At 40.4% G+C, this 143,132-nt stretch overlaps 11 protein-coding genes and 1 pseudogene across 15 annotated transcripts in view; 7 read left to right on the forward strand and 5 right to left on the reverse strand.

Annotated features, from left to right (window-relative positions):
- The first annotated feature begins 3,401 nt into the window (after window positions 1–3,401).
- Window positions 3,402–7,895, forward strand: bend3 (BEN domain containing 3). Its single transcript, XM_054613665.1, has 4 exons — window positions 3,402–3,545; window positions 4,565–4,619; window positions 4,854–5,032; window positions 5,145–7,895. The coding sequence occupies exons 2-4, from the start codon at window positions 4,568–4,570 to the stop codon at window positions 7,374–7,376; spliced, it is 2,463 nt and encodes an 820-aa protein (XP_054469640.1). The 5' UTR covers window positions 3,402–3,545; window positions 4,565–4,567; the 3' UTR covers window positions 7,377–7,895.
- Window positions 7,896–8,224: 329 nt separating this feature from the next.
- Window positions 8,225–10,551, reverse strand: mtres1 (mitochondrial transcription rescue factor 1). 3 transcript variants are annotated; one of them, XM_054613669.1, is made up of 4 exons: window positions 10,479–10,551; window positions 9,059–9,521; window positions 8,751–8,823; window positions 8,225–8,643 (listed from the first exon to the last, which is right to left on the reverse strand). In XM_054613669.1, exons 1-4 carry the CDS (start codon window positions 10,495–10,497, stop codon window positions 8,461–8,463), a joined length of 738 nt encoding a protein of 245 aa, XP_054469644.1. In that variant the 5' UTR covers window positions 10,498–10,551; the 3' UTR covers window positions 8,225–8,460. The 3 variants fall into 3 exon arrangements, with proteins under 3 accessions (XP_054469644.1, XP_054469645.1, XP_054469643.1); XM_054613670.1 differs by having other exon boundaries at window positions 10,413–10,484; XM_054613668.1 differs by lacking the exon at window positions 10,479–10,551 and adding an exon at window positions 10,257–10,403.
- A 4,038-nt stretch (window positions 10,552–14,589) lies between these two features.
- Window positions 14,590–16,670, reverse strand: tmem151bb (transmembrane protein 151Bb). Its single transcript, XM_054613666.1, has 2 exons — window positions 16,593–16,670; window positions 14,590–15,999 (listed from the first exon to the last, which is right to left on the reverse strand). The coding sequence occupies exons 1-2, from the start codon at window positions 16,668–16,670 to the stop codon at window positions 14,590–14,592; spliced, it is 1,488 nt and encodes a 495-aa protein (XP_054469641.1).
- Window positions 16,671–20,997: 4,327 nt separating this feature from the next.
- On the forward strand, window positions 20,998–28,169 carry utp25 (UTP25 small subunit processor component). The gene is made up of 12 exons (XM_054614066.1): window positions 20,998–21,183; window positions 21,948–21,987; window positions 22,202–22,382; window positions 22,468–22,710; window positions 22,902–22,990; window positions 23,099–23,509; window positions 24,226–24,442; window positions 24,535–24,737; window positions 25,104–25,286; window positions 25,533–25,642; window positions 26,556–26,801; window positions 27,422–28,169. The coding sequence occupies exons 1-12, from the start codon at window positions 21,083–21,085 to the stop codon at window positions 27,675–27,677; spliced, it is 2,280 nt and encodes a 759-aa protein (XP_054470041.1). The 5' UTR covers window positions 20,998–21,082; the 3' UTR covers window positions 27,678–28,169.
- A 533-nt stretch (window positions 28,170–28,702) lies between these two features.
- LOC129103763 (b(0,+)-type amino acid transporter 1-like) lies at window positions 28,703–31,790 on the forward strand. Its single transcript, XM_054614355.1, has 3 exons — window positions 28,703–29,440; window positions 31,087–31,184; window positions 31,760–31,790. The coding sequence occupies exons 1-3, from the start codon at window positions 28,703–28,705 to the stop codon at window positions 31,788–31,790; spliced, it is 867 nt and encodes a 288-aa protein (XP_054470330.1).
- Window positions 31,791–45,460: 13,670 nt separating this feature from the next.
- LOC129103141 (b(0,+)-type amino acid transporter 1-like) lies at window positions 45,461–49,784 on the forward strand. Its single transcript, XM_054613442.1, is given in 7 exon segments — window positions 45,461–46,037; window positions 46,040–46,176; window positions 46,996–47,129; window positions 47,811–47,940; window positions 48,026–48,150; window positions 48,262–48,349; window positions 48,456–49,784. Coding segments are annotated over 7 exon segments (1,422 nt in total). The 3' UTR covers window positions 48,687–49,784.
- A 76-nt stretch (window positions 49,785–49,860) lies between these two features.
- On the reverse strand, window positions 49,861–53,811 carry adprs (ADP-ribosylserine hydrolase). 2 transcript variants are annotated; one of them, XM_054613443.1, is made up of 7 exons: window positions 53,710–53,811; window positions 53,210–53,429; window positions 52,618–52,714; window positions 52,282–52,489; window positions 51,695–51,882; window positions 51,494–51,594; window positions 49,861–50,767 (listed from the first exon to the last, which is right to left on the reverse strand). In XM_054613443.1, the coding sequence occupies exons 2-7, from the start codon at window positions 53,394–53,396 to the stop codon at window positions 50,373–50,375; spliced, it is 1,176 nt and encodes a 391-aa protein (XP_054469418.1). In that variant the 5' UTR covers window positions 53,397–53,429; window positions 53,710–53,811; the 3' UTR covers window positions 49,861–50,372. The 2 variants fall into 2 exon arrangements, with proteins under 2 accessions (XP_054469418.1, XP_054469419.1); XM_054613444.1 differs by lacking the exon at window positions 53,710–53,811 and adding an exon at window positions 53,554–53,692.
- A 1,769-nt stretch (window positions 53,812–55,580) lies between these two features.
- si:ch211-266o15.1 (zinc finger MYM-type protein 4) lies at window positions 55,581–82,773 on the forward strand. Of its 2 annotated transcripts, none has more exons than XM_054613649.1 (29): window positions 55,581–55,796; window positions 58,492–59,119; window positions 60,258–60,310; window positions 60,405–60,554; window positions 60,793–60,856; window positions 61,884–62,080; window positions 62,390–62,514; window positions 62,625–62,847; window positions 63,004–63,219; window positions 64,591–64,741; window positions 65,268–65,383; window positions 65,507–65,869; window positions 65,997–66,147; window positions 67,016–67,191; window positions 67,337–67,514; window positions 68,648–68,761; window positions 68,847–68,890; window positions 69,226–69,364; window positions 74,981–75,126; window positions 75,234–75,351; window positions 75,519–75,776; window positions 76,381–76,457; window positions 76,802–76,931; window positions 77,050–77,201; window positions 77,387–77,501; window positions 77,583–77,831; window positions 78,094–78,205; window positions 78,328–78,396; window positions 79,435–82,773. In XM_054613649.1, the coding sequence occupies exons 1-29, from the start codon at window positions 55,755–55,757 to the stop codon at window positions 79,586–79,588; spliced, it is 4,710 nt and encodes a 1,569-aa protein (XP_054469624.1). In that variant the 5' UTR covers window positions 55,581–55,754; the 3' UTR covers window positions 79,589–82,773. The 2 variants fall into 2 exon arrangements, with proteins under 2 accessions (XP_054469624.1, XP_054469625.1); XM_054613650.1 differs by lacking the exon at window positions 55,581–55,796 and adding an exon at window positions 56,448–56,530.
- Window positions 82,774–83,799: 1,026 nt separating this feature from the next.
- On the reverse strand, window positions 83,800–87,178 carry LOC129103269 (tubulin beta-4B chain-like; annotated as a pseudogene).
- Window positions 87,179–88,836: 1,658 nt separating this feature from the next.
- nrde2 (NRDE-2, necessary for RNA interference, domain containing) lies at window positions 88,837–99,479 on the forward strand (the record flags this gene model as incomplete). Its single annotated transcript, XM_054614356.1, has 19 exons — window positions 88,837–88,930; window positions 89,445–89,550; window positions 90,146–90,340; window positions 90,452–90,588; window positions 90,826–91,095; window positions 91,209–91,432; window positions 92,160–92,384; window positions 92,683–92,872; window positions 93,093–93,226; window positions 94,152–94,272; window positions 94,410–94,582; window positions 94,733–94,904; window positions 94,989–95,209; window positions 95,329–95,812; window positions 96,829–97,235; window positions 97,423–97,562; window positions 98,243–98,384; window positions 98,852–98,923; window positions 99,107–99,479. Coding segments are annotated over 19 exons (3,633 nt in total), but the record flags the coding sequence as incomplete, so codon positions are not given.
- Window positions 99,480–101,283: 1,804 nt separating this feature from the next.
- On the forward strand, window positions 101,284–109,775 carry calm1a (calmodulin 1a). Its single transcript, XM_054614668.1, has 6 exons — window positions 101,284–101,452; window positions 106,075–106,105; window positions 106,287–106,430; window positions 107,218–107,324; window positions 108,133–108,268; window positions 108,670–109,775. Exons 1-6 carry the CDS (start codon window positions 101,450–101,452, stop codon window positions 108,696–108,698), a joined length of 450 nt encoding a protein of 149 aa, XP_054470643.1. The 5' UTR covers window positions 101,284–101,449; the 3' UTR covers window positions 108,699–109,775.
- A 17,248-nt stretch (window positions 109,776–127,023) lies between these two features.
- The window catches only part of ttc7b (tetratricopeptide repeat domain 7B), a 21,949-nt gene continuing 5,840 nt past the window's right edge, over window positions 127,024–143,132 (reverse strand). Inside the window, exons 7-21 of the mRNA XM_054613440.1 lie at window positions 142,651–142,729; window positions 142,159–142,334; window positions 141,784–141,847; window positions 141,554–141,691; window positions 141,127–141,315; window positions 140,816–140,933; window positions 140,452–140,509; window positions 139,993–140,065; window positions 139,542–139,702; window positions 139,324–139,440; window positions 138,463–138,560; window positions 132,482–132,622; window positions 130,854–131,056; window positions 129,502–129,575; window positions 127,024–129,004 (exon numbers count right to left, since the gene is read on the reverse strand). Coding sequence (XP_054469415.1) covers window positions 128,857–129,004; window positions 129,502–129,575; window positions 130,854–131,056; window positions 132,482–132,622; window positions 138,463–138,560; window positions 139,324–139,440; window positions 139,542–139,702; window positions 139,993–140,065; window positions 140,452–140,509; window positions 140,816–140,933; window positions 141,127–141,315; window positions 141,554–141,691; window positions 141,784–141,847; window positions 142,159–142,334; window positions 142,651–142,729 — 1,837 coding nt within the window. The 3' untranslated portion in view covers window positions 127,024–128,856. The remainder of the gene's footprint in view (window positions 129,005–129,501; window positions 129,576–130,853; window positions 131,057–132,481; window positions 132,623–138,462; window positions 138,561–139,323; window positions 139,441–139,541; window positions 139,703–139,992; window positions 140,066–140,451; window positions 140,510–140,815; window positions 140,934–141,126; window positions 141,316–141,553; window positions 141,692–141,783; window positions 141,848–142,158; window positions 142,335–142,650; window positions 142,730–143,132) is intronic.

The raw sequence follows: 143,132 nt of genomic DNA on the forward strand, positions 1-143,132 counted from the left end.
CCCGGGTTCAATTCCCGGGCTAGACAACCTTCTGTGAGGAGTTTGCATGTTCTCCCCGTGTCAGCGTGGGTTCTCTCCGGGTTCTCCGGCTTCCTCCCACAGTCCAAAGACATGCAGCTTAGGTTCATTGAAGACTCTAAATTGCCCGTAGGTGTGGATGTGAGTGTGAATGGTTGTCTGTCTCTATATGTCAGCCCTGTGATAGGCTGGAGACCTGTCCAGGGTGAACCCTGCCTTCGCCCAATGACAGCTGGGATCGGCTCCAGCACCCCCGCGACCCTTAACTGGATAAGCGGTAACGGAAGATGGATAAATGGATGGGTCTGATTTTATTTCAGTATGTCTTGGGGGCTCAATTTGGGATGTATCTAGAATTTAAGTGTCCTTTTTTTTATGATTTTATGATCTCATCCCTCTTGCCACATAGAGTAAAAACCCTTTATAAATCACAACGTCATGCAAAAAAAAGGTACCCATGTTTCTTTTTTTGTTGGTGGTGTGGCCTGCTTTGGTCAGTAAGGAATCTTCATCGGGTCGACTATGGATGACATGACTGGCTACAGTATAGATGCCAAGTTTTCGTGATAATCTTAGCACTGCTATGCTTCTTTTATTTATTTATTTTTCTAAATATGTTCACCCTGCTCATGACTGCATATTTGCTGTTGGATATAGTGGGTGCTTGCCAAATTGAAGAGCAGCTCCTATCCAGTGTGGAACATGTATTTTCTACCAAGTATGTACCTTTGCTGATAAGAACAGCTGTAAAATATAATCAAGCAGTTTTTTTAAAAAGTAGTGTGGCGTGACATTCTCTCTTCAGCGGGAGATAATGACATGAATTAGGAATTATGTCATCTTCGTTGCCAAGAAACACACAGTTTAAGTTTTATTGCTTACACTGTAAAAAAAGGAAGTGTTATTTCGAAAATGTTATAGTAATCACATTTGTTTGTAGGTTTTGCAGTTCGCAGCGGTCCGATAATCTCTGCATTGCTTCTTTGGTCTCCACTTTGATTGACAAAAATACTAGAGAGACACAAAGGTCAGAGACTCCTGTAGTATGACAGATCAAAATGCAGGCATGCACGGTGTTTAAACCCTCTGATGGACCGATGCCATGGCCTTGGTGTTTCCCTTCCTCTATTGGTAGTGCATGCTGGGATAGATTCCGCAGCAGCCCCTATGACCCTATTAGAAATAAACCAGTATTTAAAATGACTGTGAGAGTCTGACTGCGGAGTGTTCTCAGAACCTCCATTCGTCTTCCTCTGAATGGCCTTTCAGTAAACACCTGCTAATATCATCATACAGCTGACGGTGATGGATCAGAGTCATCCTCCTGAGATGGGAGCAGTATGGCTGATTGGCCGCCTCGACGCACACGAGCATATTGGCCAAAAATGACACTTTAACGAGCTCTTCCCGGTGTTAAGTGCCCTCGTCGCAAGCCGTCACGCGGCTGACCCAGGGGCCGTGCTCCACCCCCCCACCACCACCTTGCACGGGGCCCCACTTGCTTCAATGGCTGACAGATCAGACTGCCATGGAGACGGCTCATTAGTGGAATAATGAGAGCCACACCAGCCACACGTCTTGTTATATCATCTCTGTATGGATGTGTTCGTGGATGGGGGGGGGCAGAACATCGGGTGCTAGTGTGTGCGTTCAAATGGCCAATGATTAAGATAGAATGATGGCACTGTGAGGTCTTCTGTTCATGTCTCGCAAAATGGAACCTCTGCTCACCAGAGGGAAACCAGTTCACCAGCTCTGGTAACCAGCCCTCCATTGCAAATCAAATTTTCCCTGATTTGGAACAATATGGTGCAGCTCCATATGAATGAATCTGTTATTCATCATTTCACTGAGTTGCTTTCAGCTGCCACCAGCTCCAAGTTAATACATTTCACAGCAATGCAAGTTTGGATCCTGTGATTGTTTGAGGACATTTGTTGCCAGAGTGGATGAACAGCCAAAATCCCTAATATCAGAGCTTTTTTGTGCACATTCCATGGTGCAAAAACACAAGTAGAGGTCTGTTGGTTGATGGACATTTCCAAACTTAACCATGTGCTCTCCTCGCCTTCGTTTTGCATAAAGGAAGTTTTTATGCAAGGTTTTGGTTGAAAAAGAGTAAGGTTTTACTGTATATAGCTCTCAAGTCACGTCACAACATGCAGTACAACCGAATGGGATATTATCTGTCTTTGGTATAGCAATTACAGATTATTACATCAATTAATAAATATTTGCATGGAGCATGATAGGGACATCTGTAAAACAGTCCCCAGGTATATTTGTCAAAGTCATTAAAAATCAAATGTGTTTTCAACAACACAATGTCAAATGTTTAGGGTCAAAACATTAACTAAATGTAGTGAAATAAAGCATTCATTAGCATAAAAAGCATAAATGATAATGTGGTTTGAGAATCGCTGCCAAGTTGTTATCGATATAATAATCCTCATTTATTCTTCTTTGTCTTATATGTGTATTTAAAGTCAGTGCCATTGTGACTGTGACTGTCCTCCTGGTTTACATGCAGCACAGAGGCTCATGGTTAACAGGTAGTACCATACCGCAGACAGGTAGGATCTCTGCTGCTGTTGCAGCCTCTGTCCACTGGGGGGCGATGTTACCCACGCAATGCAGGCTCTGTGGTTCAAGGTGTCCAGAGATCATGACTGCAGCGAGAGGTATCACTCCCACCCACTTCTGTTTTTGCTTTACTAAACAACTTTTATTACTAAAAACTTTTACATGAAGTATAAACAGAAAAGTGGCCATTTTATTTAGGTAAAATGGCCAGTGTCAGAGTTATATATATATCTATACAACATATAGATAATATATATATATATATATATATATTAGGGATATCCAGAAGGCTATATTAGATCATTATTACAGGTGCACTAATATGTGAACAACATTTTAATGTTTTAGATGGCCAAGCAGCTTATTATGGCTATTTGATATAATGTGGGCGGTTTAAAGTACTGTATAACAATGCAAAATATATTATATGCTTATTTTATTTCATGGTATTTCAACTCTTCTGAAAAATACCTGGTAACTGCAGCTACATAATAAATGGGCGTTTGCATTCTTTTTTTTTTTTTTTGCATAAAAGGGTATGAGAACAAAAAAAACTGCAATTATGCATTATTCTAGTTAAAATATGTCAACACTGGTTAATTGGGTTCAGCTGCGAGCCTCAACATAATGAATAGCTATAATTTAAACTATTGCTTTTTATATATATAACAGTATGAGTTTCAACGTTATTACATTTAATATAATAACTTTTGGGCTTTCTTTCTTTCTTTTTCTTTTATTTTTTTTTCTCACCCTTCTCTCCACAGCTGTGCGGAAGTGACACAGCATGCGCGCGCCCCGTTCACGTCACGCGAGAAAGCACAGGAGCCGAGCGAGGAAAAAAATATCAACAACAAGAACAACAGTTACCTGCAAACCCGACCCCGAGGACAGTCCGCAGACATGACCCACGCGTCGCTGGAGGGGTGCGTGGACTCGTGAAGGTGAGATCAAAGCGCCGGTCACGCGCCCTGAACACGAGTCAGAGCAGGATAGGAGTGGGGGGGAGGAGGAGGAGGAGGGGAGGAGGAGAGAGACTCGTCCACGCAAACATTGCCGCGTCATTAAAAAAAAATCCACATATAAAATGTTGCACTATTTAGATCCACGCTGCGCAGTGATCTCTCCTGTGAGCCGGTGCTGCTGCTGCTGCTGCTGTTGTTTTATTCCCACAGCTGATGTGTGTTGTGTTTTGGTTCATGGGCGGAAGAATGAGGAAGTAGCTGCTTCATAACGAGGAGAGCACAGCAGAGAGGCAATAATGCACATAGTTTGTCTTTGTTAAAGAAAAAAATGAGTTGTCCTCATCAGTCCCATTTGCCTGGCAGCAAACCAGTTAAAGTGTCTGTCTGCAGCTGGTCACATGGTGTTTCTCATAACGGTATCAGATCAGCTCCCACATGTCTGTAGGATAACTGTAATAAGTAGATAAGAATCTCTAACTGTTGTTAAAACACCTTTATGATCTGGTGGTAAAATCCCTTCTTCTCCTTGTTTGGTGGACTTCAGTCGGGTTCTGGAAACGTCTGTCACCTTTGGGCAGCAATTAACGACTCTTTTCAATATCAATTCATGCACCAATTATTTTCTCAATTGAGCTTTTGGTCATTTAAATGTAAGCAAATAGAGAAATACACCCATCGGAAGATCGCAGAGCCAGTCGGGATGTTTTGTTTTGTCATACCAACAGTGCGCATCCCAAAGGTTATAAAGCATTAAAGACCAAGGAAGACGGAAGATATGAATGCACTTTTGAGAAGCTGGAACTGGTGATTTTCGGCTTAAATAAATACTTAAGCAATAAATGGATCATCAGATTGCTGTCAGTTTCTTTTCTGTCAAAGAAATAATCAAGAAATCGAATTGTTTCGGCTCTGCTGTATCATCATGTACGTTGACTTGCTCATGATGAATATCAGACCGTTTTTTAGTGACTTCATATGTTTGTGATTCACTCTTCTAGGCTATGAATCCCTCTGAGTATGGAGAAGTTTCAGAAGAAGCGATGCTTGAGAAAGGTAACTTCTGCAACTCCCATCTGTTTTCTGGCAACGGTAGTAATTCCCGTCTTAATTACAAATACAAAAATCAATATGTTGGAGGATGGGATAGCTAGACCCGTTTCTTCCAATAATCACTATTTGTCATCAAGCTTAGAGAACATTAACTCATTCAAATTCAGACACAAGAAGTCTGATGCTATTCTTTAGACGTATTATGCTTTAAAGATGTGAATCTCTCATTATTTGCAGAACACAAGCATGTCCAGGACGTTAAGGAGGAATCGGAGGACTTTGCTATTTGCGAGCCACCTGAAGGACTCAGAGGAGGGCCTCCTGGAGCCACCGAGGCCGGTAAACGTCCATCTGCAGAGATGGGCCCCTACACAAACCAGTCCAGCAGCAGCAAGAGAGCCAGACTCTCTGGCGAGGTGAGCTAACCTCAGAGTATACAACGAAGAAAAATGTGCATATCCAACTTGTTGTATAGATCAAGGTGTGTCTTAAGGCCTACGTGTTCTGAATGTTATGTACTCTGTCTAGATGAGGCGGCACCTGATGGATGAGAGCGGCAGACATGAGCCTCTCTGCCTCACCACAACTGGAGAGAAGAGGAGTTACGTCCAGCAGAAACCCAGAGCCTCCTACAGAAAGCCTCTCTTCAGCATCTCCCACAGGATCTCGGAGAAAAGGAACACGCCGAGTCTGGAGCAGCAGGCCGGTCATGGTACCACGGATCAGCTCAACTACGCCAGCATCCTCTCGTCCAAGCTCCAGAGTTCGGAGGGAAACGGCCCGTCGGAGACCCTCCCCGCCATAGACGCTTTAGGCCAAGCTTCGTCAACAGACTCTAGCCTTTATCCGCTGATTGAGAAAATGTTCCTCATTCTCAATACCCTCAATTCAAGCATGACACAACTGCATAGCAAAGTGGACTTGTTGACCCTTGAAGTCATGCGAATAAAGAAGCAGATCAAGCCCTCCGAGATGGTGACGGAGTTCCAGCCTCCGCCTGAATATCTGCTAACAAGTGACGAATTGAATCAGCTGATGGAGCAGACATCCAGCGCCGGGGAGCTCGGCTGCCGGCTGCTGGTGCACCTCTTCCCGGAGCTGTTCAAGGCCAGGGAGTGCTCCCACGAATGCATGGCAAGCAAGAGGACACTGGAGTCTCTCCATCTGCAGCTGATCCGTAACTATGTTGAGGTGTGCTACCCTTCGGTCAAGAGCAACAGCGTCTGGCAGGAAGAATGCCTCCATCAGATCAATGACTTGTTCAATCGCTTCTGGGCACAGAGGGACATGGAGAGTGCTCGGCTGCTCAGGAAGCAGACAATCACAGGTGCCGCGATAAAGGCGGAGAATCCTCAAACCTATCGTTTCATCAACGAGCAGGGCCTGGAGGAGCACCTCTCTTTAGATAACCAGCAGAGCAGCGTGGCCGCGTCAGACCTTGCGTTCAACCAGCAAGCCACAGAGGAGCTGGACGAGTTCTCCTCACCCGAGGACTTTGTCGTTTTTCTTATGCACCGTCTCTTCCCCGAGGTTTTCGAGGAAGGGAAAATGCCAGAAGGCTCCAGCCGCTTCAGTAGTGTGGGGCAGCTGATTCTGGACTCGGACAAGATGGAAATAATAAGGAAGTATATGGAAGCAAATTTTCCCGATGTGCCTGAGGACAGCTGGCTCCAGGTGTGTATTCAGCACATGGAGGATGCTCTCGAGGGTCCTCACAGCAGTGGCAATGGGAGCGAACCTGACAATATCAACGACGAGGGCTATGACCTGGCCAGCCTTCCCGAGGACGTTTCTATTATTAAGGTTCCAGAGGTGGGTGATTGCGAAAGGCCCGGTCGCAAGGCCAAAAAGTCGCTGCTTACGCCTGTGGATTTTGACAATATCGAGATTCCTCTTCCTGATTTCACTGTTCCTGAGGAGTACCTCTTGTCCAGGGAGCAGCTGAAGAACAACTATGAATGTAGCCTGTCCATCGGGAACTTTGCCTCTCGGCTGCTGGTGCTCATGTTCCCCGAGCTCTTCACCCAAGAGAACACTCGGAAGCAGTACAACTGCAGCGGCTCTCTTGGTAAAAAGCAGCTCGACCCCGTTCGCGTGAACCTCATCCGTCACTACGTGCAGTTGGTCTACTCGCGGGCCAAGAACGACCGAGTGTGGATGCTGGAATTTGTGGGCAAGCTTGATGAGAGGTGCAGGAGACGCGACACGGAGCAGAGGAGGTCCTACCTGCAGCAACGCAAAGTGTACGGTCAAGATTCAGAGCAGGACTTTCTTTGCCACCTGAACCAGCTCAATCCAGATAGCATGAGGGAGGACCAGGATACTCCCTCTTTACCTCCTGAGAAAAGTAGCAAAGACTTCTGTAAAATCCCCCTGGACGAGCTGACTGTGTCCACGCCGGACTTCCCTGTACCTTCCATCTACCTGCTCTCGGACTCTGAGGTACGGGAAATAGTCCAGCAGAGTCTCTCTGTCGGGAACTTTGCTGCCCGCTTGTTGGTGCGCCTCTTCCCTGAGCTCTTCACTCAGGAGAACCTGCGGCTCCAGTACAACCATTCGGGGGCCTGCAACAAGAAGCAGCTGGACCCAGTCCGCCTCAGATTGATCCGTCACTACGTGGAGGCGGTGTATCCTGTGGATAAGATGGAGGAGGTGTGGCACTATGAATGCGTGCCGAGCATCGACGAACGCTGCCGGCGACCCAATCGCAAGAAGTGCGACATCCTTAAGAAGGCCAAGAGGTCAAGCACTGTGTCCTAGTTACAGTTTTCAGTTAGGCAATATTCGGTTCAAATAAAAAAAATAATAATAATTGCACAGTATATAAACTGAAAGTGCTTTGATGAACTTTTTCAAACTGTCCTATGTAGGATGAAGCCAAGCTGTTATGAGTTTCTTCAGCGCTATTCTTAGTCCTCTTTTACCTTGTGACTACAGCAGTAGATGTTGTAGTTTATGTAGTCTTATTATTGTTGGAAAAGAAACTGCTTCTATTTATAAGCCCAGACGGCCATAGCTCATCTAACAAACTTTCTTGATAAATGTTGTAGCCTTAAAAACGATAACGATGATAGTAGCTAATAGCGTAGGCAACATATTTGCTCTATGGATAGAAATGAATCACGATGAAGTGATATGTTTCCTTTGCAGTTACCGATGTAGCATTGTGCCACCACTGTTTTAATAACAATGTGCTTATGTTAAGCCTTCTTATAGAAGTTTATATTATAAAAAGACAATTTAACATGACAATGGATCATGATAACCTATTTCTAATAAAATCACAACTATAAATATGACGTATGGTTTTAATGTTTTACGTAATGGCACTAAACTGTTCCTCTGAAGTTTCTGAACTGGACTTGTTGGATACTGACTGCAGTTGTACACCCACAGGATTTAGAGGTTACCCTACTACTCGTGCTTACCATTTTTCATTTTAACCATGTTAAAATATGAAATGATGATTCACGGAAAAGATAACGGGAATAGCCACCTGACTACAAAACTAATGATTCTGATGTAAACTCATGAACTTGCAAGAAAATGTCATGTGCTCTTTACCAGCCGACTCATTGGGACAATAATCTCAAAATTTCAAAGTGCACCTTTATTTGAGGAGTCACACAGTATAGTGGGGAAAGGTAAACACTCTAAATCTATCTCCCAGACAACTGCGTAATGTCTACAACCACAGAGAACTGTTGACCTCTACAATCCATTAGAGATCCAACTTTATGGAGATCACTCAAACGCCACTCATTTGGTGGCGTTCATTTCTGCTGCTGCTGCTGTCGCCTTCTCTGGCAAATGGTATCCCAGTCAACAATGTCCTATTCCAAGTTCATGGCTTAATGGCCTCATCGTTGGCAAGCTCGAGACTTTTCCAGCGCCTTATGGCAACCTTGTACTTTTCTGCGTTATTGGATTCTCCCAGAACCCTCTGGAGGATGACTCTCATCAGAGTGACGGTGTTTGTTTCCCTGTTCTCCGACAGAACCAGGTCCAAGGTGTCCCCGACTTTCACCTGAATGCAGAACAGAATAGAAATAATGAGAAAAAGAAGTATAAGACAGGTGGATAGAGTGAGAATGTATGGTGGGAATGTGTAACTTGTAATCAAACACGACTCACCGTTTTACTTTTCTTGATGAGTTTCTGTCCGTTTAGCCTGAGCTTGCTGTTGTAGAAGGCGTCCTCAATTTTACTGTTATAAGACAAAAGGAAATGGGTTTAAAGCTACATTTGAACATGTTACACCATGAGTAACAAACAAAACAACGACAAAAAACAAATATGTTGTACAAAAACGGCATCCTATTCAGCCTGAACAGCATTCACGGCCTGATATCTGCTGGTTTGGACTTGTGTTTGTGAATTCATCAGCCTTTGAAAGAAGTGGCATTTAAAGCTGTAAAGGCCGCCGACAGGCAGTGACTCACTTGCGTGCCATGTCCAGGCCAGCCCTCATGATGACATCATAGCGAAAGGACTGCACATATTTCTCCATGTCTTTATAGTCCTTTGGTAGATTTGGGTTCTCATCCACCTCATCTTCATAATCGCTGTCCTCAGGGTCCTTTTTTTTATCCTCTTCCTCCTCCTCTTCCTCTTCCTCCTGTGCTGTCCTCGCTGTGCCTTTCTTCTTAGTGCTTTTAAACCTCAGATGGTGGACGGACCAGCCCCTGACGGCGTCCCTGCCACGGAGAGCGGGCCTGTGACAGCCGAGAGCCGGGAGAGCAGAGCAGCCCCACAGCTGGCGTGTGTGGATGGTCCTGGGACACCACTCGGTCTGCCTCAGTCCATACCCAGCAGCCAGCAGGTGGCGGGGGTTCAACCGCCCTAGCTGCCTCATGGCAAGTGCCTGCACCACCAAACTCTGCATGTTGTCACTCCACCCAGTCACTAGAAAAAAACATCAAACGATTAGGAAGCATTGTGTTCAATTTCTGGAAAAATATGCTTTCAAAGTCAAGACTTCAGATTAACTAACTGAGCTATTGCCATCTGGAGTATATTATAAATCACCTCTTAAAAATCAGACCAATATTTTAGACCAACTTTCTTAAAATGGCTTATTTTGATCAATAATTTCGCTATACAGTAGCAGTGAAAAGTTTGGACACACCTTCTCATTCAACTACTTTGAAGAATGTAAAATATAAAACATATTCTGGTTTGTTGAGCATTTGTTTGTTTACCACATAATTCCATATGTGTTCCTTCATAGTTTGGATGTCTTCAATATTAATCTACAATGTAGAAAAAAAATAAAAATAAAAATAAAGAAAACCATTGAATGAGAAGGTGTGTCCAAACTTTTGACTGGTATATTGCTTAAGTACCTTTGTTAAGAGTCAGGTAAGTAAGTCAGGAAATGTACCTTCAAAATAAAAGCATAGTTGTATTTCTAGCCCGGTTTTATGTGACAATACATTTTCAATTTAGGCCTTTTTTAAGACTAGTTTGTAAAACAACGACAGTGTGCAGGACACAGAGTGGAGCTCAGCTGTTTAGAGTCATATTAAATTGCAGTTGTGGATTTGCCCTGAAGTGGTGTGTGTTTTTGTTTGTTTGCCTAAATCCTTTCCTGACACGTGCTGACAACAAACATTCATGCAACAACAAACGAATGAGTACAGTTATGTGAAGCATGTCTCTGCTTCATTGGGACTCATTTCATTTCATCAGGCTAGAGTTTAAACCGAGCTCGCCATCTTAAACGTGACTTCTCTACATTGAGCTCGTGGACTCGTCATTTCACTCCACGTGCAACACACCACGTGTCCTCCTCACCAATAAGCAGTTCGTCCTTTTAGCGTTGCTAAGTATGAAGTTGCAGACGCTAAACGTCCCACTCACCTCCGGGGTAACCTTTCATAGCCTGCCACAGCAGCTCGTCGGCCCTTCTGACGGGGTCACTTGTTTACCGCCCGTGATGACGTGCTGCCCCCTACCGCACCGGAGGGGAATGACGTCACGCGGGTTGAGGGAACCCCAGAGCTCGTGAGGATAGAAACACCTTCTGCAACAATGTCATGGTCTTACACAATGTGCATTCAATGTGACTGTATCGCCATCAACCTGTCTATGCATTTATTTCAGTGTAATAAATAGTTTTCATATCATAAAAAGACAATCGTTTATTTTAACCCTTTCATGCATAGAGGTCACTGCAGTGGACAGCTACTCAGATGTTGTTTTCTTGTATATGCATGGGTTTTGATGGCATAGTTGCACATCAGCCACTACAGTGAGCGCTATTGTAGTGGCTGATGTGCAATTATGTCATCAAAACCCATGCATATACAAGAAAGCAACGTTTGAATTGATGTCCACTGTAGTGACCTCTATGCATGAAAGGGTTAATTTTAGTCATCATCAAAGTTAATGGGTAATCTTGCTTTTGGTTGGGGGGGTTAAGGATATTGCATATTGGGGTTTTTTTATGATTAAAAAAGTAAGGATTAAACTAGCCAGAAAGCAAAAACATCGTGAACATTAAGTGTAGTGTAAAAAAAACTGTATATATACAGTACCAGTCAAATGTTATATGTATATCTATTTTTTTTTTTTATTATTATTTTTATTTATATATATACAGTACCAGTCAAAAGTTTGGACACACCTTCTCTTTCAATGGTTTTCCTTTATTCTTCTTTATTTATTTTTTCTACATTGTAGATTAATATTGAAGACATCCAAACTATGAAGGAACACATATGGAATTATGTGGTAAACAAACAAATGCTCAACAAACCAGAATATGTTTTATATTTTACATTCTTCAAAGTAGTTGAATGAGAAGGTGTGTCCAAACTTTTGACTGGTACTGTAAGCTCTAATTATAAAGAGTAAACATGCTCTGCCGTGCATTAACATACACATTCATGCTTTTATGGGTCTTGTCCACAGCACATCATTTTAACTTGTCATAATAGTTGAAGCACGGTTGTTACTAATAACATTAAAACAATGGCTCAGTTGTATTTAGGTGTCCCAGTAAGTATGACAGTGTGACAGTGAGCCAGCATGTACAATCCCATAACCCTAAAAGAATGGAATTCAGCATTCATTATTTTTATTATTCACATTTGTGGTTGTCCTACTATGACATGTCAAAATATCTTCTGTGAAAACATGTTTGAGGATCAGAGCCAGCAACAATATTTTAAATATACATGGGCTCGCCCCGAACATTTATTGCAACTTTTATTTTTCCAGCATAAGAATACATGTTTCAAAAGGTAATCAAGTTATTTATACAGCCCCTTTGAATATAATGACAACAAGAACATTTTGAACATTTTACAAGAAGCCATAAGTGGTCGTATATTGTTTTACATCTAAGCAGTTGTGCATTTGTCAATATATCAGCGTGAATACTTTAATATTTTAAGGGAATTTACATTAACATTCAGCTTCACTACAATTCATAATGTCTAGTGTCACTTCAAGTGCATAATACTGGTGTCACCACATTATAGAAAACAATGTAAGAACAAGATGTAATTCCCTAGGATGCATACAATATGGTTCTCTTAAAAAAGTCAGTATCATAAAGTTTTTTTGACGTCCATGTGTAAACATAAGTGCATTTACATCCTTGCATATCTGCCTGTAAGCTCTAATCAAGAGTCAGGGAGCCCAGATAAATCAAATGTCTTCAGGAAACATGGTGACATGTTGGTGTGTGCTGTGCTCTTTCACTAACTGTATCTCATTTAATATACACTGGATAGTGAAATAACATTTTACATATAAAAATTGTGGATTAGTCCTTTACTATATTATAGACACATAATGGACATATACTACAGTGTATCATATGTGCTGGTGGTTTACATTCAGGTGGATTTTATGGTTATTAACAAATAGTCTTAGCAGGAGGAAATCATACAAATTTGAGCATGGATTTAATGGCTTTATGATCTTTTTGCATTTAAATCCACAATGTGGTTTGTTGTTTTGAAAGATGATAATGGTAGCGACTGATGTGTATGGAAGCCCATTTCTGCCACTGTGAAAACAAAGATCCTGTTAGTCATTAAAATGGGAAACTATCCCAAAATTAATAATGAATCACTTAGTATCTAAAAAATAATGAGATACTCAGTCAAAATATTATTAAAAGAGAGTTATTGAGTTATTTTGAGATACTAATTCTATAATTTGAAATACTAAGTCATTATTTACAGTTAATAAGTCCATATTTTGAGATACCAAGTCCATATTTTAGAGACTAAGTCTTTATTGCGAGACACTAAGTCCATAATTTGTCACATAAAGTCATTATTTTGAAATACTGAGTGTTTATTTTGCAATACTTAGTCAATATAATGACATACTAAGTCATTATCTTGAGATAGTTTTCTCAGCCTTGTGAGATACTAAGTTAATATTTCGAGATAGCTTCTCATTATAATTAGTTACCGGATCTTTTTATTTCACCACGGTGCCAGTAAAGGGCATCCATAGATGTGACATCCACCTGTTCAAATGTTTTGTAGATTCAATGTAAACGTGTCCTTGTCTTTTCTGACCAAAAGATGTGTTTGGGGGTTTGGTTGTGGCAGTAGGTAAAAAAAAGTACTTGCTTAATTCATCATGGATGATTGATTTTTCATAATGTGCTTTAGTTTGTTACAGTGAAGGCTCATGTGACTAGACAGCATTAGTGCTCCAACCATTTTCCAGTTTCTGGGTCAGTCAGGACCAATCAGGTGTCAAATGTTACAGCAAAAATCAAACATAAAGCGTCAACAAAAAAAGCTTTTCTGACTCTGTATTCTTGTTTTCTTGCAGATATTCAAACAGTATTTGAAGTGTGTCCTCTCATTTAGATAATTCCAACATCTACTGTGGCGGTTCGTTGGACAAAATGTTTCAAAAACAGCAACTGTAAACATCAACATCCAAAAGAAAGGTATGTTCCTCTCTGGAGCTGCCAGGTAGCATCAACAGTCAACAGTCAAAAAAGGGAGAACTCCATAGTAAAAGAATCATATCAGTTACACTGAATTCTTCATCCCACAGTAGCCTCAGTAGACCAGAATGCTTTGCAACCACGAGACAGGTTTGCTCTGAGTAAGGGGCACATGAGTCTTAGTCTACTTTTTCTCATTTATAACAGCATTTTTTGTCACGGCCCACCAACACATAAAACCCATGCTGAAAATAAGTTGATACCTACTTTCTGCAGTTGTCAAAAGGCATTCTGTGGAATGCAGAAAGTCACTAACTCAAGTAGAAATACAGTAGATGAGACATGTTGCTTAAAAAAAGTAGGTACTCAAAAAAAGTAAAGTTACAACACTTCACATAAACAATGTAAAATTTCAATTATCATAGATTGGTATAACAGTGAGTGAGAGTATCCAAGAGATCCTTAGTCTCTGTTGGATCGGAGGTTTCCATGTTGACCAATGTGTCTTTGTGACATGCGTTGGCCCAACATATTTCATTGATATTTCGCCTTTCCTATGTTTTCGCTTGAGATGGTATTTATTTTCACAGTTATTGCTGTAATTATCTAATGTGTGTGTGCGACTGAGATTTCACTGAAGGAATGACATGTTCAAACCTGCCTGTCTCGTCCGTGGCCTCGGAAAAAGGTCTTATGAGGTAACTGCAGCTTCTGTTTCATTTGTACGCCGCATGTGAGACCTTAAAAGCTATGGCAATGATGTACAGTGTAACAGTCTTTGTCTGCTTGCTTGTCATTGGAAGCCAGGCAGTTGTAATTTTTCCACAAGTGTGTATCCTAGAAGGTTCACATACCACCATTGCTTTGTTCTCCACTCATTTCTGCTATTGCTTTGGTGATTCGCACATTCAGGATTCAGGCATTTGTTTGAGATAGTATGACAATACAGCATGAATCGGTGTATCTCACATTAAGACTTGTTTGCACTCTGGAGTCCAAAGTTATTGTATGCTACAGAAATGCCACAGTGTTTTTTTGTCTGCATAGTCATAAGGAAGTCTCCACGCAGGAGCCATTTCTGTGGAAAGACCTGTGGTTGTGGCAGTTCTCGCTACAGTGGACAATGAGCACTGGGTAGCAGAGTGCGTCGTCATATTCTGGAGGTCCCTCATCGTCTGTGGTGACCCGCTCTGACAGACAGCGGGTGTTTTCACTGGGACTCTCCTGGTCGTCTAAGCTGCCGCTCCGCCAGAAGCAGCTGCGCTGGGAGCCGTAGCGCCGCGCCAAGGAGAAGCGGCTGCCGCTGAAGGGGATGCGGGAGCTGGCACCGGTGCAGACGCTGAGGGCGCTCCTAGAGAACACAGAGGAGCAGCTGATGGCTCTGTGGCAGCGCTCACAGTTCTGACGGGTCCCGCTTAAGCTGGACGGGCACTGGGCCAGGTCCATCAGGCCAGCCTCTGAGTAACTGGGAACCAGTTGCTGGTTGGACCGAATGTGCCATTCCAGCTCTGTGCTGTCAATGGTGGTAACGCGAGGGATGCGGCGCCAGTGTGGCCGATCATCACACGGGGTCACAGGGAGGTAATCATGCCCAAAGAGCTTCTCAACGCGGTAGTGGACGTACGCGGTGTGATACTCGGTGAAGACTCTGAGAGGCCAGGAGAAAGTGAGAAACGAGGCGAACCAGAAGACATAGTGGGACAGATACCAGGGGTGGCGCTCTGGGTCAGACAGCACCATGACGTACTCCTTTAGGTCTATGTTCTTCAGGTGCATGCCCTCCCTGGCTTCCATGTAGTCATCAAGGCCCTCATTGTCAGTGAAAAACCTTGCTCGTTGGGTAAGGTAGGAATTCTCGGACTCCACGTTGGCAAAACTGAAGCACTTGGTGAACCGCATCTTAGTAAGGGCAGACTTCTCCAAGCTGAGCAGCTGCTTTGACACATCTTTGACGCCACAGTGACCGTGGTCGAATTCAGCCTCAGCCACGTGGGTGTTGACGCGTTCGTGGTAAACCTGGGTGCTAGTGTAAGCGTCGCCATTGCGGTAGCGCGTGACCTGTCGTGTTCGGCGGACGTAGTGGTAGCTGATGGCCTTCCACCAGATGCAGGGTTTGGCCTGCTGCATCCTTTGGATGCGCTCGTAGATCCCCTCCACGTCCACTTTGTGCTGCAGCTCATTTTTCACATGACAGTGCCAGCACTCCACAAGGTAGACCAAGTAGAGCATGCCCAGCAGGGCCAGGGGGATGTAGATGTAGCCGTCAGAGCAGGGACTGTCATGGTACATCATGGATTTCCCTTTGAAGGCACTGTCAAAGGTGAGGCGGGTCACCTTGGTGACATGACACCAGACCATCGCTCCCATGCAGCCGTACATGAGAACGGATAGGAGCAGGCATTTCCAAAAGCTCTCCCGGCATAGTGACTTGCTCAGAGATTGCTTCAGGGGCCTTTGCTGTTGGGTCAAAGTAGAGACAAAACAAATAAGGAAGTGATATAAAAATGTTATCATACCATGTGTCATCTACCTATATTGCCTAATTTTGCTTTTTGCAGTGTACATCAATGCAGATTAATCACTGCAACATAAGCACAAATATGGATTTTTGAAGAACTTTGGCAAACATTTGATGAGCGAGTCACGTTACCACGGTAGTAACACCCTTACATTAGAAATTCCCTTTATATGTAAAGACAGTGGACAACAATAAAGTTTTTTCAGCTCTCTGGACAGGTCATGCCATTTTACATGTAAGTGCTGGAGAGGTGCATGCTGACCCACCACAGCAGATATTAGTTAAAGGAGATGAAAGACCAATCACGTGTCCAAACATTAATAATGTCGGCTTTACTATCAAAGAAAAACCTCCTGTCAAGCTGTCCATCTATATCATGTGTAAGACATAATCCCTGGCAATTAAATCACCTGCAGTGTGTGACATTCTGCAGCCTCCTTCACATGGATCCGTCAAAGCCCTGCGCCAAGATCCAACAACCACAACACAACAAAAGGCGTTTGCCCACATAATGGAAAATAAAAGCCCATACCTCCTCCCTGGTGTCCTCCTCGAACACGGTGGTCGTACTGCTTTCACTGGCTGTCGCAGCCGATGCTGGAGGGGACATGGTGCCGGGGGGGTATTGATAATAACGGTATAGGGCGTGGAGTATAGGAAGAAGAAAGAGATTTCACCACCTTGTTCTGCAGAGACCACCACATCCGAGACGCGCGTTACATCTGTTACCGCTGAGAGCCGCTCCACCCCCGGGAGAAAGCAGCCAGGAGGGACGGGTCGACGGAGGCATGCTGATCGGTGAAGCACCCAAAAAAAAAAAAAAAAAAAAAAAGGGAGGGATTTTTCCTGTAGATGTGAAAGTATCTAAAAAAAAAAAAAAAAAAACAGGGACGGGGTGTCTATTGTAAAGCCCGCATCCTGCCCTCTGCTGTTCAGCTGTCAGTGCCGCAGTAGCAGGATCAGGTGTTGCTGTGTTGGCCGGGAGTCCTCCCACACGAGGAGCCTGCCCTGCCCCTCGGGCCCCGCTGCGTCGCCCTCTATCGGGGCCGGTCGGCGGTCCGTGGAGAGCCGGGCCGGGTCGCTGTCCGTGGTGCTGACTGAGGAGGGCAGGTGTAGGGTGATATGTTGATGCATCGAGCCCAGTTAAGGAGGGGGTTTTCTGCTAAGATGGAGATCAGAGCATTGAGACTTGTTGAATGATTGATCACGTGATCACTTTCGGAGGCGGCATTGTCAGTGATTTATTGTACACATTATATATTATTATACACACAACATCTTAAAAAAAATACAAAACATCTTTTCAGAAACCCATTCAAAGTGTCAATGGTGAAAAATAAACTAATTGTTTAGCCCATCTGTGAAGTTAAACTGACAGGTCACTGGCCTCATGGTTCATATGAGTGGTTTCTAATTATTATAATTGTATGGATTTAAAAGAAAATACAAATACATTATAGGGAATTACTGCATCTTTTTTTTAAATCCCTATCAGGGAGATGAATCTAAATCAAAGAACTGGACCGTAAAACTTTATATGGCTATAAAAGAAGACACTGATGGGTTTGTTTTAAACATATAAGCGACAATTAAGTATAGTCCTGGTGTAGACAAAACTGAAAGACAATCTTCAGCCACATGAGCTTTTTCTTCCTGTTGCCCACATGGTGTTAAACTGACTTTTTCCTGTATGATATTACGTGCAGATGGATGTTTAAAATGTGGAGCTTATGGGATGTTGATCAGACATTCCCTCTATATAAATCCCAATGAAATCAATAGGGTCCACTGTCTTTTTCCCTTTTAAAGCTTACAAAATAAAGTAACCATGAGTAATAATATTAGAAATCGACAGGATGTGATAAAAAAAGAAAACACATTATACAATCATGTGTTGACATTATAATACTCTGATGTGGTGGGAACTTAAAGACATCAAAATGCATTCATTAATTATTGATCCACTTTACACTCATATGTTTATATGATTTTAGATGCAAGGACAGGCATATCTTTAATGGTGGAATAGGTATTCAGATTGTTTACTTGAATACAAGTAATACCGTTGTGTAAAAATACTTAACTACAAGTAAAAGTCCTGCATACAAAGTTACACTAAAGTCAGAAGGACACATCAGCAAAAGTCTTTAGAGTAGAGCTGATACTTAGAGTTGATCACAGAATATCAATGACCACTGTTTTGATAATCTATGATGTTTTTTTCCCCAAGCAATAATTACCAAACAATACCTAGTACCAGCTTCTAAATTGTGAGAATGTGCTGCTTTCCTTTGGTTTATAGTAAATGGAATATCTTTAGGTTTTGGACATTTAAAGACATTACTTTGGCCTTTAAGGAATTGTGATCAACATGTTTCACTATTCTCTGACATGTCATAGACCAAACGATGAATCAATTAACGGACCGAATAATTGGCAGAATAATCAATAATGATTACAATTATCAGTTGTTTATCAAACATCAGTTAATCAGCTGAAACCAAACAGTGTACTAAATATAAAACCTGCTGCAACAGAGCAGTGAGAAAGACTGACATATCAACCTCTTAAAACAAAGTCAGGTTTATATAGTTACAGTCTAGTGGAATTGTGAAAAAAAAAATCTGAAGCAGACCCAATTTAAGAATATTACAAAATACTTAAAAAAACAGAGATGTCCACATACTTCAACTAAATGGCAAGAAAGAGACTGCACCGTATCAAAATCATGTGAAATTCTGCGTCACAATTATACACACAACATCTTAAAAAAAATACAAAACATCTTTTCAGAAACCCATTCAAAGTGTCAATGGAGAAAAATAAACTAATTGTTTAGCCCATCTGTGAAGTTGAACTGACAGGTCACTGGCCTTCAGTGTGTTCTTTATAGTGTATACATTTGGAAATGGTTCATATGAGTGGTTTCTAATTATTATAATTGTATGGATTTAAAAGAAAATACAAATACATTATAGGGAATTACTGCATCTTTTTTTTAAATCCCTATCAGGGAGATGAATCTAAATCAAAGAACTGGATCGTAAAACTTTATATGGCCATAAAAGAAGACACTGATGGGTTTGTTTTAAACATATAAGCGACAATTAAGTATAGTCCTGGTGTAGACAAAACTGAAAGACAATCTTCAGCCACATGAGCTTTTTCTTCCTGTTGCCCACATGGTGTTAAACTGCTACATCCGAACTCTATCACTGCTTTTCCCAGGGTCTCCTCTTCTGATGGCGATGGGAACCCTTAAAGGGAAAGAGATTAAAGGTTATGACTGAACAAGCACAGGGATTCATAGTTTTTGATCATCTTCAAACCTTAGATGGCCACACATGCATGAAAAAAAACCCAGCCTTGAACTACTTTTGAACTATCTGATCACAGCAGATAGGATGAGACAACCTGCACCAACACGTGTCCCACCTGTGTGACAGAGCTACTCACGGAGTACATGCTGGAGAGGTTGTTGAACAGCTCTTGTCCTGCGCTCACTTTGTTCCTCACTCCTCGGACGGTCCCGTTCTTGCTGCAGATGTTGATCCTCTTGTTGCTGAAGAGCCTCTCTCTCTTGGCACTGGCGTACAGCAGCAGGTCGTCCGGTTCGCAGCCGTTCTCGTCCACGCTGGTCTCCACCGCCAGGCCGTTCAGGTGCCTGTTGGCCTCGCTGTCGGCTGAAGGCGGGCCGCCCTGCTCCGCCTCGGGGCTGCTGCTGGTGCGGTCCGAGTCCACCGAGGCCGAGCCGCTCCAGGCCGCTTCATCCTTGAACACCTCCGTCAAGACCCGGCCGCTGTTGGCAGACGCGACCCTGAACCTCACCGTTTTCCCAGCCTTTTCTTTCTCCTGTTTCACCTTTGGCCCCTCCATTGAAACACAAGACTGTCTCACATGTTTCTCGTCCCATTCAGAAAAGCCAGACGCGCTCTTTCAGCCTGTGCGCCATGGTGGTCTGCGATTATCAAACAATAATATCCCCATTCACGTGTCAGAATGGGCTGAAAATACCCCGTGCACGACAACCAGACACCCAACTGGTTAATAATACATGAGCTTCTGCCATGGTAACAGCTAAAACAGGCAAACAGTAAATTGATATTACCATATGTTCAATAATTGATCAAGGTTAGTTTTCAGACAGCAGATAGACTACAGGCCTGTGTCTAGTCTTTTATTTTCAACAGGTACCCTAAAGCACTACAGATAGCCTTCTGTGCACTTTGCAGCAGCAGCCATGCAAGTACCCTGCCTGACCCTGAATATAGGAAAAGAATAGAAAATAAATATTTTCACACACACACGGCTTGTCAATATATATATATATATATATATATATATATATACAGTACCAGTCAAAAGTTTGGACACACCTTCTCATTCAACTACTTTGAAGAATGTAAAATATAAAACATATTCTGGTTTGTTGAGCATTTGTTTGTTTACCACATCATTCCATAATGTGTTCCTTCATAGTTTGGATGTCTTCAATATTAATCTACAATGTAGAAAAAAATAAAAATAAATTGAATGAGAAGGTGTGTCCAAACTTTTGACTGGTACTGTATATATATATATATATATATATGTATATATATAATAAATATTATATATCCACATTCATGAATTTATTTATCGAACATATTTCAAGGATTTGTGTAATTTATTTATTTATTATAATGGGATACGGATATTTCTAGAAAGCTATTATTTGCCATTCATTCCCAAATATAATAAAAGATCGTTCAACTTACTTATATTATAAATCATTATTTATATTGGTTTATGGACTTTGTTAATTGTATTATCTCTCAATATTTCTAATTCATATTATATATATAAATATATATATGAAGACTAAATAGCAAAATATGAGCGTCACTCCCTTATTGTCACCGACCGAACAGCGAACCTGTGTCTCCACTCCAGACCTGTAGGTGGCAGTAATACAGCTACTGATTCACCACCACCGAAGAAGAAGAAGAAGCTGGCGAACCACACGTGCAGCACAGTGTCAACATGGGGAAAAGGAGGCAGAACAAGGAGCTTTTTACCAGTTTAACCAAGAAACAGAAGAAACACCTGAAGGAGTTCGGAGAGGAGCATCCGTTCCACGACGTGTAAGCAGTGCAGGGAACTTCTACACGTTTAAGACGAGACACGAAGCTCCTCTCATGTTAGCAACTAGCCCAGGAGCCTTCAGACCACTGGTTACAGTGGAGACAGACCAGTGGGCTGTGTGTTAGCTTTATGTTACACATGGGTTATGTGTAAACATACAGGATGCTCAAGGTGATCCTGTACTGTATGTAATAAACTATTCATTAACTAAATGTCCAGTAGCAGAAAGACTAAAATAATATCATTTAAACAGTCTAAAAGTTATAAACATTGATTGGAATATCATGATTGCTTTCCTCTTCTAACTTATTCTCCCAAAATGCATCCTAACTTATTTCACTAGTTCTCAGAGTTACAGTAGCAGTCAAAAGTTTGGACACACCTTCTCATTCAACTACTTTGAAGAATGTAAAATATAAAACATATTCTGGTTTGTTGAGCATTTGTTTGTTTACCACATAATTCCATATGTGTTCCTTCATAGTTTGGATGTCTTCAATATTAATCTACAATGTAGAAAAAAATTAAAATAAAGAAAAACCATTGAATGAGAAGGTGTGTCCAGACTTTTGACTGATGCTGTAAGTGTCCATTAAAAAAAAAAAAATCCCAGACTTTTACTTTTTCACTGTGTAATCTAATAGTAGGATGTCAACAAGCAGCCCCAAGGACCAACCTTTTTGTTTTTTAGTTATATTTGTGGTCTTAACAGATGTTGCTAGTTGTCTAAGTGACTACATTTCCCATTGTGTTATTTTGGCAGAGTCGGCACAAGACCTGAAAGGACTGAGGTATTGGAACTGGTGAGTAGTGCTGTACAATTCCTCATGATATAAATAATAAAGTACATTTCATGCAATATGAGGTTAGTAACTGTCCCTGCACAAAGATGAAGAAGTGTTTTCAGTGGCAGTAACAAGGACCTCCTGTCTTAACTCCACTTTTGTTATATTTGACTCATACCAATGTAATAATATTACAAATTGAAAAGCTGTTTTGTCCTCACCTCTGTTTCAGCCAGCAAGCCCAGAACAGTCTGATGTTGAGCCTGATGAGCTGGAGGATGAGGAGGAGGAACCAGAGCAGAAAACAGCCTATCAGAAGCTTCTTTCTACTCTCAGCCAACCCACCAGTAATGACAAGAGTGAAGAGGAGAGCACTGACGATGAAGAGGAAGAAGAGGAGCTTCTTGATGAAGGTGAGTCGTTTATTTCCAGCACACTGAGGACAGTGTAAGCCAGCATATGAAAATCGACTTAGAATTGTTGTGCTTTATATTGTAGGGGAAAGTGATGGAGTTGGCGATGACAGTGAGCATGATGATGAAGATGAAGGGGAAGAAGACGAGCCCGAGTATGCAGACGAGGCTGTGGCTGAAGTAGTAGAAGGGCAGGAGAACGCGGTGGAGCCAGGGGATGAGTTTGTGGACAAAGAGCATGAGTCCCAGTTCTGTTTGGAGACGGACTTCACGGACGAAGGAGGACAGGGGGACGCCGAAAACACTGCAGGGCAGGACGACAGCAAAGGTTCTGCTACTACTGCTAACAACATTCAGTTCAACTTACAATTTCATTGTCATTAGTTTTGTCAAATTTATCACCCTATGTTCCCGTTCCTTTTATGTGATGCTTTTCATGTCATTTTATTTACAAAATAATTGTCTTGCTTGCTCAATTCTAAAAGTTGAGTGTTTTACAGTTGTTTTCTGTATTTGTAGACATGTTTCTACAGCATTTATGCACAGAGCTTGGTGAGGAGGATGTGCAGAAGATAACATCTGGCAACAAAGCCAAGGCTCAGATCACGGTATGAAATTCACAATTCTGTGAAATCAACCAGCTTTTTTTTTTATTAGAATTAATTCAAACTACAGTTGACATGCTTTTCTATTTTTTTTCCTTTCTCCACATTTAGTGGCCAAAGCTGGGCACGTTACTCTGTACCTTTCCCCTGGAGAAGTTTGGAGCCGTCAGCCCACAGAAAGACACAAGCCTGCCAGTTTTCCACAAAGTTTTGGAGACCCGCTGGAAGGATCTGAACCAAATCTCCAACCCTAAGGGGCTGGGTGGGGACGTCAGCCCCCTGCAGATGGAGCTGCTAGCTCTTATGGGCTCCTACAAGGACCTCTACTACCCAGAAACCTGTCCTCTGACCCAGGGCCCTCAGGTCTGCAGTGCATACTGCCTTCACGTGCTCAACCACGTATTGAAGGCCAACTCCCGGGTCCTGGCTAACAACGCGCTGTTAAGGGAGCAGAAAACCCAAGCTAAACCTGGAGCTGAGCCGCAGGACGAGCCCAGAGACCAAGGACTGACCCGGCCCAAGGTAAAGTACTTCTTAAGTTATGTTTGTGTTTTTAACAGAGCTCCATTTAACATTCTAAGCTCCACTAAAGTGCACATTTATTACTCTCCTTAAGTTGCAAATTGTGCCTGCTTTAGTCTCAAATATCAAGAGTACTGCAGTAGAAAATTAAATGCTAATTTCACACATACTGTGAGTGCAAATATTACATGTTTATGTACAGCAGTGTGGTCCACAGTCCCCAGGCTGGATCCCATTCAAATGAGTGCAGTTTGTCCCATCATGCCTCAGATGCATTGCTAATTTTCTAGAAAAAAACTTAAGAATTAATTGAAACTTTGTTTGGGTGTTAAAATGCATTGGTTTCCAAATAATTCAAAGTAACTTTGCAAATATTGGGGGAATCATTAGCTTTACTTTCTGCATCCAAGTCCCCCCTCATATGTGAGAGAAGAATAAAGCACATTTCAACTTGAAAATAATCTAGTCAAGCAGTTATGACGTATGCATGAGTGATCTGAGAGGAACTCCCTATGGATTAAAGATCAGTTGCATTAGTTGATGCTCCACCCTCAGCATAAGCAGCATTATGGCCCACTCAGGGTTATTTAGGTAGTCCAGTACATTAATGTGATTTGCTATCATCACTTTTCTAAATGCTTCCACTTAGCCACAAGTGTTCAAAAGCGCAATATCATTTTTTTTCCCGCTTGTAATGATTGTTATAAATGTGTCAGGTCCTGATTCTCGTTCCGTTCCGAGGCGGAGCTCTGCAAGTCGTCCAGACACTCATCAGCCTGATGGAGACCAAAGGCAAGAAGATAGTGGTCAACAACAAGAAGAGGTTCAAGGAAGAGTTTGGAGAAGAGGCAGAGGACAAGCCACCCAATCTGGAGAGACCAGACGATTACAGAGCCATCTTCTCGGGCAACGTGGACGATCACTTCCGGATAGGTACGGTTTAACAAACAGAAGTCCACCAACTTTTTGACAACCTGCCGTGTCTTCCTGTCTGAGGCCTTGTCGTTCTCCTCTCTCGTCACCAGGCATCTCCATTGTGAGGAGCAGCATACGCCTGTACTCCCCCTTTTATTCATCAGACATCATCATCGCGTCACCGCTGGGCCTCCGTACGGTGCTGGGAGCAGAGGGAGAAAGTAAGCGAGACGTCGACTTCCTCTCCTCCATCGATCTGCTGGTGGTGGACCAGGCAGATGTCTTACTCATGCAGAACTGGGAACATGTCTTGGTAAGGACACACACCTGTTAAACATGACACATTACTGCAGGATGGCATCTGTTCAGCAGTGTTGTGTTTTTACTGTTTGGGAAGGATACGGCGCCATCTGCTGTTTAACAACTATTGTAGAATTTGATAAATCACAATATGTTATAATTCAGCAGTTAGGAAATAGAAACACTCCTGGAGCATTGAGCATTTCAGATTTAAGTTTGACTCAAGGGTGGTACCATTTTTTTTATTAAATTGATTAAAACTAAATAAATAATAAATACTCAATTAATAATGTTTTCTTTAACGAAACTGTCAAAAGTTGGTATGGTTAAGGTGTCTGTAGCAGTCGGTGTTTTAAAAACATCATCCACCCCTCTACAGCATGTGATGAAGCACATGAACCTGCAGCCGCTGGACTCCCATGGAGTGGACTTCTCTAGGGTGAGGATGGCGAACCTGAACAACTGGGCCAGACACTACCGGCAGACTCTGGTGTTCAGCTCCATCCAGGACCCGCAGATCAACAACATCCTCAGCAAGCACTGCGCCAACTACCGTGGACAGGTACTCATTACAGCTTACATTATTCCGACTCCTGGGACCGAGCATTCAGCACAGACTGTAATTTAGTTGAACACATGACTAAGAGGCAGAAATGATCTCATAGATTTAGTTTATCCTCAGTTGTGGACCATCACGCACACTTAAAGTTGTTTATTGTAGGCAGCTTAGGAAAGCCCTGGTTCATTCATTGTTTTTTGATTGTGTAGGTTTTTTTAAAGTAAATGTCCTGTGTTGTTTCTGTCCCAGGTTGCCACTAAGAACATGCCAAAAACGGGTTCCATCTGCCAGGTGCTGGTGCAGCTGCCTCATGTGTTTCAGATGTTCTCCTCTGAAAGCTTCATGGACCACGATGCCCGGTAAGGTCTTCCCCCACATGTGAACCAGGTGATGCTGTCACAGCCAGACAACATGTCGACGCTTAAAAATAGACCAGGTTTTATTTTGAAATGCTTTGGGGAGAATATTACGTTGCCTTTGATTCAGTGAGCTTCACCGTTGGCTACAACTTTCAGCCTGTGTTTGTTTACAATGTAGCAAACTGACACCAATAAAAGTATGGCGATTAGCAGTTCCTGTTAGCGGTGTATCCATGGATGTACAGACGGCTATCACTTGACTTAATACTGAAGAAAACTTAAAAACGGGATGATTCTACTTCAGTTTCTGAAGTTACACAAGATGCATTTTTCTCCCCTACACCTCCCCTTCAACCTCACCTGTTCCACTAGGGAGGGGCTAGATAGACATTCAGTTAACTGTTAAGGTTCCAGTCAAACTAAAGTTATATCTTCTTCAGCAAGTGAAATTGAATATTTGAGCAGTGTGCAGTTACAAGAGGGATATAAATCAAATCCTTTGCATTTGATTGGACCGCTCAAAAGTGGGCGGTCTTATAGTGTAGCATGATAGGGAGCTACAGAGGACTGTGGCTCCACACTACTCCCTTGTTGCCAAAGGTTGCTGATTGATTGATTGATAGATGGTCATGATATTTTCGGTTGCTACTAGCTTACGTAAGCACACTTCTTCAAACACATTTATTTGTTATATATTTTTTGAATATATAGTTATATAGGTGCAACCTTAATTTTTAAGTTAGTAGCATATTGTTTCCCTTCCTTTATGTGAGTTTCATTATTTAAATGTAGGTCTATATAGAAAAAGAGATAATTATATATGCAACAGATCATGAGATCTTCACAAATGCTTGGTTGATCCCAACAGATATTAAAGTTTTTATTTGTATTTATTTCCCCATCCTGCCTGTAGGTTTCAGTTCTTTGTAGATAAAGTGCTGCCTCAGTACAGGGACTCGGTTATGTCCCACACTCTGATCTACATCCCGTCTTACTTCGACTTCATCCGGTTGCGCAACTACATGAAGAAAGAGGAGATAAACTTTACCAGCATCTGCGAGTATTCCAGCAAGTCAGAGGTGTCCAGAGCCAGACACTTCGTCCAGAAAGGGGATAAACAGTTCCTGCTCTTCACTGAACGCTTCCACTTCTACAAGAGGTCAGTTCTTCTTTAACTTTTCATCGGGTAGCCTCACACGGTTTGTCCGTTAGATAGTCAAGCTCTCCTATAGCAGGTACCGGTAGAGTTTTCTTGCTAAAGGACATAATGTGTTTAGTGGAAGGCCAACCTTGAACAGAAATCAATAAGTATGATGAACAGTCTCGTGATATTGGTTCCTGGAGTAGATTCCTGGAGTAAATTCCCAGAAAAGCCCTTAAAGACCCTCACTATTACCTTTTTAAGAGTTAATATGTCACCAATTGCGATAACACGAAGGATACATATATCCCTCTTGCTTCAGGTTTTGTGAAGTCAGCATTTAAGCCTAAATTCAAGTTCAAAGGAGGATCTCCTTTATACTTTTTGGTCGATTTATTAAAATAGTGTATAGCAATAATCAGCAGTATGACGTAATAATCAGAAATGCTGAAAAATACTGAAAAGTGATACAAAATAGGTAATTGTTCTAGACCATATCATGTCTACTGGTTTTCCATCATATTTTTATACTCTGGCTGGTAAGTCCGTGTAGCGGGTATGTCTTAAAAACTCTTGAATATAAATTGGTAAGCCTGCCAGAAACTCTGACCTCTCGCTCTTTATTTTTCTTTTTATAGGTACACCATCAAAGGGATCCAGAACCTGATATTTTATGGATTGCCCTCCTTCCCCCACTTCTACAGCGAGGTGTGCAACATGCTGGCAGCAGGCGGTCGAGGGGAGGAGGCCAGCTGGACCTGCACTGCCCTCTACTCCCGCTACGATGCTCACAAGTTAGCTGCCATCACAGGAGCGCAGCGAGCCGGACAGATACTGCACTCCAACAAGACTGTTCACCTCTTTGTTACAGGAGGGGAAGATAAAGCTTCCTGATGGAGGTGGGCAGATAAAAGAGGGACCACTTCATGAAACCATGGGAGATATCTACTGAACATTATTACAGTAGGAGGACCCTGGATTGAGTGCAACTATGAAAATGTTGAATGTAGGTCTGTGATGGTGGATTGCCATTTGACACATCGCAGGGTAACTGGTTTGACATGAGAAAAGTGAACCACTTTGGAAAGAACTCTCTCCATTATATTTTGGACAACAAGCACAAGGAAAAACATGTTTATGGGCTTTGTTTTATGTTTTGTAGGTGGAAGCTGCCAAAAAACATCAAGCCACAGAATGAAGAGATCATAAAACATTGTTATTTTGTTTTGTGAATCTTTGAGTTGATCACTGTGATAAGCTGTATAATCCTATTATTTGATACGAGTTCATATTTGTATTAATACCTGTCCTGAAGATGCTGAAGTGCTAAAATGATGATCAATATCAGTTTTTATGATCGTTAGTATGGTGGCATGCCCAAAATAAAAGCGTTTACAATTCATCATGGGTGTGTTTTCTTTGTTTTCTGGTTAAATATTTTTAGGAATTTTAAGCCAGAGGTACTTAAAGGTTTATAGGAATAATGCTCAGCCATTCGATTTCACAAAAATTTCCTGCAAAAAGTTTGAAATGCAAAAATACAAATGAGGCATGTCTGTGAGCAGGTCAGAGATGTATGTATGTCTGTGTGAGTGGTGTGGATGTGAAACACAAGCTATGTCAGTTGGCAAACTGGGGGAAGAGAGCGAGAGGATCTCTGATCTGATTTATTGGCTTCTGGGTCAAGCTAACCCATGTGTTCTGCATCTCTGACCTCCTGAAATACAAGGAGCACAGCAGAAAAAGATATGGCCAACAGCATAAGCTCTACCTCTAAAAGAAAAGATAAGGTACAAAGCCAAACCGGCCCAGTTTCATATAGCCAACCACGTAATTATTAACTCCCTGTTGCTGCAAGAGTGACTTTGACCACATAATTATGGTGGCTCGTCCATTGCTAAAGGTGCTGGACAACAACTATGGACGACAAGACGCAGAAGCTGAACCTGAAGCGGGAAGTAGGGCTGGTTGGAGCCGTGTCCCTCATTGGAGGGACAATGATTGGATCTGGGATCTTCATGTCCCCTCAGACGGTGCTCCTCACCATCGGCAGCCCTGGAGCCAGTATGGTTGTGTGGGCGTGCTGTGGTTTATTGGTGATACTGGCGTCTTTCTGCTACGCTGAGCTGGGCACTGTCATAAGAGAATCCGGGGGGGAGTACATCTACATCCTCAGGACTTCGGGTCCAGTCGTCGCCTTCATGTTAATCTTCAGCTCTGTGTTATTTGTGAGACCCGCTGGTGTTGCTGGCATCTCGCTGAGTTTTGCTCAGTATGTCGTGGCTCCTTTCTACTCGGACTGCCCCCCTCCGGTGCTGCTGGTGAAGTGCGTGGCTGCGGTTGCAATTATAGTGCTCGCCACGGTGAACTGCCTTAATGTTCGCTTTTCAATGTCAGTCCAAGTGTTTTTTATGGTGGTCAAGGTTCTGGCACTGGCAGTCATTATAATAGGAGGTTTGGTGATGCTTATCAGAGGGCACACTGAAAACTTTGAAGACTCCTTTGAGAACACAAATCTGGCCATAAATCCAATTGGTATTGCTTTCTACCAGGGACTGTGGTCCTATGATGGCTGGAACAACCTGAATTATGTTACTGAAGAGTTAAAACGTCCAGAGGTAAGTCACATATATGGGCTTTTATTGTTATTATCTTTAGTGTTATTGTGTAATTGTTATTACATTGAAGTTGTTTAGGACCAATAAGCAATCCATCAAGGTGATCCTGACATTTTGGCACTGGCTGTCCCGCCTAAATTCCCCCCTAAGAAATAAAGTGATAAATGTTTTCTCAGAGGTGAAAAACAGTGAATGTTTATGAGAAAAGTAAGTATGGTCATATAAACCATGAACCACTCAAGCTAGAGTTAAGATGATACATTTGATTAATGTTTAAACTTTTATATCAGCTACCCACAGGAGTTTACACAGTATACATCATCAATACCAGTATCTTAGGATGTCATTGGCAGAGACCCAGGTGTCCAAAGCCAAAAATGCTATTTGTACCCGACCCGGTAACACATTAGGAACTCTATGCAGAGATTAAGCGTACTGTAGGCTATGTTTTTTTACTTAAACCTAACCAACTGCGACTGAAAACTGAAAATAATAACAAAAGAAAACACAGAAAATAATGATTCAGAAAAGTGTAAAAAGAGGCCTCTCACAGGACTCGCACCTGTGGTTGAAAGTTCAGAATTTGACTCATTCATCCACCACAACCTACTCCCTAAACATACTTTGTCGCTCCTTATACTACGATTATTATTACTTTTACCACTGCTACTAAATCTTTCATCTAGCTAGCAATTGCTAAATTAAGTAGCATATTCAAACTGGCCTTGTGTAAATAGCCGAATAGCTGCCATGTGAGACACTAAGCTAAAGTTAAGTTTATCCACAAGAACACTTGCAAACAAAGACGAGTCAGCTTCAAGTGTGGTAGGTAAATTGTAGCGAAGGGGTTGTTTAGGGCCTACGCTAAGAAGCAGTTATCAAAAATTGGAGAACATTTTGCTGATTTGCCTAACTATTGGCACAAAACAGTTATTTGTCTTTCATGCAAGAATGTCTGATTGAGCTGGACAAGTAACATTAATGGCTGCCAAGGATGGGGTTATTGGGGGGGGAAAGGAAGGACTGTGCTGATATCAGAGAACAAATTCCATCACGGTGACCATGCTTTGGAGTCTGTTGCCCGCGCGGCATGAATTTAGTTGATCTGGGATTCAAGTCCCTTATGGTCCTTGGGAGATTTCTCAGTTTGCTTAGGACTATTTTACTTTGGAGTCTTTGTTGACTTGTCTTTGGATATTGTTGGTGATTGTTTTTGGTCCGACTTGCTTCATAATGATTTAATTATAATTGATTGTACTTGTATAGCGCTTTTCTAGTCTTCCGACCACTCAAAGCCCACATACTACATTCTCTTCCCAGGTTCATAGGCTCCTCTTGTCCGCTGTGGAGGTCGTAGATCTGATGGAGCCTGGTGTAGTACTCATCAATGCTTTCGTTAGCGCCCTGTTTACATGTGGTGATTTTTGTCATGTCAATTCTGACAGGGAATTCTTTTATGATGTCTTCCATGAGCTTTTTCAGTAATCTTGTATAGGGTTTGTTGTCATCATCCTCCCAGTCAGCTGCTTTGAGCCGCCTGTCATCTCTTCCAAATGTTCCCTTTATTTTTGCATAGTTTGCTGCGCCCAGATGTTTGAGTAGCAGTCTTTTCAGTTCATTTTCGGTTGGCTGCCATTCTTGGCAGAACATAAGCAGTTGTTTTGCCAGTCTGTCTCCTCCTGCAGACAGCGGAGGAAGTTCTATACGGCCTGATCAATGTCTTTCGCTGTCCATGGTCGATGGACAAGGGCGGTACCCTGTGCACCGGCTACCTGTACCATAGGTGAGTTGTTACGTGTGCAGGCCCTCCGCAGGCTCCACCCTGCCCTTTAGAGAAGGTTGAGCCCCCTCCTCGGGAGGATGAGCTGGAGGGCCCTGCTTTAGGGGCTGAGGCTTTGGTTTGTGAGTCCTTTTCATCCTTGGCTTCGGCCTGCTGTACTGTTGGTGGAGGGCTGTATGGGGGAGGATGGGTGTCCAGATCAGGGTCCATTCTAGACAGTTCTTTAAACAGAGAAGAATAAGGTGATGTACCTAGATCTGTGTCTGGAGATTCTGTGTCAGGGGTGACTGCAGACATTTGTTTGCGTACTTTCTTTCTTTCCGTACGTTCTGCTTCATCCTGCCACATTTTCAGACACTTTCTATGTCTTTCCACATCTTCTAAATCCTTAGTTTTGATATTCTTCTTTTCCCTCATTCTTTTCTCTACTTCTTTCAATTTCGTTTCTAATTTCTCTAGTTGATTTTTGCTAAAGGATCCTCCTGGAGGAAACCCATATTCTTTTATCCATATACCAACACTCTCTATGCTTCCTGCTCCATATTTGGACTCCATGTCATCAATGCATCCCCCCTCAGGAGGAGCTACCTGAGCCTTACTTTCACCTGAACCCATAATCGAAGAGTTCTGGTGTGTGTACACAACCTTTTATTTCAACACAGGCGTCCCTGTGAGGCCTAGGTTACTATAGGTTAACCAAGATAAAGCTAAGACAGACAATGCGTTATGCTTCTTGGTGCAGTCACTTCTCTCTCAAGCACTCTGTGTGTGAATCAACGGTCACTTTTACACAAATATTTCTTAGGTCAAGAAACTACAACACTCAGATTTTTAAGTAATCTGAACGTTCATTTCTGTTTTCCAGTCCTCCTTTTACCACATTACCCTCATCAAAAGGATAGAAACTTTGGAGGATGAAAGATGCCACAAATGCCCAAATGAGTCAGGAAGTTTTTTGTTAACTAACATTTACAATGACCCAGATATTACCAAACAGAGGTAAATAATTACAACCCTTGAAATCCCACTCTATTTCGTTTTCAATTGTCAGTTACCATTCTATAAATCAAAATCAGAATTTCAACGTCTCACCCGGTTATCTGTTGATTCGTGGACTCAATCAGGTCCTTTGGATCACAGTAGAGATAGCCCAGAGTCATCGGTGGATCGGTCCTCTCTCTCTTAAAATGTCAAGGTAGAGGCAGGAGTGCTTCTCCTGGATGATCAGTCACCGTTCCTCAGGGCGATCTTCTATGGATCCTGTTCGTGACGCCAAATTGTGGTGGAAATTCACAATATACTAATACTATCTATCTATGTCCCGAGATGAGTCTCAATGAGCGTTGAAATAATGATCAAATGACAAATGAATGTCCTTAAGGTATTTTATTTCTTGCAAGAAAGAGACAGGGGGGGAGGAAGCTAAAAGGTGAAGAAGGAATCGGGGGAAGAAGGTGTGGTGGAAGTTTTCCAATACAATTTACTATACTAATACCCAATTTGTACTAGTACTATCTATGTCCCGAGATGAGTCCCAATGAGCGTTGAAATAATGATCAAATGACAAATGAAATGTTCTTGCGGTATTTTATTTATTTGCATGAAAGAGCCAGAAGTTTACAGAGTCACCGGGAGCCTGCAAAGTACTGAACTCCCGAGTCAGGCTGCTCACCCCTGCATATATGGGAGCCGGGGTGGCCAGGCTCAGTTCTGAGTTAGCATCTCCTGACAATGAATGGGTGAAGGAGGGGGGGGTATGAAGAACAAAAGGGGTGCATGAATATCAAAGAAGAAACAAAGGAGAGGAAGAAGACCAAAAGGTGGGTATGATCTCAGGTGGGGAGGAAGGACCAAGGTGTGAGAGGGCCAAAAGGTGGGGGCATGAATGACAAAGAGGTGAAGGGACATAAGGAGCAGGGGGGGGTTAACATCTCCACACAGTGTAACTTAACATACAGAGAGACGAGGTTCTCGACCTTTAGAGTACACATCATAGTACATTTCATTCAAAACCTTTACACTATATACTTCCAACATACACTAATATAATGTTCCATTACAAAGGCCAACAGGAGAAAGAAGAACAGGTGGAGGGACGAGAAGCAGGAGAATAAAAGAAAGACGGGGGGAGGAATCTAAAAGGAGAGAGAACAGGTGGAGAGAGATGTGTTAAAAGGAGCAAGAAGTGTCAAAACTAGAGCTATAAAAGAGAACTTGTCTATGGTTGTTGTTCTTCCTGCACCTGGCCTGGGGCATAACTCCTTATAAGGTTTACAGGCCTTTTGAGTCAGACCTTCAAACATACACCAATATAAATTTCCATTACAGTGGTATGCCACGCCTTGCTCTAGTGTGAAGTGTAATGCCAATGACTGATAGTAAATGTCTTGTATCCAGTACTAGTAGACAGTAGCAGTGAGACAATGGAGGGTGACTCAGACAGACTCAATCTGAAGAGGGAAGTGGGGATTATAGGAGCTGTGTCATTCATTGCTGGAACCATTATAGGATCTGGGATTTTCATATCCCCCCAGTTTGTGCTGGCTGCCATCGGTAGCCCCGGGGCCAGCTTAATTATATGGACTTGCTGTGGGTTGATAGCCATGCTGGCGGGGCTCTGCTATGCTGAACTGGGCACAGTCATACCAGAGTCTGGAGGGGAGTTTGTCTACATTCTGCAGACGGCAGGGAAAGTGGTTGCCTTTATGTTCGTCTTCAGCTTCATCGCTGTCATGAGGCCTGCCAGTGCCACAGGAGTTGCACTGAGTTTTGCTGAATACGTCGTGGCTCCCTTTTATAGCGGCTGCACCCCTCCACAACTGTTGTTGAAGATGGTTGCTGCAGCAGCTATCATGGGGCTAACCGCAGTTAACTGTCTGAGCGTCCGCTTGGCCACCTCCATCCAGGTGGTTTCCATGGTCGTCAAACTGCTGGCCCTGGCCGTGATCATATTGGGAGGTGTTGTGATGCTTTTCCAAGGACACACTGAGAACTTTGATAACTCCTTCGAGGGGACTAATGTTGATGTCAGCTCCATTGGCATTGCTTTCTATCAGGGCTTGTGGTCTTATGGTGGTTGGAACACTTTGAATTATCTAACGGAGGAGCTGAAACACCCAGAAGTAAGAGTTTCTCTGTTTTCTGTTTTTACAATGAATGTTCATGCTCAAGAGTTACTATAGTCAGGAGATAGACTTTTATACTTTAGACTTCATTGTCACCAAAGGGAAATGTTCACCACAGCGTTGTACATGTCAGACAATAGAACAACCTAGGCACAACAGTACCTACATACAATGAGAGACAACAGTTCACACCCAGATCTACTCATCAAGGTTTTTGAACCAAGGTAGCTATGGCTGCAGTGATCAGGTTTATCCCAAAGTATGCTTTTAAAATTAGCAATACAGTCTGAGAGACCTTTTTCTACATTATTGGTTAGTTTAAATGACAGAAGCTATACCATTGCAAAAAGATAGCTGAGCCCTATATTTTAGAGTCCTAACAATCATGCAAAAAGAGAGATATGCAGCTTATGCTTGACAAATGATTGTTCATTTCAAATAACACATATTTGTGCATTGAAAAAGATGATCGCTGCCTTTTAATCGGTTACTGCCACAAATCATCTGATTGTCAAAAGTGCCTCAAGGAGATCTCCGTAGGGTGGAACCTGCTGTCTCACCGAAGAACTATTCCAACCGATACTGCAGGGTCTTCAAGTTTATCCTAATGCATTAAACTTTTTATTAGCTTAATTATTTGTTTATTAGTATACTTTGTATTCTTCTGGAAATTGCTTCATTATCCTGGTGAAGGGTTTCCATGTGATCCTGCGAGCCTCGTTGCCGCATATTATAGCCCCTGGTAATGTCCCCCAATGCAAAATGTGAGGGGGAACGTTGTAAAAACAATGAACGTTCATGCTCAAGATTTACTATAGTCAAGAGAGAGACTTGAGACTTTTAGACTTTAGACTTTAAATTTAACTTAAATTTATCTCCAAGGTGCTGTACATTCCAACAATAATACATAAATCGGCAAAACAGTACCAACATACAATGACAGAAAACAGTTCATCAGGACCATTGCATTAAGATTTCTGAGTCATTATATTGTAAAGTCATAACAATCTTGCATCAATAGATGTATGCAGTCATTTACCTGCCTGGCAAATACTTGTTAACACACATTTGTGTATTGAAACTCCCTTATTGTGGTGTAGGGGTTCGATGGTCCTTATTATCCAGGTATCCATGTTGCCGTTGAGAATAGCCCCTGGTAATGTCTCCCAAGGCAAAATGCAAAAGGCTTGATTGAAAGTGATTCCAAGCCCTTTGAATCAGCATCTTGGGCACAGAGCAACTGCTCCACAAACATTCTGTCTTGACCTTGTATAACTCCAGTGCGAGCTGTTTCCAAGTTATTTGCAAGACGCTGATGCATTCCCTAGTGCAGTGGTTCTCAAATGGGGGTACGTGTACCCCTGGGCGTACGTGAAGGCACTCCAGGGGGTACGTGAGATTTTCTTTAAATATATTTAAAATAAGCATCCATTCAAAATTCCTTTAAAAATGGTTATTTAATAAATATTCAATAAAATGTAAGTGCAAGTTCATAAACTGAATTAAATGCAACAATGCAATCTTCAGTGTTGACAGTTTAATAAATCAGACACTGATGGCACAGCGCTGTGTATTACATCTTTTTATCAACCAAAAATGGTTTGCGCTGGTTAGGGGGTACATCACTGAAAAAAGGTTTAGAACCACTGCCCTAGTGGATGCTGAGCTTAGCCAATGTTGTGCCTTATCACCAGTTCTGTTTGTTATTTACATGAATCGTTACAGAATCTCTTGACACAGCAGAGGGGAAGATAGTGCCTGGTACAGTAATTTAAGGATTGCATCTCTTTTCTTCTTGCAGATAATTTACTTTTTCTGGCTTCATCAGACTGTAAATTCCTGTGCATCCTAGGATGTTTGCAGGCACTGTGAAGTGGCTGGACAGGGAACCAGCACCTCCATGTAAGAGGCCATGGTATTCTGCTAGAAAAGGACTGGTTGGGATGAGTTGCTGCTTGAACAAAGGAGTTCAGCTATCCTTGGGTCCTCTTGCTCTCAAGTGAGGGTAAGATAGAAAACTGCATGTCCATTATTGGAGCTTTGGCAACGATGCAGGTGTTGTACTGGATAGTGTTAGTGAAGCGGGAGATGATCCTCAAGGCGAAACCCTCAATTTACCAGTCAATTTATATTCCAATGCTCACCTATGAACATGAGTTTTGGATTGTGACCAAAATAGTTAATAACTGATACAAGAGGCCACAATTACTTTACCCTCACCCAGTGGTGGGGCTCACTCTAGTGGTAGCGTGAGGAACTTGCGATCCAGAAGGAGTTTGAAGCAGAACCATTGCGTCTTCCTATTAAGGGGAGCCACTTGAGGTGAAAATCACTTTTCATACATGTGTCCCAAACTTAAGGGGGTATTGCTACAACAAAAATGAACGAGACAGTGGTTAGAAAACAGCCATCAGGAGCAGTTTGGTGTCAGAAAACCATATCAAATATATACCAGGTGTGCCAACTGATTGTGTCAATTAGGCTGATGATATATCAGGCTTCCACAGCTTGTAAGATTAAACGACACGTATCACCAAACCTTGGATTCATTTTTGCCATTTTTTACAGTAACGTCATATTTGTATTGAATATCAGTTGATCCCCTTGTGTCATTTACCTTTAAGCGGAGGATTTATAGTACTAAAATGTGGTGTATAAAATGGTGTATAAATATAATTTCAGGACTGTGAAAACTGAAGTCATCTAAATCAAATGCTCAATTTATACTTTCCCTGTTAATACTTGAAAGACAGGCAGAAGAATCTCAACGTCAGTCTTATACTGCCAGATATAAAACTTTGGAACCAGCAGTAATTTTAAGACTTTTTGCATTATTTTTGTAGACAAACGCATGGAAAATGTATCTACAACTGATTTAGGCATAAACTCATATATATATGAAGCTTTGCTGTAAAAACGGAAAGCATGATTGTTTGTCAAGACAGCTTGAAGTAATGAGCAAAGTCGAAGGCAAACGGCCACGCCTCATTTTAGTTTAGTGGCTTTTGAAGGGTGATTTTACCTCCTGTTGTGAACATTACCCAACATTTAGCAGTTAATCTACAGCCAGGTCTCTGTGTGTCCAGTTAACACTGCAGATGCCATTCAAGACGCAGCAGCTCTCAAACAATGGAGAGTCACCCACAAAAACTCAATCTGAAGAGGGAAGTTGGGATTATAGGAGCTGTGTCATTCATTGCTGGCACTATGATAGGAGCCGGGATTTTCATATCCCCCCAATTTGTGCTGTCTGCCATCGGCAGCCCCGGGGCCAGCTTTGTTATATGGACTTGCTGTGGATTGATAGCCATGCTTGGGGGGCTCTGCTATGCTGAACTGGGCACAGTCATACCAGAGTCTGGAGGGGAATATATCTACATGCTGCGGACAGCAGGAAAAGTGGTTGCCTTTATGTTTGTCTTCAGCTTTATTATTGTCATGAGGCCTGCCAGTGCCACAGGAATTGCCCTGAGTTTGTCTGAATACGTCGTGGCTCCCTTTTACAGCGGATGCACCCCTCCACAACTTGTGGTTAAGTGCGTGGCTGCAGCAGCTATCATGGTGCTGTCAATAGTCAACTGTCTGAGTGTCCGCTTGGCCACCGCTATCCAAGTGGTTTCCATGGTCGTCAAACTGCTGGCACTGGCCATGATCATCTTGGGAGGTGTTGTGATGCTTTTCCAAGGACACACTGAGAACTTTGATAACTCCTTTGAGGGAACAAATGTTGATGTCAACTCCATTGGCATTGCTTTCTATCAGGGCTTGTGGTCCTATGATGGTTGGAACACTTTGAATTATCTTACTGAGGAGCTGAAACACCCAGAAGTAAGAATTTACCGTCATCAATTTAAAAATACATTCATGCTGTTAGAAAATTGAGAAATTACGTACTTGCAATCAACTATGCAATCTACTCAGAGTGTAGAGCTACAATCAAGATATATCACTCATGTCTATTGATTTTGTTGGGGAATCAATTACTCATCAATCACATTTAGCTGTTTTCTACTGTCTCCTAACCAGTTATTGTGTCTGAGATGTGTATATCACTGAGTGTCTGCTCTGTAAGGGTTAATAACAACTACAGTATTTTCATAATCTGTCTGACCTACATGACGTTATGGTGGTCAAGGAACCTGAAGCTCTAAAAATATATACTAAGTGATAGTGAATGGAGTAGCCTCTGCTACAAGAATATTCATATCCAGATAAGGGATGGCATGAGATAAGATGAACCGTATCAAAGATTTATTAACTACATTTAATAACAAATCTAAGTGACACATTGAGCTGTTTTTATTGTCTCCTAACCAGTTACTGTCTCTGAGATGTGTATATCACTTATTTAACAGGGTGTCTGCTCTCTAAGGGTGAATAACAACTACGGTAATTGCAGCATCTCTCTGATCTACATGAAAACATGGCGGACAAGGAACCTGAAGCTCTGAAAATGAGGCGGGAAATTGTTTTGATTGGAGGTGTAGCACTAGTTTCTGGAACTATGATCAGATTCGCTGTATTCATGTCCCTACAGATTGTACTGGCATAAGTGAGAAGCCCTGGAGCAAGACTGGTAATCTGGGCTCTCTCTGAAGTTTTAGCTATTTTTGCAGCGCTGTCCTATGCTGAACTTGAGACAGTCATTTCTGAATCTGGTGGGGACTTCGTCTACATATTGCCGTCAGATTCCAAGTGGTCTTCTTGGTAGTCAAGGTGCTGGCTTTGACTCTCATCGTAATTGGAGCAATAGTGGAGCTCATACAGAGCATTAGTTTCATTAATTAGTTTCTGACTGGTACGACTTGAACTATGTTACGGAGGAGGTTGAAACGGAGGTGAGGCTGTAAAGAGCTGGATTTTTCACGTGTGCTTAAGTGAGTTAATGATAGCATTATATGTTGTTTTCAGATACAATTGTCCCTCCAGTCACCTGACAGATGATACCTTGATAAAGATTATCCAGGACAGATCTTTCCAAACAGTCACAGGTGTCAGTGCTAAAATGCATGAGGACACTCAGGGTGTGATTGTTTGGCGCAATAGTGTTCTTATCTAACTGTGATAAAGGTGTGTGTCTGCCAGTGTTGTTATCATGTGGATGTTTGCAATGAATACAATTGTATCAATGTCGCAAAAAATGGTCAGTTGAAAGGTCACAGAAACGTTTTAGGGAGAAAAAGCACGTCCCACAGACAGTTTTCAACCACAGCAGACTTTTCAAGGCAGTTAGAAGTTAAGTTGTTAATGATTTTTTTTTAAATCCCTTTTGTTGTTGCTTTAAAAACTTAATCTCTTACGCAGTTGCTTGATTGGTAAATGTTTTGCGCAAAAAAATTCCCAAATAATTTTTGTGGAAAACCTAAAAATAGTGTCATTGTCGCTAAATGTTTCCAACCTGTAAGTGTAGTTTGACAGATGTTGACAGCATTTCATGTCTGGGATTGTGATGGAGTTTTTCTTCATTTCATTTTCACCAGCCTTTCTGGTCCTTGTTACAACCCTGGCAGCATCACTGTCGTCTTGTCACAGCATCCTCTGCACCCAGAGTAACAAAGTCAAATATGATTTGAAAAACCTACCGAGAGGTCTGGAAATTTGAGTCTGGAAAAGTATGCAATTTTGAAAAGGAAAATGCGTAAGAACCCTGAAAGTTCCTCTGCCTAACAATTTTAGAAAAACATCCTGTAAATTGTTTTAACCTAACATGAAATGTAAATGAGGCATGTCTGTGAGTAGGTCAGTGATGTGTGTATGTCTGTGCGTTAGTGGAGTGGATGGTAAACACATACTTAAAGCACAAGCAATGTCAGTTGGCCGTCTAAGGGACAGAGTGAGAGGATCTTGCAGGTCTGATTTACTGACTTCGGGCCCATCTTACTCATGTCTCTGACCTCCTAAAACAAAGGGAGCGCAGCCAACAGGTGTTGTGATGTGCAAGGCGCTGATTCAACCTGCCCCTTGCACTTCTGTGGTTTCTTTTGCGGTATTAGTTCAGACTAGCATGAATTTAGTTGACCTGGTCATGAAAATGCTTAGGGTGGTTTGCACCTTTGGGTCTGTGTTGCCATTTTCCTCTGATACTGACACTGGAGGTTAAACCATTTTTGTGGAGTGCAAAAGAGGTGTAAAACATTGGCCAAAATGCCATCTGCAGTCTGATGATTATTTAGATCTTTACTGGTTTAAAAATTGCTAAACTGGAAAACCCCAAACTAAAGGCCCTTGTCAATTGATGCTTATTCGACCAATAGTCGATAGGTTCCAAGATTGGTTGTGCACTAGTTCAGCTTATGCTTCTTGTCCCTCTGCAAAACTTCTTGAAACTTAACATTTGGTGAAAATATTCATTGCTATTATAGCACTTCCTTCTCTGTGGATTTAGTTGGTTGGTCGGCCTTGCTTCCTACTCTTGTGATGGCACCTTACAACTCCCCTTGGCCACATTGCAAGTCTGTCGTGAAACCTCTGAGAGATACTTGCTGTCTTCTGCTTCAAGGGATTTCACTGTGATCAAGAACACATTTCACTAAAGTCATGTTTAGAGAAAAAAATGTTTTATATCTGACATGCACAATCTTTGACATACCACTCAGTAAAAGTCAGAGAGCTACTGAGCTTCTATCAATCCCTTAAATTGACTGAGTTTGACCATGATTGTGAGGAATGGCTGCCCTGTCTTATGCTGGCCACACAAGATTTGACATAGAAAACTGGTTTCAGCCAAAACAAACAAAGACGAGTCAGCTTCAAGTGTGGTAGGTAAATTGTAGCGAAGGGGTTGTTTAGGGCCTACGCTAAGAAGCAGTTATCAAAAATTGGAGAACATTTTGCTGATTTGCCTAACTATTGGCACAAAACAGTTATTTCTCTTTCATGCAAGAATGTCTGATTGAGCTGGACAAGTAACATTAATGGCTGCCAAGGATGGGGTTATTGGGGGGGGGGAAGGAAGGACTGTGCTGATATCAGAGAACAAATTCCATCACGGTGACCATGCTTTGGAGTCTGTTGCCCGCGCGGCATGAATTTAGTTGATCTGGGATTCAAGTCCCTTATGGTCCTTGGGGGATTTCTCAGTTTGCTTAGGACTATTTTACTTTGGAGTCTTTGTTGACTTGTCTTTGGATATTGTTGGTGATTGTTTTTGGTCCGACTTGCTTCATAATGATTTAATTAATAATTGATTGTACTTGTATAGCGCTTTTCTAGTCTTCCGACCACTCAAAGCCCACATACTACATTCTCTTCCCAGGTTCATAGGCTCCTCTTGTCCGCTGTGGAGGTCGTAGATCTGATGGAGCCTGGTGTAGTACTCATCAATGCTTTCGTTAGCGCCCTGTTTACATGTGGTGATTTTTGTCATGTCAATTCTGACAGGGAATTATTTTATGATGTCTTCCATGAGCTTTTTCAGTAATCTTGTATAGGGTTTGTTGTCATCATCCTCCCAGTCAGCTGCTTTGAGCCGCCTGTCATCTCTTCCAAATGTTCCCTTTATTTTTGCATAGTTTGCTGCGCCCAGATGTTTGAGTAGCAGTCTTTTCAGTTCATTTTCGGTTGGCTGCCATTCTTGGCAGAACATAAGCAGTTGTTTTGCCAGTCTGTCTCCTCCTGCAGACAGCGGAGGAAGTTCTATACGGGCCTGATCAATGTCTTTCGCTGTCCATGGTCGATGGACAAGGGCGGTACCCTGTGCACCGGCTACCTGTACCATAGGTGTCTGGAGGGTCGTTTCATCTCTCTCTTCCTCTTCATCAGACACGTCAGAAGCGGAGGCTTGATGTGGAGGCACAGTTATCTGCTCCAACTTGGTCTGGGGTCGAGTTGTTACGTGTGCAGGCCCTCCGCAGGCTCCACCCTGCCAATGAAGTGTAATGCCAATGACTGATAGTAAATGTCTTGTATCCAGTACTAGTAGACAGTAGCAGTGAGACAATGGAGGGTGACTCAGACAGACTCAATCTGAAGAGGGAAGTGGGGATTATAGGAGCTGTGTCATTCATTGCTGGAACCATTATAGGATCTGGGATTTTCATCCTAGGATTTGTGCATCCTAGGATGTTTGCAGGCACTGTGAAGTGGCTGGACAGGGAACCAGCACCTCCATGTAAGAGGCCATGGTATTCTGCTAGAAAAGGACTGGTTGGGATGAGTTGCTGCTTGAACAAAGGAGTTCAGCTATCCTTGGGTCCTCTTGCTCTCAAGTGAGGGTAAGATAGAAAACTGCATGTCCATTATTGGAGCTTTGGCAACGATGCAGGTGTTGTACTGGATAGTGTTAGTGAAGCGGGAGATGATCCTCAAGGCGAAACCCTCAATTTACCAGTCAATTTATATTCCAATGCTCACCTATGAACATGAGTTTTTGATTGTGACCAAAATAGTTAATAACTGATACAAGAGGCCACAATTACTTTACCCTCACCCAGTGGTGGGGCTCACTCTAGTGGTAGCGTGAGGAACTTGCGATCCAGAAGGAGTTTGAAGCAGAACCATTGCGTCTTCCTATTAAGGGGAGCCACTTGAGGTGAAAATCACTCTTCATACATGTGTCCCAAACTTAAGGGGGTATGGCTACAACAAAAATGAACGAGACAGTGGTTAGAAAACAGCCATCAGGAGCAGTTTGGTGTCATTAAACCATATCAGATATATACCAGGTGTGCCAACTGATTGTGTCAATTAGGCTGATGATATATCAGGCTTCCACAGCTTGTAAGATTAAACGACACGTATCACCAAACCTTGGATTCATTTTTGCCATTTTTTACAGTAACGTCATATTTGTATTGAATATCAGTTGATCCCCTTGTGTCATTTACCTTTAAGCGGAGGATTTATAGTACTAAAATGTGGTGTATAAAATGGTGTATAAATATAATTTCAGGACTGTGAAAACTGAAGTCATCTAAATCAAATGCTCAATTTATACTTTCCCTGTTAATACTTGAAAGACAGGCAGAAGAATCTCAACGTCAGTCTTATACTGCCAAATATAAAACTTTGGAACCAGCAGTAATTTTAAGACTTTTTGCATTATTTTTGTAGACAAACGCATGGAAAATGTACCTACAACTGATTTAGGCATAAACTCATATATATATGAAGCTTTGCTGTAAAAACGGAAAGCATGATTGTTTGTCAAGACAGCTTGAAGTAATGAGCAAAGTCGAAGGCAAACGGCCACGCCTCATTTTAGTTTAGTGGCTTTTGAAGGGTGATTTTACCTCCTGTTGTGAACATTACTCAACATTTAGCAGTTAATCTACAGCCAGGTCTCTGTGTGTCCAGTTAACACTGCAGATGCCATTCAAGACGCAGCAGCTCTCAAACAATGGAGAGTCACCCACAAAAACTCAATCTGAAGAGGGAAATTGGGATTATAGGAGCTGTGTCATTCATTGCTGGCACTATGATAGGAGCCGGGATTTTCATATCCCCCCAATTTGTGCTGTCTGCCATCGGCAGCCCCGGGGCCAGCTTTGTTATATGGACTTGCTGTGGATTGATAGCCATGCTTGGGGGCTCTGCTATGCTGAACTGGGCACAGTCATACCAGAGTCTGGAGGGGAATATATCTACATGCTGCGGACAGCAGGAAAAGTGGTTGCCTTTATGTTTGTCTTCAGCTTTATTATTGTCATGAGGCCTGCCAGTGCCACAGGAATTGCCCTGAGTTTGTCTGAATACGTCGTGGCTCCCTTTTACAGCGGATGCACCCCTCCACAACTTGTGGTTAAGTGCGTGGCTGCAGCAGCTATCATGGTGCTGTCCATAGTCAACTGTCTGAGTGTCCGCTTGGCCACCGCTATCCAAGTGGTTTCCATGGTCGTCAAACTGCTGGCACTGGCCATGATCATCTTGGGAGGTGTTGTGATGCTTTTCCAAGGACACACTGAGAACTTTGATAACTCCTTTGAGGGAACAAATGTTGATGTCAACTCCATTGGCATTGCTTTCTATCAGGGCTTGTGGTCCTATGATGGTTGGACCACTTTGAATTATCTTACTGAGGAGCTGAAACACCCAGAAGTAAGAATTTACCGTCATCAATTTAAGAATACATTCATGCTGTTAGAAAATTGAGAAATTACATACTTGCAATCAAGTATGCAATCTCCTTAGAGTGTAGAGCTAAAGCTCTAAAAACTAAGCTGGATATTGGTTTGATTGGAGGTGTAGCACTAGTTTCTGGAACTATGATCAGATTCGATGTATTCGTGTCCCTACAGATTGTACTGGCATAAGTGAGAAGCCCTGGAGCAAGACTTCGTCTACATATTGCCGTCAGAATCCAAGTGGTCTTCTTGGTAGTCAAGGTGCGGGCGTTGACGTTCATCGTAATTGGAGCAATAGTGGAGCTCCTACAGCGCATTAGTTTAATTGTGGAACATTTGCATGTAAAGGTACTCAGTTCTCTTTGAGAACTCAAGGAATGGCTTTTTATAAAGGACTCTGGTCTTACGCCGACTGGTACGACTTTACTTTACACACTGAGAACTTGGATAACTCCTTTGAAGCAACAAATGTTGATGTCAAATCAATTACCATTGCTTTCTATCAGGGCTTGTGGTCCTATGATGGTTTGAACACTTTGAATTTTCTAACTGAGGAGCTGAAACACCCAGAAGTAAGAATTTCGCTGTTCACTAATCATCAGTTTAAAAATACAGTTGGCAAATAGAGCGATGATATACTTATGCAATGACCGTAAACTGTAGATCTATAATCAAGATCTTACATCTTTCTTGTCACTCTGTTCATTGATGTTGGGAAATCAATAACTCAATGAACAAAACAAGAAAGTCACATCGGCCACACATGTTTTAACATCATACATTTCTTATTAAGTCACAGAAATAAACAAGGACAGTAAATAACACAAAAAGTGGAAGTGCAGCAATAAGTGATAGTGAATGGAGTAGCCTCTGCTACAAGCATATTCATATCCAGATAAGGGATTGCATGAGATAAGATGAACCGCTTCAAAGATTTACAACTACATTGGATTTAATAACAAATCCAAGTGGCACATTGAGCTGTTTTTACTGTCTCTGAGATGTGTATATCACTTATTTAACAGGGTGTCTGCTCTCTAAGGGTGAATAACAACTACGGTAATTGCAGTATCTCTCTGATCTACTTGAAAACATGGCGGACAAGGAACCTGAAGCTGTGAAAATGAGGCGGGAAATTGGTTTGATTGGAGGTGTAGCACTAGTTTCTGGAACTATGATCGGATCCGGTATATTCATGTCCCCACAGTTCGTACTGGCATACGTGGGAAGCCCTGGAGCAAGTCTGGTGATCTGGGCTCTCTCTGGAATTGTAGTAATTTTTGCAGCGCTGTCCTATGCTGAAGTTGGGACAGTCATCTCTGAATCTGGTGGGGACTTCATCTACATACTGAGGATCTATGGTCCATGTCCTGCTTTCTTTGCAGCAGTCACTTTTATCCTGGTCGTGAAGCCGTTCAGCATTGCAGCAATGTCAATTAGCATTGCAGAGTATGCTCTTGCACCCTTTTACACAGGCTGCAATCCTCCTCAGCTCGTGGTGAAGTGTGCTGCAGCTGTGGCTATACTGGTTGTTGCCACAGTCAACATCTTGAATGCCCGGATTGCCGTCAGAATCCAAGTGGTCTTCTTGGTGGCCATGGTGCTGGCGTTGATGTTCATCGTAATTGGAGGAATAGTGGAGCTCATACAGAGCAGCAGTGTCATTGTGGAAAGGTGAAAGTTGAGAATGCATTTAAAGGCACTCAGTACTCTTTGGGCACTCTAGGAATGTCTTTTTATCAAGGACTGTGGTCTTATGCTGGCTGGTACAACTTGAACTATGTCACAGAGGAGCTGAAACGACCGGAGGTGAGGCTGTAAAGAGCTGAATTGTGCATTAGTGCTTAATTGAGTTAATATTAACATTACAAGTTGTTTTCAGATACAATTGTCCCTTTAGTCACCAGACAGATGATACCTTTGTTTAAGATTATGCAGGACAGATTTGTCCAAACAGTCACAGGTGTCAGTCCTTACTTCCTTGAGGACTCTCATGGTGTGATTGTTTACTGCTATTGTGTTCTTATCTATCTGTGATAAGGGTGTGTTACTGTCAGTGTTGTTATCATGTGGACGTATGCAGTGAATATAAAATGTAGCAATATAGCACAAGCGGCAGTTGAAAGGTCACGTAATAGTCTTAAAGAGAAAGGTCACACAGAGAGTTTTCAATCACCATGATTTAATACAAACAATGATTGTAGAGGGTCAAAGGTCAGTAGATGTTGTTAGACATTCAATCGTCAAAATAAATGTCATGTCTTTTTCTAGATATTGACAATGATTACACTGATTCAACAACTTCAACCAAGACATTTGGAGGAGAAAAGAGCTGCAACATTTGCGCTTGTGCAGAATATTACCGAAAGACTTCAGAACCTTAACAAAGATACTTTAAACCACTTTTGTTGTTGCTTAACACACTTAATCTCTTATACTGTTGCTTTATTTGGGAAGTGTTTGGGGCCACAAATTCATAAAAATGTTTGTGGAGAAAGCATGAAAATATAACTTATTTCAATAAATGTTTTCATTCTGTAAATCAATTGTTCCAGTATCAATAGTACCCATGGTGCGAGCGAGCTTGTACACATTAACCAGAACATAAAATTATTATTTTTTATCCAGGTGAATCTTCCTAGGGCTGTTGTGATAGCCATTTCTCTGGTGACCGGCTTATATCTGCTGGTGAATGTGAGCTACCTGACAGTCATGACGCCGAGAGAGCTCATGTCCTCCAACGCAGTAGCAGTAACCTGGGGGTAAGACAGCGTCTGATGTCACAGATCCTGATTGACTGATTGTTTGACTTAGAGCTATTGTCTATTTTTATGGCACATTTTTTTCTTAATTGTCAAAAAGTGGTGCCTACATTGCCCACAATGCAACATGGCCACAGACAGTTTGGTCAGAGATTTGGGTGTGTTGTGCTTTTAATGTAGCCTCGAGCTGCTGCCCTCAAGCCGAGATGAGGAGCGATCAACTAATTTCTTTTCTATCTCCACGCCACCAGATTCCTTTCGTTTTCAAACTTGTAGTCTTTGGGCCCAAACGTCGATGCAGAGAATTTATCAGATTTCACGCAGCTCCCTCTGGAGCCACAAAAATCTTCATACAACTTCCTTCACATATGTGGTAGTGCTCCCAACCTGTACTTTGATGTGTAAAATCGGTACCCTTTTTATCTGAAAAGATCTGTTTAATGTCCCTCTGTCATCAACCTGGAGCAGAAAGCGCATCAGGAGAGCTTACCATGCATTTATTAGAATAATTAATTATTCACTTCACATGAACACAGTTCAATTTCACCGAATCTGAGAGTTTATAAATCACTAATAACCATCAAAGCCCTGTAAAAGACTTTCTTCATGTAACAGGTGTCTTTGTTTTATTGGAAAGGGTGCTGTTGTGGCTTTTGTAAGAACTTCAACCATTTTCCACAGGAATAAGGTGTTAGGAAGCTGGGGCTGGATCATGTCTGTGGCCGCAGCATTGTCTGCTTTCGGTTCACTGAATGGGACGTTCTTCAGTGGTGGCCGTGTGTGCTTCGTTGCTGCCCGGGAAGGACACATGGTGAGAGTCTCCTCTTGTAAATATATATTGTCCAGCATAAGACTGCTGACACAGAGTTTCACCCAGACCTATGTTTGCTTTGTAGCCACAAATTCTGGCCATGGCTCACGTCAACAGACTGACTCCATCACCCGCCCTGATCTTCACCACCGTAGTCTCTCTCCTGGTGCTGATCCCCGGTGACTTCCAGAGCATTGTCAACTACTTCAGGTGAAAGCTGGGTCTGATTATGCATGCATTTAGCGTTGACATCTCATCTGCATTACTTGTATAAATAACTGTTTGTGTCTGCCTGACATTCCTCTTCATTGTCGTTGTCAGTTTCACTGCCTGGTTCTTCTATGCCATCACCTTGTCTGGACTACTCTATCTCAAGATCAAGAAGCCGGAGCTCCCCAGGCCGTACACGGTTAGCGTCGCACATATTTCCTCTCATCATAAAAAATATATGTATATATTTTTTTGTTAGCACTGGAGGAGAATCACCTTGTGCCTGTCCCTTCCTCTCTCCACAGGTTCCCATCATTCTCCCCATACTGGTCATCATTGTGGCAGTATTCCTTGTTCTGGCTCCCATCGTAGACAATCCTCAGATTGAATACCTCTATGTGACTTTATTTATCTTCAGTGGAGCTATAGTCTACATACCCTTCATCCATTACAAGCTCTGCCCAGGGCTGTTGACCAAGTTAACAGTGTTCCTGCAGCTGTTCTTGGAGGTCGCGCCAGCAGACAAGAACCTGTGATTTGGGCAGAAGAAATGAAACGTTGCTCATGAAACATCAGTTTCCATTCAATATTAACCAAGTGTTACCACCCGTTTCTCATAAATAAGTTGGCTTGTATGTTTCACTGTCTTTAAATTTTAGCAATCTGCTATTTATTTTCTTTTTGAACAAGCACATTTAGAACTCCCGTATTTGCAGATGTTCTTAGTTAATTTAGGGAGCACATGTGAAAAGAAATCATCATCAATTTGTTTCCAAAAGATGAAATATGACAAAAAATGTTTTATCTTGAACATTTTTGCCTGTGCAACAGTAGGTGGCTAGACAGAGCATGCACTTTAACAGCTGATACCTGATTGCTGTTATTGTGAATTTGTGCTCAGGTAGACATTCCTCCAAAATGATCTTGACAGAACAAATTGTTGTTTGCTGCACTATTAATGTTCTCAATGTCGTACAGAGAACCTCTCATTTCAATTTAAGTTTATCTGCAAAAGGTTCCAAATCAAAGATACATGAATATATTTTCAATACATTTTGCAAAAAATAAAGAAACAGGGTCGTATGACAAGTTTCCACTTTAATGTGTTTTCTTGAATGATGAAGACATATTGATTTGGGGCAGCAAGAATAATTCTCATTGTCAGGAACATGTACAACATATAAGTATTTGAAAAAGATTGTTCTGTTCTCCAAACACACTGATACAAGCTTCTTAAATGTCGGTGAAAATAAAAGAAAACAAGCCTTGTGTCTCAACAACTATTGGACCATTTACTTTTCATCTAGCGCCATCATTGGGTCAAAATTGTGTTTGTGCAGGATTTGGGTTTCAGACTAAATACCTGCAAAACTATTGACATTCCTCAGTGGTTTGTTGGTTTTAGTCCTAATAAGCAAATGTTAATAAGTTAACACATATCTAAAATTGTACCTGCTGAACATCAGCATGTTAGCATCGTCACCGGGAGCATGTTAGCGTGGTGACATTAGCATTTAGCTCAGTGTCATCACTGTCACCATGACTGGAGACTTCTTGTTTTTCTTACGCTATCAATCTCCTGCAGTCTGTATGTGAGGAGTTGAGCTGGGCTACAAGATTAGTAATAAGACATTTCGATGGAGATGACATTCCTGAAGTAAATTAGCTTTTTGAATCTTAAATTCCAAATAAACACTCGTAGGGATAAAGTGAATTAAGAAAAAAAAAAGTTTATTAAATAATTGTTATCCAGCAAAAGGATAAAACAAGACATGGCCAACATAGTGCAACTTTCACAGGACAAAGGATTGTTCAACACAGAGCGGAGAGGTGTGTTAGAGAGTGCGTGTGTGTGTGTGTGTGTGTGTGTGTGTGTGTGTGTGTGTGTGCGCGCGCACAGAGACCAAATTTCTGTATGACTGATATCACACAGTCAATCTAGTCCATCTGACATATTGATGTTTCTTGTTTGTTCGGAATCACTATTCTGTTACCTGACAAATTAAGCTTATTTGTTTTTTTTATTTGTTTTTTTAATGACCCTTTTTGACCTCATAGATAATGTTGCAATGTAGAGATAGCTTGCCCTTAATCATAAGTTCCCATTTAACCAACACAGCCCGAAAAACAAAAAGGTATTTATCAAGTGTAAGTTGAACTTGCGGTGTGCGTTCAAGAGTCTTTTTTTTTTTTTTTTTTTTTTTCAAACTCCAGTTGAAGAATCACTCAGCTCCAGCTTTCTTCTCTGTGCCGTTAGAAGCGTTTGACCGACTTTCTGATGGGTCTTCACAGCTCCGCTCCCCCATCCCACTCCCGCTGCTTCCCTGTGAGGACTGGCAGTACAGCATGTGGAGCCGCTCTGCGTTCATGTCTGCGTCATCTGCCCCCTCGCAGCACCTAATCCACGACTGAGGAATGGTCTCGATGCCATAGTGGGCCCCGGCGATGGCCCCCGCCATGCAGGCTATGGTGTCTGTGTCCCCTCCCAGGGCCAGGCTGTACGCTATCGTCCTCTCCAGGCCGCCGTAGTTCGCCGGGAGGCATTCTCTGGGCTGCAGGCAGTGGAGGACGCAGAAGATGGCGGTGGGGACCGAGTGGAGCGCCGCAATGCCGTTACCTGGAAGGGCAGACGGGAAAGTGTTGAGTGATAAGAAGTCAGGGAGACAAACGGGAGTAGAATCCAGCAGATTAGAGTATGAGCCGTTCACAAGGCAAACATGTTTAATAAATATAGCTGGGTTCAGTGAGGCTGCAACACAGAAGGCAGTTACATCAGCCCTATTGAAACAGTCCAAATGCTCTGGCCAAATAAAATAAAAATCTTTAACTCAAAAAGAGCAATAAATGGTCTACAAAATGGAAGTTTTCAAGATCTCTTACGGGGAAATGAAATTCCATCCTACTGTTATGTGTTTTTATAAAAACAGTTGGATGGAGGTGAAACGAATAGTCGGTTAATCAAATTGTTGACTTGCAGAAAAGTTAATTGGCAACTATTTTAATAATACAGTTAACACTGATTCCACGTTTAGTTTTCTTCAATCTTCTCAGATAGTAAACTGAATATCTTGTGGTTTTGATGCTTGGACAAAACAGGCAATGTGAATAAATCAGCTTGGGCTTTGGGAAACTGTGACAAGTGGCCTTTCCTATATTTTCAGACTGGTGATTAATTGAGAAACTATGCGTCAGAGGAATCAATACAAATTGTCATTGGTTGGGATCCCCGATTAACAATAAAAATGAAATACTTTCTTGTCAATGAAGGGACAGAAAAGGATGGATGGGATGTAAAAACCTCAATGAAAAGTCAAGATTAAGGGGAAGATGAACAGGTACTGACCCAGCTCAGAAATGACCTCCTCTATGCTGACCTTGCTCCTGTCCATCAGGTCTCTAACTCTGTGGAGGCGCTCGCAGAACGGCTTCTCTGCTTCTGTTAGGCTGGACAGAAACATGGTGTTAAAGGAAGATTGACACCAAAACAATATGCCAATGATCATCAGATTCCATCTCTGACCTCTTAGAGCTGTGTACTACTCACATCCGGGCATCGTTGCGTGTCTCCTCGTTGCCCTCCACCTCCTCCATCTCTGTGATCAGCCTGCTGATGAACTGCTGGGGCATGTCTATTGCCCCCTGCAGGGCGAGGTGCACAGCTAACGCCTGCAGCACTGCACCATTGTACCCCAGAGAGCAGGAGTGGGTCAGCATGGCACCCTGACGGGCGCACTGGAGAGGAGAAAAGGAAGGAAATCAAACCCAAGTCTGCTCACAACAAGTCAGTGGTTACCTGATTCGGGTCCTATTGATGTAGGACTTGACATAAAAGCTACTATCAATTTCTTTGCTTAAGTATTTTTGTATTTAAGAGATATTGTTTTAAATTCATGAAAAATGGGAATTGAACTCAATATTCTGAATGTTTCTCACTTGGGCCAAAGCTTTTCATTTAGACTCAAGACTTGCACGTTTGGGCTCTAGGACAGATACCTTGATCAAACAAGAAATTAAACTAGTGCAAACATTTAAACAATTACTGAAGTTTTAGACATAGCAATTCATAAAATCAACATGGATGTCACCACGGCTATTTGGTTTTCTTTTACCCAAAGGATGCCCACTGCTCACCCTTTTAACATCAGCCGGTTTGGGGAAAGCCAGCGCGAAGGGAGCCGCCCTCATGGCTCCCCCATTCCCAAAGGAGCCTCGACCATTGAACTGGTCCTTGGCCGGCTGGTACACGTCAGTGAGCTGAGGGGAGGACAGCTTCTTCAACACCTGGATCACTCCAGAACCATAGCCACGACCCGGGGACATACTGTACTCCTTAGCAAACCTAGAGGGGTGAGACACCAGAGCTTCAGTTTGGGTCCGTGTGTGTGTGTGTGTAAGTGCTATACACACAATATTTCCCCCGCTATGCCCTCTGCATAGAAGCGGTATCGGCAGTGTGCTCTTGAATACCTGCGAGCCATGTCCTGCTCATCAAAGCCGGCACGGGTGAGAAGAGACTGGACCACACAGCGTGCCATTGCAGTGTCGTCACTGTACTCAAGGATACCTAACACACACACACACACACACACACACACACATATAAACACTGCATGATGCACGAGAACATCTTGCATCACATATCAGTATTACTAGAATTTCAGCACCGTCTATAAATTCAAGATATCAAATCAATTTGTTGGTGACTTTACAATTAAAGTGTTTTCGCCATTCTGCTCTGTGTTAAGTGAAGCTTGGTTTTCTCAATGTTAAATGGGATACTCTGTGTTTGTGGAGGTCATTGTGGGTACACATAACTGGTGAGCATTTCCTTTCATTTTGATGCATTGCTGTAAAGTACTGTAGAATAAATAGATGGAAGTATTTCAGAATGACTGCAGGATTTTTCAAGTGTTGGTAACCCCAGCTATGTATACGGTAAATTTATTCACAAATCATTACCCCACATTAATACCAGGTATCTGGGTAATCCCTCCCATTGCCATCAGAGCCACCCTGTAATATGTTAAGGTGATCGCATGGTACGAGTCTCCTCTCTCACCCGTCCCTTTGGTCTCGTCGTCCAGGTTGCTGAGGTGCTGCAGCACGCTCTCCATCGGGACCTCCTCCGCTCCTTCAAACTCTCCTCCGACACAATCCCCCAGCACAGCCGCGACCAGCGCTCCTCTGAACCGGGACAAAGACGCCGGGCCCCCCGCTGCCACCGCTCTCACTGCCGTCATCGCCATTCATTCACCGGTGAGGAGACGTCTCGATGTCCGCTGAGGGAGGAGGAGGAATATAAATATTGATGAGCTGATCAGACAGGAGGGAAGACAAGGAGCGAGGATGACAACAATAACAAATGTCCGCCTGCAGACTGTTTCCTGAACACGCTGTGGTGACCTTTTGACCCCGAGGAGCGTCGGCTGTGCGCACATAGACGTGCAGTCACATAGAGCAGGCTGTCAGCTGCAGGCAGCCTGCTGTCTGCAGGGTTTGTACATTTCTATGAAACCACATGCGTTGGATACCGCAGTGGATGCAATACATGCGACCCACTTTGTGTCAAAAAGAGCATAATGGGGTCCTTTTTGTTGTTTACGATTAGATATAAGTAGATGTGCACGTGTTCACTGTTTTCTATTGTCGCCACTGAGCTCCTTCTACCTTTTCTGCAGTGTGCTGTAGTTTGCGCAGATATTCTCATATTTACGGTAGAGCCATGCCTTTGTTGAGGTCGCCCTCTGCTGGATGGGAGCTTCTGCCCTGACAGAGTGAGGTATGGCTCTCACTATTGAATGGATCAGTAATGTGGAATAGGGAACATTTAGTACAAATTACAGGGGCAGTGTCTTCTCTCCTTTTTGGTTGATCTTATTCTTAATTTTGCTTCATACAACTTGTCTTGAGTGTGTCTGTAAATGTTTAAAAGTCTGCCAGGACGAGAACTGGTTTTAAAGGGGTCTGTGGGACGCCTTCTCCACGGACAGCATTAGGCCTGCAGCATTATAATCCATGATGGTGAGCCACTGAGTGCATTCAGGTTCGTATAGCCAGTTCCCTTCAATGTGGACACGAAGAGGTTATATTCAGTGAGATATTCATGTTTACAGTAGCTCACCATTCAAATACACCGGCTACTGACAGAAGATGTGGGTGGTTTTTGTGTTTCTACGTAAAAGTGATGGCTTGAATTTGGCTTTTTTCAGCCAATGGTATGGAAAATGGGTTTGTTACTGGAGGCTGTCTATGTGTAGTATTTGCAAGTCATGTCTACAGTGGATTAAGACAGACCTGCAATGTGTGCAGTGGTAACTAGTAGGATCAATATATATTATTCTGTGGCAGGCATTTTGACATGTGATAACCAGGGCAGCCCAGATGTAATCCCACATAGTTTATAGTCAGACCACATGTGCTAGCAAAATAATAATTAATAGATGTAACTGCAGGCCTTTACTAATCACTCCCAATTAAAATAACATCTAAAGACGTCAGTAACCCATTACAAGTGTCTGAATAATTGAGTAACAACTCATTTAAGGGTTATGATTTTGCTTACAATGGTGGTGACATTTTACAGACATTATGATAGAACCTAAAATAATACAATTAAAGATAAACTGTGTCTTGAATATATACCTATCCTTTTAAATGGAAATATGTTTTATAATAATAATAATATAATAATACATTTTATTTATAGAGCGCTTTTCAGAGTACTCAAAGACGCTTTACAGGCATTTAAAAACAGCATCTAAAAGCTACACACTAAAAACTTAAAACTTAAAACACACAGCATTAGTCAGACATTAAAAGCAGTTTTGAAGAGGTGAGTTTTGATTTCTGATTTGAACATTGAAAGATTATTGCAGTCTCGGATGTGTTTGGGGAGAGAGTTCCAGAGAGAGGTTTAATGTTTCTATTAGCGATCAAACACATTTGCAGAGAGACCGAAATCCCTTTGAATGAAAGACAATGTTAACATACTGCTTAGTTCTGTGCTATCAATTGGGTATTGGTTTATTATTATTATTATTATTATAATAATAATAATAATAATAATAATAATAATGGATTTTATTTATATAGCACACTTTCAAATACAATGAAATCTCAAGGTGCTGTACGGGGTAAAACAATCACAATAATCAAATATAATAATAAAACGCTAAAAACAAATAAAAAATAAAATAAATGAATTAATTTAATCATAATAAAATCTAAGAATATATAGTAAAACTGAACAACTACTCAATCTAAACTACACAAAGCCAAGACCTTAGGGGAAGGCAGAGAGTTATTGAAACCAGCCTATCAGACTATGGGGTGAAACCTGGATTATATGGTCTTTGTTTGAATGAACCACAGGGCCACAGTACAAACAGTCAACCGGGACTGGGATTACCGTAATGACGCGAATACAGCGGGGCGCATTTTTCTGGAGACGACATTTGAAAAAGCGGGGTTAGTAATGAGGAGCTCTGCATGTGAGGACTAGAGGAGAACAAGTCCATCTGGCCTTTTCTAGAAGAAGACGACGCTTGTGCAACGTAATACTCATTATACCAGGAGCACAATACCATCACTGACAACTTCCTGCGATGTCAACACCTAAAGACGGAGAAGAAGCAGCCAAACATACGGTAACGAGCTCTTCTTCTCTCCGCGTTTAAAGGACCAGCGGGTCCGTTAGCAGAGCTCAAACATATGTTATGTGTTAGGGCTTTCATTGGTGCTTCACGTTAATCACATGGGAACCAGACTCGTTGTGCTTTCACTGCTTTATAACGAGCGCCTCGCACGCACACGGGGAGGAGCGGCCCCTCGTCTCCGCCATATTGCGCCGCCATGTTTGTACGGTGGCCCTCGATGGACAAACTTGTGACGGGCTGCAAACAGGGCCTCTCGCGTCTGTGCGTGGAGGTGTCTGCACTAAAACACACGAGAATGACAGAAGTAACGAGTGGTGTCTGGTGCAGGATGGACATGTTGTGTTGGGAGACGTTTGAGAAGACAAATGTTGACAAATGTTGACTTTATTTTAAGGGGTTTTCTTTTTTTGGTTGCAGTTCGCAGCCTCACCGCTAGATGGCACCAAACGCTAAAACTGCCCAGTTTATAGGTTCACTGTTGACCCTGTTTCTAAAGTGAGTTACAGCCTAAATGACCAGACGTGTTGACCTGCTGGGACAGGTGTGTCACCTGGCTCGCGCTAGCACCCTCACCCCCCCGGTCTGCAGCAGCACCCTGGTGTGATGTCAGCTGCTCGCGTGCATCACACCCAGCCCGAGACGGGGTGGGTGTGATGCACGCACGGCGTCTGCAGCATAATTAAAACATGGCGGAGTCGGAGGAGTTTAGACTGAAACGGTTGAAGGTAAGACATGCAAACGCACATGTGTCACATGTGTAGCAAACGCGCTGCACCGGTCAGCTGGTCTCTGCTCGGTTGCACATTGTTTGGTGTTTTGGTGGAGATGCGCACATTGAACCTCACAGCCTGCTGGGGTTCCGCAGTGATGCACACCGCCAACCCGAGATGCGTCTGTAGGAGACTGCCTGTGTGATGATGGGGAAACCTATATATGACACAGAATAGGAAGTGGTTTTTTTAAATGCACCCCAAGAGCATGGGTTGATCCAGATGTGCAGCTGTGAGGAGGAGGAGGGCTGCTGTGAATCATACAAAGTGACATCTGATTGAGTTTAAGTGTTGGCATGCAAGTCACTTAAATGTTACGTTTAACTCAAACTGCAGGATTTATTAAGATGTGTTACTGGATAACTTGGCATGTCTCTGTGGGACGCCTCCTCCACACCGGACAGCATTAGGCCTGCAGCATTTGTGGTGGAAATTACACAATTTATACTCCTAATACTATTTATCAGTGTCCCGAGATGAGTCTCAATGAGCGTTGAAATACTGATCAAATGACAAATGAATGTCTTTGAGGTGTTTTATTTCTTGCAAGGAGGTTTACAGGATGTTTACAGGGTCACAGGGAGCCTGTAAAGTAATGCACTGAAGAAAAAGGCTGCACACCCCTGGTATATGTGGGAAAACCCACAGAGACGGGGCGACCAGGGTTATAATTCAGTGTCTGCAGGCTCAGTTCTGAGTTAGTATCTCCTGATGAGGAATGGGTTGGGGAGGGGGCATGAAGATCAAAGGGGGGGGCATAACACCTTCACACAGTGTAACTTAATCATACAGAGAGATAAGGTTCCTGGCCTTTTGAGTAAAACCTTCACACCATATACTTCAAACATACACCAATATTACATTACACATTATAATCCATAATGGTGAGCCACTGAGTACATCAAGGTTCGTATAGCCAGTTCCCTTACATGTGGACACGAAGAGGTTATATTCAGTGAGATATTCATGTTTACAGTAGCTCACCACTCAAATACACCGGCTACTGACAGAAGATGTGGGTGGTTTTTGTGTTTCTATGTAAAGGTGATGGCTTGAGTTTTTGAATTGTTACTGGAGGCTGTCTATGTGTAGTATTTGCAAGTCATGTCTCCAGTGGATTAACACACACCTGCAATGTGTGCAGTGGTAACTAGTAGGATCAATATATATTATTCTGTGGCAAGCATTTTGACATGTGATAACCAGGGCAGCCCAGATGTTATTAACAACATTGAATGTGGCTGCATTCCATTGAGGAGACCCACCTGCAGAGCCCTGGTATTGTGCATGTTGGGTCTTTAACATGGCTTTTAATATCAAAATCTAATGTTTCATTAAGTTAAAAAGAAATAATAGCTGGGATAAGAAAAAAAAAAAAGAAAGGAAACGGATCATCATGGTGTATAATTTGGTATCTGGGACCAGCTTCTAAAGGTTTAGGGGTCAGTTACTATGGGTAGAAATATATAGAGAACTGTGAATACAACTCTTAATCAATTGATCATGGTAAAACAGTAAACAAAAAAAGTACAATTAAAGCAAAACAAAATTTGTATATAAACACTACAACCATAGCATTAAAACACATACGACACTGTATAAAATCAGACAGAATAATAAGCAACCAATTAAAATATATATAAAACACTTCACATAAGCCAGAAATGTATAAAAATAAATAAACAGAAACCGATGACAAGGTGTCTTTATTCCTCAAATGAATCTGATTAAATAACTTGTTTTGTAAGTAGTATCTATAGTTGGGGTAACAGTTTCTCAACAATGAGCATTGTGTTCCCTTTTACACTTTGAGGTTTATAGCAGTTGTTAGGTTTGAACATGAGGAATTGAAGACTAAAGTGCATCATTCCTTGATTGCTAAACTTGAAATCCCAAACTTTATTTCCCCCCTCCAGCACGAGGAGCGCCTGTCCAGAGTGTTTGACGAAGTGATGGGGCTTGGAGACTTTGCTGACTCCTCCATAGGCTCTGCCAGCTCTTCCCGAAGTGGAGGCCAGGACGAGGCAAAGGGAGTCGACGAAACTTCAGGGCGAGATGAACAACAACCGGTAGAAGAAGAGGATAGCAACGGCAGCAGTAAAGAAGAAAAGATGGATGAAGGGACGGGAGAGTCATCCTGTCCTCGCAGTTCCTCCCCTTCCACTGTCCGACCCTCCATGTTTACCTTGGGAACTAGCAAAAGAGGAGGAGGAGGAGGAGGAGGAGGAGGAGGAAGTAGTGGAGGGGCAGCATGTGACGATGCACTAGATGGCCTTCCTTCGTTTGGGCCAGAAGAAGAGGAAGAAGAAGAAGAAGAGGATGAAGAAGATGAAGACTGGCACTTAGCCTTGCCTAATGCGGGTAAGGCAAAACGAAAAGCAGTCCAAACAGGAGTCGGAAGCAACACAGCTCCAGGCCAACCCTTTGCTCTTCAGCCCAGAGAGGAGGAAGAGGATGTGGAGGAGGAGCAAGAGAGGGAAGGGAGCACAGAGTCTGCTAACACCTCCCACTCCTCAAAGGACCACACGCCTGATAACAGCCGAGGTAAAGAAAGTTGCATGCACATGAGAACAGTTATAGAGGACAAGAGTGATCACCAATGCCATATTTAACACATCAAGTTCAGTTCGTTTGTCACAGAGAGTGCTAGTCAGCCTGTTGTATTATGTCCTCTGTGGCTCTGGAGGCAGCTTCCTGCAGTCTGAGAGACGGTATCATTGTGATGGCACCAGGTTTATTAGAGCTTTCAAAGAAATGGGCATGGTAGTGTGTAACAAAAGACACAATTGAGTTGCATTATGGGAAATGCAGGGTCCAGTATTTTGAGGGGGCTTGATCATATTTGAGACTCGTGCTGCGTTCTATTTACCTCGTAAATTGGAATTAGAAGTTTGGAAAGACGTCAAACCCAAGTTGACTGCGTTGCAGTTCTACAAGCTCAAAAACTCAGTGGGGTTCGCTATTATTATCAATATCAGTTCATAACAACACGTTAAGGTGGTATTTTGCGCATACAAACACTGTAGCAACATGTTCACAGATAGGCATTGGACAGTAATATATGTACAGTATGCCTGATTAAGGGGACAGAAGTGCTAATAAACGGCATATTACTATAGCTTTTTAACTGTTGATGCACGGAGCAGCCATCTTGGATTTTGAGGTCTGGCTTGGTGGGGTTCCTTTGACTTTCCGAGTCAGAAATTGGAGTTCAGGCTGCGTTCCAGTTTGAAATTTCCACCTGGGTACTTGGTTCACCTTCCCAGTTTCAATGGAATGCAGCAAAGGTCTCTGCTTCAATGTTGACCTTCTTTTTATTTTTTATTATTTTTAAATATGTCTCTTTTAGGTGTTTCCTCTTTATCAAAGTGCAACGTAAATGGCTGCAGTGGCCTTTTAAGTGACTGTGGCTCGTCATCTCATGTAGTTTGTGCTCTGTGGTGGGACCATTGGCTCTGATTTAGGCTTAATTAGCAGCCAAAAGCAGATAGGGTATGTAGAGAGAGAGAGAGAGATGTACCAGGCCTCTCTCCTTCTTCAGAAGGAAATGACACCAGGCTGACAAACCCAATGCAAAGCTAAACTTAACAAAACAAGTTGCATGTTTTTAGTACACACTTTAAATTAGTATTGTAGTAGTATTTGTTTTAATTGAACGTTTTCTCTTCTACCCTTCTGTCAGATGGAGGCGTCCTGAACCAGACAGAGGAAACTGAAGATAGCCAGGAGGGAGAGGTAGGGATCTGGAACGATTGTCATGCATGCTTCATGACATTTAAAAATCTTTGAACCCTCAGCAGGTAACTATGAATACTCTTTATTAATCCAGAGGTCAGAGGCAGCTCCGATGGAGGACAGTAATCCCCCGTTGTCTACTGCAATCAATATTAAAGATGAGCCCATCGATGAGGGCTACGACAATGCTTTACTGCCTCAGAGCTCCATCAGACAGATCAAAGAGGAGCTGGAGAATCAGGAGGTGGGTGTGGCGAGAGAAAGTTATCAGTATGCATCTGCTGTATATGTTCAGTATGTGTAGATTTGTATTTTCCATATTTAATAATTGGAGAGAATTACACCAGAAAAAAAAATATATATTTGGATTGAAGCTGCTGACAGCTCATACTGTGAGCTAATTGTTACGAATTGTAGAATGTTTTCATGACTGTATTAACCACTTAAATAAAATCAGATTTCTTGATGTGTGCTCATTTCAGGAGGAGCTGAGGATCAGCTCCGTCTACTCTGTCGGTGGAGGGAACGCCTTCACGTCGCCTACCGGTCAGTTCACTTATTTGTGCACTGTGACAAATTTTTCTTGCTTTGACATCAAAGTTGATAGTATGTAGTGGTCATCTTGTGTGCTGTTCATCATGTTTGTGAGTTGGATAAGAAAGAGAAATTAGCAGGAAATGAATGGGGGTTGTAGTCAAAGTCTGTGGCTTCAAAGCCTGGTGAACAGGAAATGCTGTGGGCAGTTTGGTAACTGCCGGAAAGAGCTATTGGGCTAGTTTGGCCACGCTTAAAGGACCATACCAGTGGTTTTATTTTAGCCAAATAACTACTGTCGGTTTCATCTTGTGTTAGTGCCACTCATTTCTCAAAACATGCGAAGCAAGCCATATTTTAGCTTTTGTAATAGTCAGCCATATTTTTTTATATCAACAAAATGAAATGTTAAGTAGTACACCCACCTTTTTTAAAATTCAGACCTTCCCCTGCCAAAACACACGTCCGCATTAAAACTCCCGGTATTTAGGAATTTTCTCGTAAAACGATCTTTTATCCTGGTGCTAAAATCTTCCTGTGTATTTGGATCGTTAGCAGGACAGATATCCTGCTTGGATACTGTCCACCTGAATGAATCTCTTCAGAGAGCTCTGAAGTCAGGAGGACTTGTCACACATGTAGGTTCATCCACTGCATTGTTAATTTTGTAAACAAAAGCTACATCTTAATATCTCCATGAAGTTAAAACCGGTCAAAATTCTCTCTGTAAATAATTTATTTTTATATTATTGTAAAAACATCTCATTCAGACAACTACATTTATTCAAATTTCTCGCCAAAAACTAAATTTTTCATCATAACCTTCAAACACATTAGGATAATATGCAAAATAACCTTTGCCCATTAGAAATCTTTACTAGATAGAGCTTGAACACATCATGATGTAACTCAATGCAACCTCCGTTAGCAAAAGCTATTTGCTGGCCAGTGTTTTTTATAGCTGCAGCTTGTTCGAAGAACTGCAAAAAATATCTAATTTCTTCTGCTTTACCAGTCTTTACCCTTTTGTCCACTCAAGTTCCAGCAGCAGTCCCAGCTCCCCCTACGACGGCCATTTTTATCCCAGGTAGAGGTGCTGTCTTACAAGCCATGGCACCCTTCCCTCTCAGACCCACAGCTCCAATCCCAAGTTCCCTACCAGCTCTGGCACCAGCACCCCTACGCCCACCTCCGCCCTCCGTTCCCGGGAGCGTTCGCTGCAGTGGATGCTCTAAGGTACTGGTGTAACTTAGTCCTGTGTAGCAAGAGCCCTCTACATAGATGTGCTTTTTATTTGAGAGAAAAAGCTGTTATTTATGTCAAAAATTAACATCAATCATGTTCTATGCATTTTAATTAACATATATATATATATATATATATATATATATATACGTATATTGAAATATGCACTATATTGATTAGACCTGTTAATCACATGAGTAGCAGATATTATAACTCTTAATGTGTCGGGGCTTTTTAGCAGGGCTTTCGGGTTTCATTTCTTGTCCGTTTAGTGTTTCATGGTTTTGTATATGGTCCTAGGTTCTGCTGAAAGGCCAAACAGCGTTCCAAAGAAAAGGTTCGACGCAGCTCTTCTGCTCCACGGTCTGTCTGACCGGCCACCTGCCTGCAGCCAACAAGAACCGATCCTGTTTCCAGTGCAACAGGTACATCTGTAATTCCACTTGACATCAGTGTGAATTTAAAACAAGCTTTCATATAGCTGACATAACCTGACTCTTGTATTTAACTCTTGTGTGTGTGTGTCTCTCTGCAGGGAGATCCTTCAGCCCAGGGACATGATCACGATTCCGGGAGACGACAACACCTACATCAACTTCTGTGGCCAGTTCTGTCTGTCCGTCTTTAGACACAAGAAGAAAACGTCTGACAAGATTCCTGAAAGAAGACTAGAGAAGAAACCCGAGAAGCCGCCTGAGAAACCAGTGGAGCGACCGCCAGACAAACCCGTCTGCAGTGTCTGCCGAGTCTCTAATAGGGTAAGGGACACAAAAAGCTACATTATACAGTAAAGGCAGATTTTGGTCAAGATGCCTGATAAGCCAAGTCAGCAGTAATTATCAATGATCTCTGCGTCTTTACTTTAAGGTCTAATTCTCTTTCTTTTCCTTGTTTGACTGTTTTCATCTCTACAGCAGATTGAGCATGAGGTCACCCATCAAGGTCGTCTGCACAGACTCTGCAGTGATGCTTGCTTTGTAACATGGCGCAAGATGCGGCACTTAGCCATGAACTGCTGTGAAGGCTGCGGACTTTACTGTAGCAGCAGCTCAGGCTCCTGTCAGACGCTCACAATCGAAAGAACTCAGCTCAACTTCTGTGGTCCCACCTGTATTAGCACCTACAAACAGGTATGCGTTTGTGTAAAAGATCATTTTTTTTATCATCTTGTTTGGTTCCTTCTTAAAATGAAGATTAATGGCAGGATCATGTATGATGAAGATTAAGCCCAGTGGTTCTTAAACATTCTTTTCATTCCCCCTTTTGAAGGGAGAAAGATTAAATAACACAAAGGTCATAAACGTTCCTCTCTGCTTTCGTCCAGTAATTTCGTACGCGCAATTCCAAAAGCTGAACTTTCACTTAAGAGGTTATCAAACCCCTTTTTTAACTGACAAGCTTGGGTTGTAATCTTCATAATGTGTGCGGTCTCATACTGACAGCTGCCAGAGTTTTTCAGAGATAAATACACATTGGTCTCTCATCCTCTCCCAGCGCTTTCACTGTGAGCCCATGAGCAAAATAGCCATCGTCAGAGGGCTGTACCAATTGTCATTTTTTACATTCAAAACTTTGATTGAGATTTTCAAATTAAACTTAAAAGCTTGGCATAATATCTTACGATGGTATCACCCTAAAAGAACAGGCTAATACTATTGTTTTTCCTTTTCGTCCCTGTAAAAAATTATTATGGAAAAATCTGTCTGAACGAACACCATTGCTATTGTAAAAGCCGATATGTCAACTGTTCTGGCGTCAAAACATCACTTCCACATCACATTTTCATGCGCGCCCCCACATGTCATCCCTCACACACTTTGAGAACCGCTGACTGAGGCCATCATAAGAATGTTTTCGTATTCGTGGTTCCAAATGGGAACGGATGTGGCACACGAGGTAGAGTGCTCGTCCTGCAACCACAAGGTTGGTGGTTCGAACCCCTCTACAGTCAACATGCCGCGGTTTCCTTGAGCGAGACACCTAACCCCAAAGTTGCTCCCCGGGTGCTTCTTAGCAGCCCACTGCTCCTCCGGGATGGGTTAAATGCAGAGAATTGTAATTTCCCCATTGTGGGACTAATAAAGGCTTAATTAATTAATTAAAATGGCAATAGGATGTGAGTTTTATTACCCACCAACCAAATAACATCAGAAATCCCACACAGCACTCATTCGTATTAGTTGTTGCACGTATTGTATTCGTATCAGTTCGCTGCACTTATCCTATTCGTAGTAGTTTGTAGCACTTATTGTATTCGTATTAGTCTGTTGCAATTATTGTTTTCGTAGTAATTTGCCTCTGCACTATACTTTTGCTCTGGTTTATGCTTTAAGATGATTGTTTAAGAAAGGAGATGCACTTATGACTTCTGGTGACTAGTAGTTCTCTTGAATACCTATGTTGAATACACTTCCTGTAAGTCGCTTTGGATAAAAGCGTCTGCTAAATGACTGTAATGTAATGTAATGTTTGAATACTACTTGTGGTTTTTTTTTGCATAGAACTGCAGAAAGACTGTTGAATGTGCCTACTGTCACAAAATGGCAATAGTGTCTTTCACCATCATGGAACGAGACCAAAGGGGCAAAGTCCAGCTGTACTGTTCATCTGCTTGTGTAGAACAAAGTCGACCTCCAAGACACATCCTCACTGGTAAGGACACTCACTCTCTCACACACACACACACACACACACACACACACACACACACACACACACACACACACACACACACACACACACACGTTCATAGTTGAGTTGGTATATGCGGTCTTAAATGCAGAACTTGGAAGACACTTCAGATCATCTCAGTGACCACAACTGTCTCCTTACTGGTTTATGATAAATTTACTAATAGCAAGGATTAATTGAATTCAAAACATTACAGGGGCTACCTTATTTTATATATATTGTATGTATTTTACATTGCACCTTGTTCTTATCTTAGACTTTATATTCCCACTCCCATTATTTGCACTCTTTCTAATTTATATTGCGGCTGCTGCACAACAATTCTCCTCAAGATAAATTAAGTTTTATCTTACCTTACTTTTTAAACACTGCAGCCAGTATCACAACCAGGCATTGGGAAAAGCATTATTCATTATGAATTAATACACACAGTGCATGCTCACATAGCAGTAGTCTGGTCCGTTGATTTAAACCCTTTTTCCCCTAGGTACTGCATTCCCCTGCTGCCTGTGCAAGGTGTCCGCTGTTCCTCAGTATCATCTGGCCATGGTGGATGGCACCATTCGTAACTTCTGCTCCTATGACTGTGTTACCATATACAGGGTAAAGACACCAAAACAACTTTTTTATATCCAACAAACGTTATTGATGGGGCACCTGTTCGTCTAAGCCTTGTCGTCTTTTAGATTTGACATTGCTGTTATTTTTCTTACATCGTCCTCGCAGAAGTCCGGGGCCAATTCTCAGCCGGACCTCATCAATGGAACCTCCGTTCTCAGGGACCCCTCCCTCAGAGATGCCCCCAGACAAGGGCCCTCTGCCGGAGCCAGCTCAGTCCCTCCCATCCCTCAGGACCACCCATCTTCAGTCCCCTACCAGGGCCACCATCCCAGTCATACCTCAGTGCCCCCATTGGTGCCTCCCTTCCCAGCCATGTCCTCCCCCTCTGTCCCAGGGCCAGCTCAGGCCAGAGCACCTGCTGGTCAGCCCCTGAAGCCAGCAGAGGGCGGGCCCAGTGACCCCTCGAAGCTGACCTGCCATCAGTGCAGCAAACAGTTCAACATTAAGCCGCTGCTATTCAGTCACCAAGTAAGTACCACAGCTCACATGGTGACTGTTAAGTATATACGGATACTAAACCCTAATCCTAATCCATGACTGTAACTCTCATCAAATAACCATGATGATGATATCAATGCTCATTGTTTTCTTTCAGGGTCATATTTCTATGTTCTGCAGTAAGACGTGCTGTGAGCAGTATAAAACCCAGAAGAACATCCTGATTATGTGTGAGTTCTGTAAACAGGAGAAAGTGCTCTTTGACACCATCAGCTACAACCAACAGGACCTGCTCTTCTGTGGTGAAAGTGAGTAAATATGGCTTTGCTTCTTTAGCCTCTCCTTTTACATTTTTATTCCTGTGGAATTATAGCCTTGAAGGGATAGTTTGGATTTTTTAAAGTGTGGTTGTATGAGGTACATCTCCAAAGACGGTGTATTACCTACAGTAACTGTCGGTTGGCACTCCCCCAGTTTGAAGAATCAGAGAGGAATTCCAGCATGACAGCTAAACAATTTACTTCTGGGGGCAGGAAGCAGCAAAACATATTTTAGGCAGAGAAAAAAAATCAATATCATTTGAAAGTTTGCGCTATATTTAAAATATTTACACCACATTTTCGCATGTCCCACAAGGAACTGAAGCTACTATAGCTACTATGCTCTCTTCAAAGGAACAGGGCTCCATTGACAAAAACTGTAATTTTATCTCGCTGAACACGGGAGCTGCTGGTCTATCGCTGACTCGATCAGTTACTTTGTTTTTTTGGGTGACTTTGGTGATTCCTTATTTACCCATTAAAAAACTAAAGTCACTTAAAGACACAAACTAAAAAGGTGCACTTGGTAGTTAAACAGATATCCACCAGGTGTGTTTTGCAGCTACCACTCCTGTATTGTGTGATTGAACGAGAACAATGGCTAACCCCCGTCTAGACACCAACCGCCTGTAAGGTGTCGTAAAACACACTTCATTCAAACTCAAAAACAAGCGGCGATGGATGCAGGCGATCGGCTCAAGTACCTCATGCAGCCCACTTCAAAAGAAATCTGCTTATTTGATTATAATATATGTCTTAATAACACATTTTTTCAGTGTCATTCGACTTGTGGGCTGAAATGTGTTTTTAGTATTCTAATTTAAATATTGTGTTGCCCATCCTTCCTCTGTTTCAGGCTGTAAGCAACTTTTCAAACATGACCTGACATCTCGTAACAAGGAGCATCCTTGGCGTCCCTGCACCTACTGCGCCGGGATCAGCCAGAAGATGCTGCACAGCCACTACGGAGGCAGGATGGAGGAGTTCTGTAGACCCCACTGCATGTCCCAGTACACTGTGCTCTACTATGGGGTAAGGAGACAGGTGTCCCATTACACTGTACATTGTTAGCCATTGAACCAAGGGGATTTCCGAAACTGAGTGTTCAAAATGGTTATTCTTTCTCCATCTTCTCTCTCCCTTTTTTCTTCCCTCTTGCTCCTCCTCTCTTGTCCAGATGGGTCGATGTGATGGTTGTAGGAAACAGAGCTACATGACCGAGAAGCTGCAGTGTTTGGGTTCAGTCCGTAATTTCTGCAACCTGCCCTGTCTGCTGCAGTACTGCTACCTGCATTTTGAGACGAGCCACCACAGCAGCAGTAACGGTACTGGAATGGCCCCACAAAAACCATTTGGTAAATTGTGTTACTGCATCAGTGTTCTACAGTATGATGTTTAGTTGCAGTCTACATGGTGTACATGTTCATACTTAGGTACGTCAATCCGTCTGGTCCATAGTCTTGAAAGCGATATCTCAGGAAGGGAATTTCTTCAAATTTTGCACAAGTGGTCAAAGGTCATTGTGACCTCACAGAACACGTGCTTTTGACCCTGACTCAAGAATTCATATACTAGTTATGACAATTTCAGACACATGTCTATTATGATAAAATGATGAAGTGATGACATTTTGGACAAACATGGATGTAAACTGCAACATAACTGGTTGGCTGAGGCATAGCTGATTGTTTTTTTTCACAACCACAGTGGCATTATGTAAACAGAGTGGCATTTAAAATTCTGAAAATGAATGAAAACTTCGTAGTTATGATCAGGATTGAAGTTGGTTTAAAGTTGAAAATATTAATATATCATTTTACAGCAGCTTAGGACACGGATATTGTTGTCCTCTAAGGACATCAGTGAGGCACAAGGGTTAAAACATGCACTATTTATTTGGAGAAGTTAACAAGCTCAGCTAATCTGTGTCATTGGGACTGTGTGGGTGTGGTTTGATCATTTTGTTTGTCAGCAACCAAAAAACCCACCAACTGCCATTCGATTGTGATATAAATCTTGCTAAAGCCTGATAAATTCACAGAAGTACACATGATCAGCTTTTTATAATCAACCTCCGCCCACTTCAAATAAGTAGCTGCCCTATATTTGGTTGTGCTGGCATGCTATGTATATTTTTTCAACAAAGCAAGGGTGGGGAAAACTCGATGCAGTGGAGTGCAGGAAGCATTTAATGCGGAAGGTGTGACATTGTGTCTATCAGCTGACAATGAAACAGCATGTTGGCAAAGACACTATAGAAGTTTTGGATTTATATTCAGCAATGTAAAAAATGTTTTCATTAGTCTAAATTATTTGCACTGCTGTTGGTACAGGTGAAGTTTAGTTTACATGCACAGAACTTTGTCTCAGGTCTGCATGAGTGGCATGTGCCATTTTTTTTTTTTTGGGCCATATTCAAATGGAGTGAAATCGAGAGACGATGAGCACAAAGCTGTTCTAACCTTATTACGTTTCTCTCCTCGTCCAGCTCCAACGCAGCCCCACCACTCCTCAAAGATGAACCCTGTCATAGCTGATGTCGTGTCACTGGCCAACGGCTCTGCCTCTCAGCCCAGTGTGTCAGCAGATACTGCTCTTACTGGTTAGTTATATCAGTCAGTTGTTTGTGGAATTGCACATTTAAGACATGCATTACTCACAGTTCTATTTTTATTCCTCTTTTGTAGGAGCACTTCCGACCTCCAACGTTGACGGCAAGAACCTAGACCATGTAAGTGCTCTGTGTGTGTATGTGTGTATATATTTATGTGTGTGTGTGTGTGTGTGTGTGTGTGTGTGTGTGTGTGTGTGTGTGTGTGTGTGTGTGTGTGTGTGTGTGTGTGTGTGTGTGTGTGTGTGTTTTTCAGGTTAGACTTAATGTACAACTGAAGGTCTTGACTCAAAAATGTTAAAACTACTGACAAGAAAAGTACTTAAAAATTAGTTTCTAATTATTCTAATAGGATTGTTGAACTGTTCAGAAATAAGACACAATCCCATGCAGCATATTTATGATTAAGAGCCAGATCAGATCTGCTTATTTGTTTATTTTATGTCCATTTCCAGGCCAGTACTCAGACGGATGCCATGCGAGTGCCTATGCCCCGTCGACGTCAAATGAAGAATAAGTCAGTTCTATGTCGGCCCTTCACCATGGACCAAGAGAGCATGTGCCAACTGCCCACCCCCTTCGATGATTTAGCAGGTAACTACAAGAAAAACACACACAAGTCTGGGTAGTTCAGCTGTGTTTCACCTCGTTCAGACGGGACACAGAACGGCTGCACAGACAGATTTAGGTGCGCAACATTCAAATGACGCGTGTGCGATCCAGCAGTTTGCACTAATGTGTCCAAATACCAGGTGAACATATCGTCTACTGACTGATCATTGGTCATGCAAACATTTGAAACATCAAGCATTCACTATTTTAAATTGTTCTTAGGATGATGTTGATGCTTTCATACAATTTTCTACCTTTTCCTCATGACCGTTCACATTATATCTTCCATCTCCTCACACTCTGATGGTGCTGACTCTTCAGTCTTGCTTGGTGTTTCTTCCAAACATCTGCTTGTGTTTCATTGATCAAACCAAACAACTAGTGGTTTTGGAGGGTTAGGTTTCGCTACAGGGCAGTTGCCCTGTTTTTATATTATTCCTATAACACATTATTAGAATCAAGAAGTTACATCGCCAAAGCAAAAGAAAAACGTTTTACTTAGCGCTTCATGTTGCGCTAGATTGAGCTTTTATTCTCACAGTCACCACAACAATGACTGTGATATACTGGGCTAAAATTGACCTTCTATTAAGTATAAAATATCTGGTCATGAAAATTTTTTAATTAAATGGTTCTAGAGGAAAATGGTCAAGACTAACGGTACTACATTTTGTTGAAAACTAGATCTTTTTTTCAATTTCAATCCAGAATAATTTGTGTCAGTCAGTGCTGATACACACAGCAAAACATTTGTAATATTATTAATAATAATAATAATAATGTAATGGCTAGTTTTGATAGCACTGTTAAAGTACTTTATTTTCCTTTAGGCCATGGCCGGTGTGCCTTTTTGTAGAGTGTTTGTCACAACCTCTTCACGACATCTAATATATTTTCATTCATTTTTTTTTGGTCATTCAATTATTCGTTGTTCACAACTAGCTGTTTCAATAATTGCACCAGCTCTGCTAGATAGCTCCTCTCAACCTGACCAGCCAACTGCGGAAGCATCCACATCCCCAGCGACGTCACCAAAACCTCAGGGAGAAACTCAGCCGCGTAACGGCGTGCCAGCGCGCCTGACCGGACGCCATTTCCTCGCCACGAGGGAGACCGACTCCGACTGCAAGGTCTGCTCACGTCACAAGAGGAAGAAAGTGGAGGAAGAAGAAGAAGAGCAGCAGCAGAAGAAGCTGAAGACGGAAGAGGACGAGGAGCCAGTTAGGAAAACAGAAGAAAACAGAAGAAGAGCAAAGGGAGTAAACCCGCTTAGTGCAAAGGACGGGGAGAGCAAAGAGGAGGAGCTCTCAGAAACGAAGCATTGTGAGCAGAAGAGTGGGACAATGAGGAGGCAGACGTCGTATTACTGTAAGACGTGTTCAGGAGAGCCCAGCCTCTGTCCTGTGCCCTGTTTTGAACTCTACCACACCAGACTGATCTACAAAACAGCTCCTGAACCGGAAACACAAGGTGAGCCTTCTGAATAACACAACACCATTAACACCGTTTTTAAATTGTATCGTTTGTACCACAGTCGTATCCACCGTTAAAGGATTCTTCTTTTGTATGCAGTGCATGTAAACTGAGATAACGGTCACTAAATTTAAAGGACAGCTCTGATTTTATTTTTTTTGGAAGTGGGCTTGTATGAGGTACTTAAACATGGTCAGTTTATCAACTTTAGTAGATTGCGGTCGGCACACCCACAGTTTAGAGAAACAGGCACTGGAGCAAAGCAAAGAACTGCTGTCGCTAGGGGCAGTATTTCAGACACCTAAAAAAAACAATACGTTTAAGTTTACACGATATTTAGAATACTTTCAACGCTATACCTTGCCATCAGACAGCCCTTTGCGACAGAACAGAAGCTGTTCTAACCATCAATGCTCTCTTTAAAGCGAAAAGACTTTCTGACGGAAAGGTAAAGAAGTGAAAATATGTTGAATATAGCCTACAATATAACTGATGAATTCTTTAGATGCCTAAAATACATTCTACTGCTGCCATCTACTGTAGATGCATACCAACATGTACTTTGGATAATAACCTCATGCAACCCACTTCCAGTCCAAAAACGGTCCCTTTTTAGTACTGTTAAAATCATTGTAACAACAACAATGCACTGGCATGATCTGTTGATATTTATTAACTTTCTCCAAGTCAGTTCAGCTGACTTCTTAAGAGGGTCGAGTGTGTCACCCACGTTTTTCTCTCCACAGCCTCCTGACCTGCTGACGTGAGAAGCCGTCTCCTACCTTGACACCGGAAAGAGAACAAACAGATTTAAACTACAGGATTAACCGGCTGTGTTCACAGCTACACTACTTTAGTGACCTTGAACTTTTGTGGTCGTCTTGTTTTAGTTTAAACCAATACCTTATTGACAGTAAAACCAGAATACCCTATTGTTTTCAGCAGTCACATGAATGTGTGTATGCAAACTGATGGTGCAGTGAAATGATGCACCTAAAGTTTTTTTTTTTTCTTTTTTTTTTTTCTTTTTTTTAAAATATAAATCGCAGTATTTATACACAACAGGTGTTCAAGGCTGTCTTTCTGTATCGTCTTCCTACAGAGGGTATTTTTGTGTGAAGGTATTGTAAGTGGTCTGTAACTGATGGACTGACAGTCTAGACAAGTTTGAGATACTTCCTTAAGTGCTTCACTGACCTACAACACGGTACTGTAACAAGCAAGTGAAAATACCTCATTTATCAATCCGTGTCATCGAACATGAACATGTCATTAAAACTGATCCTGATCATGGTACATTTGTCAAGTGTCCTACAACGTGTGAATCTGATGTTTTGTTCACTTCACTTGATTTGTGTATGTTATATGTAAATGGTTCCATGCTGTCGCTTTATTTCTGGTGCATTCTTATACACACACACGCATACAAGTATGTTTTTTTACCACCACCGCATCCCTCGATGTGATGTCACCTTACATTACAGTCATGCACTGTTTCACTAGCAGTAATGAAGCCTGTCACATAGTATGTAGCCCGGTCCTTACGTTTATTGAGGTCACTTGTGCCTACCTGCCTGCCCAGATGCAGCTCATGGGGGGGGGGACATGTCACTGTACAGATTTATCAGGAGAGGGATACCACATTGTTTAGTTAACCAACTTCTGATATGTTTTTGAATAAAGCTCGTTAGCCTTTGCCATTTACAACAGGGCAAAATGTGCCCAACGTGAAAATGCCGGTTCATGGAGCTGTATCCAGGCAACTGTGCTGCTAAATGAAGATGTGTCTTCTACTTTGAACGAAACACTCGCAAGTACTGAATCAGTATTAAATAATTATTTGTATTATTGTAAGTTCTTGTAAATCTGGCTCATTTTATTTGACAGAATCTTCACTGTAAATAAACTAAGTAACTTCTGTGTAGATGGGGCAGCATTCTAAATTAAACTCTCTCTTTAAGGATCGATTAGCTGGAATTAAAGATGCCGGTTAAAGTTGGTCTGTACTTCAGATTTTCCCTCAGAGGGTCATTCAGACCTAATGGATGATCTTAGGTGGAGGTCATTTAGTTTGGGGTTCAGGCCCGCTGCCATGTTGACCTGTGGAGGAGTTCATAGTGTAACAATCACCACCCATAACTTAAGATGCAGGGATACATGAGGCTAAAATCCACAATCACTTGAAATTTTTGAAGTGTGTGAGTGAAGAATAAGGTATTCATTCCGATGTTCGTTTACCTTATTTGTACCGTTAAGCTACATTTTAATGTTTATTATGGATGTGTGACGTATGTGTCAAAGTGAAATCCCATGCTGTACCTCACTACTGATGGAGTCATGTGAGCCAAAGCTGAGATTTCAATTCATCTGGTTTTTTTTTACTTCTTTTACAACCTACTGTCTGTTGTAGGTGTTTGTAGCTTCTCCACTGTTACTGTATATTTTTATTAGTTCCTCATTTTTATGGAAACACTGACATCGGATTGCGAAATCATGTTGCATTGCTGCCTTTTTGTGTTTTTAAAAGAACAGTGTGGATGGTTTCGTTAAACTCAAATCATTTGGTCAATAAATTGAATTTGTATATACAATTTTCTTTGTGTCTTTGTTTTTGTTTGTTATATTTATCTGGTTTCACCTGCCAAAAGACCAAAGTTCCTAATAACTGTGAACTTTAAAATGATTAGTTGGCGCCCACCCGTGTGAAGCTTAGACACAACAGTCTAAACCAAACTATCAAGGAGCCATTATTCAGTAAATCTCTCACCTATGAAATCATTTGTCCCAGTGTTACTTTTGTAACACTGGGACAAATGCTGCAGCCATTTTAAGAGGTTTTCTCTAGTAATATTGTCTGAATCGTAGATATAAACTCTACAAGACCAAAAGTTAGACGACTAAACAGAACTCTCCAAGCAGACGCCGACTCTGCAGAGGAATGAGGAAACCGACGAAGCGTAATTTTTACAACTTCGGTGCCTAAAATTTTAAACAAATTTAATTAATTGGTTAAATTATTATAGATAAAAATAGAAGCAAAGATGTATTAGAGAGGGGGAAATGATTCCACATATCTTAAGCACTGTGTCACTGGTCATATGACCACCAGAATAGATGTGCTTTACACAGACTGAGGTGCTTTACTCTCACATGAAGGTGTTTCCAGTGACTAAAGGCTCTGCTGCCTGCCTCAGTGCACGAAAGTGACCAACATACTGCAATCAGACAGTATGAGGGCAGGTAAATATGTTAGCGGGAGCCCTTATGACAATTAAATGATGATAAAATCAGTTTGATAAATTGTGATCTACTGTGACTTCAAAAACATCTGGAATTCATTGACATGTCAACAGATCTTCAGGATGTAATAGTAGTTTCACTTTTCAAGTCTAAGGTCATGTGTTCCCCAAATGAAAGATGCCTTGAAAAGTGAAACTGTTGATGGGTTTGAATTCACATTCTTTAACATTGATCCAGTTATTAGTGGAGCCATTAACTGTTCCACTGCTGATCGGTGACATTACATGTCATCAGCAGATACATTGATTTCAGTCTCCTTTAAGGTTCTGTGTGAAACATTTTACTGCATTCATTCATTTGGAGTCATTGGAGATCGAGGTTATCAGTATTCTCTGCCATCGTCTCATATTCATCGTGAATTTTCAGGTTTATCAAAATAACTGTTAATGCTTGGTGATGATGATACAAATTAGGTGTCCATCATTTTGCCTATCTGTAATATCAATGTGTTTATGCATGTATTTTGAATATTTTTTATGAAAATAAAAAAAGTTTTCTTGCCCTCAAATGTAAAAGTTTGATTTGGACACTGATCAAGAGAATGTCATTTCTGCATTCTAGAAAAATTCAGCTCTGTGACTGAATAAAGTAGTCTAATATATATCATTGTAATAAAAGCAGTATGTATTGGAGTTGTCATCAATTCATTTTCTTCTTATATCAAGTTCATGTCTCTTTCACTTGGAATCTTTGGAGCAATACGATGTTTGGGCCTAATCTGTCAATGTTTTTGTTTCTTTGCCTACTTTTCTCCCTGGCCCTTCTCTCTCTTTCTCCCTTCTTCATGATCTCTCCTCTCATTTCCTCCCTCCCTCCCTCCTCCAGCTCTGACTCTGCCCTCAGTTAGCTCCTCTGCAGGAGAGGAGAAGGTGAAAGTGTTGATGGTGCCAGTCCCAGTACCGATCTTCATTCCAGTGCCTATGAACATGTACTCCCAGCACACACCTGTTCCTATGGCCATGCCCGTTCCTGTACGTCCCACTACATCAGTAATCCTATGAATTCAAAAGGATCTGCTTTGTGTTGAGTATTTGCTGCAGCAAATCCAATGTTAACTTGTTTCTCCTGCTTTCTACAGGTCCCAGTACCCATCATAGTACCACCACAGAGGAAGGACATGAAAGACACAGCAGTACAGTCAGAGCCGGAGGCTGTGGAGGAAGAAAAACAGAAAGATGGGCCTGTTACCAGAGCAGGTGAGAGCGTTTTTTTTCTTCTGTTTTTTATGCACTTGTGTCGTATAATATTTAAGATATGTTAGCTACATTAATCAAGTTATCAAATATTAAAAGCTTAACTACGCAAACTTCATCTCATCTATTCTTCTCATCTATTCTTGTCTGTTTTTGTGTGTCGGCTGCAGACCAGAGCAGTTCTTTTAATGGAGACGTGAAGTCCAAGGTGGTCGGTCCCATAATCCGTGAAGATGAGGAAACTGAAAAGGCCGTACAAGCCAACCTGCCACATACTGTAAGTGCAGAGAGCAGCACAGAGTCAACTGATCCCCAACTTAATACCCAGACAGAGGGGACCACGACGGCAAGCGACCCACCATCCACCAGTGCTGAGCCTCAAAATCCCTCCTCTCCAATGATGGACTTGGAGGCTGACATCCCGAATGGTGAGATATCATATTACTACACAAGCCTTGACAAGGCTAGTGAGAAGAACAGGTGGGAAACATTGTTATTGTTGTAATAGTCATTCTTGCCACAAGAGGCTGCTGAAGTGCACAACAACTGCATTACCTTAAAAGGACTAAAAACATTCTGTTTTAATTTATATAAATGCTAACACACAATATATGTGCCTTGTGTTTGGAGTACATGGAGACATTATAACTCACCTGGAAGAAAATTTGAATGCTCTTTAGTCCTGTGTAGAACATGGGGTAGTGGTGCACTTCAGCCTCTTGTAGCCAAAATGAGTGTTACAACAATAACAATGTTTCCCACCTGTTTCAAAAAAATCACCACAACAACAAAAAATAGTAATTTCTTAATTTACTTTCTATAAAATTTGTTTCCACATGACAAAACTTTTCAGTTGAAAGGAGAGAAATCAGTTTGATCAGACTAAGAAAATGAATTACCAGAATTTATAATTACACTTTCCTCTAAGGACTTCCATATATAACCTTAAATGCACCCGATAAGGAATCTTAAAAAAAAAAAAAAACCTGGATGACAAATATATTGCGCTACAACTTGTGTGTGTTTCTACAGAACCGTTGGATCAGAAGTCACCTGCTCCACAGAGAGGTGTGAAGAGACCCAGAGAAGGTTACACGAGCCGGAAACGGGTATGACTTCACCGATAGTTCAGCAGTATTTCATTCATTCATTCATTTTATCAGCCTCTGATTTCAAACCTTTCATTCTACGCACTTAAGTCTGTAGGCAGACGGGTTGTCGTGCACACTGCTCTGTGATTCTCTAGCTACGAGAAACTGTTTTAACAAGAGAACCTGCCTGTACTTGGATGTTAGCGCCTTCTTGAATAGTACGTATGTCTAAATAGAACCAAGACGTTTTTGAATACGCCCAACTTTAGCCTAATGTGCATTTTCTGGTCACAGTCAACTTTTCAGTCACCTCAACCATTTCCCAATCTACCCAGTGTTCATTTCCATTTCCATAAATCCAGGGTCGAAGACGAACTGTTACATTGAACCGCAGCCCGGTGGTGACTCCAGTAGCCTCCAAACTGAACCACCTGTACGGGGTTAAAGCCTGGAGGAGTTGGGTCCGACAGCAAAACAAACACCCTAGAGAATGTGAGCCTCGGTTCTCTTTATACTCCAGTTTGATCTCTTCCTCTGACCCACTGATTGGTTCTTCTGTGACCTACTTTATTCCATGCTAGTTGTGTTTTTTCGATCTCTACCCCTGCAGCCAATCTAGTGGATATTAAAGAAGACGTCCTTCAGTGTGACTCTGCTGAGCTGAGCTTTGCCCTGTCTCACTTCATCAGAGACGTGAGGCGGCCCAATGGAGAGGCCTACAGCCCAGACAGCATCTTCTACCTCTGTCTGGGGATACAGCAGGTACACACACACACACACACACACACACACACACACACACACACACACACACACACACACACACACACACACACACACACACACACACACACACACACACACTCACTGGTGTCACTGGTTTCCACCTTGATTCTTTTACTGTTTCTTATTGATTCATTATTTTCTGTCTCCCTCTCTTTGGGCAGTATCTGTTCATGAAGGGCCGCATAGAGAACATCTTTACCGACCAGCTGTACAGTCAGTTTGCGACCAAGATCAGCGGGATGCTGTCACTCTGGAAACCTAGACTACTACCTAGTGGTATGATCACTGATATAAACTCAGAATCCTTCAGATTTTCATTAATTCATTAATTTCCCTGCTCCGTCTCTCCTCCTCAAGGCGGTGCTGTCTCCTCCCGTGTGGTGGAGTCCTACCTGTGGGAGTGTAAGCAGCTGGGCGCCTACTCCCCCATAGTGTTGCTCAACACACTGCTCTTCTTCTGCACCAAAAACTTCAGCTTCACCACACTGGCGCAGCACCAAAGCCTCTCCTTTACCAACTTCACGCGACACTCCAAAACCTGCAACCGAGCCGGCAAGGTCCACTACCTCCGATACCACAGAAGCAGCCCTGCCACAGCACACACAGGTGGGGGTCTTTTTAAGTTAAAGTAGTAACGATAGTAGTTTGTCTTTGCTGCTGTGCTTTTGAGCAGTGGCTTACATTTTCACACTGACCATATGTACTTCAAAATATCAGGGAACAGTGACTTCACCTCTAGAACTATTAATATCAGCCTTAAATTGTTCTTATAAATCAGATTCCCACTATTTCTAGACATCAAAATCTGATTTATAAGTAGTCCAAAAAAGCATGATGTTTTGGTAATGTTTTTATTTTATTTTTTTAGAGCGATTCAGAAAAAGACAAGGAGAGGAAGAGGAGGACCTCGAGATGCTTGAAAATGTTGCTAACCCTCTACACTGTCCTGTCAGACTCTACGAGTTCTACCTCTCTAGATGGTGAGACACACACACACACACACACACACACCTATAGGCACACTAACAAATAAAGACGAAAGCCGATGTATAAAGCAACTGATCAAACCCTTCATCTGCTCTGTCCTCTTGCTCCCTAACAGCCCTGAGTCGGTGAAGACCAGAACTGACGTGTTTTTCCTGCAGCCTGAGCAGATTGTGCACACTACCAGGTCAGAGTCAGTCCTCTGATGTCAAAGACACCCACTGATCGATGTGTCACTTATTACCAGGGCTTCCTATTCACCATATGGGCCCAAAATAAAATGGTGTTCGTTTTTTAAGGTCATTGACAGGAATCAAGATTTAATGGGAGTGAAAATATTACCTTCTGTGCTATTTGGAACATGCAACAGTAAAGCTTTATGTTGTTCTCAGTCGCTTTGGGAGACTTCTCGAATCAGCTGTAACATTTGCAAAACAGTAGGTGCATTTCTCGAAACAATCTATATAAATGGCTGCACACAAAAGTAAAACATTTATGTCAATGAACACTTCAGTTAGTGTCACCGTCTACTAACAACATAGTCAAAATGCTTAGCCAGAATATATCAGTGTCCAGTGTAAGAATTTTTTATGTTAAATATGGCCAAGGTTTTGATGACAATGATAGAAAAAAGGATGTATTTTTTCTGTATGGCATATTTCGACAGTATGAAGTTACACAGTAGTGTATGTTGGCGATGATTGCAAGAGATTGGACAGGATTCACATTCTGTCAACAAATTACAGCAGACCAGTTAAGGCATACTTTTACTGTTTTGTTGACGGAGCACCTCATTGCAGTACAGAAAAGAAAATTCTGAAACAGTTTTACAGCACTGCATAATACAAAGAAAAACAAAATGGAGACTCCTGCACTAATCCAGGACACATTAACATAAAAAGTTAAATAGAAATGTAGATAAGATATGCTTGACAGATTATGACAACAGGTTCAACTGTTTTGCATGTAATGACTCATGCAATGAACTAGTGCCTAGATGTTTTGAGGGGTGAAACTATTTAACAGAGAACCAGTCAATACATTTTTATTATCATAACATAAGCAATAGATAATGTAGGAAACGGCAGATAATTATATATAAGCACTTTGCAAAAGTTGTTCAAAAGAAAGCAGAACGGCTTTTATGATGTGCACAAGTGACAAGATGATGTGGAGAAATGTACCAATTCTTTTTTTTTTCTCTTTGTATCTCTGACCTCTACAGTTCCCACTGGTACACCGCTCAACCGTTGGAGGCCGCCACCCTACAGAGCATGCTCACACGCATCTTGGCCGTCAGAGAGGTTCACCAGCACCTGCAACACGGAGCAGCTCAGCATCAGCCCTCAGCCGCTGCCGACAATGACAGTTTACAGTGACACGGAGCTCTGCTTGTTCACACCCTGCTTATGGTCTTCTGTGCAGCGGAAAACCCCCTCTGATGGGAAACGGCTTAACAGTGAATGACAGCTGTACGTAAACCCCGTCAGTCATGCAGAGGGAGGCTGACGGGTCTTTGAAACGGGAAGACAGAAAGAAGACACAATCAAAGGACGACTTTGTCACAAGCGATCGTTGCATCTAGTTTACTCAGTGGCCATCCCCTCCCCCAAACACGCACAATGAGTTGACATCTAAAACTCTAAAATATAAAAAAGGAATTGTGTTACAGGAGTTTATTTCTCATCATGTCACACCAGAGTGATATTTATGCCTATCATTTATAATGTGGCAGCTTTGTTAACTATCAGTAATATCCATGCCAATCCTGTCAGATGATATCTTTATGTCAGAGACAGACTTCTGCAATAGAAGACAGGTGTGAGCATCAAACGTAGACGACGGCGAGAGTTTACATCCATCAGGCCCTGTCAGATGTGTTGATTGATGGGTTGGAAATGTTCTGTTTTTTCGTTTGCCCCTCTTTGCATCAGCACAGTATTTTAGGATTGCTTTTAAATTTCACCAAAATCTAAAACAATGGCATTTTGGGAACAAAAAAAATAACTACATAAAATGTAACCTCTGCATTTAACCCATTGTAAGCATTAGGAGCAGTGGGCTTCTGTTCGGTATCACGCTCAGAGACACTTTGTCATGCTGACAGGACGAGCCAACCTTGTGGATGAGTTAACCGGGAGCTCTACCTGCTGGTCCACAGACGTCAACTGGTGAGCAGGTTTTTATAGCTTGACAGTGTGACGAGTTCATCCATAGCTGCACAAAATTTGGTTTAAACAGGCCCTATTATGCTATTTTCCATGTGCATATTTTTATCTCAAGTTACAGTTACAACCTGTTTACATGCGTTAATGCTCATAATCCGCCTTGTTTTTCTCATCCTGGCTGTCCTGCAGCACCTCTTCTCACCCTCTCTCTGAAATGCTCTGTTGTAGCGCTTGCTCCTCCCTCCAGAAAGCAAAGTCTGCTCTGATTGGTCAGCTAGCCCGCTCTGTTGTGACTGGTCAACCTTTCACATTTCATGAAACTCTTCCTCCGGAGCTTCAGCTCCGTCTCTCTCTTTTGTTGTTTGAGGGCCAAACTAGCCGGAAGGAGTTTTACATCACTTCCGTAACATTATGACCTCATAAAGTTACGGAAGTGAAGGAGAGAATTCAATGGAGCCGTTTCAGGAGCTCAGGAGCTTCTGAGGGGGAGGGTAACTCCTTTTAGGCGTGGACTTCAGGTTTTACACTCTACGGACCTTTTACATGTAAAAAATATATATAACACTAAAGAAGAGGGAAAAAGTGTAAACGCATAATAGGGCTCAAGTGAAGCACTCCTCACAGACATCCAGTGTACTTTTGATAAATGGAACTTCAAATATGTAGTTTAAAACAAATGCTTTGACCAATATCAGATTGTTGTTAAACCAGTATACTGTATATCAGTGTAACCCTTGTACTGATAGAGGAGACTCACAGTGCCTCTCATCTTTTGTTGTTTTATTGTCATCTAGTTATCTGATTTTATGTTGTTCCCCTTTTTATATTCTTCAACCTGTGTGGCCTTATATACCTGCAAACAAATTTCCCTTCTCCCCGTTTTCCCTGCAAGACACACTCATATAGCTTCTTGAGGTAAAGTGGAGTAGCTCATAACTCACATCCACTTAATTGCAGTGCATATAATGTCCTATACTTTATAACATGGGTAGGCAACCTTAGGCACGGGTGCCACCATTGGCAGGCGGGAGCTAAACCAATGGCACGCTAGCAATACGTGTGCACGAGAGTGTTTTTTGGAAATGTTGAAGTGCTTTCCCATCAGCATGCCGCATATATGGATGGAATGAAATCACGGATCAGTTGAAGATTTAAATTTTGATGTGGTATTATAATTTTAACTTAATCATTATAGTAATTAAACACCAAAGTCAACTTTAATGTATATCATAAAGGTTGCCGACTTCTGCCCTTAACCTTGAAGCATAGCTTTATTTAAAGACCACGATTCTAGAATATAAAAAATGACGGCCGCACCACTATCATGACTGAGTGTTACAACTATTATGATAATAATTAAAGTGGGACCTCTGCTCCCTCTATGCTTTCCCTGTATGTATTCCTGTAACCTTCCTCTTTTTAACCGTGCCAATATCTTCACTCCTCTTTTTGTTTCTCCTCTTGCACTTGCCTTTGTTCCCTGATATGGAAAGTGGAATTGGGAGAATTTGGATGAGCAGCAGACAACTCAAAGTATCACAATACTTTTCTTAACCCTGACCCTCGACTCTTCCTGTCCTATAACTAATGGCGTTTGTAGTATTCTATGATTTTTGTTGGCCATGCATCCAATCAAAAACAAGTATTATTATGACAATGTGCCTAAGGTATTTACCACTGTGTCGGTAGTGGTCACTTTTGCTTCTGTTCATCCATTCAAGATCAAAGGTCTGTTGTAGATAAACGCTCAAATGGACCTCTGACTTTTAATGGATTCTAAATTTGTAAAGTTATAAATAATTTGGAAAACATGGTTGGCCCATCGGGTCGCTGCTCATCCACGTCACAGCACTTGTCAAAGAGATGTTAAATTTACAAAAACATGTATGGACTAATAACTTCCATTTGACATCAGTGACTCATTTCATATAAATCTGGATCATGATTTTTTTTTTTATAACAAATCTTAAAAACTCCTTTCATATGAATTCTCCCTGTTCATCCGACCAGCTGAGATTAAATGAAAATATTACCATTTATTCTTTTGTTTCATGGTAATAATGACTCCACTACCCACAATGCACCACGTGTTTCCCAATGGATCTATTTTGTTTGTTTCAGCTCTTATTATATTTCGTCATGGAGGCCAACGTGCCTTTCCTTTCGCCTCATGTTCATGTTTTATATCCGATCCGTGTTACAGTGTAAATCTGAAGTTGAGATGTCTGCTGACATTAAGCATGCAGCGTGTCGACTGGTGGTGATCATTTAGCATTACCCAAACAAAGAGCTGTGTAAATGCTGGTGAACTTCTTTAAATGACACACTGTGGTGCAGAGGAAATGCTGTATTGTCATCAAGTATTAAAAATCATTTTATTCCTTTCTTTCGTTGGTTGCAAGCCAAAGCATTTATGAATGCATGATTTAGAACTAAATGTGTCGCTGAGAGTGTAAATGAAGTTTGTGCATTTTTGAAACATTTGATTCTTAAAGTTTGTGTGTGATGACAGTCAATCACTCACTTTCTCACTGAGACCTTTGTTTTTTATTTTGGTTCAGTTTATGTCAGAATTATATTTAATAAGGGAATGAATCAGGTTTTAATGGATTCTCTTCTCTCTAACTCCTATGTTCTTGTGTTCTCCCAGTCTCACTAACAAGCACTAATAGGTAGCAGAATGTAATGGAAGTTTTTTTCAAAAGCTGTCCCTGTTGTGAGCAGAGACTCTAAGACGTTCCCTAAATATCAATTTGATATGTCAGATGATATTCTCACCATTTCCAACCACCAGCCAATAATTCCCACCGATTTGGACACATCTTTCTTCAAAGTATATATCAATGCATCACAAGGCCATAAACACAAATGTTAGGTCAATCAAAAAGCTTTAGAGTTGTATTTTGTGTACAGTCTAAGTGAGCTTGTGTGGTTTGATGAGTGTGAAAGGAGAGTTAATCCATTCATCTGAGGGTTGAGAGAAGGCTGACAAGGATGTTGGATGTTATCAGATCTCTGGCCTGTTCTGATAGATAACTCCCTTTGACTTGATGGACAAAAACTTTACATAACAGGCGTACATCACCCATTTTGCATAGATGTCATACAGATATCATCATACGCATATTGTCCACACAATGCCACGTTTCTTTTTTTCGTACATTTGTACTTGCTTTGCACCAACGTTAAAATAACTACACCTGCCTACTTAAGTTGTTCACACATGCATATAACTGTTTCTTTTTTCCTGTGATGCTACAAGACAAATAGTTTTTGAACAAGGACGTCTGATGGACCAGGAAGGACACCGAGTCTTTATGTTCTGCCTCAGTAGACAGGTTCAAGATTCAGAATTTGAGTGATAAAAAAAAAGAAAATCATATTTATAAGAAGCCATAAGTAACCACACAGCGTAGAACCAATTCATTAAAGCTTTATTAAAATCCAGCTGGACTGTTGATAATGTAGTTCCTGACATTATTCATAGCTTTCAACTCTTTTAGTGCATGGTGTTTTTTTGTTTTTATTTGCTGAATGAAATATTTTTTTATTCCAAAAGCCAGAAGAAGAAGACAGAATAAGAGACAGAACAAACATTTAAAAACCAAGGCTGCAGAAATCCTTCACACTCTTGCTAAGGCTGGACAACAGTTCAATATTATAATTTATTGCATCAGTGGAAGTAATATGCGATGTTTGAATTTATTGCCAAAATGAATATTTTAATGTTTTATTTTATCAATAACTCTACTACAACCATGAACGGTGTTGACTGAGCGCCAACTGTTGCATAGAAAGAAAGAAAAGGGTCATGGTAGGTTTTTAGGCCATGTCCTCTTCACCCTCCTCCTCAAACTCGCCCTCTTCCTCAGCGGTGGCTTCCTGGTATTGCTGGTACTCGGACACCAGGTCATTCATGTTGCTCTCAGCCTCTGTGAACTCCATCTCGTCCATGCCCTCGCCCGTGTACCTGAAACAAGTAAACTCTTACTCACGTGCATTATGTCCATGAATTCTAGGTAAGAAGCTAAGTGCAGGAACTTCTCCCCACTGCCCTGACACCAGCCTTCTTTTACTCACCAGTGGAGGAAGGCCTTGCGCCGGAACATGGCGGTGAACTGCTCGGAGATGCGCTTGAACAGCTCCTGGATGGCCGTGCTGTTGCCAATGAAGGTGGCGGCCATCTTGAGGCCACGGGGCGGGATGTCGCAGACGGCTGTCTTGACGTTGTTTGGGATCCACTCAACGAAGTAACTGCTGTTCTTGTTCTGCACGTTCAGCATCTGCTCGTCCACCTCCTTCATGGACATGCGGCCCCGGAAGATGGCGGCGACGGTCAGGTAGCGCCCGTGGCGGGGTCGCACGCTGCCATCATGTTCTTGGCATCGAACATCTGCTGGGTGAGTTCGGGGACAGTCAATGCCCTGGAAATAGACAGAGAGAGAGTATAAATTAGTATTAATTTCAAATTTATTAAATTTGAGGGTCTGTTACAGTCTCTGTTACAAGATCCTGCCTATCTACCTGTACTGCTGGCTTCCCCGGCTGGTCAGCGGGGCAAAGCCGGGCATGAAGAAGTGCAGCCTGGGGAAGGGCACCATGTTGACGGCCAGCTTCCTCAGATCAGCGTTAAGCTGGCCTGGGAATCGCAGGCAGGTGGTCACCCCGCTCATGGTGGCTGAGACGAGGTGGTTGAGGTCACCGTAGGTGGGCGTGGTGAGCTTCAGCGTGCGGAAGCAGATGTCATACAGGGCCTCATTATCAATGCAGTAGGTCTCATCTGTGTTCTCCACCAGCTGGTGGACTGAGAGGGTGGCATTGTACGGCTCCACCACTGTGTCTGACACCTGGAGGGGGGGAGGTGAAGGAGACAAAAGAGAGGAAAAGGGAACAGCATTAGAGGCACAGAGAAGCATGTGGAGCGATTAATATTTAACTTTAAAATATTTCAGTTTCTCATATGAACCTTGGGTGAAGGCACCACGCTGAAAGTGTTCATGATGCGGTCTGGGTACTCCTCTCGGATCTTGCTGATGAGCAGGGTGCCCATGCCTGAGCCGGTGCCTCCTCCGAGGGAGTGCGTGAGCTGGAAGCCCTGGAGGCAGTCGCAGCTCTCTGCCTCCTTCCTCACCACATCCAGGACCGAGTCCACCAGCTCAGCTCCCTCGGTGTAGTGGCCTTTGGCCCAGTTGTTTCCTGCTCCGCTCTGGCCTGAGTTACATGCAAATACAGTCATCTATCACAGCTGTGGTGTCTACACAATTGACTCACAGTGAATGCACTTAAAGAGACGGGCTCCTTTACTCTTGTAGGGTAAAGATACACAGCTTTAAAATATGAGTGACTCGAGATGCTTAATCTAAGTATGGCCATATCCAGTAACCCAAGTCAAAACACACACTTGTTCACATTTAAATTCTCACCAAAGACAAAGTTGTCTGGTCTAAAGATTTGGCCGAAGGGACCAGACCTCACAGAGTCCATTGTGCCTGGCTCCAAGTCCACCAGCACGGCACGGGGGACATACTTGCCACCTGGTGATTGAAAACAAGCAAATTACTAATATTAGACCAGTAGACCAGATGACACTAAAAACCTCTGCAATACAAATACACTGTGCAATACAATAGTTATAATAGTTTCTGTCTGTATATATAATATTTCAGTTACTGTGGATTCTTTACTGTTTTTTTATTGCTCATTTGCTTATTCATAATACTTATTTTTGATCTTGTTTTTTTTACTATGTCTCTTGTTTGCACTATCCTCTATGCTGCTGTAATCCTTTAAATTTCTGCGGGACTAATAAAGGATTATCTTATTTTATTATTACAAGTTAGGAACAACTTTTGAGGCAAAGACCGACCTGGGAGCTTTTCTCCTTTTTTTTCTTTCTTTAATATGCATTAAATACTTGGCCTTTTTAAATGTTTACCACACAAAACAATAAACGGATTGTAAGCTAAATGCTTTATATCCTAGGGTTGGATTGCATGTAGTACAGCAGAGAGCCACAGTAGGACAACCTCTATGCAAAGTGGTTAATTCACTTATTTGTTTAAAACCTCATTTGCATAATCTAACTGTTTAATGTTGTGCTGATAACATAAAAGTCCTTTAAATCAAAACACATGTGGACAGAGTGTCACGTTCGGGATGACGTCACTGGAGGTTTTGTTGTCGTGCGGTGCCATGGTAACGTCCGCGGTGAGTTCCACCGGGACGGGGACAGCTGCACCCTCCCGTTACTTGATCACCATGGTTACCGGTGGATCACCATGGTTACCGCTGGATCGCCATGGTTACCGCTGGATCAGCTGACGTCGAGCAGCCCTAACACACCACCCCCCCCCCCCCCCACACACACACACACACACACACACACAATGAGACGTCACCTGAGGCCTCGTTGTAGTACACGTTGATGCGCTCCAGCTGCAGGTCGCTGTCCCCGTGGTACGTCCCGGACGGGTCGATGCCGTGCTCGTCGCTGATCACCTCCCAGAACTAGACATAGGAGAAGGAGAGCGGGTTAAACCGACAGGCTAACGCGTTAGCATCCAGGCCGCCGTTAGCTCCTCAGCCCGCCCAAACACCACAACACTCCCGCCCTATTTCACTCAGTAACACTTCACTTAAACAGGAGATATTCCTACCTTGGCTCCAATTTGGTTTCCACATTGGCCCGCCTGCAGGTGCACGATTTCCCTCATTTTGATGATTAAAACGTCCAAACAACGAGCAGAACAGACGACGTTGTTTCCCTCTAGAACCCCAGCGACAGACTAACAAGAGCAGGGAGGAGCGGCACCAACGGCACCAACGGCCGCCGGCCGGTCGATCCTATTGGACTAGCCACACGTCAATCAAAGCACACCAGGCATCTCATTGGTCAGCGAAACTCGGTGACGAGTTTGGATTGGATGGTACTCTGAGCGACATGTTGCCTTGGTTACGCCACATAGACTCTAATACGCAGCAGCGCTTCTGCAGGCATTCTCCAAACACCGTCATATACGAGCCTGCTGCTCAGTAAACAACCTGGTAGATAACACACAGACATGTGGTCATCTTCAACAACAGACACCTGACGTCACAGACATTTGTGTATGATAATGTTTTCATATTTTATTGTGATGTCATGTTTATGAAGCAACAAGTGGTCTCCAGCATCATCCGTCGCGGTGGAGACCACGTACAGCGGGCTACTCCAGTCACGTGATGCACCACGGGGTTTCCTCAGACACTGAACCAAGTCCAAGGGTTTATCTGCTGTGGGGCCTTACCTGTGAATAACATGTGTACCAAATAAAGTCAAACCCTTTCCCTCCTCCATATAAGACCCAGCTTCAACATAATAACATATGGATAATATTCCAGTGTTAAAACAATTCCAATAAATGTATTGATAAGCTGCTTGTTAGATCTCAGGGTGGCCCCAGATCTGATCAAATATGGTGCACCAGATCCTTTGGAATCTTTATTATAAGGGGAAATAGAAATCAGCTTTATTAACTTATTATGTTATCCAACAGAACAGTTAAAATTTCATTTATTGCATATTCATCATATTGCAAAACGTTTCCACATGTGTTCATTATGAGGCTCATGGACCAGATTCCTTCAAACTATTGTATAACAGTGGCTTCTGTTGAGCAAATACATAGGGTTACATTACCCTTAAATATGGTATCAAGCTCCAATAAATAAATGAATACATTTTCATACAGAAGATTTAATTCTAGTATTTTCCGACATGTACAGTAGCAGTCAAAAGTTTGTTCACACCTTCTCATTAAACTACTTTGAAGAATGTAAAATATAAAACATATTCTGGTTTGTTGAGCATTTGTTTGTTTACCACATAATTCCATATGTGTTCCTTCATAGTTTGGATGTCTTCAATATTAATCTACAATGTAGGAAAAAAATAAAAAGAAAGAAAGAAAAAGCATTGAATGAGAAGGTGTGTCCAAACTTTTGACTGGTACTGTAGTTGGAATATATAATATAATAATAATAATATACAGTACCAGTGAAAAGTTTGGACACACCTTCTCATTCAACTACTTTGAAGAATGTACAATATAAAACATATTCTGGTTTGTTGAGCATTTGTTTGTTTACCACATAATTGCAGAAAAAAAATAAAAAAAATAAAGAAAACCATTGAATGAGAAGGTGTGTCCAAACTTTTGACTGGTACTGTAGTTGGAATATATAATATAATAATAATAATAATAATAATAATAATAATAATAATAATAATATATAAAAGAGTTTTTGAAAACTTTTTTTTTTACTTTCTGTGAGTTTGTAGAATATGTCCAAATTGTCAGGAAAATATAAAATATTGGTTATTTCAAAATGAATTCACCAAATGATCAATAAACATCAATATGAGGATAATAAAACTGGTCCTTCTATTTTAGAACGCCTCCCTCGTCATATGACGTCATGTTCCTGCGACTGTTTATGTGCGACGTCCCATCATGGCTCTGTTTCCAGCTTTTGCCGAACTGGAGAGTGACAAAGTTGAGGATTCCTCCAGAGGTGATCCCTTCCTTCACACTCCTCCCCGTGGTTACCTCTGACGGCCGTGGCCCCGTCTGCTGTGTGCTGGCCTCGTACCTGGTGCTGTTCTTACATTTAAATAACAGACCAGGCAAAGATGGCGTTAGAAACGACGCATACGCGGATGAAAACAGTTTAAATTCGCATTCTTGCACATCTATAGGTCAAAGTGAGCAGCATAGGGAGATACAGCCCTGGTGATATATTGTATTTCTGCTTTCACTCATAATCTGTCATTTCTGGGTCTGGTTTCCTTTGGTGTATTAACCCTTATGTGGATTTGGCTCCTCCTTCTAATCTTCAGTAATGTTATACAAGATAAATGTATCCCCTGCAGTATTAGGATATTATGTGTCCATATGGGATAAAACACAAAGTTGACAACTGTGATACCACACTGTAAACGCACTCAGTGAGTGATACTTCATCATGATCTCTCAATCCTCCTCTTTGTTACTGAATAACATTTTTATGACCCACTGTCTCCTTTTAGAATTAGACTGGCTGAACAATAAGAGTTTTCAGACTGGGGATGCCCTCAATCTGCACAGTCGCTTTTTTGAGAAGACCAATGAGAGGCTCAACGAGAAGGAATCAAGGTACAGATCAAAACCCAACGCTTGTTTCTCTGCTTGCAGGCGTAATACCTGACGTTCTGCTTTAAGTGTGCAGCTTTGTGGTTTGCAGCGTCTTTTAGATTTCCTCTCAATACTTTTTCTTCATTACAAAGCACTTGCCGGTGACACATGCTGCAATTTTCTGTTGCTTTTATAATGTTTTTAGTATAAGTAAAGTAAGTATTAGCTTTAATAGTCATGAATTTACATATAAACATGACATACCCATCCCTGAGGAACAGCGGGCTGCTAAGACGCGCCCGGGGAGCAACTTCAGTTAGGTGTCTTGCTCAAGGACACCCCGCCCTTATAACATTTTCTGATGTTTTTACATTACGCATTCCTCCGTATGTTTTCCTTTGTTTCTATTTTCATTCTTCTTTCCTCATCTAGTTTTCTTCACTGTTAAGCACTCGGTTTAGAAAAACTTGCTAAATGAAGATCACTATTTTATCACGTTTCCCGTACATGTATTAGAAGTACATGAAAATTTGTCAAATACATTCTTGGTTTTGCTTGCGGCAGGTTGTTGATGGGTTCACGTGGGGTAACGTTTAGTTCACCTTATAATCCTCAGTGCTGGCAAAGATGTGAGCTCTGCAGAGGAGGAGGAGCGTAATGTGCCACCTAAAAAGAAGACGAAGAAGAGTGAAAAGAAGAGGAAAAAGAAGAAAAAACACAAAAAGAAGAGTGGGAGATTCTCTGACAGCAGTGGAACTGACTCTGAAATCGTTTTCCCCAGTGACCTCAAAAGGGAGCAAGAGGCAGAGAGGTATAGACGCACACTTTTAAATCACACATACTTACACTCTTAATCTTATACACAATAGCACCGGCTTGTTTCTGTTCTGTATTTATGGTTGGTGTCTGTGCTGCCATGCAGTCCCAAGGTTGCTCCTTTAGCAAGCTGTTTCTCCTGGTTGGATGACCTCAAGTCGCCTGCAGCGCAGCCGTTCTGTGTGGACCGTAAAGCAGACGCTGCCAACTGGACGTACAAGTCCCTGTACAGAGGAGACGTAGCCACACACACACACACACACACACACACACACACACACACACACACACACACACACACACACACACACACACACACAAGCTTACATTCTGCTCTCCTTCTCCTTCTCTTAGTGACTTTCCCAACTCATGCAAACTACCTTCAGTTGGTTCATACTTTAAATTACAAATCAAAACGATTGGGAAAGTAAACATAAAAGGCTCCATGTCCTGGGAGTATGTTGAAACCCTCCGTGTTTTCCAGGTATAGGAGGAAAGGCAGCTCGTCCTTGGGTCTGGACCCCCGCAGACAGGGAGTCAGCTGGGCGGAGTCCGAGTCAAATAAGAAACAGAAAGGCGGAGACAGGAAGAAAGCAGCAGACAGATACTTCTCCACAGTCAATCGCCAGCTGCTGAGGTCCGAGCCCCCTGCTCCTACATTACCCAGGGTTCCTGAGCACGGGGATGCCATCAGCCCCACCTCCTTCCTCCCGCTGGGTGACAATGAGGAGAACAAAGGAGGAGAGACGGGTAAGAGATTTAGCCACAACAGGCAGTGAGGGGGAAGACTTAACAATCTCAAAAAGTGGAGCAAAAACCTCAGCTGGTGTTGTTGTCTCAATATGAATAATGTGTCAATCCAGGTGCCAGAGTGCAGACATCGTCAGTAAATCCTCTGGGTGTGTATGACTCCTCCACGGCCCTCTGGCTGCAGGGGAAGGGACAACCAGAGCAGCCAGAGCAGCAGCAGGACACACAGACGGGGCAGAGTGCAGCGCTTTTGGTCGGGAGGACTGAAGAGTTTAACAGGCGGCTCAGAGAGCAGCCAGAAGACACAGAGCTATGGATCAAATTCATACGATACCAGGTATGAAGACTCTCCTTTTGTTACTATATAGATTACCTCTTTACTCTGCTTCACTTGCCTCGCAATAGGCTCTGAACTGAGATGATGTACTGTACATTATGTTTGTGTAAATGTGTATTTGTCAATGCTTGCGTGCGTTGTTTGTACACTTGTGTATTATGATTAGGTTATTAAAGGCTTTATTTTATATATTTCTGATCATCAACAAATACCAGATCAAGACAAAAACGAACACTGTGTTAGTCTGTCTCTGAATATTTTCCTACGTCTCGATCTGGTCTGTGGCCAACAGTATTAAAAATATATAAAAATAAGTCAGGAATATATACTTGTCCATTCTTTTTTAAGAAAGGCTTAGTCATTTCTTAGAACAGCTGTCCACTGTAGTTTTTTTTGCAAATTTAGTCAAACAAAATAACAGTCAGACAATGTTCCCTCTGGGACAATAAAGTCAAAGTTGAAATTTAGGATAAAACCTTTCTTTGTACTTAGACCATCTCACATGCCAGATGTCTAATCACTTGCATGTTTTCACGCCCTCTGTGTCGTAACTTTCAATATATACAGTATGTATGACACCAGTGGGATAGTCCTATCAGCCTACTATAATCAGCTGACCAATGATTTATTTGATCTCTTCCTGTAAATTGCTTTTCAACAATTAAACCATTCCTTAAACTATTCCTATGTAGCACTACTTCTAAACCTCTCTTCTCTCCTTCTTTAGGATGAGCTGAGTGCGACAGCGTTTGGAGGCGAGGAGGAGCAACAGGGCAGCGATTCGGCAGAGCGGCGCAAGTCGTCCTACAGAGCGGTCCTGGAGAAAAAGCTGAGCATCGCGGATCGCGCAGTGGCCACCAACCATGGCTGTGTAGCTCTGCAGCTGGAGAGGCTCAGGATCTGCCAAGAGCTCTGGGAGCCCTCACTTCTGGCTAAAGAATGGAAGAAACTGGTCAGTCTACATTCTTTATGAGTTTGCATGAAAATCACCCAGTGCTTCAGTATTGTGACTTTATTCTTTTGCCCTCAATAGGGTGGAAAATAGCTGTGCTCTACATTTCGTATGTGTTTTATTCATCTTTTTTTTTTCCAGCAAAGCCTCCTCCACATTTAAATTAATGTACTTTCTATAACCATGTATTGAATGCTTCTCTGAGCCTTTTTGTCACTGGCACATGTTGATGTGTCTGTAGACCGAAGCTTGTAGTATTCTAACAAGGCTAACTCGTGTTTTATCTGTTGCATCTCAGGTGTTCCTCCACCCAAACAGTGCGCCCCTGTGGAGGGAGTATCTGCTGTTCACCCAGAGCTACTTCAGCAACTTCACCGTGTCAAAGGTCAACTCAGCTTACGGAAAGTGTCTAAGCACCCTCAGCGCGGTGCGTGACGGCAGCATGGTCTCTCACCCGGCCCTGCCAGGGCTTGAGGAGGATATGTTGGGTAAGAGAGATTTTGTTAAGCCTTTACTTATCCATTGTTTCTACTACTTTTTCAGTGACCCCTAAGATTCTCAGTCAGCCCAGTTTTGTCACCTGCTTCTGTCACAAGGCAATCCCACGTGATGCATAATAAACGTTTTTGTTTTTTTATTAAGAAGCATTTTTGTTTGTATTTTGAAAGTTGTTGTAATTGTCCTGGTTGTTTTTTTCTTTCTGTCCAGATATCTTCACCCAGCAGTGTCATTTCCTGCGTCAGTCTGGTCACTCAGAGAAAGGGATTTCTCTCTTTCAGGCCATGATCGACTTTACTTTCTACAAACCTGAAAGCGTACGAAAACTGTCCACCAAGCAGCAGGTAACACACACACACACACACACACACACACACACACACACACACACACACACACACACACACACACACACACACACACACACACTCTAAAGCACTAAAACTTTAGTATTTGAAATGCAAATCAAAGCCAAATGTTGATGAATAATCTTGACTGTAGTTTTGTGTTCTCTGTGAGCTTGCCGGGCAGCCAGTCATTTCTTTGCCCAGGCTAAGCAATAGTCAAGCATATGTCCTCCCCGAAAAACCACAACTTGTCATTTCTACACTTCAGTTTTTGTATCTATAAGGTGTTTATTAGTGAGCTCTAAAGGTACTGGGAGGTGGATCATGTTACCTTTGGAAAGAGATGGCAAAATGTTTGACCACTTGTAGTGCTAGAGAGCGATGCTTTTACTATCGGTCTTGTTTGTATTTTACGTGCACACAACGACACACATGCAAGCAGGCGACTCAATACACAGTCCCGCCAATGGTTTCATGCTATACAACTGATCAACAGCTGGTGGCAGTAATGTGCAAAGAAGCATAGCTTTGTGCGAGCAGAGGCAGCGAAGAAGAAATCTGCAAGCTAGCAAACATTGGTGTTAACATTACAGGATTTAAAATATAGTTTTTTAATAGTTTTTTTCTTTAGAAATAACACTGAATGTAAAAGTAACTTTTGCATTTTACAAGAAAACTCCACAGGGCACCTTTAAACCCAGCAGACATGAGAGTGGTATAGAATCCTAAAACTAAAACTAAGCAAGAAAGCAAATATGCATATTTCCTGAAATGTTGAATGTTTTCTTTAGATGAGCAGACCATCAAATTGTTGTCACTTAGAATGATTTGTTCTTTTTATGGGCGTTGTAAAAACACAAGAGGACACCCAGCAGTGCTCCAGTAATCCTTCCAGTTAAGTTCTCTTTTCACGTGTGTACAGGTTGAGTTCTTTGAGCCGTTCTGGGACAGCGGGGAGGAGAGGGTTGGAGAGTTTGGGGCCAGAGGCTGGAAAGCTTGGATGCTCCAACAAGAGCGAGGAGGGTGGCTACAGCCCAGTGCAGGTGAAACACACACTGTTCACGTAAATCCTGGAATAATCTCCTAAATGATTTGCGGGCTAAATTCGCTAAAACAACAAGAAAACTATAATCTTGTTCTCTTTGTTTGTGTGTGTGTGTGTGTGTGTGTGTTTGTTCAGAGGAGGAAGAGGACGAGGAAGAGGACGAGGAGGAGGTGAAGGATCGGAGTCAGCCCAGATGGAGAGTCTGGTTGGACGTGGAGCCGTCTCGTGAAGCAGCTCACTGGCTGCCCTGGAGGCCCGACAAAGCCAAGGGCCAGTCAGAAGTGGACTGTGAGGACCCGGACAGACAGGTACTGATTTAAAGTGTCTCTGCTCATGTATGGCATGGAAGCCCATTGACAGTAAGTTCAAATGTAATTCAACCACTACATACTGTAGGTGTGACTGCTTTGTTTGACTTCTTTGTCTCTCTCTTTCTCTCTCTTTCTCTCATACTGTAGGTGTTGTTTGATGACATCGGTCCCTCCCTTATTTGTCTGTCTTCATCAGACCTCCAGCTCAGTCTTCTTCTCCGTTTCTTATCATTCCTGGGGCTGCCCGTAGACTCTGTGCTCTGTGCTGCCCCCTGTCAGCCTGGCCTGCTGCTGGAGAACCTGTCTCTGCTCACTCAGGGTAAAAAGCTACACTCACAATAAAACTTTATTGTTTACTGGAAGCAAGTCATTGATACAAAACTGACTTTTTGTTACATCCTAGGTAGTGACCCCAAGCGTCCTCTGACCTCCCACGACCTACCTGACCCCGGGGTTAACTCTGTGGGTCACATGACCACTCTCCAGGGAACGAGGAAGTGGGCGGGGCTTGGAAAGCTGGGCGAGAGATTTGTCACAAATGTCTTCAGCGTGGTCCAGCCTGTCCTTCCTGCCCCCCACCGCGCCGCCCTGTCACTCAGCTGGATGCACTACGAGAAACTCAAGGTAGGAGTCGCTTTATTGTACTTCAAGTTAAATGTTTGAAGAAAAAGGTCAACTTTAAAGTCAAAAAAAGTGTCTGACCTTTGCACCGATTTATTTATTTGTATTTGTGTACATGTCAGGTCCTGCGTTGCCTGCGCGGAGGCAACAAAAAGCGCCTGCGCTCTCAGGGCAAGAGCAGCAAGCGGGTTGCCAAGCAACTGCTCAAAGAACCCGATAACCGATCGTCGTTGGTGCTGTGGCAGGAGTACGCCCACCTGGAGTGGATGCTGGGCAACCTTGAAGAGGCTCGCAAAGTCTTCTCAACGGCCACGGCGATGGGGGGAACCGAAGGACTGAAGAGCTCCGCCCTCTGCGAGCTGTGTCTGCTGTGGGCCCAGCTGGAGGTGGAGGACGGATCAAACGTGCGAGGGGGGGGACTCGCAGATGTCACCGTGTGCCCAGCTGTTTGTGTACTAACCAGGCTAGCAGAAGGAACCTCCTCATCCTCCCAGTCCCTCTCTCCGGTTTCCATCCTGAAAGCCAGGAAGTCATATGAGCAGGCTCTGACTGCCAGCTTGGCAGCCCTGGACCAAACCCCCAACAACCCTCAGGCCAACAGAAAAGGTTCACTTTCCTAACAACTTCTGTGTGTTTCATCCATCACGGAGATGAAAATGAACTTGCAAATACTTGGAACTTTTGGAAAATATGTAATCCATCACATTCAGTTAATTATTTGGTTGTCTTTATACTTATATCTCTTTTATAGTTGTCAATCAATGCAAACACTTTTATATTCTTTAAAAACTAAAGGTGCTCAATACTGTGTGGTAGAAAGTATCTGATTAGTTGTAATTTTCTGATACATGAAACGACAACCTTCAGTAATAAGTAATTATTACCAGTTAAGCAGCAGCTCAACTTTTTCTCACCTGTCTACCAGATACCGGGCTTCTCTTTTTCCTAAATTACAAACTTGTATATCTCACACTGTGAAACTTATTGGACTCATTTTCATGTAAGGTGATATGAGACCAGGGATAGCTGTAATGCTAAAAGCTGAGTTGTCAGCTTGTAGTGACTGAACACATGTCATCGATAGCAGAAACACTGAATTTTATGATGACAGTGACGAACAAACTGTATTTATTATGGATTTGTTACATCTGGCCCAATACCCAATCCACACATCAGATTGGTGCATACCTAATTATTCAAAATATAAGTATCATTCTTTTTTTAAATAAAGGAAAGCATTGCCAAACTAAGGGTATCCAAAGCAACATAAATGATCTTACTAGTGAAGCAAATGCATTCAGTTTCTTTCAGGAGTATAAAGACAGTGTGAATCTGAAATATAAACTAGTTTTGTAATGCATCAGTTGAAAAGGCCTTTTTTCACAGAAGACATGTTGACTTGTCACAGTAGGATTGCACAGGTTTAATAATAAAACTAATGAAGGCTGCATTCTATTGTGCAGGCTAGCTCACTGTCACACAGACATGGTTTACTGGGACACTATTGTTAATGTTGTTAGAACCAGCTGTACTTTTCCTACTAGGACAGGTCTGAATGTCTCCTGTGAAAAATGTCTATCTTTCATTAATTTGATCTCCTCCTCTCATCATTCCACCAGTAGGTCATGAGGACCTGCCAGGAGAGAAGCTGAGGCTGAAAGGCCTGATAGGCTGCTACGCTCTCTTCCAGTACCTCACGATGGGCGTCCAAGCAGCTAACACCGTCTACAGCCAGGCTAGAGAGAGGATGGAGGAGCTGCACCGCTCGCTAACGCAGCTCAACAGTAAGGAGGAGGCCGACCTTTCCACCACTGATGCTGGTCGGTCTGCAGCTGACTCCAGCCATACCAGCAAGCACTGCGCTAACAGGCTAGCCTCTGAGTGTGAGGCAATAGCAGTGCAGCAGGCAGCGTTGCTTAGGTACAACAACAGCGTCAGCGTGTTTCCACTGGCAACACTGAGACAAACGCTGACCTCTGCCCTCGCTACCTGGCCCAGCAGCGCCCCTCTTTGGAGCATATATATACAGGTAAGCCATTGTCTCATCATTAGATACCAAAACTAATTTAATTTTTGAATCATAGAGGGTTAAAATCAAATCAATCACTCATTAGCAAGGAGCTTCTCTTGATGTGTTTTACCCACACACATTTATTCTGTACAGAATCAGTACTTGTGTACTTTGGCATGACGCCCTCATGCGACCTGTGTTTCAGGTGGAGAACCGTTACCATAGTGCTGGCCGGGCGCGTCGTTTCTTTCACTCTGTAACCAGAGACAGCAGCAGTGTGGTGCCACGCCTCTTTGCTATTGTTGCTGAACAACAAAGGAAGCAGCTGGTGGACGCTGCTCAGAGGTAAGAGCAGAGAGGATGATGGGTAGGTGCGAGGTTATCCTGCACTCATGTTGTATGGGAATAAGCATTGTGAAAACTTCTTAGTCAAGATGTCATGATGTTAGTTTTCTCTATTCCTTCTTTCATTATTTAACAGGAGAAACTGAAAGGCAAGTGAGAAAAAAAAAAAATCCTGATTCTGATATGAATTGATTCTCTCCAGTGGTAATGACTTAAGAAGTAAAAAGGTTTCTCAGGTGAAAGTTTTGGTTGTTGTATTACTCATTTCAGCCACAAGAGGCTGAAGTTTTAAATAGGACTAAGAGCATTCATCTTTTCTTCCAGGTGGAGTTATTTCTCTTAACACAAGGTACATATATTGAGTATGTAAAGTGATACCTGGGGTATTATTCGACCGGTTTGGCTACCTAGTCTCTGAAAGTCTCATTTGATTGGATGATTTTTTTTGTAAACACCCCTGAGTGCAGGATGAGTCATTAAACATATTGAACCGTTATTACAGAAGAGAAAAGACGTATTGATGTAAAAATACATTAATGCATCACCAGAATTTCTTTCTCACTTGGTCTTCCAGGTCTTCCCTATTTAGGAGTGATAAACCAAGAATCTATTAATCTATCAAAATTCCTATTGCCTACATCCCCTAATAATAATTGTATATGTTTATATGGTCATTATAGATCTTGTTCCCATGATGCTGCCTTGCCCATCCTGCCAGAGAATGGCCTCAGCAACCGTATCCGTGGACTGTTTGAAAGCACCATAGCAACAGAGATGGGTTCTCACTGTCCTTTACTTTGGAGGATGTACATGCACTTCCTGGTGAGACGGCAAATAACACTCACAAATTCACGTTTACTGATATTGTGAGGACACCCTTTTTACTTGAACTCATTTCCTATCCTTGACCAGTCAGTTGAAAAAAAAAAAACGTGTTTAGGACGGTTGCAAAAGTTTAATGTATCAAGGAAGAAATTTTGCATCTAGATTTAAAAATATTTTCAAAGGAAACAAATTAAAACACAAAATGTGCATTTCAAAAACGATTGGAGAAGCCTGCTGTGCCTTTAAGATCACATTTAGTTCATTCTGCGTTTTACTCTCTAGCGATCTGAGCGATGCCCATTTTTTTTCTCATTTTCCAAATATTGACTTAGAGATAAAAGTGTAAGAATTAACACGCACTGTAAGACTAGCCTATGCAGACTTACTTTGTTTAATTTGCACATTTGAATATACATATATTGACAGTCGGTAAAGTCTTTTGTCTGCCCTGTGTGTTTTGGTAGGTGTCGGAAGGGAAGGTGGATAAAGCCACAGGGATCTTCTACAGGGCCTTACAGAATATTCCCTGGACTAAGGTGAGCTACAGACATAAAAGTTGTATTTCCTCACAGCAGCTGACCTCTGGCTAATTTATTTTTTTAAATTGCCCGTATGAAAAATCAGTTCACTCTCTCTCTCTCTTTGTGTGTGTGGGTTTGTATGAATGCCAATTTGCATTTATGTGTATATGTGTGTGTGTTTGGCACGTGCGTGACCAGGGTCTGTACATGGACGCAGTGCAGCTGTTCCCTGAGCATCTGCAGGAGTTTGTAGATCTGATGACAGAGAAAGAACTCCGACTCCGACTGCCTCTAGAAGAACTGGATATACTACTGGAAGACTGAACACACACACACACACACACACACACACACACACACACACACACACACACACACACACACACACACACACACACACACACACACACACACACACACACACACATCTCATTCAAGAAAATGAGTTTGCTTTACTGACAACATGCCAATATTGGCACACTTGGTGGCAAGAAAAGGAGACACACTCGGATGCATACACACACATTAAAAGAGTGATCGAATGATTATCCTTTGTACATGTGTTTTAGTACCAAACACTGTTAATAAATATATTCTTCTAATTAATGTGTTGTGTAGGTTTGTTTATGCATACCTTTCAGTGTATACACACTGAGGTTGAGGGCCCGTGTTTTAAAAGTTCATGACATGTGTATATTAGATGCCAGGGGCAACTGCACATCTGAGACTAATGAAATTAATTTTAAACAAATGCTGAGATAAATGAGAAACATAAAAAATAGCACCGCCTCAGTATTTAACTGTAAATGTTTAAATGCATATGCCTTAACTTGTTCATAATGCCTTGGACACCCCTTTTTAAGAGTCACCAGATGATAATGAAGTTCAATGATATTGTGTCCCTGCACCTTGGTGATACACAATCTCACCTAGAAACCAAGAATAGATACGAACAGGCTGGCAGGGTCAAGTTCAGGAAGTTTTCACTTTGGTACTATTTATTTATTTATTCTTTTAAAGCGAGTTCTAGCTTTCAGTTATTATGCATATAAAACATCATCATGTAATCAGTGCTTCTGCAAAATCTGACACAGTTTTAACAATGCATTGTTGCTTTTTATTTGTTAATTTAAATAATCTAATTTTATGTTCATGTTTAACATGGGGGATTCAGTCTTTATTTAAAGCTTGTATGGCCGCGTTCAGTTGTATTCCTTCTGTCCCTCAGCTCACCTGTGAATACCTGTGAGTTTCACCTGTCTATGTCATCACTCACAGCACAGCTCTCTACACAGCAGCGGTGGAGTCGCTCCCTCCTGCCGCCGTTGCCGCGTCGCGGTTTTACGCATTGCAGATCCGCCGGGGCCAATCAGCGGCCTCTGTTCAGTGTGCAGAATATTGCAGGTATGTTCCATCCAATCAGAATCCGGCTCTCAAAAACAAAACCGCAACTTCCCCAGTGCAGTCTACCCGAACGTATCCTTCCGCCTGCATAAAACCCTGTGTAACACAAGCTAGTCCGTCACTTTCGACAGATTAAATAAATTGTATAAATAGACCACTATTTAGAAACGACTCAATTTCTGTAATAAAAGTTATGATTATCTTTCCCCCCAGGAAGTATTCTCCTCAAAATAAACCTTTACTTAATTCACTAGGCTGTATTTTAATGGCATAAAAGGGTTAAGGTTATAAATAAGAATGAGGTTTTTCCTGAAAATGCAATATTTGATGCTATTTAAGTGGTAATAATGATGCATCACAAACATGTTAATGAGGCCTACAATGTCAACGCATGCTGGTACATTCTGCTGCCTGTTGCAGTTATTTTGGTGCGGATTAATTGTATATAGTGTGCCCATGACTTTGATGCTTCATGATGGGCCCCACATTGAGCGTCTGTAAACTGCACATGTTCATAACAGAAAAGCTTCATTTCAAAAGAGCCAAGTTACACACCAATTCATTTATCTGAATCTCTGAATGCACAACATCAAGGGTGGTTTGGGGCAAAGCTGACAACAGCCCAGGTTCACTGCCTGTCATGCAAACACATTAAACCCACTAAAGTACAACATCAACCAAGGCCTTCTCCCATGTCTCCTAAAGGAACCCTGCTTTAAGAGCTTAATATTGTTCATATTGTATTTAATCACACTGGAATAAACTAACACTAATTGAGTATTGCTCCAGCATAATGTTGGTTTTACATTTAATGAAACTTTGAGTGTGTGAATAGCACAGATGTGTCTGGTGGTCAGTGAATATATATATTTTTAATTAAGAAACACAAATAAGTCAACACAGCCATCCTTTTATTAAAAAAACCCCATTTAATTATGACAACCCAATAGGCGTGTACACGTGTTGGCACAGACGGAGCCAGGGCGACGCACTGATTGAGAGCGTGTCCCCAGTGCGGAGGAATACAGTGCGCCGTGCAGCAGTGGTTCGTCCCGCCTCCACCCAGCCTCGCTCAGTGGCATCCGTCCATTCCCTCCGTCCTGTAGCGTTAGCAGACCGGCTCCCGACTCCGCAGACATGGTGAGTACCGTGCGCCGGGGTGTGGTGGATAGGGCGGCGTCGCGTGGACTGGCTGGCCGGTCTGAGTGTCTCCAGGGTCGCGTCTCTCCTGGAGGAACACTCTGCACCCTCCATTGAGGAGCGCGCGACTAGAACGCTCTGAGTTAGCGCTCACGAGCTGCTCGCGCTGTGACTCGGCGCCGCGAGCCGAACGCTTGTTATCACATCGGTGCTGCTGAAGCTCGCGCCCGCCTTTGAGCATTCAGAACTACCTGTTACAGGTGGGCTAAGGTGTTAGCATCACAGCTACTGTACTGTGAAATATGCTATATATATATATATATATATATATATATATATATATATATATATATATAATATATATATATTATATATATGTATATATATATAATATTATATATATATATATATATAATAGTATATTATATATATAATATATATATATATTATATTATATATGCAAGATGGGATACATGCAGTACCAGTCAAAACTACTTTGAAGAATGTAAAATATAAAACATTCTGGTTTGTTGAGCATTTGTTTGTTTACCACATAATGCCATATGTGTTCCTTCACAGTTTGGATGACTTCAATATTAATCTGCAATGTAGAAAAATAAATAAAGAAAAACCATTGAATGAGAAGGTGTGTCCAAACTTTTGACTGGTACTGTTCCTCCCTCCTAGTCCCAGTACAGAACTGTGAAATGTGGCTTCCTTGTTCATGAATGCAGAATGCTTCAGTCCCAAGGGAAGGGTAGCATCACACTCCTGTCATGGTGTTTAGTGGATATAGCTTTGATAAACACATACATGCAATCATTTTGTCCTGGGGGATGTGATTATATGGTGCACCTTTTTCTTCTGAAGTTTTGATTGCACACATACCTGTTTTGACAGATGTAATCTCCTCAACACATTCTTGGTTCCTTGCAGGCAAAGCCCCCTGTTTGAGTTAACTAGTTATGTAAATACCTTTCTTTAAAAAAAAAAAAAAAAAAAAGTCCTGCAGCATCATATCACTTATCACAAGTCCTGGGTTTTATTTAATTTTTACACCGGTTGAATGTCGGGAGTAGCAGTCTCTTAAAGTGTGTGTGATAGGTGGATGCAGTACTGTGCAAGTCCAACTGTAATGTCCTGAGATATTTGAGGCGTTCGCATCATGACATTACTTATGAAAGATAATAAAATCATTTGACCTCAACTGAAGTCAGTTAGATAAGCCTAAACTCAAGTTGTTAAGTAATAGACAAGTAGTCTGACAGCTATTCTCAATGAGAGGGAATAGTAGGATAAGATGTGTGTAACTAATTCATTTTCATTTGAATGTCCCCGTTAGAGCTTCAAACGATTCTAAGTAGACATTTTTAGGCCGGGCTTCTGTAGTTCTCTTTTCTCTAGCTGCCTATTGAATTGGTTACCAGAGTTGTATGGCTGGTTTATGGTTACTATAGCTACATTGTTGACAAAGTTTGATACAGGAAGTAGTCACTGGGATTGAGACATCTCTGTTAAAATTGTCACGGGTCCTTTCTATTTGTGGGACTTGTTTAAGCCATAAATACTTCCTACTGTAGTTTGAATGTGAAATAAAGTGTTCACAGTTAGCCCACCTGAAATGAGATTATACTGAAAGCAAAACATACAGCGGTGTGTTCTTGTGCATAGCTTTATTTATCAAGAACCATTTTCATATAAAAATGAACACATTGACATTTGATTTATTTAGTAGCAGGGGTGGAATCAGTATATTAAAAGGGAACTCTTTGTTCTATTTTCCCCTTAATTGTCTTATATCTGTTCATGGGTGCTGTATAAATAATTCATAGGGCCTAGATACTGCACTCACACTATAACACCAGCACTACAGCGCCTTGACAGGAATTTGGCCTGCGTTTTAGAGGAGTTAGCAGCTTGTTAACCACTGCTAGAGCACTCCCATCCACGCTGTCATTATCATCAGACAAATTCTGAACGCCTAGTATTTATTGCTTGACGGTACTAATACCCTGTAGATGAAACATTTCCGTTTTTACCATTATATTCATCTTTCCTTTCTCTTATTCTCTCTGTCCCTAACGGCAGAAAAATATAGAAGATAGTTAGAATCAGATTTAGAGTATTAAGTGATTTCTAAAAATCTTCCCGATAGTGTATATGTTACAAATATAAACTATTTCAGTACATCAAAAATAACATATAGAATATAACTTCATGATGGTTTTCATAAAATCTAAAATCATGATAATTTAATACTCATGACTTGTGGAAAGGAATAAAATGTGAAGCTTCAGAAGCAGTAGGATTAAGAGGACATTCTCCACCTTTGAATATCGGCTTAGAATACATTCTTATATGATGACATTAAAGATTTTGGTTTGTAAGAAGGGCAGTTTTCCATTTGTTTGCGAATTTACTTAAACAAACCTTAACTTGGGACTAATGGCAAACTCCTGGGAAATGAGTTTGTCTATCCAAGAATCTGTTTTAATTTTGTGGATAGGGGCCCCTGTCACAGGGGGCCATTTGGTGTGACCCATGATGCTGTTTAGGAGGTCAGATGACCAGCCAACTGATCCTCCCTAGGAGATGCAACTTTAGCAGTGAGATGACAGGCCACAGTTTAGCAAATGCATATAGACACACACACACAAAACCCCTATGACCTCCCCCAGTCTGGACACTGTTACTCTCATACACCTTAAATCAATTTCCTGACACATTCGGGTGACCTCCTCTGGCCTGGCCTCTATACACACACACACACACACAAACACACACACATTGTCTTTCAAAGTGTTGAATGCTATTCATCTATTGAACTACTGCAGGAGGTGGGGTGGACACTTCATCTGTATATCCATCTTTACTGTTCATCTGTTGGGGAGATGGACAGACAGCTGAGCCTTCACCGTCATGCCTAGGCTTACACAAACACACACACCAACACACTGACGTGGAGGGACAGGGAGTGAGATTCTCTATCGCCTCATCCAGCTGGAGTCAGACGCAGTCGGGGAAGGACAGCGTCTGGTCACGTACGCTCACAGCGCTGCAAGACACAAGGACAGAGAGAGAAAGCGCAACAGTTAAGCAGACAGATTTATTGACAGACAGACGGACAAGTAACCAGGAAAACATCAACAGACCAGCTTTTTCCATCAGCTCAATGAAGAGAGAGACCTCGCCTGTCAGGTCAGTGCCAATACACTGACGTTTGCCACTCCAGAGGGATTGTGAAAACTTCTGTCATCCCTCCAATCACACTGGATGGATTGAAAGACGAGTCCTGCAGTTATCCTGTCATCTGATCACCATTCATGTGTCCGTCCAGCTATCTACCAATCCAGGAGAACTAAAAACATAATCTGTTTTGCCATTTACTCAAATCAAATCACTTGTTTTTCCCCCTCACGTCTACAGTGATGTAACTACTCAGAGAGATGGCAAAATCTGTTGTCCACCAGTCGTCCATCAGATTTACAAATCGGGAGAGACTGATAGATGTCTAGCTATAATTTTTTTCACCCACCTGTTCCTCCCATCCTGAGACATCCTTTCTGCCCTTCATGTCATTCTCTCAACATGATGCCTAAGAAAGTTGCTCTGTACCAAGCAGAAGATGAGCTGGTTAGCCTGTCTACTGTCTATGACCTCTTGGATGAACAACAGGACTATTACAAGGAGCTCATCCAGCAGCAGGAGAGGAGCTACAGAGCCTTCCTGCAGATGCTGATGGACACGTCATCCAGCCGCATGGACAGCCTGGTTAGAGAGATGCAGGACCTGAGAAACTGCCTGCAGGGAACCAAGGCTGAGCTAGCCGAGGTTAAAAGACAGGGCGTCCAGAACAGCAAACGGGCCGAGTGGCTGGCTGAAGGCCTGGTGATGGTGCGAGGGCAGCTGGATGGCCTCGATGTCAAAACGGGAGTAATTGGGGGAAATGCCGAAGGAAGAGCCGTGGATCTGAAGCAGCGTAGAGGAGCTGGTGGGTTAAGGCTGGATGGAGGAGGCAGATGTGGAGAGGCCAAAAAAACAGCACCAAAAGCTGTGAAGCTGGTGGCAGACCTCACAGATATCCACTTTGATGACTTGAAGGTTGTACACAGATGCACACACAAAGTAGAACTTATGGGTTAAGCTAGAGTTTATCAGATGTTAATGTATGCCTTGTGGATAGCCAAGATATTCTACTGTCAATGTTTTGAAATACCATGGCATGAGTCTGTGGTTAATACTGGTCGCTTTCTGGGACTAGATATTCGTGTGCAGGGCGGTTGGTCCCAAAAGTAAAATGGATAAATGAAGAAAATTGTTGCATAACTCTTGAGTTTGTCTTACATTGCAGTACATAATTATGGCCGCAGCACTTTACCGATGATGCATGCTTGTTGTAATGGGAGTGTCCTCGCTCCCTGCCTCCATTTAGTGTGTGATCACTTGTTCCTGTTTTACTTGTGATTGTTGCACAAGTGTGGTGGCTTTATATGATTTAATGCGTTGGTCCAGGAAATAGTTTTTTTAAAAAGCCGTCACTACTTTCTTCGCAACCAGTGTTGGGTTTCAAGTGTTTTAATCTTTCCCTTTCTTCTGTCTTCCTTCTGTTTTTTGTTTTTTAGGCTGACCAACTAACAGAAGAGCAGATTGCAGGTAAGGTGACAACATAAAATCACTGCATTATGATTTTAAACAATAAATGCATATTCCCTGCATAGGTCCATGCATTCATGCATCACTGGAATATCAGCTTTTTTACATCTGCCGTTGCTAATATCTTCCTTCATCCTGTCCACCTTCTGTATTTCTTTGTCGCCGCTTCCCGTCGTGTCAGAGTTCAAGGAGGCCTTCTCCCTGTTTGACAAGGACGGAGATGGGACCATCACCACTAAGGAGCTGGGCACTGTCATGAGGTCACTGGGTCAAAACCCAACTGAGGCAGAACTCCAGGACATGATCAACGAAGTGGACGCAGATGGTATGCTGATTCCGCCTCAACATTTTGTTAACCCTTTGAACCCAAGCTGCTTCGGTTGCGTTTTTATCTCCTGACACATTTGTTTTCTCTGTGGCCTTAATTTGTCACTGCAATATATAAGTCCTGCACCTCTTTGTAAACAGCACACCTGTGGCTAGAATTAGAGAGTACTCAAACATTTCTTTTTTGCAGTGAAACAATTACAATGCCATGAATCATTAAAAAAAAAAGCTAAGTTATCTATCTATACAAATTGTAGTAAAAGTGTTAACATTGTTGGGGGAGGAAATGGAGGCCTCACGCTCTATACATATATATTGAGCTATTCACATTTTTACAACCTCTACTTAAAGCCTCTCCTGTCCTCACCACAGTGCACTGTGGTTAGCTGCCTGCAGTTCAGTTGAAGTCTCACAGAATTTTTTGCATGTGACTGTTAGTCTCAGGCGAGTCAATTATGGCTTTCTAGTCGGGCTGATCGGTGCAGAATTTTAAATGAGACAATTTTAAGCTTAGTTTCTGTTGCTTTCTCATGATGGAAGCGATGGACACACAGGACGGTTCAAGGACTGTCGGAAAGATGAAAATCTAACGATAAAGTTTTTGTTTTTTTACAGCTTCTGGTTATTTTAAAAGGTGTCCTTTTAGCGATTGTTTAAAGAAAACATGCTTTTCCATCCCTCTGGCAGGGTTCGGAGGGTTAAACTGGTCTTTATAAAACGTTTTTAACGGTATTGACCTGCTGTATTTATGACTTACATCTGACTTCACTTCTCTGCTCCTTAAGGCAACGGGACCATTGACTTCCCTGAGTTCCTGACAATGATGGCAAGGAAGATGAAGGACACTGACAGTGAGGAGGAGATCAGGGAGGCATTCAGGGTCTTTGATAAGGTAAGCCTTGATGTGTGTGTGTTCTGTGTTGTGAGAGCTATAATTGATTCTTAGATGTGTTGCGTTGTTCTCATCATCAGTTTAGCATTGATACACAAAACTCATTCATCTGAAATCAGAATATCTTTAAGCTTAGGCCGACAATTAAAGAGGGATTACTTGCTCCGACAGTGAAAACGGCATGATCGGCAGTGATGCAGGGCTGTCAAAATTTGTGAGAAATGACATTCGGATATTCGTTCTAAGAATACAAATAGGTTCTTCTTTTCAAATATCTATTTTTGTGTCCATAATACCAAAACCTAAATAAGGTGGCAGCTGTCGGAAGGGTGATTACCATGGAGCTGAAAGTTGCCTACCTGCTGTTTGCTATATTGAATGTCATTTCCAGTTAATATCAAAATATAAAATGTGAGTTTTCTGTTAAAAAAGTACAAACATCGGAAGATAGCAAGTGCAACTCACCCATCTTTGAAGTGTCTCCAGTCTGATCTGGAGCACACAGCTGATGGGTATGGGGTTTGTTTGCATGATGTAATGTTGCGCTTAAAGTTTGAACAAAGTTTCACACTTTGCAGCCAAGATCTCAGCCATCATTGGAGTTGTTAAATTATTACTGGTTCAGCTCGACCTAACGTTACATTTCATTTTAAATAAATTAACTTGGGGTGCATTCAATGCTCGCGAGGCAGACAGCCACCAGGGTCCTGCTTATTTTTTCACAGTTAAATATACATTTTTACTATTGTAATATACATTTAGAAAATGTATTGACAGCCACCCGTTATGCTGTATGTGTGTTGGGCAGGATGGCAACGGTTACATTAGCGCTGCAGAGCTGCGTCATGTGATGACTAACCTGGGAGAGAAGCTGACGGATGAGGAAGTAGACGAGATGATCAGAGAAGCAGACATCGATGGAGACGGACAAGTCAACTACGAAGGTACAGGAGAGTAAAGTCTGTCTAGAAACTAACTTAAACACTAATACAAGTATAAGTTTATCATAGTATAAGTATATTTATGGAACAAGGCTCAATTCTGTAAGCCGACAGTGTGAGAAATACCAGGTGGTAATCTGGGGTCCCTCCTACCTTGTGCTCCAGTGTCATTTCCAGAACTGTTAAGGGCTTTCAAGGGGTCTCGAATGTCAATCAAGGGATATTGGACCCCCCAAAGACCCCCTATATTTCTCACACTGCTGATGATGGACATACGTTCTGTAGTCGCTTTGTGTGTCCAATGGTGTCCTTAGACTGATCTATCATGATTTATTCTTCATGTTCTAAGTACACAGTTTGAACTGTTCCTGATGAGTTCTATTTCTTTTTTCCCCCCCCCACAGAATTTGTTCAGATGATGACTGCCAAATGAACAGGGCTCACATTAAAGACAAAGAATCAGTCAAATGTTTCACTTACCTCTTATTGCAAAAATCTACATTTATTCATACTGTTCTGTATAGACTGAATGTTGGAAAACTGATAATCTGTCCATATTCACAAGCTCAAAAAAGGTAAAAAAAAGAGAAAGAAAAATTCTAAATGAATCTATCTGCATGTACTGGCTTGTAATCCCCACCCCCAGCGCTGAGCTACCCAATCAGATCTCAACCTTTTTAGCCAAGCAGCCTCTCTGCAGCTGACTGGTTTAACCACTGCACCTCTGCTTCCTGGTTCCATCTGCCTGTTTTCATGATGATTATATGGGATGGCCAATGGCCTTTCTTCTATGACTTCCTGTTTTTCTTTTTTCTGTTCTTCATGCATGCAGCTTTAGATGGGTTACTGTTGAGAGCCCAATGGCAGAAGGCTGTTGTTGGGCCTTAGGTTGGCCTGGGACCCACAGAGAGGGGGGAGGGGTTAGTTGACGGATGGATGGGAGTGAGTAAACCAGCGGAACCTTTGCAGTTTGCTTACCTAAATGAAGTCAGTGACAACAGAGATATTTTTAAGAGAAATTTTCAAATGGAATAACTCATTTTAGATTCTGTGTTTCTGGCATGTCAGGATACTCGCTTTATCCTTTGTGTGTTTACCTTTTTTGAGGGGGGAGCTTGGGTGGGGCGTAGAGTTGAGCCCCTTGGGTGTTGGATGTTTCCCAGACTATTTGGAGGGGTTGGGTGGGCTTTAAAGGTGATGATATACAAGATCAACTTTGGGGCAATGTGGTTATCACTGAAGCATGCTTAGGGACAGTACGTTGCCTCAAAGGCTGCATGTGTATCATGATTCTGCGGGGTGTTAATTTCTGTTTAGTGGGGACAGGGTCGGTGCTTTGCGGCATTTCTATCTTGTGTTTGTGTGTGAGTTTGCGTGTGTGCGTGTGGGTGCGGCGAGGCCCGGCCCAGTCCAACTGTTCTGTTCAGTTCAGTTGATCTGCATTCCAAGTTGTACATGCTAGTCTTTACATTTTGTTTTTCCAATAAAATATCATGAAGTAACATCTCGTACTGGGTCTTCCTGTGTCTGTGACTTGTGTTTTCTCTAAGTGAAGGCAGATTCTGTGGGGGAAGTGCTGCTTAAAAATGACTCATCTGTGCTACTTATTGCATGTTATGTCTTTCTGAGTGTGTAAGTGGAAGCACAGACTCATAAGCCCACTTCAAACATATTTTGGTAGAGGGGAATGGGTCAGTCTTTACATTCCTAAATCTAAAAGAAGCAGTTATCAGAAGATCAAGAATACAAACATAATAAAAAAAGTTGCAACTAGTCTGTCTTTCATTCAATATGAGTATTTGCATAGCAACTAAGTGATTGCCCTGTTTTAGAAAGGAAAGATGGGAACTAGGAGCAAGGAATTATTGGTCAGGAAAAAATTAAGTGAACAAACCCCTGCCACCTATTTAAACATATCACCATGGTAACTTTAATTATCTTGCCTTGTTGATAGAGCTTTAAACAAACAGCACAATCCACAGAGCAACAGATTAACAAGTACAAGGTCCCATCGATATCACATCTTTTATAGAAGGGAAAAGTTGTTTTAATGGAGGATTTCTATAACATGCAACTATTCAAAACTCTATGTGGACTAACATGCAAGTGTCCTAAACACTAGTGACAATAATGGACACCGACATGCTCCCACTAATCTAATTGCACAGTCGGTGAATATGTGTGTATTGAGGGGTGTCACAAGGACATCTCCAGATCGTTGAAAACGTCTGTCTGCAAATGAGGAGGCGTTGCTAGGCAACAGCCAGCCATGGGGTGGGTGGAAGTGAAGGAGAGGGAGCAGAAAACTGAAACTGTGGGAGTTTGAGGAGAGAGCAAGATAGGAGACGGGGGGGATGAGGAGGTTGAAAGACAATAATAGAAACCCAGGACTTAAGGGAGAGGGATGAGATGAGAAAAAAACGATTCACAGTGCATCTTAAAACCCATAAAATCTCTCCTCTTAAAATACCTCCCTCTGATTCAGAAGCTGCTCTTCTGGCTCATCTTCAGCGGATGAAGCCAAAGGAAGCTGTTCAGTCTGACAAAGACTTCAGTCTGTGTTTAATTACTTAGGATCTAAGTCAATAAGAAGTAGAACTTCATGTTTGTACAACTGATACTTGCACAGATGCTATATCATAAAATAAATGAAATATAACGTCATTTTGATGATGGCATTGATGAAGCAGACATAGAGACAGAGACGACTGAGAGGAAAGACTGAGACACACAGTTAGTCGCTATGGTTACATAACCGTCTGAACTGTATTAATATATCTGGCTGCTTGCTATGAGCGAGCTGCCACTCCAACATTATTAACAGGGTCTCCAATCCAGAGGATTCTCTCTCATATTTGCCACAAATTAATCTTTTACACAGTGTAGGCTTCACACACACACACACACACACACACACACACACACACACACACACACACACACACACACACACACACACACACACACACACACAAAATCCCTCACACTTGGCTCCAGCTTTCAACCACATAAATATTTCATTCTTTCACCTGACAGCTAGAAGAATGGAGTGGGGAGCAGGTGTGTGTGTGTGTGTGTGTGTGTGTGTGTGTGTGTGTGTGTGTGTGTGTGTGTGTGTGTTACGGTTGGACATCCCATGCTACTGTATGGGGCAGATATTCAGTATATCATCAGTAATTAGTTCTCTTTCTTTTCTCTTTGTATTCCTTTCAAAAGGTTTTGACAATTATCGACATTCACCAAGCTTCATAACAAACTATACTCTGACATTTTCATGTTATACTATACTGTGTCATGTTTTCAGTTTTTTTATTTATTGCATACTTTTCAACAGTTTTCTTGACATACTATATTATGTTCTAGGCATACTATGACTTTGTGTATAACATTGAATAATACTACATTAAAAGGCCCTAATGTGTATATCTATATCTTGCTATGTATATATATATATATATGTATTCTTCTGTGTACTGGCGGTAAAAAAAGAAATACCTGTGGGACAAATACCTGTGGGCCCTGTACTCACCATTCTATTTTACCCGAGAAAAAGTAAACAAGTGTTAGCAGTAAATATGGTAAAATATAGTAAATGTACTCACTGCAAAAGAGTAGCCCTTCCATGAGTGTTCAGATCGTGTCAACATGTAGTCTGATTACTGCATTACTGTTGGGGAAGTTATTATTATGGACATGTTCCTATTATGTATCTCCACTTCTGAGGTTCTTTCAGAAGTTAAAATAATTATAATGTGAAATGTATTAAGTGAGATAAAATACATCCTGAGACAAATTGCTGCAACAACATGCTGGGACCAAGAGGAGATGCAAGATTCATACCCAACAGTGATATTTAATAACAAAATATGATCATTTGACTTGTGTTCAAAATGTGTTAATCAGCCGTCAGATGAAATGCAATGTACCATAAACTGTACAGTAAACCTGTGGGGCTGAGGTCATGACCTTCAAGGGGGACTAGCTCTTAGTGATACCTGAGGATCCAGCCGTAGTGGGGGGGGGGCCTTCCTGACACTCCTGGACAAAGCCTGTCAGCGCTGTAATCCCCTGATAAAACACACAAAGGAGGACACGCCCTCTCCACTGACAGACACACACCTGAGAAAGTAACACACACCGTTGGCCCCGGAGGTCACAGCGAGAGGGAACGCCACACACAGACGCACAGGTTTGTACAAACAAAATATGAAGCCTTAAGGTAAAACATATTCAATTCAATTTATTTTGGATAGCCCGAAATAAAAAAGGCTTTACAATCTGTACAAATGGGACATCCTCGGTCCCAGGACCCTCACAGTAAGGGAAACAGAAATGATCTGGTCTGAGCATACAGTATTTAAAAATACATTTTTTAAGGAACACCATAATATGACTTTTTAATTACATTTCTATGGAATTCTATTCTTTGACATTCTTATGACTTATTTCGTCATTGTAAATTTTTATTCGACACGGCTTTCTTTGTCATTCTATTTCATGTTTTTTATGACTTTTAGTCGACATACTATAGTATAATTTTTTGGACATTATACAGTATGATGTATTTTAGTTTTTTTCAACATTCTAAACTATGACCTTCTTTTTCAACATACTATACTCTGTCTTTTTTTAAGTTTGAGATACTTTAGAGATACCATACGATGAGTTTTTTGGACATAAAATACTATGACACTTTTTTAACTTTTTTCGACATACTATACTATGACTTTTGTTATGACTTTTTTCGACATACTATATTATGACTTTTTTCGACATACTATACTATGACTTTTTTATGGTTTCTTTCGACATACTATACTATGACTTTTTTATGACTTTAGTAAAAAGGGCGGCTGTGGCACACCAGGTAGAGCGCTCATCCCGTAACCACGAGGTTGGTGGTTCGAACCCCTCTACAATCAACATGCGGAGGTGTCCTTGAGCGAGACACTTGCTCCCCAGGCATCCCACTGCTCCTCTGTGATGGGTTAAATGCAGATAATTGTAATTTCTCATTGTTGGACTATGAAGGCTTCATTAATATTAAAATACTGTACTATGACTTTTTTATGACTTTTTTCGACATACTATACTATGACTTTTTTCGACATACTATACTATGACTTTTTTATGACTTTTTTCGACATACTATACTGTGACTTTTTTCGACATACTATACTATGAATTTTTTATGACTTTTTTCAACATACTATACTATGACTTTTTTATGACTTTTTTCGACATACTATAGTATGACTTTTTTCGACATACTATACTATGACCTTTTTTTGACTTTTTTCAACATACTATACTATGACTTTTTTATGACTTTTTTCGACATACTATACTATGATCTTATTATGAATTTTTTCAACATACTATACTATGACCTTTTTATGAATTTATTCAAAAGGGTGGCTGAGGCACGCCAGGTAGAGCGCTCATCCCGTAACCACGAGGTTGGTGTTTCGAACCCCTCTTCAGTCAACATGCAGAGGTGTCCTTGAGCGAGACACCTAACCCCCAGTTGCTCCCCAGGCATCCCACTGCTCCTCTGTGATGGGTTAAATGCAGATAATTGTAATTTGTCATTGTTGGACTAATGAAGGCTTCATTAATATTAACATACTATACTATGACTTTTTTATGACTTTTTTCGACATACTATACTATGACTTTTTTTGACTTTTTTCGACATACTATACTATGACTTTTTTATGACTTTTTTCGACATACTATACTATGACTTTTTTCGACATACTATACTATGACTTTTTTATGACTTTTTTCAACATACTATACTATGACTTTTTTATGACTTTTTTCAACATACTATACTATGACTTTTTCAACATACTTACTATGACTTATGACTTTTTTTTTCAACATACTATACTATGACCTTTTTATGACTTTTTTAACATACTATACTATGACTTTATTCAACAAATATACTTTTTCAACATACTATTATGACTTTATTCAACATACTATGACTTTTTCAACATACTATACTATGACTTTTTTATGACTTTTTTCGACATACTATACTATGACTTTTTTTTATGACTTTTTTCGACATACTATACTATGACTTTTGTTATGACTTTTTACGACATACTATACAATGACTTTTTCGACATACTATACGATGACCTTTTTGACTTTTTTCAACATACTATACTATGACTTTATTCAACATACTATACTATGACTTTTTTATGGTTTTTTTCGACATACTATACTATGAACTTTTTATGACTTTTTTTCAACATACTATACTTAGACTTTCTTCAACATAATATACTATGACTTTTTTCAACATACTATACTAAGACTTTTTTATGTTTTTCTTCGACATACTATACTATGACTTTTTTCGACATACTATACTATGACCTTTTTATGAGTTTTTTTCAACACACTATACTTAGGCTTTCTTCAACATAATATATTATCACTTTATTCAACATACTATACTATGACTTTTTTATGACTTTAGTAAAAAGGGCCGCTGTGGCACACCAGGTGGAGCGCTCATCCCGTAACCACGAGGTTGGTGGTTCGAATCCCTCTTCAGTAACATGCAGAGGTGTCCTTGAGCGAGACACCTAACCCCCAGTTGCTCCCCAGGCATCCCACTGCTCCTCTGTGATGGGTTAAATGCAGATAACTGTAATTTCTTATTGTTGGACTATGAAGGTTTCATTATTATTAATATTAAAATACTATACTATGACTTTTTTATGACTTTTTTCGACATACTATACTATGACTTTTTTCGACATACTATACTATGACTTTTTTATGACTTTTTTCGACATACTATACTATGACCTTTTTTTCAACATACTACACTTAGGCTTTACTTTTTTATGACTTTTTCGACATACTATACTATGACTTTTTTATGAATTTATTCAAAGGGTGGCTGTGGCACGCCAGGTAGAGCGCTCATCCCGTAACCACGAGGTTGGTGGTTCGAATCCCTCTTCAGTAACATGCAGAGGTGTCCTTGAGCGAGACACCTAACCCCCAGTTGCTCCCCAGGCATCCCACTGCTCCTCTGTGATGGGTTAAATGCAGATAATTGTAATTAGTCATTGTTGGACTAATGAAGGCTTCATTAATATTAACATACTATACTATGACTTTTTTTAGACATACTATACTATGACCTTTTTTTTGACTTTTTTCGACATACTATACCTTTTTTATGACTTTTTTCAACATACTATACTATGACTTTTTTCAACATACTATTTGACTTTTTCATACTTTATGACTTTTTTCGACATACTATACTATGACCTTTTTTTTGAGTTTTTTTCGACATACTATACTATGACCTTTTTATGACTTTATTCAACATACTATACTATGACTTTTTTATGACATTTTTCGACATACTATACTTAGGATTTCTTCAACATACTATACTTTTCATGACATACAATACTATGACTTTTTTCAACATACTATACTATGACTTTTTTCAACATACTATACTATGACTTTTTTATGGATACTATACTATTTGAGTTTTTTCGACATACTATACTTTTTTATGACTTTTTTCGACATACTATACTATGACTTTTTTTATGACTTTTTTCAACATACATACTATACTTTTTTATGACTTTTTTCAACAACTATATAATATACTATGACTTTATTCAACATACTATACTATGACTTTTTTATGACTTTAGTAAAAAGGGCGGCTGTGGCACACCAGGTAGAGCGCTCATCCCGTAACCACGAGGTTGGTGGTTCGAACCCCTCTACAATCAACATGCGGAGGTGTCCTTGAGCGAGACACTTGCTCCCACTTCTCCTCTGTGATGGGTTAAATGCAGATAATTGTAATTTCTCATTGTTGGATATGAAGGCTTCATTATTATTACTATTAAAATACTATACTATGACTTTTTTATGACTTTTTTTTTTCGACTTTTTTCGACATACTATACTATGACTTTTTTATGACTTTTTCGACATACTATACTATGACTTTTTATGACTTTTTCAACATACATGACTATACTATGACTTTTTTTGACTTTTTATACTATGACTTTTTTATGACTTTTTTGACATACTATACTATGACTTTTTTAACATACTATACTATGACTTTTTTTTATGACTTTTTATGACATACTATACTATGACTTTTTTCGACATACTATACTATGAATTTTTTATGACTTTTTTCGACAAACTATACGATGACCTTTTTGACTTTTTTCAACATACTATACTATGACTTTTTTATGACTTTTTACGACATACTATACTATGACTTTTTTATGACTATGACTTTTTTCGACATACTATACTATGACCTTTTTATGACTTTTTTTCAACATACTATACTATGACTTTATTCAACATACTATACTATGACTTTTTTATGACTTTATTCAACATACTATACTATGACTTTTTATGACTTTTTCAACATACTATACTATGACTTTTTTTTATGACTTTTTTCAACATACTATACTTTTTTATGACTTTTTTCAACATACTATACTATGACTTTTTTTTTTCAACATACTATACTATGACTTTTTATGACTTTTTTTCAACATACTATACTATATGACTTTTTCAACATACTATACTATGACTTCAACATACTATACTATGACTTTTTTCGACATACTATACTATGACTTTTTTATGACTTTTTTTACTATAAAATGACTTTTTTCGACATACTATACTATGACCTTTTTTATGACTTTTTTCAACATACTATGACTTTTTATGACTTTTTTCAACATACTATACTATGGTGTTTTTTATGACTATGACTTTTTTCAACATACTATACTATGACTTTTTTATGACTTTTTTCAACATACTATACTATGACTTCGACATAATATTATGACTTTTTTTTTCAACATACTATACTATGACTTTTTTATGTTTTACTATACTATGACTTTTTATGACTTTTTTCGACATACTATACTATGACCTTTTTATGACTTTTTTTCAACATACTATACTATGACATAATATTTATGACTTTATTCAACATACTATACTATGACTTTTTTATGACATTTATTAAAAAGGACGCTGTGGCACACCAGGTATGAGCTTTTTCATCCCGTAACATACGAGGTTGGTGGTTGAACCCTTACAGTCAACATGCTTTTGTCCTTGAGCTATGACTTTTTTAACAGTTGCTCCATAGGCATCCTATGCTCCTCTTTGATGACTTTTTTTAAATACTAGATAACTTTTTTTATTGTTGGACATACTATACTATGACTTTTATTTTTTTAACATACTATACTATGACTTTTTTCAACATACTATACTATACTATTTATGACTTTTTTCGACATACTATACTATGACTTTTTATGACTTTTTTCAACATACTATACTATGACTTTTTCAACATACTATACTATGACTTTATTCAACATACTATACTATGACTTTTTTATGACTTTTTTCAAAACTATACTATGACACCAGGTAGAGCTTTTCATCCCGTAACTACGAGGTTGGTGGTTCACTATACTTAGGCTTTTCTACAGTCAACATGCGGAGGTGTCCTTGAGCGAGACACCTAACCCCAGTTGCTCCCCAGGCATCCCACTGCTCCTCTGTGATGGGTTAAATGCAGATAATTGTAATTTCTCATTGTTGGATGAATGAAGGCTTCATTATATATACTATTAACATACTATACTATGACTTTTTTTATGACTTTTTTTCGACATACTATACTATGACTTTTTTATGACTTTTTTTCGACATACTATTTATGACTTTTTTGACATACTATACTATGACTTTTTTCAACATACTATACATGACTATTTTATGACTTTTTGACATACTATACTATGACTTTTTTATGACTTTTTTTCAACATACTATACTATGACTTTTTTTTTTTTTCATACATACTATAATTTTTTATGACTTTTTCAACATACTATACTATGACTTTTTTATGACTTTTTTCGACATACTATACTATGACTTTTTTTGACTTTTTTTCGACATGCTATACTATGACCTTTTTTTCGACATACTATACTTTTTATGACTTTTTTCAACATACTATACTATGACTTTTTTACTTTTTCAACATATACTATGACTTTATTCAACATACTATACTATGACTTTTTTTTTTTTCGACATACTATACTATGACTTTTATGACTTTTTTTTCGACATACTATACTATGACTTTTTTCAACATTACTATGACTTTTTTTCTATGACTTTTTTCAACATACTATACTATGACTTTTTTTGACTTTTTTCAACATACTATACTATACCTTTGACTTTTTTTATACTATGACTTTTTCAACATACTATACTATGACTTTTTTATGACTTTTTTCGACATACTATACTATGACCTTTTTATGACGTTTTTTTCAACATACTTTTTGACTTTATTCAACATATATATACTATGACTTTATTCAACATACTATACTATGACTTTTTTATGACTTTATTCAAAAAGGGCTATGGCTGTGGCACACCAGGTAGAGCGCTCATCCCGTAACCACGAGGTTGGTGGTTCGAACCCTCTACAGTCAACATGCGGAGGTGTCCTTGAGCGAGACACCTAACCCCCAGTTGCTCCCCAGGCATCCCACTGCTCCTCTGTGATGGGTTAAATGCAGATAATTGTAATTTCTCATTGTTGGACTAATGAAGGCTTCATTAATTATTCAACATACTATACTATGACTATTTTTTATGACTTTTTCGACATACTATACTATGACTTTTTTTTATGACTTTTTTCGACATACTATACTTTTTTATGACTTTTTTCAACATTATACTATGACTTTTTTATGACTTTTTTCAACATACTATACTATGACTTTTTTATGACTTTTTCGACATACTATACTATGACTTTTTTATGACTATACTATTTTTCGACATACTATACTATGACTTTTTTTGACTTTTTTCAACATACTATACTATACTTTTTATGACTTTTTTTCAACATACTATACTATGACTTTTTTATGATTTTTTTCGACATACTATACTATACTTTTTATGACTTTTTTTTCAACATACTATACTATGACTTTATTCAACATACTATACTATGACTTTTTCAACATACTATACTATGACTTTTTTATCAACATACTTTTTTCGACATACTATACTATACTTTTTTATGACTTTTTTCGACATACTATACTATGACTTTTTTATGACTTTTTTTCAACATACTATACTTTTTTATGGCTTTTTCAACATAATATACTATGACTTTATTCAACATACTATACTATGACTTTTTTATGACTTTAGTAAAAAGGGCGGCTGTGGCACACCAGGTAGAGCGCTCGTTCCGTAACCACGAGGTTGGTGGTTCGAACCCCTCTACAGTCAACATGCGGAGGTGTCCTTGAGCGAGACACCTAACCCCAGTTGCTCCCCAGGCATCCCACTGCTCCTCTGTGATGGGTTAAATGCAGATAATTGTAATTTCTCATTGTTGGACTAATGAAGGCTTCATTATTAATATTAACATACTATACTATGACTTTTTTATGACTTTTTTCGACATACTATACTATGACTTTTTTTGACTTTTTTTCAACATACTATACTATGACTTTTTGACATACAATACTATGACTTTTTTCAACATACTATACTATGACTTTTTTATGACTTTTTTCAACATACTATACTATGACTTTTTTATGACTTTTTTCAACATACTATACTATGACTTTTTTGACATACTATGACTTTTTTTCGACATACTATACTATGACATTTTTTATGACTTTTTTCAACATACTATACTATGACTTTTTTATGACTTTTTTCGACATACATACTATATATGACTATGACTTTTTTCAACATACTATTATGACTTTTTCGACATACTATACTATGACTTTTTTCAACATACTATACTATGACTTTTTTGACTTTTTCAACATACATACTATGACTTTTTTATGACTTTTTTCAACATACTATACTATGACTTTTTTATGGTTTTTTTCGACATATTATACTATGACTTTTTTATGACTTTTTTTCAACATAATATACTATGACTTTTTTATGACTTTTTACGACATACTATATTATGACTTTTTCAACATACTATACTATGACTTTTTTATGACTTTTTTCAACATACTATACTATGACTTTTTATGACTTTTTTTCAACATACTATACTTATGACTTTCTTCAACATAATATACTATGACTTTTTCAACATACTATACTATACTTTTTTATGACTTTTTTCGACATACTATACTATGACTTTTTATGACTTTTTCGACAACATACTATTTATGGTTTTTTTCGACATACTATTATGACTTTTTTTGACTTTTCAGAACATACTATATGACTTTTTATGACATACTATTTATGACTTTTTTATGACATGACATACTTTTTTATGACTTTTTCAACATACTATACTATGACTTTTTTTGACTTTTTCAACATACTATACTATGACTTTTTTATGACTTTTTTCGACATACTATACTATGACTTTTTTATGACTTTTTTCAACATACTATACTTTTTACTTTTTTCGACATACTATACTATGACTTTTTTATGACTTTTTCAACATACTATACTATGACTTTTTTGACATACTATACATGACTATTTTATGACTTTTTTCAACATACTATACTATGACTTTTTTATGCTTTTTTTCAACATAATATACTATGACTTTATTCAACATACTATACTATGACTTTTTTATGACTTTTTTTCGACATACTATACTATGACTTTTTTATGACTTTTTTTTTTTCGACATACTATACTATGACTTTTTTATGACTTTTTACGACATACTATACTATGACTTTATTTTTATGACTTTTTTGACATACTATACTATGACTTTTTTCAACATACTATACTATGACTTTTTTATGACTTTTTTCGACATACTATACTATGACTATTTTTATGACTTTTTTGACATATTTTGACATACATACTACAATCGACTACTTATGACTTTTTTTTTTTTACTATACTATGACTTCTTTATGACCTGTATATACTTTTTGACTTTTTCAAACAAACTATGACTTTCACTTTGACTTTTTCGACATACTATTTTTATGACTTTTTCTTGACGTACTATACTTTGATTATTGTATGACTTTTTTGACATACTATACATACTAACTTTTTTTTGACTTTTTTCGACATACTATACTATGACTTTTTTATGACTTTTTTCGACATACTATACTATGACTTTTTTATGACTTTTTTCGACATACTATATACTATTTTATGACTTTTTTCGACATACTATATGACTTTTTATGACAACTATACTTTTTGACTTTTTTTCAACATACTATACTATGACTTTATGACTTTTTTCAACATACTATACTATGACTTTTTTATGACTTTTTTTCGACATACTATACTATGACTTTATACTATGACTGACTTTTTTCGACATACTATACTATGACTTTTTTTTTATGACTTTTTTCAACATACTATACTATGACTTTTTTATGGTTTTTTTCGACATACTATTCTATGACCTTTTTTATGACTTTATTCAACATACTATACTATGACTTTTTTTGACATACAGATAACATACTTTTTTGACTTTTTTAACATACTATGACTATGACTTTTTCAACATACTATACTATGACTTTTTTTATGACTTTTTTTCGACATACTATACTATGACTTTTTTTCGACATATACTATGATTTTTTTATGACTTTTTCAACATACTATACTATGACTTTTTTATGACTTTTTTTCGACATACTATACTATGACTTTTTACGACATACTTTTTTCAACATACTATACTATGATTTTTTATGACTTTTTTTCAACATACTATACTTGACTTCAACATAATATACTATGACTTTATTCAACATACTATACTATGACTTTTTTATGACTTTTTTCGACATACTATACTATGACTCTTTTTATGACTTTTTTCGACATACTATACTATGACTTTTTTATGACTTTTTTCGACATACTATACTATACTTTTTATGACTTTTTTCAACATACTATACTATGACTTTTTTATGATTTTTTTTCGACATACTATACAATTACTTTTTTATGACTTTTTTCAACATACTATACTATGACTTTTTTATGACTTTTTTCGACATACTATACTATGACTTTTTCAACATTTTATTTTTTTTTTGACTTTTTCAACATACTATACTATGACTATACGATGACTTTTTTTTTTATACTATTTTATGACATTTTTATGACTTTTTTCGACATACTATACTATGACTTTTTTATGACTTTTTACGACATACTATACTATGACTTTTTTCGACATACTATACTATGACTTTTTATGACTTTTTTTCAACTATACTATACTTTTTAGACTTTCTTCAACATAATATACTATGACTTTTTCAACATACTATAATATGACTTTTTATGACTTTTTTTTCGACATACTATACAATGACTTTTTTATAACTTTTTTCGATATACTATACTATGACTTTTTTCATGACTTTTTTCGACATACTATACCATGGCTTTTTTTTTAGACATACCATACTATTACTTTTTTATGACTTTTTTTTTCGACATACTATACTATGACTTTTTCATGACTTTTTTATACTATACTATTTTATGACTTTTTCGACATACTATACTATGACTATTTTTGTGACTTTTTTGACATACTATACTATGACTTTTGTGACTTTTTTTTTCTATACTATGACTTCTTTATGACCTGTGATATACTCTGCTTTGACTATTTCAAACAAACTATTCTGTGACTTTCACTTTACTTTTTCGACATACTATTTTTACGACTTCTCTTGACGTCCTATACTTTGATTATTGTATGACTTTTTTCGACATACTATACTATGACAACTTTTTCGACGTTTAGTATTTTACGACATACTACACTATGACTTATTTATGCCCTTTTTCGACATACTATACTATGACTTTTTTATGACTTTTTACGACATACTATACTATGACTTTTTTCGACATACTATACGATGACCTTTTTGACTTTTTTTCAACATACTATACTATGACTTTATTCAACATACTATACTATGACTTTTTTATGGTTTTTTTCGACATACTATACTATGACTTTTTTATGACTTTTTTCGACATACTATACTATGACCTTTTTATGACTTTTTTTCAACATACTGTACTTAGGCTTTTTTAACATACTATACAATGACTTTATTCAACATACTATACTATGACTTTTTTATGACTTTTTTCGACATACTATACGATGATCTTATTACGACTTTTTTCGACATACTATACTATGATTTCTTTCATGACTTTTTATGACATACTATACTATGACTTTTTTATGACTTTCGACATACTATACTATGACTTTTTTATGACTTTTTTCGACATACTATACTATGACTTTTTTATGACTTTTTTCGACATACTATACTATGACTTTTTTATGACTTTTTTTCGACATACTATACTATGACTTTTTTATGACTTTTTTCGACATACTATACAATGACTTTATTCAACATACTATACTATGACTTTTTTATGTTTTTTTCGACATACTATACTATGACTTTTTTATGACTTTTTTTCGACATACTATACTATGACTTTTTTATGACTTTTTTCGACATACTATACTATGACCTTTTTGACTTTTTTTCAACATACTATACTTGACTTTCTTCAACATAATATACTATGACTTTATTCAACATACTATACTATGACTTTTTTATGACTTTTTTCGACATACTATACTATGACTTTTTTATTCTTTTTTTCGACATACTATACTATGACTTTTTTTTTTATGACTTTTGACGACATACTATACTATGACTTTTTACGACATACTATACTATGACTTTTTTTATTATGACATTTTATACATACTATACTTTTTTATGACTTTTTACGACATACTATACTATGACTTTTTTCGACATACTATACTATGACTTTTTTATGACTTTTTTTCAACATACTATACTATGACTTTTTTATGGTTTCTTTCGACATACTATACTATGACTTTTTTATTTTTTCGACATACTATACTTATGACTTTTTTTTTATGACTTTTTTTCAACATACTATACTTAGGCTTTCTTCAACATAATATACTATGACTTTTTTCAACGTACTATAATATGACTTTTTTATGACTTTTTTCGACATACATACTATACTTTTTTATGACTTTTTTCGACATACTATACTATGACTTTTTTATGACTATACTATGACTTTTTTACATACATACTATACTATGACTTTTTCAACATACTATACTATGACTTTTTTATGACTTTTTCGACATACTATACTATTTTTCGACATTATTATGACTTTTTTGACGACATACTATACTATGACTTTTTTATGACTTTTTTCGACATACTATACTATGACTTTTTTATGACTTTTTACGACATACTATACTATGACTTTTTTCAACATACTATACTATGACTTTCTTTTGACTTTTTTCAACATACTATACTATGACTTTTTTATGTTTTTTTTTCGACATACTATACTATGACTTTTTTATGACTTTTTTCGACATACTATACTATGACCTTTTTATGACTTTTTTTCAACATACTATACTTAGGCTTTCTTCAACATAATATACTATGACTTTATTCAACATACTATACTATGACTATTTTTATGACTTTTTTCAACATACTATACTATGACTTTTTTATGACTTTTTTCAACATACTATACTATGACTTTTTTATGACTTTTTACGACATACTATACTATGACTTTTTCAACATACTATACTATTTTTTGACATACTATACTATGACTTTTTTATGACTTTTTTTTACGACATACTATACTATGACTTTTTTCGACATACTATACTATGACTTTTTTATGACTTTTTACGACATACTATACTATGACTTTTTTCGACATACTATACTATGACTTTTTTATGACTTTTTACGACATACTATACTATGACTTTTTTCGACATACTATACGATGACCTTTTTGACTTTTTTTCAACATACTATACTATGACTTTTTTATGGTTTTTTACGACATACTATACTATGACTTTTTTCGACATACTATACGATGACCTTTTTGACTTTTTTTCAACATACTATACTATGACTTTTTGACTTTTTTTCAACATACTATACTATGACTTTTTTCGACATAATATACTATGACTTTACTCAACATACTATAATATGACTTTTTTATGACTTTTTACGACATACTATACTATGACTTTTTTCGACATACTATAATATGACTTTTGTTATGACTTTTTACGACATACTATACTATGACTTTTTTCGACATACTATACTATGACTTTTTTCAACATACTATACTATGACTTTATTCAACATACTATACTATGACTTTTTTATGGTTTTTTTCGACATACTATACTATGACTTTTTTATGACTTTTTTCGACATACTATACTATGACCTTTTTATGACTTTTTTTCAACATACTATACTTAGGCTTTCTTTAACATAATATACTATGACTTTATTCAACATACTATACTATGACTTTTTTATGACTTTTTTCGACATACTATAGTATGACTTTTGTTATGACTTTTTACGACATACTATACTATGACTTTTTTATGACTTTTTACGACATACTATACTATGACTTTTTTCGACATACTATACTATGACTTTTTTATGACTTTTTACAACATACTACACTATGACTTTTTTCGACATACTATACTATGACTTTTTTATTAATTTTTTTCGACATACTATACTATGACTTTTTTCGACATACTATACGATTACCTTTTTGACTTTTTTTCAACATACTATACTATGACTTTTTTATGGGTTTTTTCGACATACTATACTATGACTTTTTTCGACATACTATACTATGACTTTTTTTATGACTTTTTAGGACATACTGTACTATGACTTTTTTTGTGATTTTGACATACCTTACAACGACTACTTGTGACTTTGTTTTCTATACTATGACTTATTTATGACCTGTGATATACTCTGCTTTGACTATTTCAAACAAACTATTCTGTGACTTTCACTTTACTTTTTCGACATACTATTTTTACGACTTCTCTTGACGTCCTATACTTTGACTACTTTTTGCGACATACTATACAACAACTTTTTGTTTAGTATTTTACGACATACTATACTATGATTTTTTTCAACATACTATGACATGAAATATTTTCCCTTTTTTAGACATACTATAGTATGTTTTTTGGACATACCATAATATTACTTTTTTGACATACTTTACCAATGCTTTTTATGACTTTTTTCAATTAACTATACTATGACCTTCTTTTACTTTTCCCCACATACTAAACCATGACTTTTTTACAACTTTCTTCGACAAACTACGACTTTTTTTGATTTTCTTTTTGACATACTATACCATGATTTTTTATACTATGAATTGATAGCTATCAGGATATAATGAGAATTTCAACAAAAATATCAAAACATATTTTTGAGGTATACCAACCCTGCCTTTAACTTTTTATGACACACTATATACTATGATCTTTTTAAGAAATACTATACTATGGCTTTTTAATGATTACAGCATCAATCTTTTTTCTATATTTCAAATACAACAAACAGAGAAGACGTCCCACATGTTTTTAACCACTTTTATTATCTTTGTCATTGTAATCATCCTCATTTCAGTCATTCATTTACTGCACAAAGGACTCACTGACTGAGCTCACATTAACAAACTAAATAAATTCATCCTTATATTCGTCCAACTGCCTCTCAGTTACATCACTCTCCAGAAAATAGAATTATAATTTACTTTCTAAAACCATAGCAATAACAATACACTTGGAACAATCAAATATACAACAACAATCCTTTGTATTTATAATTGAATGAAAAAAAGTATATTCATCTATTTGTATTTAACATGACCGTGACAGGACACAGAGACAACACAATCACTGGTTGCATTTACACACAACATTAATTCAGATTTCTGAGAACATGTGTGTAACAGATTCCTCCCATTATTACTTAGAATTTGTTAAATGGCACATTGGTGCTCTAATTTTTCAAATGTGTATGACATTTAGCTGGTTACCTGCAAAATGATCTCGTTTCTGTTTGAGTTTGACACTCTTATGTGTTCATCTATTGTGACTACAGCTGCTCATGCTAAAAAAGAAAAATCAGCCTTCCCCAACAGACCAGAAGCATTAACTGTATAATTATTCATATAAAGATTTATTTTACAGCAATGGTTTGGTATTTCCAGAAATTTGCTCATTCGACTTCTTGTTAAGAGTTAGATGGAAATATTGATACCACTCTCTAATACATGAAAGTGGTATTAATCTTCTCATCTAACTCTCAAGCAAGAAAAGAAAAAAGCCCATTTTCCAAAATGTTTAACTATCTATTTAGTTTCAAAGCTGTCATTGGGGAAATTGAATAATAGAGCAATATTAGGAACATTTGTAAAATCATAGAATGTCATGAAAATATATTTGAACAAAAAAAGAGCATGTAAAGGCTTTGCACATTAGATAAAATTTGCTTTAATAAAAAAAATGTAGAAAAAAAAAAAGAACAACCGTCCTTTGAACATCAGCTGTTCCAAATCTGATCTCCTGTGTGTGTAAATGCAGCCTGTGTTTTGGCATTTAGACTTTACTAATTGATTGACTCCTCAGTGATCTGTTTATCATGTCTGTCAATGCACCGGGAGATTCACAAAATCTGGCTGTCCTGAGCCAGCCATACAGTGGCCGTGATCCTCTCCGTATGAACACCGAGTGAACGTGTGTGTGTTGAGATTATCGGTAATATTTGGCTCGTAAAGGAAACACTAATGCACTAAATAACAGGTAAACAACATGTAAACTCTTAGCCTTCTGAATACTAGCAACGCAAGAGTAGGAACTCAACTCTTTTAATGTTATTTACGTCTTTGAAAAGGAAATAACCAAAACACACACAGCGTACAACAAATCACATACAGCCAGAGAGAAAAATGCACGGGCAACACGTTGCCACACATACACAAACATGGGTGTACATGCATGGACACAAACAGACACACAGAAAGTGCGGGTTGGCACACACACACACAAGCTACGTATGCCCTCATCCACACTCACACTCAAGCACACATACACAGAAACACACACAGTCATGGGTCACAGCCACAGCCAGGCATTGTGGGAAGGGTGGGTGGACAGAGGGGAAGCGTGTATATGTTTTTGTGTACTATTTGCATTTCTATACAGTGTGTGTGTGTGTGTGTGTGTGTGTGTGTGTGTGTGTGTGTGTGTGTGTATTTACAGTAAGGGTACGGCAGTAAACCCTTGTGCGGGTGTGTGTTACTGGCATGCAGGCATACTGTGTGTCTATGGGTGTTTGCAGCTTGCAGGTCCATCATTTGTGCCACTGTGTAACAGTACTGAGGCGATCATTGTGGAGATGTGTGTCTCATAGTGCTCTGGGTATGATGGTGAAGGGCAGGATGGGGCTGCTGGCCTCCAGCTCCAAGGCAGTGAGGAAACACTCGGTGGCAGCGGCAGCATTTCCCTGAGCCTGCAACACCTCACCGAGGCTGTTCCACACATCATGAGCCGTACTGAGGAGAGAGGATAGGAGGAGAAAGGAAAGGAGAGGAGAAGGAAAGAAGAGCGGAGGGGGAGGGGATGAATGAGAGAGGGTGATGAGAGAGAAAGCAGGCAGGAATAGGAGAAAAGGAAAAGAGGAAAAGGAAGAGAAATAAAGAGAGGAAAAGGAGAGGGGGAAACAGGGAAGGAGGGGATGAAAGAATGAGGAGAGGAAAGAAGGAAAGGGTAGGAGGTTTATAGAAAAGAAGGAGAGGAGAGCAGGAAACAGTAGAGAAAGGCAGAAGAGAGCAGAGGAAAAGGGAGGTGAGGAGAGAAAAAATAGAAGTGACAAGAGGCAAATATAGTAGTGAGTGACCAAAAATATAATAATCACATACATTGCACAGGGACACACACACACACACACACACACACACACACACACACACACACACACACACACACACACACACACACACACACACACACACACACACACACACACACACACACACACACACACACACACCTGTTGACCTGCACAGCATCCCTCAGGACTTTTTCTGATAGACTGTAGCGCTGCAGCTGGTGAAGAATCAGACCCTGTGGAGCGGTAGAGAGACAAACAATAGAAAAAGAGGAAGAAGAAGAAGGGTGGAGGAGGAAGATGTACAAAGAGAGGAAGAACATTTTAAGGCTTAGAGTTGTGATGAATGTGTATTGATGTGCGTTTTAAAGTGTTGTACAATTTGATTTAATTGCAGAAAGTAAATCTGTGACACGTCACCTACCAATTTACGATGACAGAGATAAATAAACAGTTCTGCACTTCCACTTTCCCTCACCTCACCTCCTCCCTTTTCTTCTCTGGGATGGCAGAGGGTGAACATATGAACAGGTAAACTGTGCGACACACAGCACTCTCCACCGTAAGAACAAAACACGTCTCACCTCTGATACAGACACACGCACCTCTCTCCTTCATCTATTCTGATATATTTCAAGCTTTTTACCTTTGAATGTATATCATCCCAGTAGGACTACACAGGGGCTTCCTCTATTCTTCAGCACTTCCATTAACAGTAAGCTTTGATTGACTTTTGACATAATCTAAGGACATATATGCAAATTTTCATCAAGTCTAGGTCAAAGACCTCTAGTTGCGCAGTCGAGAACTGGAATTTCCTCCTCAGGACAATAAAGGCTGGCAGATTCAAGAATATGCAGGAAGAAATGATTGTGTGAGCCCTGTGAAGTGGACAGTGGGTCTCATTTCCTTTAGTTTGTACACACAATGATGATTTTGTGTAGAAACACTGAAATCCCATTTATCTCAAAAGAATGGGAAAAAAGGCTAAATGAATTATTTAGGAAACATTCTTTCTTATTTATGAATTTTGTTGTAGATATGAAAGATTGAAATTTGTTCTTTTCAAAAAATATATACTTTTTTTTTGTAGTATTGTTTGAAAACGTACACTGTGGAGTGGAGCACGGCAGGTCAGCACTGATAGAAAGAGACTTTAATACTCAACAATAACCATTTTTGGATGGCCCTTGATGGGGGAAACCTCTGAGTGAACATGCAAACAGAGAGCACAGTGCTCCAACTGGGATTCAGCCAATAAGAAAGAGGAGAGGACAGAGAACAGAAGACAGACACTATATCCTCTCTACACAGACGGACTAATGGGGGTGTCCCAGAGGATTATGGCTGATTGCATTAAAACGCACAAACCCTTTACGGAAACTGTATGCGGATAGAACGAGGTTGGTTATGTTCTCAAGCTGCCCAACATCAGAGTCCGAGAGTCTGAGAGTGTGTGTGTGAGAGTGTGTGTGTGTGTCTGTGTGTGTGTGTGTGTGTGTTTTGTGTATTACCAGTCTCTGCATGGTCTTGACATGTGTCGGGTTGATGGACAGGGCCTCTTCATACCAGCGTTTGGCCTCCTCTATGTTGCCCCTAAGTTCAGCGATCTGCCCCCTCATGTACAGCACATTATGGGATGTGGGGAAGAGGTTGGAGGCTTCCTGCGTGCAGGCCGAGGCCTCTGCTGGCTTCGACATGCCGGTGTACACCTCGGCTGTCAAAGAGAACACAGACAGGGAGGAGAGATAGTAAACATGAGTGATTAGTATACTATGACTTTTTATGGCATACTATGCAATTTGGATGACATTTTTATTGCACACTATAGTATGCCTTTTTTATGACATTTTGAAACCTCTCAAACTAAATGTATTTATTGAAATTAAGAGCCACAAACAGAAAGTGAAATGTATTTAGGGTAAAAACATAAAAAAAAACTGCCATACAGAGAGGCAGAAAATGTGAGAGAAAAAGCGGTGAGAAAGCATAACTACATTTTTCTCCCTCAAACAGCATAAATAAGACAAACATTTTCAGTATCAAGGTCATCTAATTTGTTCTGTGTGTGTAGAGAGAGAGAGAGAGAGAGAGAGAGAGAGAGAGAGAGAGAGAGAGAGAGAGAGAGAGAGAGAGAGCTATATACACAACGATTGAGATAGACAGGAAATGAGTTTGAACCGTCTGCTCGTCTGTCCTGTGATTGGATGATTATATTAGCTGTGTCGCCAAGCTGGAAATGACCACCTCTGACAGGAAGCAGCCGGAGAGATAAACGGGAGACCAAGCATCCTCTGCCTATGGGTGTGTGTGTGTGTGTGTGTGTGTGTGTGTGTGTGTGTGTGTGTGTGTGTGTGTGTGTGTGTGTGTGTGTGTGTGTGCATGTGTTTATGAGTACTCTTCAGTCTGCTTATGTTTGTGTCTGCTGGTGATGCAGAAATGAGAATCGGGGCTCAAGACTACTCCCAACGTAATCTAATCTGCTGTGACTGCAAAGGCCATCAAACTGCTGTCATACCCGATCATACCAGCTAATGCCAGAACACTTATTGCATCTTCAAGTCTGTTTGTTTGATGGCGCCCATGCTAGGAGGAAGATAATGTATGTAGCATACCATCTTTAGTTTTGGGTGTAGAGTACTACGAGGCAAAAGGCTATTACACCAAGTGTAAGAAAAACACCATCTTCTGATTAAATATACTGGAAATGTAACTGACTTTCTGATCTTTCTGGGCAGAACAAGGCGACAGAATTGATCTGACCTCATTCAGAATTTGGATTCTGGAAGAAAAAAGGTTTTTGTTTTTTTCCTTTGAGACAGCATCTGTCTTAGAACTTGTACCATTCAATCATCTACCGGAGCCTTTTTTTTTTTAACCATGTGACCCCTTTTAAATGAAGCAATGACCATAAAATCACATGTTAAGGCCTTTTAGTGTCAACATTGGTCATCAGCAGTGATTGCAAAGGCCCGAGGAGACGAAAGTATAAAGTATTGAACTTATTTAAGGCCTGTGGAGGGGAATGTATTCTGTGTTAGGAACCCAAATCAACTCTTTTCATAAATAAAGCAAAAACACCAGGCCAGTGCTTGTATCTGTTGCACTTACATGTATTTAATGGTTATGTATGTGTGCATACCTGCATGCAGCCATATCTGAGCCAGGGTCATCCAAGGGTGCATGGGTCCGTGTTTGGGGGCACTGCTCTGCAGAGAGGAGGCTACCTCAGACAGAGCCTGCTCTACACGACTGGCTGCTATAGAGGTAGCATGAACTGAGCCTGTGGGGGGAAAAGTAGAACCGTTATAGACGCCATCTCCTAGAGCTACTGACTAACTACTGCAGCAGCGGTAGGCAGCCATGTGCCACAGTGCAGGGTTTTAATTCAACCAAACACAACAGCGGATTTCACTGATTACCCCAACTTCAGACAGAAAAGAGGACTAATCAGTGAAATCTGGGGCATTTGGGTGAAGTTAAAAGCTCAAAACTCTGGGCCACATTGGCCCACAGTTTCCTGTTCCTGCCCTAAAGCCTTTGATCAGTCCACACCATTCCACACGCTGCAACACACAGTGTTATGGCCCTTGCTGAACCAGCTCCAAATGAATTATTTTCTGCACTACCATGCATAAACACAGCTTCAATCTGCACTCTGTGGATTAGTAAATGAAAGACGTTTGTTCCGGGTTTTGTCTCTGCGTTTTCGATTACATCAGTTTATAACAGGGACGCAAAATGGCTAACCAAGTGGTGCCTGCAGAGGCACACTGCAGATCTGTGAAAGCAAAACATAATATGATGTCTGCATCCATGCTTTATGCTATAGTTTTTCACATATTATCATATCTTTCTAATTTACATAAAATATATATATGAATATTTTAAAATGCCACTTATCCTCCATTGACTACTTATCTATTGTCATACATGATACATTGATGGAGAGATACTCTGCTTTTTTGAGTGTCAGTTACAACTGATCCTATGATGACCAAAAAGGTCTAGAAACTTTAACTGTTCCTTCCAGAGTTTCATGCATGATTTGGAATAAATTGTCCAGACGTAACACCGAAGCTCATAAATATTGACTCAACAATGATGACGTTATTCACTGTGATCTGTTCTATGTGTGACATTTTATAGAAGTCACGTCAATTGCAGGGATTAGATAACACATAAATATGTGCCTTTTATATCCTGATGGTTGCAGCGCGCTTGAATAAAAGCTTTACTTTAATAAAACATCTCCCACCCCCTTCTCGTACTATTCTGGTCTCCCACAGTGGGATCTTAACTCCAAAATACTCCTTTCGCTGTGTGTTCACAGGGAGACTACCCAAGTGTAAAAGATGAGTGAGACAAGGATAAAAAGAGAAGATTTGAATATTAAAATAAATTCTCTCACACACAACACAAATGTATTTGAGGTTGAGCAGCCTGGTTTGAAGGGCTTATTGTAAGAAGTAGTACATTAGATGGCAGCATGCAGAAGCGCAGACTAGTGCAGCACATTAAAACATGTTACAGTATGTTATAACAGGACATGTACTGTTGCCTCAACTAAACTAATATTAATTCAATCTATACAACATTTTTAATTAGTGATGTGTCAACGGCATTTCCGGAAATTAGTTTTGTCTGCCAATTTACTCAAGGGTAAAAGAAAACGCATTGCAAATGTTTTAATCAATTTCTGCATTTATATCTATCCAGTCTGGGTTTTTTCCCCTCACATCCACCCCTTTCACTTTTCTGAACACATTGTTCTTATCATGCACCATAAGGCTCATACCTCATATAGACAGTAAGGCACATAGCCTTGACAGTGAAAGAATGAAGTGCTATGCGGTCAGTGATTCATTGTTTAAACAGTTGGAGAAAGAGGAACAGAGGTGGTAGCGTATATTTTCACATGTATTGCTTTCACTTATGCCATTTTGTGCCCCTAATATACAAGTATATATATCAACTGGATATTTGTAAAAAAAAATAAAAAAAATAATTAAAGTCCTGAGAGGCAGGTGAGAGACACAGTCTGATTAGAATTGTTTTATTTCCTGTATTTATGACTTAAGAACAGTCTTGCTAGGTGGTTTCTTTTTTGGCAGGATTTTTTTGTGTTTTTTGTTGTTGTCATTTTGGCCACAATAGGCTAACATGCACTTCAGTATAGGACTAATGGCATTTACTTTTATATTATTATTATTATTAGTTTTATATATTGTGTGTTAACAAGTTATGTAACATTACTGTCATGGCTTTCTTTTGGCAAAAATGTATTTTAGTCTGCGCTAGAACATGGTAGCTGTGCACTTCAGCCTCTTGTGGCCGAAATAAGTATTACAACAACAACAACAACAACAACAAAAAATGTCCCGCTCTTCACCTGTTTTAACAGATGAAAAAATTTAGATACATGGAAAGATAATCATGGCAGAACCTTATTTGCCTGTTCGTAAGTCTTAAAAGCAGGAGAGAAAACAATTAAGATTTTTTTTTTCTCACTTGCCTTCCATACAAAACCTTAAAGCATAAGATAAAAAACAAAACAATATATAGAAACATTTATGCATTTACTAACAAACTACTGAAGAAGCTTCCTGTATGGGCTTGTGCCTAAAATGTGGATTATTCACACAGCAAAGCATGCACTAAAGCTGCTCACTAAATGAAAGGAATACGCTGACTTACAGGAAGGAAATGCCTCTTATCACCAAACATTAAACTGGCTAGTGTGTTTTCCCCTCTGTGATTACAGTGTGATCCAAATTTTAACAGCAACAAGACGATAAAAAGTAAATTCGATAGCTTATGCATAGTGTGCTCAAGTGTCACTAATAAATGGCAGTAAACCAACTAAATCTTGGTAATAGATGCACAGAGGTGAAAATAAAACATATTGTTCCTCTCAAACAAGATTATCATCGGAGTATTTAAAATGTCTTCCTCATTCAACTTTTCCACAATAGCTTGTTGATTATGTCACTCAAATTACTAGAACAACTTAGATCATTTGTAACAGCTTCATTTCACAGATGATTAGTGCTACATGCAGGAAGCTGCTTCTTCCTCTCCTTTCTGTTGTCGCTCTGTGAGCATTTCTTTCTATTTTGCTTTACTAAAGAGGATAAACTTGTCAGAAAAGGAACCTCCATTGTCCTTCATTGCTCAATGTGCTGCAAAGTTTGTTTCCTGAATACTTTCACAATGCTTGTTCTGATAAATTGAAAAAAGGAATATGCAAAATCCAATTTTCAATACTGAAAATATTCCTTCAAGTCGTCGTTTTCCTTTAAATATATATACAACGCCAACTTGATAGAAATTCAGTACAATTCTCCTGAAAAACTGTCTGTGGACACAAAGTTAAAGCAGAGGACATATGTACATATTATCTTTGTACAGATACTGTACATATATCGGAACCTCGTCAGGAAAAGGGAGGTCCACAGTGACCAAAGGATGGACAGAACTATGGATGGAAAAAGGGAGTTCAGATGGAGGTTAGATGGCTACTTACAAACAGAAAACATGGAGGAAAAACCAAGAGTGTTAGCGTCCTGAAGACCGCCTTGAAAAAACGGAGGGATGGGGAAAAAACAGAAAGACGATCGTTAATGATTGAAAGAGAGGTAGAGAGAGCGAAGAAATATCCAAATCATTCAATTACAAAAAAAGAAAGCCGATTCCCAAAAGAGCTGTAGCGCAAGATGAAGAGGTTTTCATTCTTCACAGTAGCCTTTTAGACCACATAACATGAGAATTGTGAATTGTTTATGCCATAAACTGTTAACCAAATCTACCTACCAAATCTGCACTTTTACTCGTAGTAAAAGCCATGAAGTTCAATTAACTACAAGCATGAAATAGGCTCATGTTTTTTGGCTTAATAAATCCTGAGAGTTTTTTGTTGGCAGGTTGAACTGTAGCTCTAAATGAGGAGGAGTAACATTAAAAGTATTCTGCATTTCAGGACAGTTGGATTGAAATTAAGGATGTCTGCACCTCACAAAACTTTTTTGTTGACTGACAATGCACACAAAAGTAGCAACAAAAGAATAGATTTTCAGTAATTGTGATCATTGTGATGGATTTATTGTCAGGGCTTTATATAATCTCATTCATCTCATGCTGACTGAGAAAAATCCTCCAGAAATGATGTGATTGTGATTTTTCTAAAATTTAAATAAATAAATAAAAACTGTTATTTTTCAGCCCAAACATCATTAGCAGAAGAGATGGCAACAAGGAGAGACAACATATGGTTGGAACCGGGAAACCAGACAATTTAATGTTGGCTCAAATGTATAATACTCACAGAAACCGAGAGAGAGAAAAGAGGAGGATGCAAATAGTAGCAAAAACAAGAGACCAGGGAAAAGCAGATAGATGTGGAGAGACAGTAAAGCTGTATTATGTAAAACTCATTTCCAATTGTATCAGAAAAGAACCCAACTGATCTCAAAATCCTAGCTGTATCAACTGCGAGTGTGTGTCTTTAAACGCGTGCGCGTCGAGTGAGTACATTCTCAAAAGACCTTGAGCAAGTCGCAAAATACAAAAAGCAACTGCAGCAGATCCATCGAGGCTTAACTGCACTCTGATCCACAGCCCAAGAGTTATTTTTTAAATTATATTCACGGCAGGTCTGAGATCTAGGTGGGGTTATAAAGCACATCCAGCACTCTGTAAGGGTTAGTCAGTTTAGTTTGAAACTGGTCGTCCATGCTCGTGAGGTTAAAACAACGGGTCAAATTTAAAATTCACCTGGTCCACAATCTTAGTGAGAATAGGCTGAGTAAAATCTTGTTAATTGCTTAAATCAGATCAGTGGTGGGCGCTAGCTTTGATATTTAGGTGATGTTGATGTTCTGTGGATTATTGCCTCTTGTGGCCCCTTGTTTCTCTGTAAACTAGTAAACTAGTAGTAAAGGCCAGTAACACCACACTGGGTGAGAAAATCCTGATGTGGGAGTATTCTGCTTTATCTGTTCACCTGTTTACTGGAGAAACTCTGGATAGTCTCTGTATTATAGTATACTGATTACATATGAAAGAAATATCTTAAAAACTGATTAATAGCTCAAAAAAATGTATGTTATTATATGATACAATAAACTTATTCTAGGATGATACTTTCCTATTCAGTGTAGTGACAGATTTTATACAATTTATAACATTTAATTAAAATATTTGTAATTATTTTTTATTTTCTGTATTTTGACAAATGAACAGAACGGTTAGTCTTCTACTTGAGATATTTCTAGTTGATTAATATTTATCAAGATGCTGTTTAGCGCAGAGCACCAGGGCAACAAACACACTGGGAATGCTCTCATTATTAAACACACAACTAAATCAATAAGCAAATCCCCCAAAAAACTTGGTGTATTCTTTTAGGTCACTCTCCACACCATGCTACAGGCCGAGTGGACGTGGAGGAGGATTACAATTGGAGGAGAGCTGTCGGAGACAGACGTGGTTGCAAAAGGAGGGAGTCCTGGTCTTGGTGGGTGGAGGAGGAGGAGGAGGAGGAGGAGGAGGAGGAGGAGGAGGAGGAGGAGGAGGGGTGCAAGGAGGGAAGAAATATGGGTTTTTGGGTGGAGGGAGAGGAGGAGGCTGGAAGATGAAGACAGGGGGATAAGGGGAATAAGGGGAATAAGGGGAAGCAGGGGAGGAGAGGGTGGAAATGGTGGATGGGGAGGTGGGGGAGACCGGTTCAGAACCAGAGTAAGAAGAGGAAGAACCTGAGACTGAAACAAATAAAGGTAATAAAACATAAAAGAGTTAAATAAATCAAGGAATAAAGAATGGGAAGTCATACAGGTCACTGGTTGTCAATCTGCATACGCTTCAAACAATATTTCTAAAATTCTCTCCTAATGGACAGTTTTGAGGGAAAATATTATATGAAGCAATATTGGAGAATTAGGAAATGTTTTCCTTTGATATCTGTAGATATGAGGGAGAATGGATCAATACAAAAACAAGAAAAAGAAGGGCATATCTCCCTCTTGATGCCATTTTCATAATTAAATCATAATTGACAACTGAACAAAAAGACAAATATGGACACAATAAGTTAATTAGTGTGTGTGTGTGTGTGTGTCTGCCTACCGGTCTCTGGGTCACTGAAGTCAGGCAGTGTCATGGCGTTGAGCTGTCGTCTGTCTGCTATGGCTCTGTCCAACAGACTGCTGCCACGCCCAGAATCACTACACACAATCACAAAAATGTGTTTCTATTTGTAATCTCTAAATATATTCTGATTGATCTATATTTACTTATTCGTGTTTGTCATTTTAAATATTTCTGTATTATCATTTGTTGTTGTATTTACTGAATATTAGGAAACAATATATAACAGATTCTCTCTATCTCTCCCAGTACAGGTGTATTTACCGATGTACATTTACCTGTCCAGAAATGGGCACTGAAACTTAAAAACACAACTGCTGATTCATGTATGACCTGAAAACTTTAATAAACAAAAACATGATAAAAAGTTATTATAAACATTAATACCCAGTCACTGCCAGGTTTAACTGTCGCTAACTGAATCAACTGTCATACTAACATTAGCCTGCTAATATTTGACTTGTTAATATTGAAGAGTAAAAGATGTAACATGAAAAAGATTTTGGACCAGACTCTTGATTGAAATGCTGTTTAATAATGAGTTAAACTAGATTGGAGCTATCGTTCAAATACAAGATTTAAATGACATTTTTACAAAAACAAACAAATAAAATATTCTTATACCATTCGATTAAATGATCTAACAGCTTCGGTTAGTTTAGGGTCATAACAAATGACCCTCTAATTTAAACTCCATAAATACTAGTAACCCTGAAAGACAGAGAATCTCCATGTATATATAAATAAATCATAAATTAAAAGTCACAGATACATTTACTATTGTTGGCAGTTATGCACAGAGATGATTGCTTTTGATGTGTATGTGTGTGTGTTTTGTACCTGGGGTTGGTAAGGTTGTAAAAGCTCTTCCAGATCTGCAGCATGTGTTTACAGGTGAGCAGAGCTTCCTCTGGCCCTCTGCACATCGACTCCAACTTCACCTTTGTATACAGCAGACTACAATACGCAACACACACATAAACACAAGATAAGTTGACACAGAAATAAAAACGCTTTGTGTGCGCTTTAAATGAAGCGTGGTAGCGTGAAAGTCTTACTTGAAGTTCTCTGGGTACTCGGACAGAGCCATCTCGATAATATTGAGAGCGTCATGGTAGTGTTTCTGAGCAGAGAGCAGCAGGGCTAGCAGATGAAGGGAGTGGACATCATCCCCCTGGAGCTGCAATGCTTGTCGTACATAGCCTAGTGCCTCGGGGATCTACACACACACACACACACACACACACACACACACACACACACACACACACACACACACACACACACACACACACACACACACACACACACACACACACACACACACACACACACACACATATATATATATAAATATACAAACTACAGGTTTTCCCCAAAACGGGGTAAAAAAAGCACTTAGTAAAGTGGAGCGTGTGTGTCTCCCTGTCTGGTACTTTTACCTCAAACTTGTATGGTTTTGATTTTTGCGTTGTGATGTTAAGCTGTCATCAAGAAAGATTGTGTTACCTGTCTGGACACAGCAAGCTGCAGTGCCAAGTAGAAGGCTGCTAGATGGTCAGTAGGAGACAGACTCTGGGCTCTAGAGAAAGAGATGATTTTGTGTGTTCAGATGTGCTGAATAAAAAGTAAAATAAGATTTCATGAAACTTTAAATGAATCTGCACTCTCTTTAAACGATGGGTGCATTACAGACTTGTTCCAAGATATCCTTCACATTAACATATTTATGGATGGAGGTTGTCTCAGGACAGTATACAAGTCATATGCTGTGTACACAGATGCCAAATGGTGCAAGCAGACATAGGATTCAAATGCTACAGGTAAATATGACTGATTAATAAGATAGTAAATTCAGAACAGTTTCCATTTTGTTAGACTGAGGAGCAGTTTTTACTGAGAAAAATCCATCTGAGTGAAATGTGGGTGTAAAAGAGAAAACGGCGAGCAGCATGGCTCAGTCCCAACCTCTGGAAGGATCCCAAAGCTTTCCTCTGGTACTCCTCCTGTGTGCTTCGCAATGATGCTGAAGAGATGCAGAGAGACAGAGTCAGGGACAGAAAGAGAGAAACACTATCTGTATGTAAAAACATCTCAGAGAGAACAAGAAACAAAAATGGATGCATGCTCTGTCTTATTTCTTTTCTCAAATTTACATGAGATATGTGACTTGCTCTCTATGTTGTCATCACTCACACTAGGTTAGCCAATGGCGCAATCTCCCAAATTTACTACCTTAACGCCACTTATCTTATCTTATCTTAATCCTAATGCTTTTCAGTGTTCCTGATTATCATCCTTTCTACAACAGCAGATACACACAGAGACCTACCGTCAGTGGCTTTGAGGCTGTAAACCAGCCCGATGGCCAAGAAGCCTTTGGCTCTGAACTCAGCTGCTTTCTCCCCCATGTCAATCACCATCTTTCCAAAGCACTCCCCCTCATCCAACTGGATTGTGGGAGAACAGACACAAAATCAGAAAGAATGGAGAGAATTACAAAGAGATGTCGGAGTAAAAAGATATTTTAGAAAATACAGGTATTCAGCTTCAGAAAACCCCTAAAAACGTTTCTAGAATCCCTGGAATGCTTCAGCAACTAGCTGCGTTTGAGTTTATGTCTCCAGGATGCTCCTTCCTTACCCAGTGCAGAGGTCCGATACACAGCTTGACAGCCAGCAGTGGGATGGTGGGGTCGTCAGGCTTCAGACGAATACACTCCTTGAGGACTTTAACGGCACGAGCTGATTTCCCAGCTGCCATAAGCGACAGGGCGAGCTGGTACCACAAGTGGAACTCCTCAAAGGCAAACTTCATGGCTCTCTCCAAACACTAGAGACACCGAAACAGGACACATTCCATAAGCTTTCTCAGGGTATCTGTAAGTTTCATCAAGTTCTACAGTCGTTTTAGAGCCAGTTGGATTGTAATAAACCATTAATTTGCTTGGGGAAATAAATGTATATATATTTTTTTATTAAAGTGTGATTTCATGTGGGTGTATGCGGGCTTTTACTCTTTTCACAACCACTATGATAGTGACTATGCAGCCCAAAGAGGGATGACTAACCTCCGACAGCATCTCATACTGCCCTCTCCTGCCCAGCGCTATAGTCAGCAGGTCGTACACCACTGACGCAGACTGCAGGCTGATGATGCGATCATTGTTGTGTTCAGGGATTCTGCTCAGGACAGCGTCACGGTTAGCCTGAGCACACACAAACACAGATTGAGATTTAGGATAGAGGAGTTGAGGATTCACAGCTTTAGAGACGTTTTCCAAAGAGTGTTTGTGCTTACCATGGACTCACTGATGAGCAGCAGCAGCAAGGCTTCCTCTGTGTTCTCCTGAGGGCAAAACAGACTGAGAGAGAGCAATGCACCGAGAGAGATGGAAACATGGAGTTGGACAAGGATGAGTGGGAAAGAGAAAAAAGGAAAAAAAATATAGAAAAAAAAAAAGTTAAAAAGTACATTGCAAAACATTTCATTTTAGAGCCATGTAGGCTTTTTTCCACTGTATTCCAACTTAAGCACACACACACACACACACACACACACACACACACACACACACACACACACACACACACACACACACACACACACACACACACACACACACACACACACACACACACACACACACACACACACACACACACAATCACTTACTTCTCTCCCGAGTACACGCGTGGGCGTCGGCTTAGGCTGTAGTTCTTGGTGTGAGTGTGTCCCTGCCGTGTGGGATCGTCCAATGGCGACACAGTGGGTGGGTCTTCCAGAGGAGACCAGTAACTCTGTTCGCACATTCCTCTGAGCAAGATCTCTGCAAGCTGTCTGGCTATGGTCTGCATTCACACACACATGAACATTTGGCAAAGTGAGTCTGGTACCAACACAGCGGCAATCTGTTTACTTGGGGCTAACTTTGCTTCTAATATTACTTAGAATACAGTCAGTTATATTCATGATTTTACCCTTACACATATTGCTATCTGGATCCTTTTATCATCATAACATATTCAATAAAAAAAAAGAAATTTTAAGTCTACTTGCTTGTGGTGGATTTTGAATCAACATCAAAAGAGATTTGCACTTAAGTTATGGTTATCCCTTATTGTTTCTAACAAAAAAAAGCCAACCTCCCAACCCATCATCCCTCACCATGCGGAGGCTCTGGGTGGTTCTGTTCTCAACAGCCCGAAGAATCTCCCGAAACCGGCCCACGCCTTGTGTCAGGTTGCTATGGCAATGTAGTGAGGAAACAGGAAGAGGGACACTTGTCAGAGTCTGTAGTGTGTGTGTGTGTGTGTGTGTGTGTGTGTGTGTGTGTGTGTGTGTGTGTGTGTGTATGTGTGAATGGAAGATATCTCACAACAGACGTTTGCATAATAAACACCATGTACAGTTTCTATCTATGTGTGAGTGAAAAGGTGATATTTAGTAGCATCACTAGAAGATTTGAAGCTTTGCCAGTTTGCAAGACGACACAGAAAAGGTAAGGTCTTAAGGTCATTTTGTTCATATTTCATGCTGCTCTAGCCAATTTCTTCCATGCTGAGAGCAAGTTTTTAAAGTGGTTATGATCAGAAGTTATGTGACGTGATGTTAGTTAACTAAATCATTTTTTTTAAAGTTTGAATTCA

The sequence above is a fragment of the Anoplopoma fimbria genome, chromosome 15 (assembly GCF_027596085.1).
Source record: "Anoplopoma fimbria isolate UVic2021 breed Golden Eagle Sablefish chromosome 15, Afim_UVic_2022, whole genome shotgun sequence".
NCBI classification, from domain to species: domain Eukaryota; kingdom Metazoa; phylum Chordata; class Actinopteri; order Perciformes; family Anoplopomatidae; genus Anoplopoma; species Anoplopoma fimbria.

Coding starts and splice junctions, on each gene's coding strand:
- bend3 (XM_054613665.1), top strand. CDS start 4,568: ATGAATCCCTCTGAGTATGGAGAAGTTTCAGAAGAAGCGATGCTTGAG. Junction 4,620..4,853: donor AGAAGCGATGCTTGAGAAAG/GTAACTTCTGCA, acceptor CATTATTTGCAG/AACACAAGCATGTCCAGGAC. Junction 5,033..5,144: donor GAGCCAGACTCTCTGGCGAG/GTGAGCTAACCT, acceptor TACTCTGTCTAG/ATGAGGCGGCACCTGATGGA.
- mtres1 (XM_054613668.1), bottom strand. CDS start 10,284: ATGAAGCAGAGACATGCTTCACATAACT. Junction 8,824..9,058: donor GGCCTGGACATGGCACGCAA/GTGAGTCACTGC, acceptor GTCTTATAACAG/TAAAATTGAGGACGCCTTCT. Junction 8,644..8,750: donor TCATCAAGAAAAGTAAAACG/GTGAGTCGTGTT, acceptor TTCTGCATTCAG/GTGAAAGTCGGGGACACCTT.
- tmem151bb (XM_054613666.1), bottom strand. CDS start 16,670: ATGTCCCCTCCAGCATCGGCTGCGACAGCCAGTGAAAGCAGTACGACC. Junction 16,000..16,592: donor AGGAGGACACCAGGGAGGAG/GTATGGGCTTTT, acceptor TTGACCCAACAG/CAAAGGCCCCTGAAGCAATC.
- utp25 (XM_054614066.1), top strand. CDS start 21,083: ATGGGGAAAAGGAGGCAGAACAAGGAGCTTTTTACCAGTTTAACCAAG. Junction 22,711..22,901: donor AGGGCAGGACGACAGCAAAG/GTTCTGCTACTA, acceptor CTGTATTTGTAG/ACATGTTTCTACAGCATTTA. Junction 25,287..25,532: donor GCGCCAACTACCGTGGACAG/GTACTCATTACA, acceptor TTTCTGTCCCAG/GTTGCCACTAAGAACATGCC.
- LOC129103763 (XM_054614355.1), top strand. CDS start 28,703: ATGGACGACAAGACGCAGAAGCTGAACCTGAAGCGGGAAGTAGGGCTG. Junction 29,441..31,086: donor TTTTATTGTTATTATCTTTA/GTGTTATTGTGT, acceptor CTCCTCCTGCAG/ACAGCGGAGGAAGTTCTATA. Junction 31,185..31,759: donor ACCGGCTACCTGTACCATAG/GTGAGTTGTTAC, acceptor ATCCCCCCTCAG/GAGGAGCTACCTGAGCCTTA.
- adprs (XM_054613443.1), bottom strand. CDS start 53,396: ATGGCGATGACGGCAGTGAGAGCGGTGGCAGCGGGGGGCCCGGCGTCT. Junction 52,715..53,209: donor CGACGAGACCAAAGGGACGG/GTGAGAGAGGAG, acceptor TGTGTGTGTTAG/GTATCCTTGAGTACAGTGAC. Junction 52,490..52,617: donor GAGCAGGACATGGCTCGCAG/GTATTCAAGAGC, acceptor TCACCCCTCTAG/GTTTGCTAAGGAGTACAGTA.
- si:ch211-266o15.1 (XM_054613649.1), top strand. CDS start 55,755: ATGTCAACACCTAAAGACGGAGAAGAAGCAGCCAAACATACG. Junction 60,555..60,792: donor AGGAGCTGGAGAATCAGGAG/GTGGGTGTGGCG, acceptor TGCTCATTTCAG/GAGGAGCTGAGGATCAGCTC. Junction 65,870..65,996: donor CGCTGCTATTCAGTCACCAA/GTAAGTACCACA, acceptor GTTTTCTTTCAG/GGTCATATTTCTATGTTCTG.
- calm1a (XM_054614668.1), top strand. Junction 106,106..106,286: donor AACAGAAGAGCAGATTGCAG/GTAAGGTGACAA, acceptor CCGTCGTGTCAG/AGTTCAAGGAGGCCTTCTCC. Junction 108,269..108,669: donor CGGACAAGTCAACTACGAAG/GTACAGGAGAGT, acceptor CCCCCCCCACAG/AATTTGTTCAGATGATGACT.